The sequence below is a fragment of the Macaca fascicularis genome, chromosome 19, assembly GCF_037993035.2.
Source record: "Macaca fascicularis isolate 582-1 chromosome 19, T2T-MFA8v1.1".
In the NCBI taxonomy this organism is placed as follows: domain Eukaryota; kingdom Metazoa; phylum Chordata; class Mammalia; order Primates; family Cercopithecidae; genus Macaca; species Macaca fascicularis.
Genome location: NC_088393.1, coordinates 10,627,640 through 10,761,688, shown reverse-complemented (window position 1 = coordinate 10,761,688; position 134,049 = coordinate 10,627,640). Strand labels below are relative to the sequence as shown.

At 51.4% G+C, this 134,049-nt stretch overlaps 6 protein-coding genes and 2 non-coding genes across 22 annotated transcripts; 3 read left to right on the top strand and 5 right to left on the bottom strand.

The window, feature by feature from the left end:
* Positions 1-18,463: 18,463 nt before the first annotated feature.
* DNMT1 (DNA methyltransferase 1) lies at positions 18,464-80,757 on the top strand. 8 transcript variants are annotated; one of them, XM_074025819.1, is made up of 40 exons: positions 18,464-18,597; positions 30,932-30,968; positions 33,040-33,147; positions 33,353-33,470; positions 36,697-36,772; positions 38,753-38,831; positions 40,388-40,422; positions 41,099-41,183; positions 43,686-43,720; positions 45,654-45,741; positions 49,251-49,285; positions 49,848-49,929; positions 52,875-52,909; positions 53,232-53,277; positions 53,374-53,454; positions 53,528-53,637; positions 56,778-56,896; positions 57,405-57,497; positions 58,288-58,439; positions 58,571-58,758; positions 58,865-59,051; positions 62,112-62,209; positions 62,414-62,561; positions 63,992-64,107; positions 64,300-64,504; positions 64,949-65,082; positions 67,074-67,247; positions 69,606-69,827; positions 71,591-71,783; positions 72,922-73,006; positions 73,203-73,331; positions 73,789-74,071; positions 74,298-74,439; positions 75,490-75,656; positions 76,068-76,245; positions 76,805-77,009; positions 77,842-78,008; positions 78,280-78,396; positions 79,820-79,910; positions 80,402-80,757. In XM_074025819.1, exons 1-40 carry the CDS (start codon positions 18,518-18,520, stop codon positions 80,434-80,436), a joined length of 4,758 nt encoding a protein of 1,585 aa, XP_073881920.1. In that variant the 5' UTR covers positions 18,464-18,517; the 3' UTR covers positions 80,437-80,757. The 8 variants fall into 8 exon arrangements, 7 of the variants coding, with proteins under 7 accessions (XP_073881920.1, XP_005587986.2, XP_015295861.1 ...); XM_005587929.4 differs by having other exon boundaries at positions 33,353-33,572; positions 76,805-77,000; XM_015440375.3 differs by having other exon boundaries at positions 33,353-33,572.
* A 14,731-nt stretch (positions 80,758-95,488) lies between these two features.
* Positions 95,489-100,327, top strand: EIF3G (eukaryotic translation initiation factor 3 subunit G). Its single transcript, XM_005587926.4, has 11 exons — positions 95,489-95,568; positions 95,708-95,754; positions 96,246-96,329; positions 96,438-96,526; positions 96,637-96,696; positions 98,129-98,233; positions 98,326-98,515; positions 99,254-99,361; positions 99,490-99,626; positions 99,727-99,833; positions 100,212-100,327. Exons 1-11 carry the CDS (start codon positions 95,549-95,551, stop codon positions 100,225-100,227), a joined length of 963 nt encoding a protein of 320 aa, XP_005587983.1. The 5' UTR covers positions 95,489-95,548; the 3' UTR covers positions 100,228-100,327.
* On the bottom strand, positions 99,958-103,620 carry P2RY11 (purinergic receptor P2Y11). The gene is made up of 2 exons (XM_005587927.4): positions 103,573-103,620; positions 99,958-101,709 (listed from the first exon to the last, which is right to left on the bottom strand). The coding sequence occupies exons 1-2, from the start codon at positions 103,589-103,591 to the stop codon at positions 100,604-100,606; spliced, it is 1,125 nt and encodes a 374-aa protein (XP_005587984.3). The 5' UTR covers positions 103,592-103,620; the 3' UTR covers positions 99,958-100,603.
* Positions 103,621-104,019: 399 nt separating this feature from the next.
* PPAN (peter pan homolog) lies at positions 104,020-109,007 on the bottom strand. 2 transcript variants are annotated; one of them, XM_005587922.4, is made up of 12 exons: positions 108,957-109,007; positions 108,698-108,868; positions 107,760-107,861; positions 107,511-107,561; positions 107,234-107,404; positions 105,592-105,668; positions 105,283-105,390; positions 105,060-105,183; positions 104,905-104,983; positions 104,693-104,822; positions 104,444-104,613; positions 104,020-104,365 (listed from the first exon to the last, which is right to left on the bottom strand). In XM_005587922.4, the coding sequence occupies exons 1-12, from the start codon at positions 108,972-108,974 to the stop codon at positions 104,151-104,153; spliced, it is 1,416 nt and encodes a 471-aa protein (XP_005587979.3). In that variant the 5' UTR covers positions 108,975-109,007; the 3' UTR covers positions 104,020-104,150. The 2 variants fall into 2 exon arrangements, with proteins under 2 accessions (XP_005587979.3, XP_073881921.1); XM_074025820.1 differs by having other exon boundaries at positions 107,234-107,312.
* Positions 105,463-105,542, bottom strand: LOC123570435 (small nucleolar RNA U105B). Its single transcript, XR_006694614.1, has one exon. It is a non-coding gene; the product is annotated as a small nucleolar RNA U105B (small nucleolar RNA).
* Positions 107,631-107,715, bottom strand: LOC123570429 (small nucleolar RNA SNORD105). Its single transcript, XR_006694608.1, has one exon. It is a non-coding gene; the product is annotated as a small nucleolar RNA SNORD105 (small nucleolar RNA).
* A 24-nt stretch (positions 109,008-109,031) lies between the features above and the next one.
* Positions 109,032-122,739, top strand: ANGPTL6 (angiopoietin like 6). Of its 5 annotated transcripts, none has more exons than XM_045380156.2 (8): positions 109,032-109,289; positions 109,428-110,292; positions 112,489-112,577; positions 118,181-118,772; positions 119,810-119,990; positions 121,195-121,382; positions 121,456-121,726; positions 122,300-122,739. In XM_045380156.2, exons 4-8 carry the CDS (start codon positions 118,191-118,193, stop codon positions 122,488-122,490), a joined length of 1,413 nt encoding a protein of 470 aa, XP_045236091.1. In that variant the 5' UTR covers positions 109,032-109,289; positions 109,428-110,292; positions 112,489-112,577; positions 118,181-118,190; the 3' UTR covers positions 122,491-122,739. The 5 variants fall into 5 exon arrangements, 4 of the variants coding, with proteins under 4 accessions (XP_045236091.1, XP_045236092.1, XP_073881923.1 ...); XM_045380157.2 differs by having other exon boundaries at positions 112,489-112,593; XR_012428363.1 differs by lacking the exon at positions 109,032-109,289 and having other exon boundaries at positions 110,133-110,292; positions 112,489-112,593; positions 118,181-118,890.
* On the bottom strand, positions 121,830-128,738 carry SHFL (shiftless antiviral inhibitor of ribosomal frameshifting). 3 transcript variants are annotated; one of them, XM_074025824.1, is made up of 9 exons: positions 128,607-128,738; positions 128,011-128,134; positions 127,763-127,812; positions 127,449-127,587; positions 125,368-125,406; positions 125,016-125,165; positions 123,754-123,857; positions 123,477-123,631; positions 121,830-123,007 (listed from the first exon to the last, which is right to left on the bottom strand). In XM_074025824.1, exons 3-9 carry the CDS (start codon positions 127,768-127,770, stop codon positions 122,775-122,777), a joined length of 828 nt encoding a protein of 275 aa, XP_073881925.1. In that variant the 5' UTR covers positions 127,771-127,812; positions 128,011-128,134; positions 128,607-128,738; the 3' UTR covers positions 121,830-122,774. The 3 variants fall into 3 exon arrangements, with proteins under 3 accessions (XP_073881925.1, XP_015295634.2, XP_015295636.2); XM_015440148.3 differs by lacking the exon at positions 127,449-127,587; XM_015440150.3 differs by lacking the exon at positions 127,449-127,587 and having other exon boundaries at positions 123,477-123,523.
* Between the last annotated feature and the right edge of the window lie 5,311 nt (positions 128,739-134,049).

Below are 134,049 nucleotides of genomic sequence, written 5' to 3'. Positions count from 1 at the left end.
TGCGATTACAGGTGCCCACCACCACGTCCAGCTATTTTTTTGTATTTTTAGTAGAGACGGGGTTTCATCATGTAGCCAGTCTCAAACTCCTGGCTTCAAGTGATTCACCTGCCTTGTGATCCGCCCGCCTTCGCCTCCCAAAGTGCTGAGATTACAGGCGTGAACCACTGCACCCGGCTCATTACTTTAGAAGCAAAGATCGCAATTACCTCTGCACCAACTAATGATCCCCAACTTGCCAATTGCTTCTGGAGAATCAGCTGTGGTTAATTGGTGGGTTTTTTTTTTTTCCCCCTCCAGAAAGGGGTCTCCTCATGTGACATCCCTCTGGCTTAATTTAAGGCCAGGGCAGGCCTAGCTTTTATTCCTGCTCACCACGGGGTAGAGAGGGAAACTTTCTTTGCAGTTCAGGAGCGGACACTGTGTGTTTTCACGTCATTCTCCAGGAGGTGGGCAAGTCTCTGGCCTGTGAATGGCATTTTCTTTCTCTAGGGCTTGTGGCTGTCATGGACAATGGCAGGCTGAAGGGGGCTGGGAAGAGTTGAGGGAGGAAGGCAGGGTGTAAGTGGCCTGGAAAGAAGGAAGGAAGCCTAAGTTTGAAGTGGGTGAGAAAAATGAAGATAAGTGCCTTGGTAATTTCTATAAACAGAATTGCACAGTATGTACTCTCCTATGACTGGTTTCTTTCATGCAATGTAATGTTTTTGAAATTCACATTTGTTTGTTTTTTTCTGAGATAGGGTCTTGCTGTGTTGCCCAGGCTGGAGTACAGTGGCATAATCACAGCTCACCGCAGCCTTTATCTCCAGGGCTCAAGCATTCCTCCCACCTCAGCTTCCCGAGTAACTGAGACCACAGGCATGTGCCACCATGCCCAGCTAACTTAAATTTTGATTTCTATTTTTTGCTGGGTGCAATGGCTCATTTCTGTAATCTCAACACTTTGAGATTACCAAAAAAAAAAAAAAAAAAAATAGCTGGGTGTGGTGGTGCATGCCTGTAGTCTCAGCTACTACTTGGGAGCCTGAGGCGGGAGGATTGGTTGAGGCTGCGGTGAGCTACGATTGCACCCCTGCACACCAGCGTGGGTGTGAGAACAAGACCCTGCCTTTAAAAAAGAAAGTTGATGACCCCCGTGTATAATATTCCATGTGAATGAGTAACTATCTGTTCTATTATTGATCATGTGGTCTTCAGCTTTTGACTACTGTGATTAAACTACTATGAACATTTCTTGTTCGTGTCAATTGGTAGATATATACACTCATTCCAGGCATGGGATTGGGGGGTCCTGGTCAGCAGTAGACATGGCTTTAGCAAATGTTGCCAAATCATTTTCCAAAGTGGCCATACCATTTGAGACTTCCTCCAGCAATATAGAAGAGTTCTGGTTTTGCCAACCCCGGGAAAAAAAATTTGTTTCATTTGCGTGTGTGTGTGAGGGTGATACTGTATTGAGGTTTGAGTTTGCATTTCCCTGATGACTAATGAAGTTGAGCAGCTTCCCACGTTAGCCTTGGCCATCTGGGTATCCTCTTTTGTGAAGTGCCTGTTTAGCTCTTTTAGCCACTAAGTAAAAAAGTGATTGTCTGTCATTAAATTGAAGGAGTTCTATATGTATTATAGGTATGACGTATGTCTGTGGCTTTTTTTTTTTTTTTTTTTGAGATGGAGTCTTGCTCTGTCATCCAGGCTGGAGTGCCGTGGCGTGATCTCGGCTCACTGCAACCTCCGCCTCCTGGGTCAAGCAATTCTCCTGCCTCAGCCTCCCAAGTTGCTGGGATTACTGGCACCCGCTACTGTGCCTGGCTAATTTCTGTATTTTTAGTAGAGGCAGGGTTTCACCATGTTGGCCAGGCTGGTCTCAAACTCTTGACCTCGTGATCCACCCGCCTCGGCCTCCCAAAGTGCTGTGATTACAGGTGTAAGCCATCATGCCTGGCCATCTGTGGCCTCCTTTTCAAAGGCATCTTTTGATGAACCAAAACTCATCTTCAGCTGGGAGTGGTGGCTCACACCTGTTATCCCAGCACTTTGGGAGGCCAAGGTGGAAGAGTCACTTGAGGCCAGGAGGTCGAGACCTGCCTGGGCAACATAGTGAGACCCTGTGTCGACAAAAAAAAAAAAAAATTAGCCGGGTGTGGTGGTGCATACCTATAGCCCCAGCTACTAGCTACTCTGGAGGCTGAGGTGAGAGGATCACTTGAGCCCAGGAGTTCAAGATTGCAGTAAGCTGTGATTGTGCCACTACACTCCAAGCTGGGAGACAGACCCTCTCTCAAAAAACAAAACAAAACCCGAAAACTCCTTTTCATAGAGTCCAGCATATTTTCTTTTATGACTAATGTACTTTGTGTCCTGCTGAAGAAACGCTTGCCTGTCCACAAGTCACATAGCTGTTCTGTGTGTTATTTCAAAAGCTTTCTTGACTTTGCTTTTGTATTTAGATATGCAAGGTGTCTGAGTTGTGTGTTTTGTTTTTGTTTTTGTTTGAGACAGGGTCTTACTGTCACCCAGGTGGGAGCACAGTGGTGTGATCACAGCTCATTGCAGCCTCAACCTCTTTGGGCTCAGGTGATCCTCCCACCTCAGCCTCCAGAGTAGCTGGGACTACAGGTGCCTGCCGCCGTGTCCAGCTAATCTTTTTTTTTTTTTTTGAGAGGGAGTTTTGCTCTTGTTGCCCAGGCTGGAGTGCAATGGCGTAATCTCAGATCTCAGCTCACTGCAACCTCTGCCTCTCAGGTTCAAGCGATTCTCCTACCTCAGCCTCCCAAGTAGCTGGGATTACAGGCATGCACCACCATGCCCAGCTAATTTTGTATTTTTAGTGGAGAAGGGGTTTCACCATGTTGGTCGGGCTGGTCTTGAACTCCTGACCTCAGGCGATCTAGCTCGTCTAATTTTTATATTTTTTTTGTAGAGACAGAGTCTTGTCATGTTGCCCAGGCTGGTCTGGAACTCCTGGACTCAAGCAAATCTGCCTGCCTCATCCTCCCAGATTGCTGGGATTACAGGTGTGAGCCACTGCCCAGCCTGTTGGTAATTTTTTTTTTTTTTTTTTTTTTTGAGACAGAGTCTTGTGCTGTCGCCCAGGCTGGAGTGCAGTGGCCGGATCTCAGCTCACTGCAAGCTCCGCCTCCCGGGTTCAGGCCATTCTCCTGCCTCAGCCTCCTGAGTAGCTGGGACTACAGACGCACTCCACCACGCCTGGCTATTTTTTTGTATTTTTTTTAGTAGAGACGGGGTTTCACCGTGTTAGCCAGGATGGTCTCGATCTCCTGACCTCGTGATCCGCCTGCCTCGGCCTCCCAAAGTGCTGGGATTACAGGCTTGAGCCACCGCGCCCGGCCACCTGTTGGTAATTTTGATGGATATTTGTAAACTGAGCATTTAATGTGGGGAGAACAGGCGTCATACCCTGTCTCATCTGTGTAGGGCTCCATAATGCGTTATTGGGTGCTAACTACATCCTGGGTGCTTTGCTAGGCACTGGGCATCGGTGGGGGTATGGCTGACATAAATCTCAAATTATATGATCAACAGCTGGGGTAAAGGCTCTGAAGGAAAGGGCTTGGCTTCTAAAAGACTATGGAACAAAGACCTGAAAGGGCCAGGGGAGGTTAGGAAAGGCTCCTTGACGGAGGTCACGGCTGAGCCACAATAGGGAGGATAATTGTAGATTATCCAAGTAGGAGAACCGAGCATGTAGAATAGGACTTTCCAAGCTAAGGAAACAGCCCATGCAGAAGCCTTGCAATACATATCTCTGGCTGCATTAACAACAAGCCTCAAACCTCAGTGGCTCAGAACAACACCCAGGCATTATATCCTGTGGTTTCTGCGGGTTGGGAATTTGGGAGCAGCTCTCTTAGGGGTCTTTTATGAGGTTACAGTCAGATATCATCCAGGGTTCCACTCATCTGCAGGTCTGATGGGGGCTGGAGTGTAGCTACCTCCAATGTGGCTTACTCACCTGGCTGATAAATTGGTTTCTCTTCCTATGGGCCTCCCTGCAGGGCTGCTTGAGCATCCTTACAATATGGCAGCTGGTTTCCCAGGGAATGAAAGGTGGTGCTGCAGTGCCTTTTATGATCTAGCCTTGGAAGTCACTCACCTTCCCTTGGCCACATAAACTGACCGTGACTATGGAAGAAGGGAGAAGGCTTGGCAGGGTATGAATACCAAGAGGCAAGAGACATCGAGGGCCTTCTTGGAGGCTGGCCACCACAGGTCTTAGGCAGAAAGAGGCTGGGACTGTCCATAATGTGGCTCAGCTGGAGTGGGTTAATAGGTGGGTGGCAGGAGATGAAAGGACAGGACAGGACAGGGCTGGGCACTGAGGCCTTGTGGGCTGCAGTGGAGAGGGTGGGCTTCGGTTTATCCTAAGATCCCTGAGAAGCCATTCAGGGGCATTCAGTGAGGTAGGGAGGAGCTAACATGATCAGATCTGGATTCTGACGAACTTCCTCCATGGTGAATGGATGGTGAAGGGGCCAAGTAGCAGCCCAGGAACGAGGCTGGGCAGGCATCCAGGAGAAAGGTGAGGGTGACCTGGGCCAGGGGCCCAGGAGGAGCAGATCAGTTGACTCAAGGGCTCTTTGAAGGAAAAACCCGCAGGGCTTGGCAGCAAGCCTCTTGTGATCCCAACAGAGAGCTGTCCGCCTGCTCAAAGGCTCCATGAGGAGTAGGCGGCTCTACCCAGCACACGCTATGGGACTTGGGTTTCTGCAGATCTGGTTCCTGGCTTGGGCAAGTCACTTGAGCCTGGAGAGAGTACTTCTGAGGCCCTTACGGGGTGAGGGTGGTAAAGTGTCCCCATTGTTACTGAGTGCTGCTGGGCCTCTGATGGGCCTAGCACTGAGCACGGTGTCTGGGATGACTCAGCTTCAGTCTTCTGACTGACCGTGGCTCAGGACATGTGGCCAGCTCTCCACCAGTCCTTGTGCTCGGGGCTGCCTGGACCTCGGTTAGACTGATCTCTGGGCCTCTCCTAGCCTCCCTGGAATGTGGCCTAGGAAGCAAGGAGCTACGACCTGGCAGATCTTTCCTTTTCATTTAATTTTTTTCTTTGTGGTGGGGACAGAGTCTTGTTCTGTCGCCCAAGGTGGAGTGCAGTGGCCTGATCTTGGCTCACTGCAACCTCCACCTCCCAGGTTCAAGCGATTCTTGTACCTCAGCCTCCTGAGTAGCTGGAATTACAGGCGCCTGCTACCATGCCCAGCTAATTTTTGTATTTTTAGTAGAGACGAGGGTTCACCGTGGTGGCCAGGCTGGTCTCGAACACCTGACCTCAAGTGATCCACTTGTGTTGGCCTCCTAAGGTGCTGGGATTATAGGTATGAGCCACCATGACCGGCCTAGATTTATTTTTTGTTTTTTAGAGATGTGGTCTTGCTCTGTCGCCCAGGCTAGAGTGCAGTAGCACGATTATAGCTCATTGCAGCCTCAAACTCCTGTCCTTAAGCAATCCTGCCTCAGCTTCCCAAAGCGCCGGGATCACAGGCATGAGCCACCATGCCTGGCCTGGCAAGTCTGTCTTGTGGAATGTTACTGAATGTGACTTTGGAGGCTGAGAGGTGGAGGCAGAGTGAATGCCCACAAAATCGGTACGTGTTTTCTTCTAGAGGTTCCACTTCCTTCTCTCAGGTAAGGCGTGAGCCACTGCATCCGGCCTTTGGTCTTTCTTTTCTTTTTTTTTTTTTTTTTTTTTTTGAGACGGAGTCTCGCTCTGCCGCCCAGGCTGGAGTGCAGTGGCCGGATCTCAGCTCACTGCAAGCTCCGCCTCCCGGGTTCACGCCATTCTCCTGCCTCAGCCTCCCAAGTAGCTGGGACCACAGGCGCCGCCACCTCGCCCGGCTAATTTTTTGTATTTTTAGTAGAGACGGGGTTTCACCATGTTAGCCAGGATGGTCTCGATCTCCTGACCTCGTGATCCGCCCGTCTGGGCCTCCCAAAGTGCTGGGATTACAGGCTTGAGCCACCGCGCCCGGCCGTGGTCTTTCTTTTCTTTTCTCCTTCCTTTCTTTTCTCTTTCTTTTTCTGAGATCTTTCTCTGTCTGAGATCTTTCTCTCTTTGAGATCTCTTTTTCTCTTTTTTTCTCTCTCTTTCTCTTTTTTCTTTTTCTCTCTTTTTCTCTTTCACTCTGTCTCTCTGTCTCTGTCTCTGTCTGTCTCTGTCTCTCTGTCTCTGTCTCTGTCTCTTTCTGTCTCTCTCTGTCTCTGTCTGTCTCTTTCTCTTTCTCTGTCTCTCTTTCTCTGTCTCTCTTTCTGTCTCTCTTTCTCTCTGTCTCTGTGTCTCTCTGTGTCTCTCTCTCTGTGTCTCTGTGTCTCTTTCTGTGTCTCTCTGTGTCTCTTTCTCTCTGTGTGTGTCTCTCTCTGTGTGTGTCTCTCTCTGTGTCTCTCTCTGTGTGTGTCTCTCTCTGTGTCTCTCTCTGTGTCTCTCTCTCTGTGTGTCTCTGTGTGTGTGTGTCTCTCTCTCTGTGTGTGTCTCTCTCTGTGTCTCTCTCTGTGTGTGTCTCTTTCTCTCTGTGTGTGTCTCTTTCTCTCTGTGTGTGTCTGTTTCTCTCTGTGTGTGTCTGTTTCTCTCTGTGTGTGTCTCTCTCTGTGTGTGTCTCTCTCTGTGTCTCTCTCTGTGTCTCTCTCTGTGTCTCTCTCTGTGTCTCTCTCTGTGTCTCTCTCTGTGTGTGTCTCTCTCTGTGTGTGTCTCTTTCTCTCTGTGTGTGTCTGTTTCTCTCTGTGTGTGTCTGTTTCTCTCTGTGTGTGTCTCTCTCTGTGTGTGTCTCTCTCTGTGTGTGTCTCTCTCTGTGTGTGTCTCTTTCTCTCTGTGTGTGTCTGTTTCTCTCTGTGTGTGTCTGTTTCTCTCTGTGTGTGTCTCTCTCTGTGTGTGTCTCTCTCTGTGTGTGTCTCTCTCTGTGTCTCTCTCTGTGTGTGTCTCTCTCTGTGTCTCTCTCTGTGTCTCTCTCTGTGTGTGTCTCTTTCTCTCTGTGTGTGTCTGTTTCTCTCTGTGTGTGTCTCTCTCTGTGTGTGTCTCTCTCTCTGTGTGTCTCTGTGTGTGTGTGTCTCTCTCTCTGTGTGTCTCTGTGTGTGTGTGTCTCTCTCTCTGTGTGTCTCTGTGTGTGTGTCTCTCTCTATGTCTCTGTCTCTCTCTGTGTCTCTGTCTCTCTCTCTCTCTCTCTCTTTCTCTTTCTTGATAGAGTGTCACTCTGTTGCCCAGGCTGGAGTACAGTGGCACAATCTCAGCTCACTGTAACCTCCGCCTCCCGAGTTCAAGCGATTCTCCTGCCTCAGCCTCCCAAGTAGCTGGGATTACAGGTGTGCACCACCACACCCAGCTAATTTTCATATTTTTAGCAGAGATGAGGTTTAACCATTTTGGCCAGGCTGGTCTCAAACTTGACCTCAATTGATCCACCTGCCTCGTCCTCCCAAAGTGCTGGGTTTACAGCCATGAGCCACCGCACCTGATCCTTTGTTTGAGATTTCTAGTGTTCAAGTGAACAAAGCAAATGATCCAGGAATTGGAGACAAACCTAGGTTTGTAACTTGATCTGGTTTGGGTTTCTGTTTGTAAAATGGAAATGACACTGTTGCTGTGGGGAAAACAACTTTACTTTTTTTGTTTTGAGACAGGGTCTCACTCTGTCGCCCAGGTTGGAGTACAGTGATGTGATCTCAGCTCACTGCAACCTCCACCTCCCAGGTTATGACAATTTTTGAGGTTTTTTTTTTTTTTTTGAGACAATTTCCCTCTGTCGCCCAGGCTGGAGTGCAGTGGCATGATCTTGGCTCACTGCAACCTCCGCCTCCTGGGTTCAATCAATTTTCCTGCCTCAGTCTTGTGGGTAGCTGGGACTACAGGTGCATGCCACCATGCCCGGCTAATTTTCGTATTTTTAGTAGAGACAGGGTTTCACCATGTTGACTAGGCTGGTCTTGACGGCAAACCTCAGGTGATCTGTCCACCTCAGCCTCCCAAAGTGCTGGGATTACAGGTGTGAACCACCATGCCTGGCCTAATTGTGTTTTTAGTAGAGATGGAGTTTCACCATGTTGGCCAGGCTGGTCTCGAACTCCTGACCTCGGGTGATCCATCTGCCTTGGCCTCACAAACTGCTGGGATTACAGGTGTCAAGCCACCACGCCTGGCCTCGTGTTCTATATGTTAATTCAACCTATATTTGCATTCCTCTGGAGTTTGTAGTCTGTGGAGGGGTCAGCATACTAAGGCCTGAAGGCCAAATTTGGCTGGCCATCTGTTTTTATAAAGTTTTACTGGAACATAGTCATACCTACTCATTTACATATTGATGATGGCTGTTTCTGCACTTTGATGATGGCAGGGTTGAGTAGTTGGGGCATAGGATGTGTGGCTCATGAAACCTGAAATATTTATCTGGTTCTTTACAGAAAACGTGTGCCAACCCCTGCTTTGTTCTTGTGGGGCAGACAGATTACAATAGATAGTAAATAAGAAAATCTCAGGCTGGGCACAGTGGCTCACGCCTGTAATCCCAACACTATGGGAGGTGGAGGCGGGCAGATCACCTGAGGTCAGGAGTTCGAGACCTGCCTGGCCAACATGGTGAAACCCCATCTCTACTAAAAAAATACAAAAAGTTAGCCAGCTGTGGTGGTGGGCGCCTGTAGTCCCAGCTACTCTGGAGGCGAGGCAGGAGAATCGCTTGAACCTGGAAGATAGAGGTCACAGTGAGCCAAGGTTGTGCCACTGCACTCCAGCCTGGGCGACAGAGCAAGACTCTAAGGAAAAAAAAAAGAATCTTTGACAGTGGCAAATGCTACGAAGAAACAGTAAAAGTAAAGCATGACTCGGCGGGTAAAGGTTACTCTCCAGTGGTCTGGGGAAGCCTCTGTTTTGAGGCAATGTTGAGCTGTGTGAATCTTCCAGAAGGCTGATTTGGGCAGAAGTAGCAGCAAAAACAAAGGCTTTGGGGCACTTAAGAACTTGAGAGGCCAGGGGCAGTGGCTCATACTTGTAATCCCAACACTTTGGGAGGCTGAGGCAGGAGAATCGCTTGTGCCCAGGAGTTCAAGACCAGCCTGGGCAACATAGTGTCTCTACCAAAAACAAAAACAAACAAAAACTAGTCAGACGTGATGTGTTCCTGTAGTCCCAGCTACTTGGGAGGCTGAGGGGGGATGATTGCTTGAGCCCAGGAGTTGGAGGCTGCAGTGAGCTGTGATTGCACTACTATACTCCAGCATGGGCAGCAGAATGAGACCCTGTCTCAAAAATACAAAATTAAAATAAAGCTAGGCTGGGTACAGTGGCTCATGCCTGTAATCCTAGCACTTTGGGAGGCCGAGGTAGGCGGATCACTTGAGGTTGGGAGTTCGAGACCAGCCTGGCTAACATGGTGAAACTCTGTCTCCACTAAAAATACAAAAATTAACCGGGCGTGGTGGTACGTGCCTGTAATCCCAGCTACTCGGGAGTCTGGGGTAGGAGAATCGCTGGAACCCAGTAGGCAGAGGCTGCAGTGAGCCAAGATGACACCACTGCATTCCAGCCTGGGGAAGAAGAGTAAAACTCCGTCTCAAAAAACAACAACGAAAAAAACCCAAAACTGGTGCTCAGTGAAGGGAGGAATAAAACTTACCGAGCAGGACCCCATAAAAATAACAAAATGCTTAGATTTTATTTCAAGAACAATGGGAAGTTCTGGAAGGTTTTAGTGGCAAAGAAGGGGATGGCATGTTCCAGTTTATTTTTGTAAACATTTCTCAGAGCCAGGTGTAGGGGCTCATGCCTGTAATTCCCAGTGCTTTGGGAGGCTAAGGTGGGAGGATTGCTTGAGCCCAGGAGTTTGAGGCTGTAGTGAGCTATGATCATGTCACTGTACTCCAGCCTGCGGTGACAGTGAGACCCCAGCTGGGTGGTGGTTGTTGTTGTTGTTGTTGTTGTTTTTTAAAAAAAGGCCGGACACATAGCTCACGCCTGTAATTCCAGCACTTTGGGAGGCTGAGGTGGGTGGATCACTTGAGGTCAGGTGTTTGAGACCAGCCTGGCCAACATGGTGAAACCCCATCTCTACTAAAAATACAAAAAATTAGCTGGACATGGTGGCTCGTTCCTGTAGTCCCAGCTACTTGGAAGGCTGAGGCAGGAGAATTGCTTGAACCTGGGAGATGGAGGTCACAGTGAGCCAAGATTGCACATTGCACTCCAGCCTGGGCAACAGAGTGAGACTCCATCTCAAAAAAAAAAAAAAAAGGCCTGGTGGGGTGGCTTACACCTGTAATCCCAGCACTTTGAGAGGCCAAGGTGGGTGTATCACAGGTCAGGAGTTGGCCTGGCTAACATGTTGAAACCCCGTATTAACTAAAAATACAAAAATCAGCCAGGCGTGGTGGTGAGTGACTGTAATCCCAGCTACTAGGGAGGCTGAGGCAGGAGAACTGCTTGAATCCGGGAGGCAGAGGTTGTAGTGGGCTGAGATTGTGCCACTGCACTCCAGCCTGGGCGCCAGAATAAGACTCCGTCTCAAAATAATAATAATAATAATAATAAATAAATACATAAAATAAAGCTTTCTAGCTGAAGCATTTGGAAGGGAATCTCCAGGGCAGCTGGGAGGTCAGGGAGGAAGCTTCTAGAATGAAGTCCAGGTGCGTGATGATGGCAGTTTGGGCTAGGGTAGCAGGAGCGTGGATAAGTAGAAAGACTTGGCTTGTATTCCAGAGGAAGAACCAGCAGAGCTTGCTAATGTTTAGCATCTGAGGCGAGGAGAGGCATGAAAGGAGATGCCTGGATTTTTCGCCCAAACAACTTGGAAGCAAATTCCAACTTGCAGGGTGCCCTTAAGGCAAATCGTTTCCATATCTCTGTGCTTTTTTACCCATATCTGGAAGATGGGTCAAGCCATCTCTTCCTGACAAGGTTGACAATGCTGTTACAAAGGAAATCTAGCTTAGAGGAAGTCCCCAGTAAATGCAGCTGCTCTCCTTGCCTTGAAGTCCCTGAGTAGGAAGTCTGTTCATCTGTCCCTTCTTCTATCTCCTCCCCTGGCTCTAAGGTGGGTTAGGGGTCCTGATCACGAGTTCTGACAGGTTTACGGGCCTAAGGTCCACTCTGGTAAGAATGACTTCTATTATTCCTGTTCTGATCCTATCCTAGTCCAGCTTCCTTCAAGTGCTATCTCTTTGGTCTCCCATGGCCTGGACAGCTGGCCATCCCTGGGGCCACTGTTTTGCCCTCAGGTTCTGGATGAAAGACAGCTGGATTCATGGTCCTTACTGCTGAGTGAATCTATGATCTTGGGTAAGGGGTGTCTGAGAGTCCTATGTGACGAATATTTCAGGCCATTGCAAGCACGGTCCTGCTACCTACCTTTATGGTTGTTAAGGATTAAATTAAATAATTCCCAGCCTGGGCAACATGGAACACTCTGTCTCTACAAAAATATATAAAAAAAAGGCCGGGCGCGGTGGCTCAAGCCTGTAATCCCAGCACTTTGGGAGGCCAAGACGGGCGGATCACGAGGTCAGGAGATCGAGACCATCCTGGCTAACCCAGTGAAACCCCGTCTCTACTAAAAAGTACAAAAAACCAGCCGGGCGAGGTGGCAGGCGCCTGTAGTCCCAGCTACTCGGGAGGCTGAGGCAGGAGAATGGCGTAAACCCGGGAGGCGGAGCTTGTAGTGAGCTGAGATCTGGCCACTGCACTCCAGCTTGGGCGACAGAGCGAGACTCCATCTCAAAAAAAAAAAAAAAATATATATATATATATATATATATATATATATATATATTAGCCAAGCCCGGTAGTGTGTCCCTGTGGGTCCCAGCTACTTGGGAGGCTAAGATGAGAGGATTGCTTGAGCCTGGGAGGCTGAGGTTGCAGTGAATGGTGATTGTGCCACTGCATTCCAGCCTGGGTGACAGAGTGAGACCCTGTCTCAAAATAAAAGAAGGCTGGGCACAGTAGCTCAGGCCTGTAATTGCAGCACTTTGGGAGGCCGAGGCAGGAGGATCGCTTGAGTTCAGGAGTTAGAGACTAGCCTGGGCAACATGGCAAAACCTCGTCTCTACAAAAAAATATAAAAATTAACCAGGTGCGGTGGTGTGTACCTGTATTCCTGGCTACTCGGGAGGCCGAGGCAAGAGAATTGCTTGAGCCTGGGAGGTGGAGGTGGTAGTGAGCTGAGATTGCACACCATTCCATTCCAGTCTGAGACGGAAGTGAAACCCTATCTCAAAAAGACAAAACAAAACAAAATGGCCTGGCACAGTGGCTCACAACTGTAATCCCAGCACTTTGGGAGGCTGAGGTGGGCAGATCACGAGGTCAGGAGTTGGAGACCAGTCTGGCCAACATAGTGAAACCCCATCTCTACTAAAAACACACAAGAAATTAGCTAATTAGCTAAGCGTGGTGGTGTGCACCTGTAATCTCAGCTACTCGGGAGACTGAGGCAGGACAATTGCGTGAACCTAGGAGGCGGAGCTTGTAGTGAGCTGAGATCGCACCACTGCACTCCAGCCTCGGTGACAGAGCAAAACTCCATTTCAAAAAAAAAAAAAAAAAACACACCAAAAAGCCCCAGGCACAGTGGCTCATGCCTGTAACTGAGCTCAAGAGTTCAAGATTGGCCTGGCCTGGGCAACATAGCGAGACCCTGTCTCTATTTAAAAAAAAAATTGGAAAAGAAAAAAAAGTTATCTAAAGAACCTGGTAGAATACATCAGTGCTGATTCAATATTAACCGCTGGGAATTTGTCTTATTATTCAGTCTTCCTGGGTCCTGCCATGTGTGAGTAATTCATAGCAAATGGGGGGGTCTGTGTGAGGGTTCACTTCTGGCCAGAATGACCCTTCCCCACCAGCTGTTGGGGGAACTGTGTGTGCGTGAGTGTGTACGTGCATATAAACACATTCACTGTGAATTTTATAATACAAATATTTTGTAATACAAAAATGTAAAAATATGCCCGAATTTTAAACTCCTTTTTGGTGCTTCTTATTGTTGAAGGGAAAGTACTTTTTAGGGCTGGGTGTCATGGCTCATGCCTATAATCCCAGCCCTTTGGGAGGCTGAGGTGGGCGGGTCACTTGAGGTCAGGAGTTCAAGACAAGCCTGGCCAACATGGCAAAACACTCTCTGCTAAATATACAAAGATTAGCCGGGCGTGGTGGTGCACACCTGTAATCCCAGCTACTCAGGAGGCTGAGGGAGGAGAATCGCTTGAACCCAGGAGGCGGAGGTTGCAGTGAGCTGAGATTGTGCCACTGCACTCCAGCTTGGGTGACAGAGCGAGACTCGGTCTCAAAAAAAAAAAAACCTTAGCCCCGTTTACTAATAGTATTTTATTTACCATCTTATAAATTTTTCAGTGTGCAGTTTAGTATATACACATTGTTGTGCAACAGATGTCTGGAATCATTTTGTAAAACTGAAACTTTTGAACAGTGACGCCTTTTCCTCCTTCCCCCGTCCTTGGTAACCACTATTCTACTTTCTGTTTCTAAGATTTTGATTACTTTAGATGCTGCATAAGTGGAATCCTACGGTATTTTGTGTTTGTGTGATTAAGTTCTCACTGAGCGTAATATCCTGAAGGTTCATCCATGTTGTAGCATATAATAAGATATTTTTTCAGGCCAGGCGTGGTGGCTCACACCGGTAATCCCAGCAGTTTGGGAGGCCAAGGTAGGCGGATCACGAGGTCAGGAGATCGAGACCATCCTGGCTAACACAGTGAAACCCTGTCTCTACTAAAAATGCAAAAACTTAGCCGAGCATGGCAGCGGGCGCCTGTAGTCCCAGCTACTCTGGAGGCTGAGGCAGGAGAATGGCGTGACCCCGGGAGGCGGAGCTTGCAGTGAGCTGAGATCACGCCACTGCACTCCAGCCTGGGCGACTGAGCGATACTCCATCTCAAAAAAAAAAAAAAAAAGATATTTTTCTTTTTTCTTTTTTGAGAAAGATATTTTTCTTTTTTCTTTTTTGAGACGGAGTGTCACTTTTGTCACCCAGGCTGGAGTGCAATGGCGGGATCTCGGCTCACTGCAACCTCCACCTCTCAGGTTCAAGCGATTGCCTTGCCTTAGCCTCTTGAGTAGCTGGGATTACAGGTGTGTGCCACCACACCCAGCTAATTTTGTATTTTTACTTTTATATTATTTATTTATTTATTTTGAGACAGTTTCTCTTTCGTTGTCCAGGCTGGAGTGCAATGGCGCAATCTTGGCTCACCTCAACCTCCACCTCCTGGGTTCAAGCAATTCTCCTGCCTCAACCTCCGGAGTAGCTGGGATTACAGGCATGAGCCACCACGTCTGGCTAATTTTGTGTTTTTAGTAGAGATGGAGTTTCTCCATGTTGGTCAGGCTGGTCTCGAACTCCTGACCTCAGGTGATTTGCCTGCCTTGGCTTCCCTAAGTGTTGGGATTACAGGTATAAGCCACTGCACGTGGCCATTTTTTCTTTTTTAAAGACTGAATTAGGCTGGGTGCAGTGGCTCACACCTGTAATCCCAGTGCTTTGGGAGGCCAAGGCCGGCAGATTGCTTGAGCTCAGGAGTTTGAGACCAGCCTGGGCAACGTGGAAAAATCCTGTCTCTACAAAAAATATAAAAAATTAGCCCATTATGGTGGCACATACCTGTAGTCCCAGCTACTTGAGAAGCTGAGGTAGGAGGATGCCTTGAGCCCAGGAGTTTGAGACCTGCCTGGGCAACATAGCAAGACTCCATCTCTTAGAAGCAATATGATCTTCCTTTTTTTTTTTTTTTCTATCTGTTGGCTGTTGTGACTAATGCTGCAATGAAGATGGGTATGCAAATATCTCTTTAAGATCCTCTTTTCAATTCTTTTGAATTTATATCCAGAAATGGGATTGCTGGATCATATGATAATTCTATTTTTAATTTTTTGAGGAACTTCCACACTGTTTCTCATAGCAGCTCCACCATTTTATTTGACTCTCAACCGTGCATAAGGGTTCCAATTTCTCCACATTTTCACCAACACTTATTATTTGACAGTAGCCATTCTAAGGGGTCTTTGGGATATTTCATTGTGGTTTTGATTTGCACTTCCCCGATGACCAGTGATGTTGAGCATCTTTTAATATGCTTGTTTTCTATTCGCATATCTTCTTTGGGAAAGTATGTATTGAAGTCATTTGCTCTTTTTGTTTGTTTTTGAGATGGAGTCTCGCTCTGTTGCCCAGGCTGGATGGAGTGTAGTGGCATGATCTTGGCTCACTGCAAGCTCCGCCTCCCAGGTTCACGCCATTCTCCTGCCTCAGCCTCTTGACTAGCTGAGACTACAGGCGATTGCCACCACGCCCAGCGAATTTTTTGGATTTTTAGTAGATGGGGTTTCACCATGTTAGCCAGGATGGTCTTGATCTCCTGACCTCATGATCTGCCTGCCTTGGCCTCCCAAACTGCTGGGATCACAGGCGTGAGCTACCGCACCCAACCCATCTGCTCATTTTTATTTTTTTATTTATTTTTTATTTTTATTTTTTTTTTTTGAGACGGAGTCTCGCTCTGTGGCCCAGGCTGGAGTGCAGTGGCCAGATCTCAGCTCACTGCAAGCTCCGCCTCCCGGGTTCATGCCATTCTCCTGCCTCAGCCTCCCAAGTAGCTGGGACTACAGGCGCCCGCCACCTCGCCCGGCTAGTTTTTTGTACTTTTTAGTAGAGACGGGTTTCACTGTATTAACCAGGATGGTCTCGATCTCCTGACCTCGTGATCCGCCCGTCTCGGCCTCCCAAAGTGCTGGGATTACAGGCTTGAGCCACCGCGCCCGGCCCATCTGCTCATTTTTAAATCAAGTTTTTGTTGTTGCGTTGTAGTAATTTATTTTTTATTTTTTAAATTTTTATTTATTTATTTGAGACAGTTTCTCTCTTGTCTCCCAGGCTGGAGTGCAATGGTGCGATCTCGGCTCACTGCAGCCTCCATATCCTGGGTTCAAGCGATTCTCCTGCCTCAGCCTTCTGAGTAGCTGGGATTATAGGTGTGTGCCACCACGCCCAGCAAATTTTTATATTTTGAGGAGAGACAGTGTTTCACCATGTTGGCCAGGCTGGTCTCAAACTCCTGACCTCAGGTGATCCACCTGCCTTGGCCTCTCAAAGTGCTGGGATTACAGACGTGAGACACCGAGCCTGACCAGTAGTAATTTATTTTTTATATAATTTTTTTTTCTTTTCTTGGTAGAGATGAGGTTTTGCCATGTTGCTCAGGCTGGTCTAAAACTACCGGGCTCAAGTGATCTGCCTGCCTGGGCCTCCCAAAGTACAGGGATCACAGGCATGAACCACCGTGCCTGGCTGTAATTTTTCCTATATTCTGGATATTAACCCTTTACCAGATAATATAGTTTGCAAACTTTTTTTTTTTCCCCATCCTATAGGTTGCCTTTTCACTGTGTTGGTCATTTCTTTTGCTGTATAGCTATCCTTAAGTTTGATGCCAACTCAATTGTCTATCTTCTCTCTTGTTGGCTGTATTTTGCTGTCATATCCAAGAAATCATTGCCAAATCCAATGTCATGAAACTTTTCCCCATGTTTTCTTCTAGGAGCACTATAGTTTCAGGTCTTATGTTTAAGTCTTTAATCAATTTTGTGTTTTTTGTATATGGTGTAAGGTAAGGGTCCAACTTCATTCTTTTATATGTGGTTATACAGTTATCTCAGCACCATTTGTTTTTTTTTGGTTTTTTTTTTTGAGACGGAGTCTCGCCCTGTCGCCCCGGCTGGAGTACAGTGGCACAATCTCGGCTCACTGCAAGCTCCGCTCCGCCTTCCGGGTTCACGCCATTCTCCTGCCTCAGCTTCCCAAGTAGCTGGGACTACAGGCGCACGCCACCACGCCCGGCTAATTTTTTGTAATTTTTAGTAGAGACGGGGTTTCACCATGTTAGCCAAGATGGTCTCGAACTCCTGACCTCATGATCCACCCGCCTTGGCCTCCCAAAGTGCTGAGATTACAGACGTGAGCCACCGTGCCCGGCCGCACCATTTGTTAAAGACACAATCTTTCCCCCGTGTTCTGGTGCTTAAAAAAAAAAAAAAATTCCGGCCGGTTGCGGTGGCTTAGGCCTATAATCCCAGCACTTTGGGAGGCTGAGGCAAGTGGATTGCTTGAGGTAAGGAGTTCCAGACTACCCTGGCCAACATGGTGAAACCCTGTCTCTCCCACTAAAAATACAGAAATTGGCCAGGCGTGGTGGAGTACGCCCGTAATCCCAGCCTACTAGGGAGGCTGAGGCATGAGAATCGCTTGAACCTGGCAGGCAGAGGTTGCAGTGAGCCAAGATCTCACCACTGCACTCCAGCCGGCGTGACAGAGTGAGACAAGGTCTTACCCCGTCGCCCAGGCAGGAGTCCAGCGGCCCAATCATAGCTCACTGCAGCCTATACTGCCAGGGCTCAAGCCATCCTCCCACCTCAGCCTCCTGAGTAGGTAGGATTACAGGTGTATGTCACCATGCCCAGCGAATCTTTGTATTTTTTGTAGAGATGGGGTATCCCTATGTTGCTCAGGCTGGTCTTGCACTCCTAACCTCAAGCGATCCTCCCACCTGGGCCTCTCAAAGCACTGGGATTACAGGCATGAGCCACTGCGCCTGGCATAGTGCTTCTTAATTTATTTTTACTTTTTATTTTTATTTTTTTGAGACACGGTCTTGCTCTGTCTCCCAGGCTGGAATGCAGTGGCGCAATCATGGCTCACTATAACCTCTGCCTCACTGGTTCAAGCGATCTTCCTGCCTCAACCTCTAGAGTAGTTATACTACAGGCACACGCCACTACGCCTAGCTAATTTTTGTTTTCCTTTTTTTCTTTTAAGAGATGTGGTTTCTCTTAAACCAGGAGGCGATCCTCCTGCCCTGGCCTTCCAAAGTACTGGGATGACAGGCATAAGCCACGTGGTGCTTAAAAAGGGGAACAAAAAACCCCACACACACTGGGTATAGAAGTGGCACGGGTCTCTATACACTGTGAGATTCTTGGTACTAGCTACAAATTCTGTGCATACTCAAGATTTTCTAGAGTAGGTGCAATTACCCCGTTTTACAGACGAGGACACAGAGGCTGAGTCCTAGTGACCCATCCAAGGTCGTACAGCCAGCAAATAGATGGAGGTTGAATTGGAACTGAGGACTTTACTCAAGGGCTCTCACAAGCCCTTGGGGACTTCTTGCTGCTTTATCCCCATCACACCTGAAAGAATGAATGAATGAATGCCTCGGGCACGGTGCCCACCTCCCAGCAAACCGTGGAGCTTGGACGAGCCCACTGCTCCGCGCGGGGGTGCGTGACCGCCTCGCGCATGCGTGGTCCCTGGGCATGGCCTGCTCCGTTCCATCCTTCTGCACAGGGTATCGCCTCTTTCCTTTTGGTACATCCGCTCCCCCCTCCCCGCGCCCGGACTGGGGTGGTAGACGCCGCCTCCGCTCATCGCCCCTCCCCATCGGTTTCCGCGCGAAAAGCCGGGGCGCCTGCGCTGCCGCCGTCGCGTCTGCTGCAGCCTCCGAGATGCCGGCGCGTACCGCCCCAGCCCGGGTGCCCACACTGGCCGTCCCGGCCATCTCACTGCCCGACGATGTCCGCAGGCGGTAGGTACCGTGGGGGGAACGTGGACTCGGGGGGCCAGGCAGGGCGCTGGGTGGGGGGTCGCTTCCCCTCGGGGTGGCCAGTGGCCGCTGCTGACAGACGGGCGCGCATGCGTGGGGTGGTGCGGCGCGCAGCGGCAGTTGGCGCGGGCAGGGTGGCACTTCCGGTCGCGCGTGCCCGGGCTGTTTGGCGCCAAAATGGGCTGTGGATTCCCCCGTAGCTCCCTGGTGGCTAGAAACTGGGCGGGGTGGGGGTTCTCTTTTGATCCCCAAATACAGCAAGCTTTGGGTTCGTCTCCGGGGTCCCCTTCTCCAAGCAGCGGTGGGCCGGGCTCCTGCCTCCAGCTTGGTAGCACAGGAAGTGGGCAGCCCGCGGCCAACGGACACCCCTCGGGCACCGGCACTTCGGCCTCCACTTCCGGTGTCCGGCCCGGTCCCCGGTGGTGCTTCTCTGGTGGGGGGTCCCTCAGTGCCTTTCCCCCAAAGCTGTGCATCCCGATGGCGGCCTCCAGAGACGGACGTCACCGGTCGGGGCCCGGGCTGGGCTGGCTCATGTTTGAGAGCCCAGCCTTCCGTAGGGGGAACTCATTCTGTCACTTGGGACTGTGTGTTCCTTGCTCCTTGGGAAAGTCTGTGTTTTGGCAGGAACTTGAACCGTGCAATGCCGCGCAGGGCCCGGGAAGCGTGAAGGCTCCATGGTTGGTCTTTTCCTGTAAATCTGTGCCTGTGAGCCGTGGGCATCAGGGAAGTCTTGCTATTGAGAACTGGCTACACTTTCGTGTGTGTTTGCGTGTGTTCGTGGGTGTGTTCTTTAGTGTGTGTGTCTAATGTTGGAGGCCCTGGCTTTAGCAATTCATGCCTCTGTCCGACTTCCGTGCACAGGATCAGTGGGAGCAGTGGTCCCAGCCCCTTGTCCATGAACGCCATCTATTCATTCCTAACAACTTGTTCAAGGGAGGTGTGCATGAGGCATAGGAACCCTCACCAGGCCTGGACACTTCCAGCTGAATCTGTGAAAGCACTCTGCCATTTTTCTATTTCCTTGGGCTTGTTAACTGGCCTGGTTGGGCCTTTGGGGAGGGATGGATATTTGGTTCGACCCCCTACTTTTTTTTTGAAGGCTGGGTGCTGTGGCTTACGCCTGTAATCCCAGCAATTTGGGAGGCAGTGGCGGATGAATCTCTTGAACCAGGGGTTTGAGACCAGCCTGGGCAACATGGCAAAACCCCATCTCTACTAAAAATACAAAAATTAGCCAGGAGTAGTGCCATGTACCTGGAGTCCCAGCTACTCAAGAGACTAAGGTGGGAGTATCACTTGAGCCCCAGAGATTGAGGCTGTATATAGTGAGCCGAGATCGTGGTACTGCACTCCAGCCTGGGTGACAGAGTGAGACCCTGTCTCAAAACAAACAAACAAACAAAAACAACAACAACAACAATTTTATTTTTAGAGATGAGTCTCACTCTGTTGTCCAGGCTGGAGTGCCCTGGCACAATTATAACACACTGTAGCCTTGAACTGCTGGGCTCAAGGGATCCTCAGCCTCCTGAGTAGCTGGGACCATAGGCGACCACCACCATGCCCAACTGACTTTTAGTTTTTTCTGTATACATGAGGTTTCACCATATTGCCCAGGTTGGTCTTAAACCCCTGCCCTTAAGCAGTCCTCCTGCCTCTGTGTCCCAAAGGTTAGGGTTACAGGTATGAGCCACCATGCCTTAACTACAACTTTTTTATTTTGAGATGGAGTCTTGCTCTGTCACCCAGGCTGGAATGCAGTGGCGTGATCTCAGCTCATTGCAACCTCCACTTCCGGGGTTCAAGTGATTCTCCTGCCTCAGCCTCCTGAGTAGCTGGGATTACAGGTGCCCACCACCATGCCTGGCTAATTTTTGTGTTTTCAGTAGAGTTGGGGTTTCTCCATGTTGGCCAGGCTGGTCTCGAACTCCTGACCTCAAGTGATCCACCCGCCTCAGCCTCCCAAAGTGCTGGGATTATAGTCAAACCACTTCTTAACCAGTTAGTGGGTATATACCTTCTTGAATCATCTGTACCAGTATCCTCCCAAGATAAAACTTGATTTAAAATGGAATGGAAGTGAAGTTACAAAAGTACCTGGCTTCATGATGTTAGACCCAATTCAGAGAAGTTTGGGCCCGGCCTTCCTTTTTTATTCCTTTTTTTAATTTTGTAGAGACGGAGTCTTGCCATGTTGCTCAGGCTGGTCTTCAATTCCTGGCCTCAAGCGATCCTCCTGCCTCAGCTTCCCAAAGTGTTGGGATTACAGGTGTGAGCCACTGTACCTGGCCTGCCCAGCCTTCTTGAAAACATGGCCTCCACTGGCTCGATGATCTTAAACAAGCATATGCCACCTCTATATCCATAGTCTAGGAATAATGACATGTGTTTTCAGGTGGTATTGGGTTAAATGAGAATATGCATGGCACATAAAGGTTCATATGCTAGTGGCTAACTTAGCTTGTTTTTTAAGTTTTTTCTTTTAAGACACGGGATCTCACTGTGTCACCCAGGCTGGAATGCAGTGGCATAGTCATGGCTTACTGCAGCCTCAAACCCATGAGCTCAAGCAGTCCTCTTGCCTTAGCCTCCTGAGTAGCTGGCACATGCCACCATGCCCAGCTAATCCTTAAAAAAAATTTTTAGAAGGCCGGGCTCAGTGGCTCACGCCTGTAATCCCCGCACTTTGGGAGGTCAAGATGGGTGGATCACCTGAGGTCAGGAGTTTGAGACTAGCCTGGCCAACGTGGTGAATCCCCATCTCTACTAAAAAAAAAAATTAGCCAGGTATGGTGGTGGGCACCTGTAAACCCAGCTACTCAGGAGGCTGAGGCAGGATAATCGCTTGAACCCAGGAGGCTTGAACGGAGGAGGTGGAGGTTGCAGCGAGCCGAGATTGCGCCATTGCACTCCAGCCTGGGCAACAGGAGCAAAACTCTGTCTCAAAAAAAAAAAAAAATTTTTTTTTTTAGAGATGAGGGTCTTGCTTTGTTGCCCAGGCTGGTCTTGAACTCCTGGGCTCAAGCAGTCCTCTGCTTTGGCCTCCCAAAGGGCTGATATTACAGGCGTGAGCCACTGGGCCCGGCCATTATTCCTCAAGAGTTCTTAAAAGTGGATGCTGGAGGAGTTAACTGCCAGGAAGCAGGAATTCCTGCTAAGGTCTGCTGCTTGCCAAAGCCTTTCCCTTCAACTGGGGTTGCCAATAGGCCACTGGCTTAGGGGCTCTGTTGGCCCTGTGCAAATATTTTGTTTGGCTGAATTGGAATACCATTAGGTGAGCCTTACAATCCACCATTGACCCTGGGTTCCACATTTCTTTGAACTCAGATTGCTTCACTGTAGGCATTGGAGTTTTGGAGGACTGCTTTTGACCATGTGGTAGACATTGAAGCTGCAGTTTATATGACTCACTCCACAGACTTTTTTTTTTTTTAACATTTTGAAAATATTTCATTATATGAAAAATAAACAAACATGGCATCCAACAGTACCTGAAACTTAGATTTTTTTTTTAAATTGAGGCAGGGTCTTGCTATGTGACCCAGGCTGGAGTGCAATAGCGTGATCTCAGCTCACTGCAGCCTCCGCCTCCCGGGTTTAAGGAATTCTCCTGTCCCAGCTTCCCAAGTAGTTGGGATTACAGGTGTGCACCACCACGCCCAGCTAATTTTTTTTTCCCCCTTGAGGCTGAGTCTTGCTGTGTCTCCCAGGCTGGAGTGCAGTGGCCATGATCTCAGCTCACTGCAACCTCCGCCTCCTGAGTTCAAGCAAATCTGCCTCAGCGTCCCAAGTATCTGGGATTACAGGCGCCCGCCACCAAGTCCAGGTAATTTTTGTATTTTTATTAGAGACTGGGTTTTGCTATGTTGACCAGACTGGTTTGAAACTCTTGACCTCAAGTGATCTACTCGACTTAGCCTCCCAAAATGCTGGGATTACAGGTATGAGCCATGGTGTCCAGCTGGTTCATTGTTTGATGTTTTTTTTTTTTTTTTTTTTTTTTTTCTTTTGACGGACTCTCGCTCTGTTGTCGAGGCTGGAGTGCAGTGGTGAGATCTTGGCTCACTGCAACCTCCGCCTCCCGGGTTCAAACAATTCTCCTGCCTCAGCCTCCCAAGTAGCTGCGATTACAGGCATGCGCCAAGATACCCAGCTAATTTTTTTTTATTGTTAGTAGAAACCAGGGTTTACTGTGTTGGCCAGGCTGGTGTTGAACTCCTGGCCTCGAGTGATCCGCCCGTCTCAGCCCCACAAAATGTTGGGATTACAGGCGTGAGCCACCGTGCCTGGCCTGTTAATTGATTCTTAAGCCTGCTCTCAGACAGCTAGGCTTGCTTCCCCACAATAAGAGTGTTGAATCTTGTTGGTGTACCCCACATGGTGCCATTATAACACTGAAATTAGTGATTATTTCAGAGTCTGTTACCAGAGCATGTCTGCCATATTCACTGTATCTGTAGCTTGGAGCACAATAGACTCGAATGCTTGCATGCTAGCTCTTCCCCTGTACAGCCTGGATTAACACATTAATGCTAGCAGCCTCCTTCGCACAACTGATTAGCTTTTGTAACTACTACAGCTTTCTTATCTGCTAGTCATTCTGTGATTGGATTAAGCTAGGTCTTGAACTCCTTAACTCCAGTTCCTTGGCTACTACTGAGTACATACTGAATAAGGCAAAATTGACTTACCTCTTTTTGTTTTGCTCCCCTGTGGTAGAATTCTAGGGGTGCAGACTGCTGGGGTTCACATCCCGCCCTACTTGCCAGCTGTATGGCTAAGTTATTGAACTTCTTGGTGCCTTGGTGTTTCATCTATAAAAAGGGGGTGGGGCTACCTGCTCCACAGGGGTGTTAGGAAGACTGAGCTTATCGGTATAGATGTGTTGAGAGCAGCACCTGTCCAAAGCCCTTTGTCACCTGTTAATTTTGTGGTCCTGTGTATACAGTGGGGATGCTGTGAGTTTGGTTCCAGATTACCGCAGTAAAGTGAATCTAGCAAGAAAGTGAGTCACACACGCATTTTGGTCCCAGTATGTGTAAAAGTTATTAGACTAGGCCGTGTGCAGTGGCTCATGCCTGTAATCCCAGGACTTTGGGAGGCGAGGCAGAAGGATCGCTTGAGCCAAGGAGTTCAAGACTAGCCTGGGCAACATAGGAAGACCCTCACCCCCGTCTCAAAAAAAAAAAAAAAAAAAAAAGCCAAAAATGGTGGCATGCTCCTGGGGTCCCAGCTACTCAGGAAGCAGAGGTGGGAGGATCACTTGAACCCATGAGGTCGAAGCTGCAGTGAGCCATGATTATGCCACTGTACTCCAGCCTGGGCGACAGAGCGAGACCCTGTCTCAAAAAAAAAAAAAAAAAAAATTATTATACTATGATTCTTTTTTTTTCTTTTTTTTTTTTGAGGCAGAGTCTCACTCTGTTGCCCAGACTGGAATGCAGTGGCCTGATCTCGGCTCACTGCAAGCTCCGCCTCGCGGGTTCATGCCATTCTCCTGCCTCAGCCTCCCAAGTAGCTGGGACCACAGGTGCCCACCACCACGCCTGGCTAATTTTTTGTATTTTTAGGAGAGACGGGGTTTCACCGTGTTAGCCAGGATGGTCTTGATCTCCTGACCTCGTGATCCGCCTGCATTGGCCTCCCAAAGTGCTGGGATTACAGGTGTGAGCCACCGTGCCGGGCCAAGCCCAGTTAATTTTTGTATTTTTAGTAGAGATGGGGTTTTGCCATGTTGCCCAGGCTGCTCTTGAACTCCTGAGCTCGGGTGATCTGCCCGCCTCAGCCTCCCAAAGTGCTGGGATTACAGGCATGAGCCACCGTGCCCAGTGGGTCTACTCTTTTGCCTACTGCAGATGCTGTCTTGGGCAGCCCTGCTCCAGCTGCCATGCAGCCAGCCTGAAGAAGCTGGGTTGACAGACTTGTAACTTGTCTTGCATGGTCCACTATATTTTTAGAGACAAGGTCTTGCTCTGTCACCCAGGCTGGAATGCAGCAGCACAATTATAGCTCATTGGGCTCTAGTGATCCTCCTGCCTCAGTCTCCTGAGTAGCTAGGACCACAGGTGCATACTACCACACCTAGCTAATTACTATTTTTTGTTTAGGCAGGCAGGGTCTCTGCTGTGTTGCCCAGGCTGGTCTCAAATTCCTGGGCTGTATTGATCCTCCCGCCTCAGCTTCCCGAGTAGCTAGGCCTATAGGTACATGCTAGCACACCCAGCTAATTACTAATTACTATTTTTTGTAGAGACAGAGTCTCGCTGTGTTGCCCAGGCTAGTCGTGAATTCCTGGGCTCTAGTGATCCTCCCGCCTCAGCCTCCTGAGTAGTTAGGACTATGGGTGCATGCCACCACACCCAGCTAATTACTATTTTTTGTAAAGACAGAGTCTCACTATGTTGCCCAGGCTGGTCTCAAATTCCTGGGCTCTAGTGATCCTTCCGCCTTGGCCTCCTGAGCAGCTAGGAGTACAGGTACATGCTATCACACCCAGCTAATTACTATTTTTTTGTAGAGACAGGGTCTCACTGTATTGCCCAGGCTGGTCACAAATTCCTGAGCTCTAGTGATCCTCCCGCCTCTGCCTCCCGAGTAGCTAGGACTATAGGTGCATTCTACCACACCCAGCTAATTATTTTTTCTTGTAGACAGGGTCTCGCTCTGTTGCCCAGGCTAGTCTCGAATTCCTGGGCTCAAGTGATCCTCCTGCCCTGGCTTCCCGAGTATAGAGATTACAGGCATGAGCCACTGCGCCCAGCCATGGTCTGCTATATTTCAGACCAGCATTTCTGGCATAGAGGTGTTAGAGTAATCTAACATTTTATAACTTCTTCCTATCCAATCTATACTAGATACCTCTGCTGGGTTAGTTTTCTTAACATGGCTCTGATATCACGGGTTCTACTTCCCCTTGACTGCTTTGGTGGTTTGTTAACTATGGAATAAGATTGATAAGTGTGATGCTTCTGCTCTCCCTCCGACTGTCGCCAGCCTCCTCTCTGGAGGTGCCTTTCCCTCTCTGTGTGTGACCAGTCTGGCGTTTGTTTCTTGGGTGTTTCCAGAGGCAGCCATTTCTCGACGGTCCGCCTATTTAAGCAGCTTCCTGTGCCCGGTTCGCACAGAGCTCTCAATTCCTTCCTGAGGCTGTTACACCCTTTATCTTGGGAAGCCCGCAGGCGTGAGCCATATTTGCCTTATTCTTCTGTGGCTGTTTATATATTTATTTATTTATTTATTTATTTTTTGAGACGGAGTTTCACTCTTGTTGCCCAGGCTGGAGTGCAATGGTGTGATCTTGGCTAACCACAACCTCCGCCACCCGGGTTCAAGCGATTCTGCCTCAGCCTCCCAAGTAGCTGGGATTATAGGCATGTGCCACTATGCCCGGCTAATTTTGTATTTTTAGTAGAGACAGAGTTTCTTTGTGTTGGTCAGGCTGGTCTCGAGCTCCTGACCTCAGGTGAACTGCCCACCTCAGCCTCCCAAAGTGCTGGGATTGCAGGCGTGAGCTACCGTGCCCAGCCAACTGTTTATATATATATCTTATCTTCCCTCTGCAGAGGGCTCATCTCCGAGGGAAACACTAGGAAGGAATCATAGGGTCTCAGGCTATGCGCTAAGCCGGCATTCTGAGTCTTCTGCTACTTCCTTCTTGGCCGTCCTCGACCCTCCTGGCTTTAGCAGGTGTGATTGGTGTCATCACAGTTTTACCAGGGAAGGGTGTCTTTACAGTGACCCTCCTGCCAGCTCCTGGGTGCCTGCCTGGGATCCCACCTGCCACTCTGGGGCCAGGCAGGTTAAATCCAGTCTCCACTGGATGAGACATTCTAGGGGTTTTGAAGGTTTCTCTATTCTTCTCTTTGCCAGGCTAAATATCCCAGTTCATAGGAGGGGTTGAAAGAAAGCAGACCCATTCTGCAAAGGACACCTTGGTCTCCGCAGTCAGTTGAACCTTGTCCTTCACACCCCAGGCAACCTCGGGATCAGGAGACTGGCTAGCTTGGTAGAGGTACAAGCCATGTCCTTCCAGTTTTCTCAGCAGAGTGACTGAGAAATCGAGTGTAATGCTGTTACCACAGCTTGTGTGCCTCTGGCTGGAAGTACCAGTTTCTGTAGCCCTCCTGACTTAAGGCTCTCCTCGGACCCCAGTTGCTACAAGGGTAGAATGACTTTTGCCCGGAAGAGGTTCCCTGTGCTCCTGGAAATCCTGATGTCAAAGCATCTTTTTTTTTTTTTTCCTTGTGAGACAGGGTCTTGCTCTGTTGCCCAGGCTGAACAGGCTGGAGTGCAGCGGTGCCATCATAACTCACTGCAGCCTCAACATCCCAGGCTCAAGCGATCCTACCACCTCAGCCTCCCAAGTAGCTGGTACCACAGGTGGAGACTAACCACACTCGGCTAATTTTTACTTTTTTTTTTTTTTTTTTGAGAGACTGGATCTCTCAATGTAGCCCAGGCTGGTCTCAAACTCCTGACCTCAAATGATCCTCCTGCCTTGGCCTCCCAAAGTGCTGGGATTACAGGCGTGAGCTACTGTGTCTCACCTCATAGCACCTTGAGTCCAACTGATGCAGTATATATAATATGCAGTCTATGTTACCACTGTGTTTCCAGGGTGCGAAGTGTCTCTTTTACAGAGTGTTTTTTTTTGTTTTTTGTTTTTTTTGAGATAGAGTCTCACTCTCTCGCCCAGGCTGGAGTGCAGTGGCCGGATCTCAGCTCACTGCAAGCTCCGCCTCCCGGGTTTACACCATTCTCCTGCCTCAGCCTCCCGAGTAGCTGGGACTACAGGCGCCCGCCACCTCGCCCAGCTAGTTTTTTGTATTTTTTAGTAGAGACGGGGTTTCACCGTGTTAGCCAGGATGATCTTGATCTCCTAACCTCGTGATCCGCCTGTCTCAGCCTCCCAAAGTGCTGGGATTACAGGCTTGAGCCACCGCGCCTGCCCATTTTTTTGTATTTTTAGTAGAGACGGGATTTCGCTGTGTTAGCCAGGATGGTCTCAATCTCCTGATCTTGTGATCCGCCTGCCTCGGCCTCCCAAAGTGCTGGGATAACAGGCATGAGCCACTGCACCTGGCCCTACAGAGCAGTCTTGTTTTGTTTTTGTTTTTTTTTTGAGACAGAGTCTCGCTCTGTCGCCCGGGCTGGAGTACAGTGGCCGGATCTCAGCTCACTGCAAGCTCCGCCTCCCGGGTTCACGCCATTCTCCTGCCTCAGCCTCCCGAGTAGCTGGGACTACAGGCGCCCACCACCGCACCCGGCTAATTTTTTGTATTTTTTAGTAGAGACGGGGTTTCACCGTGTTAACCAGGATGGTCTCGATCTCCTGACCTCGTGATCCGCCCGTCTCGGCCTCCCAAAGTGCTGGGATTACAGGCTTGAGCCACCGCGCCCGGCCTACGGAGCAGTCTTTCCTAACCATGCAGCAAGTCAGGAAGTCCCTGCCTAGTGGCACCTACATTTAATCACTTAACTCATTGCCTGGAGCAGGGTCTGGCATTCAGCAGGTGCTCAGATGTGAGCAGCGCTGGTGGGGAATCAGGGCCCGCATGACCCAGAGCAGCTGCTGTAAGACATCGGTCCAGCAAAGCATTCCTCATGCTACTGCCTGTACTTGCCCTCTAGGAAGGCCAGCCTGGAGGAGCCACTTCTGCCTTTCAGGCAAATGATAACTGAGCACCTGTCTGTGCGGGTGCTGGGTGGGAAGGTCCAGAGACGGCAGTGGACTGGTCCCTGCCTGGGGCACCTTCTCTCCACCAACAGACACTTACCCAGCTGGTTAGACCTGTTCTCATTCCACGTCTGCAGTTAGCACCCAGGCTGGGAACAACAGCCTCTGTGTTCCCTTCCCTTTCCTTGGTACCTTCTCTTCTTGTTCCTTTATTTTTTTCTGAAGAGATAGGATCTCCCTATGTTGCCCAGGCTGGACTCGAACTCCTGGCCTCAAGCTGTCCTCCCACCTCAGCCGCCTGAGTAGCTGGGGTTGCAGGCACTCAGCACCACAGCACCGCACCCAGCTATTGTTCTTTTATGTTTTCCCTTTTTGTCCCCGAAAGAGTCAAGCCACTAATTGTCAGTAATCAAATCAGACCACGATTTCCCAGGGAAACTCCTGGCAGTTCTACATTTAGGAATGATTAGTTAGAGACATCCTGAAGAATGAGTTATTTGGGGAGGCGCCAGCCACCTCCTCTAATTTCACCTCTATCCGCCCTGTGTGTGGATACCCCTTGCTTCCCTGGATGCTTCACTCCCCCATTTCATCCTCATTAAAATGCCACCACCCCCCACCAGGCCTTTAGGAATATTAACTGGCTGTTCCCCCAGTGTCCTGTGGCCCTGGGCTACTTATTCTGACACTGGCCATACTGTGGCACACCTTGTTATGGGCTGTGGTCAGACCCAACTGGAGAAAGACCAGCTGTAGGTCAGTTCCCTTACGTAAAGGGCCCCAACTGTATGACCTGCCCCTCCTTTCCTGATATCTTTTTGAGTCAGGGTCTCACTCTGTTGCCTAGACTGGAGTGCAGTGATGCAGTCACGGCTCACTGTGGCCTCGACCTCCTGGGCTCAGGTGATCTTCCTTCCTTAGCCTCCCAACTAACTAACTGGGACCACAAGCATGTACCACCAACCCAGCTTTTTTTTTTTTTTGAGATGGAGTTTCACTCTTGCCATTGCACTCTAGCCTGGGCAACGTGACCGGCTCACTGCAACCTCTGTCTCCTGGGTTCAAGCGATTCTCCTGCCTCAGCCTCCCGAGTTGCTGGGATTACAGCCACCCACCATCACACCCAGCTAATTTTTGTATTTTTAGTAGAGATGGGGTTTTGCCATGTTGGCCAGGCTGGTCTCAAACCCTTGACCTCAGGTAATTTACCCACCTTGGCCTCCAAAAGTGTTGGGATTACAGGCATTAGCCACCACGCCCAGCCACTAATTTTTGTAGAGACAGGGTTTTGCCATGTTGCCCAGGCTAGTCTGAACACCTGGGCTCAAGTGATCCGCCTGCCTTGGCCTCCCAAAGTTCTGGGATTATAAGTGTGAGCCACCATGCCCGGTCCCTGGTACCTTTTAAAATATATAGGCTGGGCATGGTCTCTGGAGTTCGAGACCAGCCTGACCAACATGGAGAAACCCTGTCTCTACTAAAAATGTAAAATTAGCTGGGTATGGTGGTGCATGCCTGTAATCCCAGCTACTCGGGAGACTGAGCCAGGATAATTGCTTGAACCCGGGAGGTGGAGGTTGTGGTGAGCTGAGATCGCACCATTGCACTCCAGCCGGGGCAACAAGAGTGAAACCCCATCTCAAAAAAAAAAAAAAAAAAATTAGACCGGGCGTGGTGGCTCACGCCTGTAATCCCAGCACTTTGGGAGGCCGAGGCGGGCAGATCATAAGATCAGGCGTTCAAGACCAGCTTGACCAATATGGTGAAACCTTGTCTCTACTAAAAACACAAAAATTAGCTGGGTGTGGTGGCGGGCGCCTGTAGTCCCAGCTACTTGGGAGGCTGAGACAGGAGAATAGCTTGAACCTGGGAGGCAGAGGTTACAGTGAGCCGAGATTGCACCACTGCACTCCAGCCTGGGCGACAGAAGGAGACTGTCTCAAAAAAAAAAAAAAAAAAAAATTATATGTATATATGCATGCCAGGCACTGTGGCTCACACCTGTAATCCTAGCACTTCAGGAGACGGAGGCAGGCGGATCACTTGAGGTCAGAAGTTCAAGACCAGCTTGGCCAACATGGTGAAACCCTGTCTCTACTAAAAATACAAAAAATTAACCAGGCTGGTGGCACCTGTAATCCCAGCTACTTGGGAGACTGTGTGAGAATCACTTGAACCCAGAAGGCAAGGGTTGCAGTGAGCTGAGATCGCACCACTTCACTCCATACACACATATGTATATGTGTATATACATATATATACACACATATATATGTATACACATATATATACACATATATATACACATATATATGTATGCACATATATATACACACATATATATGTATACACACACACATATACATATTCTGTTACAGAGCTGCTGTGTAATCTCACAGTCATCAGAAAAATGGCCCCCAAAAGGGGAAGCTTGTTCAGATCAGATGACTTCTTAGCATTAGGCATTCCAGTAGGACACTCTAGACTCTTGTGGGGAGACAAAAGCCAGCTTTGGTTTTTCTAACACTCATACGTTAAACTTGTTTCTGTCCAAAACTTGTTTAGAACTGTGATATTCTTACAGGCAAATGAAGTTGCTTAACAAGTATTTGTATTTTCTCCCCTATTTCTTCCTCCTAGGCTCAAAGATTTGGAAAGAGACAGCTTAACAGAAAAGGTAATCTCCACCTTAAAATTTTTCTTGCTACCAAATGTGACTGACATACTTTGTGGATCATGAAAAGAGGTTTGTTTTCTTTAAATGGATTTCACACTTTTTCCCATGATTTCAAAGATAATTTGGATACTCTTGGTGAATGTCAGCACTAATTTGCTGCTAATAGTTGGGTGTTTTTTTTTGTTTGTTTGTTTTTGTTTTTGTTTTTTTTTGAGACGGAGTCTTGCTCTGTCGCCCAGGCTGGAGTGCAGTGGTGCGATCTCGGCTCACTGCAAACTCCGCCTCCTGGGCCCACGCCATTCTCCTGCCTCAGCCTCCCGAGTAGCTGGGACCACAGGTGCCCGCCACTGTGCTCGGCTAATTTTTTGTATTTTTAGTAGAGACGGGGTTTCACCGTATTAGCCAGGATGGTCTCGATCTCCTGACCTTGTGATCCGCCTGCCTCAGCCTCCCAAAGTGCTGGAATTACAGGCGTGAGCCACCGCACCCGGCCCTTTTTTTTTTTTTTTTTTTTTTTGAGGTGGTCTCACTCTTTCACCCAGGCTAGAGTGCAATGGCACGATCTCGGCTCACTGCGACCTCCTGGGTTCGAGCAGTTCTCCTGCCTCGGCCTCCTGAGTAGCTGGGACTACAGGTGCCTGCCACCACGCCCAGCTAATTTTTATATTACTGGTACAGATGGCGTTTCACCATGTTGGCCAGGCTGATCTTGAACTCCTGACCTCGTGATCTGCTCACCTTGGCCTCTCAAAGTACTGGAATTACAGGCATGAGCCACTGCGCCTGGCCTGTGTTTTTTTTGTTTTTTTTTTTAACCAATCTCAGTTCCTAAACAATCTACTCTGGATTGTAACTTGTCCTGGTAACACTGTTTTATTGTGTTTTTGTTGTTGTTGTTTTGAGATAGGGTCTCATTCTGTAGCCCAGGCTGGAGTGCAGTGACACAATTTTGGCTCACTGCAACCTTCGCCTCCCAGGCTCAAGTGATCCTCCCACTCAGCCTCCCGAGTAGCTCTAACTACAGGCTCAAGCCACCATGCCCAGCTAATTTTTTTTTTTTTTTTTTTGAGATGGAGTCTCGCTCTGTCGCCCAGGCTGGAGTGCAGTGGTGCGATCTCAGCTCACTGCAAGCTCCACCTCCCAGGTTTACGCCATTCTCCTGCCTCAGCCTCCCAAGTAGCTGGGACTACAGGCGCCCGCCACCTCGCCTGGCTAGTTTTTTGTATTTTTTAGTAGAGACGGGGTTTCACCGTATTTAGCTAGGATGGTCTCGATCTCCTGACCTCGTGATCCGCCCATCTCGGCCTCCCAAAGTGCTGGGATTACAGGCTTGAGCCACCGCGCCTGGTCTTTTTTTTTTTTTTTTTTTTTTTTTTTGAGACGGAGTCTGGCTGTGTTGCCCAGGCTGGAGTACAGTGGCGCGATCTCGGCTCACTGCGAGCTCTGTCCCCCAGGTTCACACCATTCTCCTGCCTCAGCCTCCCGAGTAGCTGGGACTACAGGTACCTGCCACCACGCCGGGTTAATCTTTTTGCATTTTTTTAAGTAGAGACAGGGTTTCACCGTGTTAGCCAGGATGGTCTTGATCTCCTGACCTCGTGATCCGCCCACCTCGGCCTCCCAAAGTGCTGGGATTACAGGTGTGAGCCACCGCGCCCGGCCAGTTTTTTAGTATTTTTTGTAAAGATGGGATTTTGTCATGTCACCCCAGGCTGGTCTTGAACTCTGGGGCTCAAAGCAATCCACTTGCCTCAGCCTCCCAAAGTGCTGGGATTACAAGTGTGAACCACTGTGCCCGGCCAACACTTTACAGAAGCACAGTATTGTTCTTGTAAACCATAAGTCTCCATCTCACCTCCAGCTTTTCCAATTTTCACCACTTTGGAGACAGGAGTGAAATGATCCTAATGGAAATTCCCTGAACACATTTCATGACTGTGTTTTGGCCGAGACAGCATTGCCTGTCGTTCAGTCATTGTGATGTGACCAGGCAGCTCAGTAATTTGTGTGTTAGTCCATTAGTGAATAGCTTGGGAATCTGGGGACCACTAAACCTCTATCCTTCCCTCAGGAATGTGTGAAGGAGAAATTGAATCTCTTGCATGAATTTCTGCAAACAGAAATAAAGAATCAGTTATGTGACTTGGAAACCAAATTACGTAAAGAAGAATTATCTGAGGTAAGTCAGTTCTCAGCATCCCAGCCTCTAGAAAAATGTCTCCTCCCAGTAACTTGTCTGTGACCACGGAGGCAGCAAGATCTCCAGCTGTCCTCATTGCCTGATGATGATGATGATGATGATGATGATGGAAACACATGTGTTTCCTTGTTCTCTGACACTTGTTTACATTCACTGCTACTTAAATTATCCTTTCCTGCTATAGGAGGGCTACCTGGCTAAAGTCAAATCCCTTTTAAATAAAGATTTGTCCTTGGAGAACGGTGCTCATGCTTGCAACTGGGAAGTGAATGGACGTCTAGAAAACGGGAACCAAGCAAGAGGTGAAGACCATAGAGTGGGAATGGCAGATGCCAACAGTCCCCCCAAACCCCTTTCCAAACCTCGCACGCCCAGGAGGAGCAAGTCCGATGGAGAGACTAAGCGTAAGAGCAGATGATTCCTTTTAATTGTTTTTGAGATGGAGTCTCACTCTGTTGCCCAGGCTGGAGCACGGTGGTGTAACCTCGGCTCACTGTAACCTCTGCCTCCCAAGTTCAAGAATCCTCCAAAGTGCTAGGATTATAGGCATGAGCCACCACGCCTGGCCCAGCTTGACTCTTTTTTTTTTTTTTTTTTTTTTAATGACAGAGTCTTGCTCTGTTGCCCAGGCTAGAGTGCAATGGCGCCATCTCGGCTCACTGCAACCTCCGCCTCCCAGTTTCAAGCGATTCTCCTGCCTCAGCCTCCCAAGTAGCTAGTATTACACGCGGGCAGCACCACCCCTAGCTAATTTTTGTATTTTTAGTAGAGACAGGATTTCACCATGTTGGCCAGACTGGTCTGGACTCCTGACCTCAAGTGATCCACCTGCCTTAGCCTCCCAAAGTGCTGGGATTACAGGCATGGGCCACTGAGCCTGGCACCACTTGGCTCATTTTCAGCCTAGAAGGAGGCTTTAGTAGCGTATAAGTGGGCAGTTAAACTTGGACCCTGGGTCAGTGTTTCCAGGTTCCTTTCTTGTATACACGTCCTCACTAGTAATTACTAGACACTTCCTAACTAAGATGTGTACATCTTTAAATTTTGTCTTAGCCGGGGGTGCGGTGGCTCATGCCTGTAATCCCTGCACTTTGGGAGCCCAAGGTGGCTGGATCACCTGAGGTCAGGAGTTCGAGACCAGCCTGCCCAACTTGGTGAAACCCCATCTCTATTAAAAATACAAAAAATTAGCTGGGCTTGGTGGCAGGCACCTGTAATTCCAGCCTGGGCAACAAGAGAGACATTGTCTCAAAAAAAAAAAAAAAAAATTTGTTTTTGACCAAGTTACAGCATTAGATTCCAAAACATGGCTACATGTGTGAGAGGTTGCAGATGACAAGTGCTAAAAATACTTAACTCCTTCTAAGACCTTATATGCCTGGTTAAACTAAACATTTATTCTCAGACTCCTGTCTAGTTTGTAGGCAAAGGAACTCTTCTGGAATTTTTAAAAAAACAAGAGGATAGTACTTGAGCTCAGGTCTGGTTCTCAGCCACTTCATTTTTATTTTATTTTATTTTTAATTTTATTTTTTTTGAGACAGAGTCTTGCTCTGTTGCCTAGTGGCATAATCTCGGTTCACTGCAAGCTCCGCCTCCCAGGTTCATGCCATTCTCCTGCCTCAGCCTCCCAAGTAGCTGGGACTACAGGTGTCTGCCACCATGCCTGGCTGGCTAATTTTTTGTATTTTTAGTAGGATGGGATTTCACCATGGTAGCCAGGATGGTCTCAATCTCGCGACCTCATGATCTGCCCGCCTCGGCCTCCCAAAGTGTTGGGATTACAGGTGTGAGCCACTGTGCCTGGCCTTATTTTATTTTATTTTTTATTTTTATTTTATTTTTTGAGATGGAGGCACGCACTACCACGCCCAGTTAATTTTTGTACTTTTAGTAGAGACGGGGTTTCACCATGTTGGCTAAGGTGGTCTCGACCTCCTGACCTCAGGTGATCCACCTGCCTTGGCCTCCCAAAGTGTTGAGATTACAGGCGTAAGCCACTGCACCCAGCTCTTTATTTTATTTTATTTTTTTTGAGACGGAGTCTCACTCTGTTGCCAGGCTGGAGTACAGTGGCGTGATCTCAGCTCACCACAACCTCCACTTCCTGGGTTCAAGTGATTTTCCTGCCTTAGTCTCCTGAGTAGCTGGGACTACAGGCAGGTGCCACCACGCCCAGCTAATTTTTGTATTTTTATTGGAGACGGGTTTCACCATGTTGGCCAGGATAGTCTCAATCTCTTGACCTTGTGATCTGCCCATCTTGTCTCCCAAAGTGCTGAGATTACAGGCATGAGCCACTGCACCAGGGCTATTTCTTTTCTTCCTTTTCTGTTTTTTAATTTATTTTAATTTTTTTTTGAGACGGAGTCTCACTCTGTCCCCCAGGCTGGAGTGCAGTGGCTGGATCTCAGCTGGGTTTATGCCATTCTCCTGCCTCAGCCTCCCGAGTAGCTGGGACTACAGGCCCCCGCCACCTCGCCCGGCTAGTTTTTTGTATTTTTTAGTAGAGACGGGGTTTCACCGTGTTAGCCAGGATGGTCTCGATCTCCTGACCTTGTGATCCGCCCATCTTGGCCTCCCAAAGTTCTGGGATTACAGGCTTGAGCCACCGTGCTCGGCCTTCTTTTTTTTATTTTTATTTTTATTTTTATTTATTTATTTATTTTTCTTTGAGACGGAGTCTCGCTCTGTAGCCCAGGCTGGAATGCAGTGGCCGGATCTCAGCTCACTGCAAGCTCCACCTCCCGGGTTTACGCCATTCTCCTGCCTCAGCCTCCCGAGTAGCTGGGACTATAGGCACCTGCCACCTTGCCCGGCTAGTTTTTTGTATTTTTTAGTAGAGACGGGGTTTCACCGTGTTAGCCAGGATGGTCTCGATCTCCTGACCTCGTGATCCGCCCGTCTCAGCCTCCCAAAGTGCTAGGATTACAGGCTTGAGCCACCGCGCCCGGCATTTTTATTTTTAAGAGACAGGGTCTTGCTCTGTCGCCAAGGCTGTATGCAGTGCTGTGATCTTGGCTCACAGCAACCTTCATCTCCTGGGTTCCAGTGATTCTCATGCCTTAGCCTCTTGAATAGCTGGGATTATAGGTGTGTACTACCATGCCCAGCTAATTTTTTTGTATTTTTAGTAGAGATGGGGTTTTGCCATGTTGTCCAGGCTGTTCTCGAATACCTGAGCTTGGATTATTTTCCTACCTCGGCCTCTCAAAGTTTTGGGATTATAGATGTGCGCCACTGTGCCTGGCCCACTTCATCTTTTGGTATTTTAACAAGAGGTTCTGTTTCCTGGCCTTCTTTAGCATTTGGCCCCTCAAATAACTGACATGATATGGCTCAGCAAACTGGCAGGTGCTAACTGCTGACATTAGCGAGCTGGTTATTGACTAGAATAAAAATGCAAAGATGCTTAGTCCTTAGAACCTGGCTTCCTGCAATAGCTTAGTAATGTTGAACTGCATTATTGCTGTGGGCTTTCTATTTACAGTGGCTTTTTTTTTTTAATACATTTTTTTCTTTAAACAGCTGAACCTTCACCTAGCCCCAGGATTACAAGGAAAAGCACCAGACAAACCACCATCACATCTCATTTCACAAAGGGGTCAGTATATGATAAATTGGCAGCTGCATTTTTTTAGGGGTCGGCCATTTTGGGATGGAATTGGTAGGGGGTCACGTGGCAATTCTGTCTTCCATGTTATATAGGTTTTCATCTTGCAGTTCTGTTCACTAGATGTTTATGAATAGCATTTCTGAAAGCGTTAACTGTTTTTACTCATAGGAAAGGTGAAATGTACACACAATTATGAGTTTTGTATAATGAATCCTGAAATACCCATCTAGTGCCAACAGTTATCAAGTTACAGCCATTGTTTCATCTATACCCCTGTATTGTGTGTCCCCGCCCCACCTGGATTACTTTGTCCATAAATATTTTAGTATATTTCTAGATAGTGAGATCTCTTGACAACTTTTTTTAAATTACTTATAGTTTACAATAATTGCTAACATTTAGCAGTCTTCTTTTTTTTTTTTTTCTTTTTTTTTTTTTGAGACAGAGTCTTGCTCTGTCGCCCAGGCTGGAGTGCAGTGGCCGGATCTCAGCTCACTGCAAGCTCCGCCTCCTGGGTTTACGCCATTCTCCTGCCTCAGCCTCCCGAGTAGCTGGGACCACAGGCGCCCGCCACCTCGCCTGGCTAGTTTTTTGTATTTTTTAGTAGAGACGGGGTTTCACCGTGTTAGCCAGGATGGTCTCGATCTCCTGACCTCATGATCCGCCCGTCTCGGCCTCCCAAAGTGCTGGGATTACAGGCTTGAGCCACCGCGCCCGGCCCACAGTCTTCTTTTTTTTTGAGACAGCGTCTGGCTCTGTCACCCAGGCTGGAGTACAGTGGCACAATCTCGGCTCACTGCAACCTCTGCCTCCCGGGTTCAAGTGATTCTCCTGCCTCAGCCTCCTGAGTAGCTGGGATTACAGGCGCCTGCCACCATGCCTGGCTAATTTTTGTATCTGTAGTAGAGATGGGGTTTCACCATGTTGGCCAGACTGGTCTCAAACTCCTGACCTCAGGTGATCTGCCCACCTTGACCTCCCAAAGTGCTAGATTACAGGCGTGAGCCACTGTGCCCAGCCAAAACAGTCTTTTTAACAAACCAAAGTATAAATAATACTGTTCTGATGTCTTTATAAAATGTAAGAATTCCCTACTATCAGATATGTAGTTGGTATTTACATTTTTCCCTTTGTGGTGAACAAGCCGTGTGGCAAACAGACAGCGTTTGGTTGACTTGTTCCTTAAAGTTATAGATTCCTTCCCTCCTATTTTACTTAAAATTCCTCACAGATTTTAAATTCCTCTTATCTTCTTGCCCTTTACTTGAAGAAATTCATTTGTCCAGCAGTTCCTAGATTGGGCCAATTGCATCTTTGTAGTGTTCCACAGGTCCCCTTGTCTTCTGTTCCCTATAAACTGATAGTTAGGATTACAGGCCTGATCAGATTCCAACTTTTTATTTTTTGAGGCTGACTTCATTTTTTTTTTATATGGAGTCTTGCTCTGTCACCCAGGCTGGAGTGCAGTGGCATGATTTTGGCTCACTGCAACCTCCACCTCCCAGGTTCAAGCGATTCTCCTGCCTCAGCTTCCTGAGTAACTGGGATTACAAGTGCCTGCCACAATCCTTGGCTAATGTTTGTATTTTTGGTAGAGACAGGGTTTTACCATGTTGGCCAGGCTGGTCTGAAACTCCTGAACTCAGGTGATCCTCATGCCTTGGCCTCTCAAAGTGCTGGGATTACAGGCGTGAGCCACTGTACTTGGTCTGAGGCTGACTTTATGGATGGTGCTGTGTTCCTCCATCAGAAAGGTGTGTAACATCTGACACTAGCAGCTGTTGATCAGTGTTTAGACCCATGATTTCTTAGGACTTACAAGGTGGCAAGACAGCATTCTAAACCTGTCATTCAGAGAAACATTGAACTTGAAGCCTCTTTCGACATCCTGGGGAATGAGGGTCCACTCCAGGCCCGCTGGAGGCCTAGGGTCTTGTTCCACTAACGGTCAGCCTCACTGTGTGACAGCCCTGCCAAACGGAAACCTCAGGAAGAGTCTGAAAGAGCCAAATTGGATGAGTCCATCAAGGAAGAAGACAAAGACCAGGTAGGGCCAGTGCTTTCATTTCCTGACTCTACCTTAACTTGGTATTTGACGATTGTGACTTCATATGTGATCTGTCCAAGTAAATAAAAACCCTGTCTAGTTAGGGCTCTCCAGAGAGACAGGACCAATAGAATGTATATGTGTGTATACAGATAGATACGTATGCACGTGTATGTGTATATAATTTGTTTTATTTTCTTGTTTTCGTTGGAATATATATTTATGGGGAGAGACTTTATTTTGAGAAATTGGCTCACAAGATTGTGAAAGCTGGCAAATTTGAAATCTGCAGGGCAGGCTGGAGGCCCAGGGGAGAAATGACGTCATAGCTCGAGTGGGAAGGCAGTCTTATAAACATACCTGTTATATATGTGTGTGTGTGTGTGTGTATATATATGTATGTATGTGTTTGGACTTTTTTTTTTTTTTTGGAGACAGAGCTTTGCTCTTGTTGCCTAGGCTAGAGTGCAATGGCACCATCTTGGTTCACTGCAACCTCAGCCTCCCGGGTTTAAGCGATTCTCCTGCCTCAGCCTCCCGAGTAGCTGGGACTACAGGCGTGTGCCACCACGCCCGGCTAATTTTTGTATTTTAGTAGAGATAGGGTTTCACCATTTTGCCTAGGCTGGTCTCGAACTCCTTGAGCTCAGGCAATGCTCCCGCCTCAGCCTCCAAAAGTGCTGGGATTATAGGCGTGAGCCACTGTGCCCAGCCAATTTTTTTTTTTCTTAACTTTTTTTAGACAGAGTCTCACTCTTTCACTCAGGATGGAGTGCAATGGCACAGTCTTGGCTCATTGCAACCTCTGCCTCCTGGGTTCAAGTGACTCTCCATCCTCAGTCTCCTGAGTAGCTGGGACTACAGGCATGTGCCACTATACCCAGCTAATTTTTATATTTTTAGTAGAGATGGGATTTCACTTTGTTGTCCAGGCTGGTCTTGAACTCCTGACCTCAAGTGATTCACCTGCCTCAGCCTCCCAAAGTGCTGGGATTACAGTTGACTTTTTTCTTTTCTTTTCTTTTTTCTTTTTTTTTTTTTTTGAGACAGATCTCATTCTGTCATCAGGCTGGGGTGCAGTGGCACAGTTATGGCTCACTGCAGCCTCAACCTCCTGGATTCAAGCGATCCTCCCACCTCACCCTCCCAAGCAGCTGGGACTACAGGCACATGCTAATCAGCTAATTTTTGTATTTTTTGTAGAGATGAGGTTTCCCATGTTGCCCAGACTGGTCTCTAATACATAAACTAAACAGATTCCTGACGCAAGATGGGGAATCTTTGATTCTCTTGCGTAGCATCACTAGGCGATCTCTATTGATGGGCAGTGTGCCTGCCTACTTCTCAGACCTGCCTTTGTTTTGGGGTTGGTGGGGATTAATACGAGAGTAAGAGTTTCTCAGATCTTCTCCCAAAAAACCCAGGCCCCCTCCTTTCCCACTCTTGTTGTAACCATGTCAAATGTGTTAATATTTCAACTCACACTTTTGGTGTTGATCTTCCCTTGAAACCAGTATTCTAATCTTTTTTGTTCTTCCTCCCTTCCCTCCACACAGGATGAGAAGAGACGTAGAGTTACATCCAAAGAACGGTAAGAATAGTTACTATGCCTTTCTTTTTGTTCTACGAGTTGTGTAATCTTGATCACAAAACTACTTTTTCAGAAAGTTTAAGGCTGGGCAAGGTGATTCATGCCTGTAATCCCAGCACTTTGGGAGGCCGAGATGGGTGAATCACTTGAGGTCAAGAGTTCAAGACCAGCCTGACCAACATGGTGAAACCCCGTCTCTACTAAAAATATAAAACTTAGCTGGGTGTGGTGGCATGTGCTTCTAATCCCAGCTACTCAGTAGGATTGCTTGAACCCAGGAGGTGGAGGCTACAGTGATCTGAGATCATATCACTGCAGTCCAGCCTGAGTGACAGGAAAAAAAAAAAAAAAAAGTTTAAAAAGAAGAACTTTATTGTGAGTTTCCAAGGCAGCCATATCCTTATGAAGGATCTGAATTTGGGATCAGATCATTGATGTTTAGATTCAAGTACAATTCTCCTCTTTCCTTGGAAAGAATGAATTGAGGGCAGCTGGCATTCGAACCAGATGTAAAAGTCATATCAGATACTACAGGTTAAATGAGTGTGTATCTGTCCGGGCTCCTGAGATAATGAAGGTTGCTTTTGGGGGTAGGAAAGAGGAGCTTTATGAAAACTGCTTCTTTGGGGAGGCTTCTGGCACTCACACTTGGGGTCTGTGTTATTTTGCTTGACAGAGTTGCTAGACCGCTTCCTGCAGAAGAACCTGAAAGAGCAAAACCAGGAACACGCTCTGAAAAGGAAGAAGAAAGAGATGAAAAAGTAAAGCTCTATCACCTCTAAGTTTAATTCTCCCCTAATCCTATATGGTCCCAGTTTCCTTCCAGGACATGGGGACAGCGGGTGGGGAACGTGGAAGAACGAGATGGCTTTTGCCAGTGATCGAAGTGCCTTTGACTTTGGCTAAACACTTTTCAAACTTGTTTTTTCATGGTTCTCTACATGGAAGGTGGGTTATGAGGTTGTGATAGTGAGGACCCTTGTTACTTATTTGTGATTTTCAAAATTTCATTTTATTTAATTAATTTATTTATTGAGACAGTCTCCCGCTGTGGAGACAGTCACCCAGGCTGGAGTACAAAGGTGCGATCCTGGCTCATTGCAACCTCTGCCTCCCAGGTTCTGGTGATTCTCGTGTCCCAACCTCCTGAGTCCCTGGGGCTACAGGCGCCCGCCACCACACTCGGCTAATTTTAGTGGAGATGGGGTTTCACTGTGTTGGCCTGGCTGGTCTCTGACTCCTCACCTCGAATGATCCATCTGCCTCGCCACCAAAGTGCTGGGATTACAGGCATGAGCCACCACACCAGCCAACCTATGCTACTTAATCAACTAGTCACAGAGCTTCAGTTTGTCACCTTGCCCTCTTGCTTCTCTGGCTAATGAAATCTTTGTGAAGATCTAATTTTCAGACATAGGAGGTGCTAAAATTCTTTTTTTTTTTTTTTGAGACAGTCTTGCTCTGTTGCCCAGGCTGGAGTGCAGTGGTGTGATCTTGTCTCATGGCAACCTCCGCCTCCTGGGTTCAAGTGATTCTCATGCCTCAGCCTCTTGAGTAGCTGGGATTACAGGTGCCTGCCACCACACCTAGCTAATTTTGTATTTTTAGTAAAGACAGGGTTTCTCCATGTTGGTCAGGCTGGTCTTGAACTCCCAACCTCAGGTGATCTGCCTGCCTTGGCCTCCCAAAGTGCTGGGATTATAGGCATGAGCCACCACACCTGGCCTAAAATACTTATTTTTTTGTGGTTCTCTACATGGAAGGTAGGGTATGAGGTTGTCATAGTGAGGACCTTTGCTACTTATTTGTGGTATTTATTTAATTTAATTAGTTTATTTATTTTGAGACAGTCTCCTGCTCTGTCACCCAGGCTAGAGTACAGAGATGCGATCTTGGCTTATTGCAACCTCCGCCTCCCAGGTTCAAGTAATTCTCGTGTCACAGCCTCCCAAGTAGCTGGGACTACAGGCGCCTGCCACCACACCTGGCTAATTTTTGTGTTTTTAGTAGAGACAGGGTTTTACCATGTTGGCCAGGCTGGTCTCAAACTCCTGACCTCAAATGGTCCACCTGCCTCAGCCATCAAAGTGCTGGGATTATAGGCATGAGCCACCACACTGGCCAACCTATGCTACTTAATCAACTAGTCACAGAGTTTCAGTCTGTCACCTCGCCCACTTCCTTCTCTGGCTGATGGGATCTTGGTGAAGATCTACTTTTCAGACGTAGGAGGTGCTAAAATTCCTTAGCATCATCCAGACATAAAGTTGCATTCTCCTCTGTGAAGTCAGACTAGCTCTTTCCCCAGTCTCTCATCTTCTTTGTAAAATCTGAGTCTACAGGCGCCCACCACCACACCTGGCTAATTTTTTGTAATTTTAGTAGAAACGGGGTTTCACTGTGTTAGCCAGGATGGTCTCGATCTCCTGACCTCGTGATCCGCCCGCCTTGGCCTCCCAAAGTGCTGGGATTACAGGCTTGAGCCACCGCGCCCGGCTGCAAAGCGTTTCTTAATATCGCTGACCGTTGTGATCTCTTCACAAACTACCACATGTGGAGTTTCTGAGGGTTGGATTTGACTTGCCTGATTCTCTGTCAAGAAGTATCTAGTTCTTTAAATGCAACCTCAGGCTGGGCATGGTGGCTCACACCTGTAATATCAGCACTTTGGGAGACCAAGGCGGACGGATCACTTGAATTCAAGACCAGTCTGGCCAACGTGATGAAACCCTGTCTCTACTAAAAAATCTCTGTAAAAAGATTACACCACTGCACTCCAGCCTGGGTGACAGAGTGAGACTCCGTCTCATAAATAAATAAATGAATAAATGCAGTCTCAGAGGATGTGGTGTTGTGTCTCAGTTGGAGCTCCTTTCCAGATTGCACCATCGTATTTCATTCCTTTATATCGGAAGTGGAGATTTATAATAAAGTTACTTTCTGTGAGGCTATCAACACTTACTGATGACAAGTGGTAGAGGAATTTTGAAGTAAAAATACTTAAACTGCAGTGTTGTAGTATCTCCTTTCTAAGAGTTTCATTTCCTGTCTACTTACCCCACTGAAGAAGAAAGGAAAATTGCTGTCTTGAACACCTGGCGCAAGTGATCCTCCGACTTCAGCCTTCCAAAGTTCTGAGATTACAGGCGTGAGCCACCGTGCCCGCCAGTAGACAGTCTTCACTCCCACCCCTGGACTCTAGGATCAGAAAGATCCAAACCAAATCAAAAAAACTAACTTGTCTTTTTTCCCCGCAACTTTAGGAAGAAAAGAGACTCCGAAGTCAAACCAAAGAACCGTAAGTTGTTTGTGCTTTATGTTGTGAAACTGAATTGCTAACATAAGTATCCTGGTAAAATAACGGGTTGGTGTGGAACCCTGGGCACTAATCGTATGTCTCCTAAGTGGGCGAGTTCTACTTGTGAAAGGTGAGGACACCCTGAAGTGAAGGCTGAAGTTAACTTTTTTTTTTTTTTTGAGACAGAGTCTTGCTCTGTCGCCCAGGCTAGAGTGCAGTGGCCGGATCTCAGCTCACTGCAAGCTCCGCCTCCTGGGTTTATGCCATTCTCCTGCCTCAGCCTCCCGAGTAGCTGGGACTACAGGCGCCCGCCATCTCGCCCGGCTAGTTTTTTGTATTTTTTAGTAGAGACGGGGTTTCACCGTGTTAGCCAGGATGGTATTGATCTCCTGACCTCGTGATCCGCCCATCTCGGCCTCCCAAAGTGCTGGGATTACAGGCTTGAGCCACTGCGCCCGGCCCTGAAGTTAACTTTTATAAATTTTAATTTAATTTAACTTAGAGACGGAGTCTCCTTCTGTCACCCAGGCTGGAGTGCAATGGTGTGATCCCGGCTCACTGCCACCCCCAACTCCCAGGCTCAAGCGATTCTCCTGTCTCAGCCTCCTGAGTAGCTGAGACTTCAGGCGTGCATCACCATGCCCAGCGAATTTTTGTATTTTTAGTGGAGACAGGGTTTCACCATATTGGTCAGGCTGGTCTTGAACTCCTGACCTCAGGTGACCCACCTGCCTCAGCCTCCCAAAGTGCTGGGATTACAGGGTGAAGTTAGCTTCAATTTCTCTTCCCAACCCCAGGGCCCTCCTCAGGATTGGTCACACAGCTGTGTGTTGTGTGGTAGTGAAAGGCCGTCGAGTGAGCAGCTGTGTCACTTACCTTTTGCCGTGAAAATGCTGTGTGACAAATGACTCCAAGGCCAGAGGCCTACAACAGCGAGCATTTTTCAAGCTCACTTGTCTACAGCTTGGTGGCTGTCAGCTGATCTTGAGCTGGCTTAGTGGGGACAGCTGGGCTGACCCAGCTCTGCCTCCACAATTTGGCCAACCTGGGTACACACTTGTGGCTGTGCCAGATCACAAGGGTAGAAATGAAAAGTAGCACTTTTTCAAACCTTTTTTGAAAAAAGTTGGGTCAGTTGCAGTAGCTCGCACCTATAATCTCAGCATTTTGAGAGGCTGAGGCGGTTGGATCACTTGAGGTCAGGAGTTCAAGATCAACCTGGCCAACGTAGTGAAACCCCGTCTCTATTAAAAATACAAAAAATTAGCTGGGCGTGGTGGTGCATGCCTGTGGTCCCAGCTACTTGGGAGACTGAGGCAGGAGAATCACTTGAACCCGGGAGGCGGAGGTTGCAGTGAACCGAGATCACATCACTGCACTCCAGCCTGGGTGACAGAGCGAGACTCTGCCTCAAGAAAAAAAGAAAAAGAAAAAGCAATTAGCTGAAGCAAATGTTGAGAGTGAGCCTGAATCCAGAGGTGGGCAGAATACCCCACCTCAGCGCCAGGGCCCTGGCAGAGAGGTGGGTGAAGACTCAGAGCCCTGTGTGCAGTCAGCTGTCCACGGTCACTGACTGACGCAGATCGCACATCAGCGCAGCTCTCCTCAGCCCGGGCAGGCCAGACACGGGTTTTCCTCTACCGCAGGCTGGATTCCCATCAGGCCACAGAAATCATGGCGTCCCTTTGTCTACTTTTTGTATTAAACCACTGGCATCTCTGACCAACATTCAGATGGGGTATTGACGGTGTTCCTGAAGACCTTGAGTCCTGGAGTAGTAAATGCCCTCTGGGCTTCCTGCAGTGAAAACTAGAGAGACAGCCTGTCCTCTGAACCTGGGGAGTTTGTGTCAACCCTTAGGAGCTGTTGGCCCTGGTGCAGGGCGCCCCCTGCCGTGCTGACCAGCCTATGTGTGTGTTGTCTTCTGTGACAGAACACCCAAACAGAAACTGAAGGAGGAGCCGGACAGAGAAGCCAGGGCAGGTGTGCACGCTGACGAGGACGAAGACGGAGATGAGAAAGTAAAGGCGGGATCTTTGTTTCTGAACTCCCCCTTGTTCTTCTGCTCCTGTTTGCTTGGGCGGGAGAGTGCAGGGTGGGGATCTGGGTTCAAGTCCAGTCCCATCCACCTAGGCTCCACGGGGTCATCCAGACTCTGGGAAGGTCACCTTTTCCTCCTCTTGGGGGCCGGGATTTGTGGCTGGATGCCTGTGCCCAATGCCTAGTGAACACTCAGTTGTCCTCTGTCTTTCACACTAGAGAGGGTCTGTGTGCACCTAAGCTGAGATGTGCGTGAAGCATCCTCTCCTGAGGCCTCACTGCTGAGAAGCCTTGATACACAGTCAGCTCCGACACACATGTCAGCCACACCTCGATTTCTTTCCCAGCCTCCTACGTTCTTCTGAGTCTAGCTCTCCCCCTGCCAGCCTCCCCAGTCTAATTCAGCCAAGTGCATATGTTTAAACCCTAAAGCATCATGTGGAGCACTGCTGGGCCTCTGTCAAAGTACAGGATGGCCAGGTTGCCTGCAGGCCCTCCTGCATGAACTCCAGGGAAGGGAGCTAGGTCATCGGTGTGGGACAGTGAGTCCCTATCTAAGAGACGCCGAAGACCCCAAGAGAGTCTCTGGGTTTCTGCCTGTTGCGATCTAGAGAGTGGAGCCCAAAGTCACGGGCTTGCTGGGTGACGAGCACCCTCACTTCTGACCCGGTCGCCGATGGGCTTCCGTCCTCACCCTGTAGCGGGAGAGCCTTTGGTATTGCCTCCTGTCCCTCACCTCTTCTGTCCAAATGTTGGGCACCTTACTGTCAGCACTTGCCTGGGATCCCTGGAGTAGTCACATTACTCCCTGCCCTCTATTGGAAACTGGCAGGGGCCTGAGCTCACACCGCCAACACTTTTGCCTCATGGTAGAAAAGGATGTGAGGGCTGCGCACGGTGGCTCACTACTGTAATCCCAGCACTTTGGGAGGCTGAGGTGGGCGGATCACTTGAGGTCAGGAGTTTAAGACCAGCCTGGCCAACAGGGTGAAACCCCATGTCACCTAAAAATACAAAAATTAGGTCGGCTTCATGGTACGTGCCTATAATCCCAGCTACTTGGGAGGCTGAGGTATGAGAATCACTTGAACCCAGATGGCAGAGGTTGCAATGAGCCAAGATTATGCCGCTGCAGTCCAGCCTGGGCAACAGAGTGAGACTCTCAAAAAAATATATATAGTAATAATAATAAAAGCAGTGCCCAGAGAACAAGGATTGTTGGCTGCTTCACCCCAGGGGGCCCCTTGCACAGGAGGTGCCGTCTCTGCCTCCCAAAGCTCTAAGCACCACTGTCCCCTATCCCGAGAGACAGGGTCTTGCTCTGTCACCCAGGCTGGAGTGCAGTGGTGCCATCACGGTTCACTGCAGCCTCGACCTCCCAGGCTCAGGTGATCTTTCCACCTCAGCCTCCCAGGTGGCTGGGACTATAGGCAGGCACCACCATGTCCAGCTAATTTTTTTTTTAAAGTGTTTGTAGAGCCGGGCACGGTGGCTCAAGCCTGTAATCCAGCACTTTGGGAGGCCGAGGCGGGCGGATCACAAGGTCAGGAGATCGAGACCATCCTGGCTAACACGGTGAAACCCCGTCTCTACTAAAAATACAAAAAACTAGCTGGGCGAGGTGGCGGGCGCCTGTAGTCCCAGCTACTCGGGAGGCTGAGGCAGGAGAATGGCGTAAACCCAGGAGGCGGAGCTTGCAGTGAGCCGAGATCGCGCCACTGCACTCCAGCCTGGGGGACAGAGCAAGACTCCGTCTCAAAAAAAAAAAAATAATAATAAAGTGTTTGTAGAGATAGGGTTTTGCCATGTTGCCTAGGCTGGTCTCAGTCAAACTCCTGGACTCAAGTTCTCCACCTACCTCAGTCTCCCAAAGTGGCAGAGTGGTAGGATTACAGGCACGAACCATTGTGTTCAGTCTGTTTGGTTCGTTTTTTTTTTTTTTTTTTTTTTTTAAAGACAGTCTCCCGCTGTCATGCACTGGTTGACTCACTGTAACTTCCACCTCCTAGGTTTAAGTGATTCTCCTGTCTCAACCTCTGGAGTGGCTGGGATTACAGGCATGTGCTACCATGCCTGGCTAATTTTTATATTTTTAGTAGAGATGGGGATTTACCATGTTGGCCAGGCTGGTCTCTAACTCCTGACCTCAAACAATCCACTTGCCTCAGCCTCCAAAGGTGCTGGGATTACATGTGTGAGGCACCACACCCGGCCTGTTTTTTTGAGACAGGACCTTGTTCTGTTTCCCAGGCTAGAGTGCAGGAGTGCAGTGGTGCTATCATAGCTCACTGTAGTCTCCTGGGCTCAAGTGATCCTCCCACCTCAGCCTCCCAAGTAGCTGGCACTATAGACATGCACTACTTTTTAAATTTATTTTTTGTAGGCCAGCCGTGGTGGCTCACACCTATAATCCCAGCATTTTGGGAGGCTGAGGTGGGCGGATCACCTGAGGTCAGGAGTTCGAAATCAGCCTGACTATATGGTGAAACCCCGCCTCTACTAAAAATACAAAATTAGCTGGGTATGGTGGTGCATGCCTATAATCCCAGCTACTAGGGAGACTAAGGCAGGAGAATCGTTTGAACCCGAGAGGCAGAGGTTGCAGTGAGCCAAGATCACACCATTGCACTCTAGCCTGGGCAACAACAATGAAACTCTGTCTCTCTCTCAGATAGATAGATAGATAGATAGATAGATAGGCAACAGGAGTGAAACTCTGCCTCTCTCAGATAGATAGATAGATAGATAGATAGATAGATAGATAGATAGATAGATAGATAGATAGATAGGCAACAAGAGTGAAACTCTGTCTCTCAGATAGGTAGGTAGGTAGGTAGGTAGATAGGTAGGTAGATAGGTAGGTAGGTAGGTAGGTAGGTAGTTAGATAGATGAGTGAGCCTAGTTGCCCAGGCTCACTCATCTATCTACCTACCTACCTACCTACCTACCTACCTATCTGAGAGAGAGATTTTTGTAGAGACAAGGTCTCACTGTGTTGCCCAGGCTGGCCTCGAATTCCTGGCCTCAAGCAACCTCCCGCCTTAGCCTCCCAAAGTGCTGGACTTACAGGCACATGCCACTGCACACAGCCTGTAAATAAAGTTTTATTGGAACAGAGCCATACTTTTTCATTTACATTTTGCCTGTGGGTGCTTTTGTGCTACCATGGCAGAGATGATCATCCTGACACAGACCACGTGGTCAGCAAAGCTGAAAATACTGATCCTCTGGCTCTGACAAAAACAGTTTGCGAAGCTCTGGTGTAGGAGGTTGTTTAGTGCCCTCTTGTTAGTTTCAGGTGGGGAATTAAGGGAGGGAAAGTGAAGCCTTGTGTCTACCAGGTAGATCTGCCCAGGCCTGCCTGTCTTCCAGCTCCACAGTGAGGATCCCTAACCTGTAACTTTGGTGTTTGCATTTTATCTCACTCTGGCTCAGAAACTAATTTTTTCCCCTCTTTCTCTCTCTACCTCCCCCCTGTTTTTCTCTCAGGATGAGAAGCAGCACAGAAGTCAACCCAAAGATCTGTAAGTGTTTAAAATGCTTGTGCTTTTGTGTTTTCTGAACCAGGAGAAAACCTGTTCTAGGCCAGGTGCGGTGGCTTGCACCTGTAATCCCAGCATTTTGGGAGGCTGAGGTGGGTGAATCATGTGAGGTCAGGAGTTTGAGGCCAGCCTGGCCAATATGGTGGAAACCCATCTCTACCAAAAATACAAAAATTAGCTGGCTGTACTGGCAGGTGCCTATAATCCCAGCTACTCAGGAGGCTGAGGCAGAATTGTTAGAAGCCCGGAGGTGGAGGTTGCGGTGAGCCGAGATCGCGCCACTACTCTCCAGCCTGGACAACAAGAGTAAAACTGTCTCAAAAAAATAAAGCCTGTTCTAGAAACCTGTGGTGATGTAGATATGTGCGGGGACCCTGGGGCCTCTGAAGGCCTCGTCTCAGGATGACAAGCTGGCAGTGTAACTGCAAAGCTCCCACGGGTATCTTGCTTTCCCCTGGGGAGGCATTAGTTTGTCATTTTCCGTGCGAGTTGGCGATGTGGTGTTCCTAAACTGCTACTTGCTATGTATCTGTTCACCCTGCAGAGCTGCCAAACGGAGGCCTGAAGAAAAAGAACCTGAAAAAGCAAATCCACAGATTTCTGATGAAAAAGACGAGGATGAAAAGGTAAAGGTCTCACTTTTCTTTTTTTTTTTTTTTTTCAAGACGGGGTTTCGCCATGTTGCCCAGACTGGTCTTGGGAAAAAGAAGACTGGGCATGGTGGCTCACGCCTGTAATCCCAGCACTTTAAGAGGCTGAGGCAGGTGAATCAGGAGTTCAAGACCAGCCTGACCAATATGGTGAAACCCTGTCTCTACTAAAAATAGAAAAATTAGCAGGCGGTGGTGCGCACCCATAGTCCCAGCTACTCGGGAGGCTGAGACAGGAGAATCACTTGAGCACGGGAGGTGGAGGTTGCAGTAAGCCGAGATCTCACCATTGTACTGCAGGCTGGGGACACGGCAAAATTAGCTGGGTGCGGTGGCATATGCCTGTAGTCCCAGCTGCTTGGAAGGCTGAGGCACGAGAATTGCTTGCACCTAGGAGGTGGAGGTTGCTGTGAGCTGAGATTGTGCCACTGTACTCCTGCCTGGACAACAGAGCAAGACTGTCTCAAAAAAAAAAGGGCTGGGTACACTGGCTCACGCCTGTCTTCCCAGCACTTTGGGAGGCCAAGGCAGGCGCATCACCTGAGGTCAGGAGTTTGAAACCAGCCTGGACAACATGGTGAAACCCCATCTCTACTAAAAATACAAAAGTTAGTCAGTTGTGGTGGTAGGGGCCTGTAATCTCAGCTACTTGGAAAGCTGAGGCAGGAGAATCGCTTGAACCCAGGAGGCAGAGGTTGCAGTGAGCTGAGATCATGCCATTGCACTCCAGGCTGGGGACACAGCAAGACTCCTTCTCAAAAACAACAAAAAATACAAGGACATTGGTCTTATTGGGTAAGGCCCCACCTTTATTACCTCTTTTAACCATAATTGTCTCCTTAAAGATTCTATATCCAAATACAGTCACATAGCAGGTTAGTCTTAATGTATGAATTTTGCAGGGGACATGACTCAGTCTGTATACCCCCTCATCAATTGTTTGCTTACCTTTACATTTTAGTATTTATTTTTGAGACAGGGTCTCATTCTGTTGTCGAGGCTAGAGTGCAGTGGTACAATTATAGCTACCATAGCCTCGAACTCCTGGGCTGAAGCAATCCTCCCACCTGGGCCTTCAAGGTAGCTGGGACTATAGGCGATGCCACTACACCCAGCTAACTTTCTATTTTTGTGGAGACAGGGTTTTACTGTGTTGCCCAGGCTGGTCTTGAGCTCCTGGGCTCAAGCAGTCCTCCCACCTGGGCTACTTAAAGTGCTAGGATTACAGGCATGGGCCACTGTGCCTGGCCAGTTATTTATTTATTTATTTATTTATTGAGACAGAGTCTCGCTGTGTCACCAGACTGGAGTGCAGTGGTGCGATCTCGGCTCACTGCAACCTCCGTCACCCTGGTTCAAGCAATTCTCTTGCCTCAGCCGCCCAAGTAGCTGGGACTACAGGCACTCGCCACCACACCCAGCTAATTTTTGTAATTTTAGTAGAGACGGGGTTTCACCATCTTGGCCAGGATGGTCGCAATCTCTTGACCTCGTGATCCATCTGCCTTGGCCTCCCAAAGTGCTGGGATTACAGGCGTGAGCCACCATGCCTGGTCCTGTGCCTGGCCAGTTATTTGTTTACCTTGAGGTGTCACTTATACAGGAACGCTAAGGTTTTAAAAAATTGGCTTCCCCTCTGAATCTTTTTTTTTTTTTTTGAGACGGAGTCTCGCTCTGTCGCCCAGGCTGGAGTGCAGTGGCCGGATCTCGGCTCACTGCAAGCTCCGCCTCCCGGGTTTACGCCATTCTCCTGCCTCAGCCTCCCAAGTAGCTGGGACTACAGGCGCCCGCCACCTCGCCCGGCTAGTTTTTTGTATTTTTAGTAGAGATGGGGTTTCACCATGTTAGCCAGGATGGTCTCGATCTCCTGACCTTGTGATCCGCCTGTCTCGGCCTCCCAAAGTGCTGGGATTACAGGCTTGAGCCACCGTGCCCGGCCTTCCCCTCTGAATCTTTTCAGGAATTTTTTGGTTATGAGATTTATTTATTCATTTATTTTGAGATGAACTCTCACTGTCGCCCAGGCTGGAGTGCACTGGCGTGATCTCTGCTCACTGCAACCTCTATGTCCCGGGTTCAAGCAATTCTTCTGCTTCAGCCTCCTGAGTAGCTGGGACTACAGGCGCCCGCCACCTCGCCTGGCTAGTTTTTTTGTATTTTTTAGTAGAGACGGGGTTTCACCATGTTAGCCAGGATGGTCTTGATCTCCTGACCTCGTGATCCACCCGTCTCGGCCTCCCAAAGTGCTGGGATTACAGGCTTGAGCCACCGTGCCCGGCCAATCTTAGTATTTTTAGTAGAGACATGATTTCGCCGCTTTGGCCAGGCTAGTCTGGAACTCCTGACCTCCAGTGATCTGTGTGCCTTGGCCTCCCAAAGTGCTGGGATTACAGGCATGAGCCACTGTACCGGGCCTGACTATAAGATTTTTTTTTTTTTTTTTTTTTTTTTTTTTTTTGAGACGGAGTCTCGCTCTGTCGCTCAGGTTGGAGTGCAGTGGCCGGATCTCAGCTCACTGCAACTCTGCCTCCCAGGTTTATGCCATTCTCCTGCTTCAGCCTCCCAAGTAGCTGGGACTACAGACACCCGCCACCTTGCCTGGCTAGTTTTTTGTATTTTTTAGTAGAGATGGGGTTTCACCATGTTAGCCAGGATGGTCTCGATCTCCTGACCTTGTGATCCGCCCGTCTCGGCCTCCCAAAGTGCTGGGATTACAGGCTTGAGCCACCGCACCCGGCCTAGATTTTTGATTATATGACTTTAGATGGTAGAGTGAATCAGAGCTCACCTGCTGGCCCTCTCATTCCCTCCCTCCCCCTTCTGTTTTATGATAATCACTTATACAAAGTTCTTAACACCGAAGCACTATCTGGGTGTGAAACACTCTTACCCTTTAATCCTCTTTTGTTTTCCCTGTGTAGGAGGAGAAGAGACGGAAAACGACCCCCAAAGAACCGTAAGAATTTATTCTTGGCATTATCCAAAGCAGATGCTAATGTTAAAATGATGGTTCTAGAACAAAAGGGAAAGGTTTTAGTAATTGCCAGAGCAACCTTGGGGAGCAACCTTAGGCTCATTTTGGATTGGGTTGGTGAACATAGGACCAAGATGCGTCAGGCAGGACGCCCCTGCGGTGAAGAGCCACTGTGACCTCACGCCTGGGCCTCACTGCCGCAACCGGTGCCTCCATGTGCCACAGGCGCCTCAGGCAGAAACCTCACAGGGGCGATTTTGATATTTTCTGAAACAATTAAACGATGCTGTGCTTTTCCCCCCAGAACAGAGAAAAAAATGGCTCGCGCCAAAACAGTCGTGAACTCCAAGGTAAATGTCTGCTGGGAATAAAGCTGGTGGCGGTGCTCACGAGGCGGCTGGGAGCGGCTCTCTTGAGCGCCATCATCTGTGTTCTTGCTCCCACAGACCCACCCTCCCAAGTGCATTCAGTGCGGGCAGTACCTGGACGACCCCGACCTCAAATATGGGCAGCACCCACCAGACGCGGTACGTGCAGCTGTCTTCCCAGCCTTCTCTGCCTGTCCCTCGTCCCTCTGCTCACCGGCCCCGTGTCCTTCAGGTGGATGAGCCACAGATGCTGACAAATGAGAAGCTGTCCATCTTTGATGCCAACGAGTCTGGCTTTGAGAGTTATGAGGCGCTTCCCCAGCACAAACTGACTTGCTTCAGGTAAGTGTACTTTTGTGTGTGTGTGTGTGTGTGTTTCGTGGAAGGAGGCGCTTTCCCAGAGGCGTCTACGGGCTCAAGATTATGGTTTTTAGGGCCTGACCTGCAGCATGTCTTAAGCTAACACTTCGTGGATAAGAGCTACCTTGGAGGGCTGGGCGCGGTGGCTCATGCCTGTAATCCTAGCATTTTGGGAGGCCGAGGTGAGCAGATCACTTCAGGTCAGGAGTTTGAGACCAGCCTGGCCAACACGGCGAAACCTACTGAAAATACAAAAAGTAGCCAGGTGTGGTGGTACGCGACTGTAATCCCAACTACTCGAGAGGCTTAGGCAGGAGAATTTCTTGAACTCTGGAGGCGGAGGTTGCAGTGAGCTGAGATGGTGCCACTGCACTCCAGCCTGGGCGACAGAGCAAGACTCCATCTCAAAGAGCCACCATGGAAAACCGGTGAAGGGACAGTAGAGCTTTGCTGATTTTTGGTTTGGTTTTTGGGTTTTTACACTACACATATCGCCCCTCCATTCTGCCTACATCCTGAGGGTCACACGCTTAGATGAAGGCTTGCTCTGTGCTAGGTACCAGTGATCTGGGTGTCGATGTAGCTGCTCACATCCTGCCTTCACGGAGCCAAAAATGAGTGATACCTGTCGGGTAGTCACAGCCATGACAGATTTTTAAAAAGCCTGGTTGCATGTAGAGAGAAAGAGTGTGAGGAGGAAGGTCTGTGAAGACGCGAGAGGCAATGATTTCAGTAAAGACCTTGCGAGAGAAGAGGCCAAGGGGATGGCCAGGGTGGGGCACCCTAGGTAGAAGGGGGCGTGATTACCAGGGCTCGGAGGGGCCTGTGCCAGCTGTGGAAGGTGAATGGCAAGCCTGGTGTGGTGGTGGGTTGGGGCTGGGCCACACAGGGACTTGCAGACCTCAGCATTGACTCTAATGTCCTCTGAGGGAACGTGCCTGGCGTCCGGCCCCTACCTTCACCGAGGCTTACGTCAGCTCTTGAGTGGGCAGAGGGCCCGTGCTCTCAGGCATCCCCAGCACCATTTTGCTCCCTCTCCCTGCGGGTGCAATCACCCTACAGGGCTTCACCTTGTTCTTCGTGGGAAATGCCTCAGCTCCAGGAACAGCCCTGCCTCCTTTTAGGCCTGGGTGGTGTTTTCCCTCTCTGTGAAGAGGAGGGGGAAGTGCCTTGGGGACCCCTGTTGGAAACACCCACAGGCAGCGGTTCCTGCGCCCACTGGGAGGGCATCCACATGCTCCCTGTGCTTGGCTGATGGTTGTTCCCCTCCCTCTCCTTCTATGGGATCCCGATCCAGACCAAGATGCTGTTGCACCCACCAGCAACTGCTAGCCCCCCAGGCCTTGCCCAAAGCAGGGCCACACACCTCTGCCTGCTGGTGTGAGTGAGGTGTGCTGTGGTGGGCAGAGCTGGCTACCATGCCCCAGGGCCTCACTCTGTTCTTCATCAGGACAAAGGCTCAGGGGAGCCTGGGGCTGGGGCTGCCAGAGTCCTGATGTCTCAGCTTCCTCCCTGAATTGAGATCTATCATAGATTTGTTCCTAGAGCGTGGGATGGTGGCCTGGAGGACACTTTACAGGAGTCGCATGCCTTCTGTCCACTGGAGCTGGGCTGCCTGGGTTATTTAGGGACTCTCCATGCTGCTGTACTTGGCCTGAAAGTGGCGGATAGAAGCCACTCATGGGTGGGGTCTGGCCTGCGAATCAGTGGGTCCTGCCACTGCCTAGGACTTAGAACTTCTCTCCCATGTCTCCCCATGGAGAGAGCCTCCAGCCCACCTGTGCAGCAGGGAGCGGGACCCCTTCTTCTGTAGGCCCTCCCTTGATCTCCCTTGATCTACGCTGTCTTCATCTGTCTCTTCTTCTGGGCCTTACATCCTGAGGGCAGGGCTGCCACCTATTCTGTCTGCCATGCCTGGCACGCGGTAGGGGAGCTCCGCAGGAGGTGTTCAGTTTTTTGTTTGAGCATTTCTGGTTTTCAAGGCACTAAGCCTGGTGAGTGTGGTGGAGGGGTGCTCTCCAGAGACCTGTGCAGGCTCCATATGGGGGCTCTGAGGATAGCCCAGCACCTCTGGCCGGGGAAGGGTGATCCTTGTGCCTAGATGAGCAGGTTCATAAGCAGAACCCCCAGTTCATGTCTTTTTCCTTAAGTTTGACATCTTGCCTCTCTGTCTTCAATAAGGAACCTGCTCCCAAATGTCAAGGGGCATCTGGACAGTGGGGTCACAGGTGCCCTCCCTGTGTTTGAGATTTATGCCCAAAAGGAGGCAGAAGTCCTTCTCTCCCAAATCCCTTTTCACACTGTTCTATAACCTGCTTTATTACTTTTTTAAATTGAGGTCTGACTCGTGTAATATAAAATTAACCATATGAGGTATTTGAATAGGTGAATTCATAGATATAGAAAGCAGGTGGTTGCAGGGGCTGAGGGCCGGTTGGGAGGAGACTGGAGAGTGACTGCTACTTGATGGGAATGAGGCTTTATTAACATTTGAGTGACGGAAATGTTCTACAGCTGAATAGATATGGTGGCTACACTGCATAGTGGAAACTGTTCTAGAAACCGGTATTTCCCACACTGTAAGTCTGACTGATCTTTTGGTGTTGCTCTTGCAGACACACATACTCTTGATGCTTAGGTGGGAGAATAAGGTAGACACTCTGGGTGATAGAACACTGTCTTAATTTAGTGTTCCCGCAACCAAAAAAATGAATGTTGGGGCTGGGCGTGGTGGCTCAGTCTGTAATCCCAGCATTTTGGGAGCCCGAGGCAGGTAGATCATTGGAGGTCAGGAGTTCAAGACTAGCCTGGCCAACGTAGTGAAACACCGTCCCTACTAAAAATACAAAAATTAGCTCGGCATGGTGGTGCAGGCCTGTAATCCCAGCTACTCGGGAGACTGAGGCAGGAGAATTACTTGAACCCGGGAGGCGGATAGGTTGCAGTGAGCCGAGATCACGCCATTGCACTCCAGCCTAGGGGACAGAGCAAGACTGTTTCAAAAACAAAAAAAGAGCGTTGGACTTGTACATTGTCTCATTGCTTCGTGCCTGATCTGAAGTCTGCACCAAGACCCACCTTCATGGCTTAGCTGGTAAGCGTATGCTTTGTTTCCTGTCCAGTGTGTACTGTAAACATGGCCACCTGTGTCCCATCGACACCGGCCTCATCGAGAAGAATATCGAACTCTTCTTTTCTGGTTCAGCAAAACCAATCTATGATGATGACCCATCTCTTGAAGGTAAGGAGGAGTCCAGGATTGTTTGGGGCACACTTTAAAAACAGCCAGGCAGGGTGGTTCACATCTATAATCCTAGCACTTTGGGGGTCTGAGGCCAGAGGATCACTTGAGCTCAGGAGTTTGAGGCCAGCCTGGGCAACATAGCAAGAGCCTGCTTCTATTTAAAAAATTATAAATATGTGTGTGTATATATATGTATATATACACATATACATATACACATGTATACACATGTATTTATATATATACACACGCACACATACTTATATATACGTATAAATAGAAATATACTTATAAAGCAATATTCAGCTGGAGCTGCTGCCTCTTAAAGTTAGGGCATGAGATTTTGTGTTGGGAACAGCTGTAGGCCAAGTCACTGTGGTGACTGAGGAGCACCCGACCTGGCTGATGGGATGTCTGCTGAGCTGGGCTCTTGGAGCACCTCTTAGCCCTCCTGGGTTTGGGATATGAGTCAGAGCCCTTAGTCCATTTCTTTTTTCTGCTCTAGGTGGTGTTAATGGCAAAAATCTTGGCCCCATAAATGAATGGTGGATCACTGGCTTTGACGGAGGTGAAAAGGCCCTCATCGGCTTCAGCACCTGTAAGTGTGTGGCCCATCAAAGGCTGGCTGGGGGTCTGAAAGGGGGCCTTCATGTTCTCCTTCCTGGGGGCTGGTGGGGCTCTGGTGGGAATTCTCAGCAGGCTTGCAGAAGGCCATGTGACTGTGGGAACCTTAGCAGGTTCAGTTGGGGTAGCCTCTTGTGTTAGTTATGACCGGCTCTGGAACTGACTCTCCAGTTGTAAGAGCAGGTCTTGGCCTGTGGTGGCTCACACCTGTAATCCCAGCACTTTGGGAGGCCGAGGTCGGGGGATCACTTGAGGCCAGGAATTCGCTGAGCCTGGCCAACATGGTGAAACCCCATCTACCAAAAACGCAAACAATAGCCACGTGTGATGGTGCACACCTGTAATCCCAGCTACGTGGGAGGCTATGGCAGGAGAATCACGTGAACCCAGGAGGCAGAGGTTGCAGTGAGCCGAGATCATGCCACTGCACTCCAGCCTGGGCGATGGAGCAAGACTCCATCCTCCTCCACACACACACAAAAAAAGCAGGTCTTATTCTTGCAACCCAAACCCAGACTGAATTCCAAAAACCAGAGATGAGCTCAGTGAAGGCCTACTCAGCTAGTCTTCGCTCTCTGGCTGACTCAGATAGGCTTCTTCAGAACAAGCCAGCTATGATGTGTTGTGCCCTGTGTTTCTGACATTTGGGTACAGGATGACTTTTAGACTGTTGGGTGAGTTTGGTAGACTCCTCCCTGCCCTGTGGCCACCGTAGGTGCCATCAGATTCCAACCCCTTTTTCACACCTGCTCTGTTCACCCCAGCGTTTGCCGAATACATTCTGATGGATCCCAGCCCGGAGTATGCGCCCATATTTGGGCTGATGCAGGAGAAGATCTACATCAGCAAGATTGTGGTGGAGTTCCTGCAGAGCAATTCCGACTCGACCTACGAGGACCTGATCAACAAGATCGAGGTAAGAGATCGAGGGGCCTCAGCATCTGGGATTCCCACCGGAAACTTGCCTTCAGAACCAGCAGACATTGTTCTTCAGTTGGATTTAGGCCAGTTTGGCTTAAGCATGAGAGAAACCTGTTCTCTTTCAAGACCACAGTTCCTCCTTCTGGCCTCAACTTGAACCGCTTCACGGAGGACTCCCTCCTGCGACACGCGCAGTTTGTGGTGGAGCAGGTGGAGAGTTATGACGAGGCCGGGGACAGTGACGAGCAGCCCATCTTCCTGACGCCCTGCATGCGGGACCTGATCAAGCTGGCCGGGGTCACGCTGGGACAGAGGTAAGGATGCGGCGGGGACAAGAGTGAAGACTGGAGACTGAGGAGGTTAGAGCATGGTGCACATCCTCTGTGCCAGTCCTCTGAGATGCTGGACCCTCTCCCGTAGGCGAGCCCAGGCGAGGCGGCAGGCCATCAGGCATTCTACCAGGGAGAAGGACAGGGGACCCACGAAAGCCACCACCACCAAGTTGGTCTACCAGATCTTCGACACTTTCTTCGCAGAGCAAATTGAAAAGGATGACAGAGAAGACAAGGAGAACGCCTTTAAGCGCCGGCGATGTGGCGTGTGCGAGGTAACCTCGCCTGTATGGGCTCCCACTCCCCTGAGGTGGCCCAGCTTCTGGCCTGATCTGAGGACTGCTCCATCTTTCTCTCTGTGGCTTAAGACTCTGGCTGCTCAAATGTGACCCCTGAGACAGAAATTAGTTAGTGTTCTAGGAGGACCCTGCATGCTTCATTGAACATCAATAGGACAGATGTCCACAGAGGCGTGCTTGGGTGCTTTGCTGATAATGCCACAGTCCTTAACTGACGAACCTGGCTTCTGGGTGACTCTGCTCTGCCTGCATCTCACTGTCTGGAGGCCCCCGTTGGAGTGCTAAGGGAGTATTCACATCTAAGTGGGCACTTTGTCCAACTTAGATTTGAGGCCCTTAGGAGGCCTTCCTTTCTGTGAGTTTTGAAAATATATGTTTACTTCACTCAGGAGGAACCAACCTCCTCGTTCTATGACCCAAAGACCAGGTATATTTTGATACCTATTACCTGACTTTCTTTTGGATAAACACTGGCTTCAGGGCTTTGTCTTTGATCCCCACTGGCATCCCTTAACGGGAACCTGCATGTCGTCACCATTGTTACTTTGGTTTTATTTTATTTTTCTTGGTTAACACACGTGTGTCCAATGTTTTATAATTTCTAAAAAAATTCTTAATTTTTTTGAGACAGTCTCGCTCTGTCACCCAGGCTAGAGTGCAGTGGCACGATCTCAGCTCACCATAACCTCCACCTCCCGGGTTCAAGCAGTTCTCCTGCCTCAGCCTCCCGAGTGGCTGGGATTATAGGCACCTGCCACCATACCCAGCTAATTTTTTTGTATTTTTAGTAGAAACGGGGTTGCACCATGTTGGCCATGCTGGTCTTGAATTCCTGACCTCAAGTGATCTGCCCACCTTGGCCTCCCAAAGTGCTGGGATTACAGGTGTGAGCCGCTGTGCCTAGCCCTAAAATCTTTTGTTTTTATTTATGCAACTGTTATATGTTGATACAGGTAGATCTAGTAATTTCATTTTAAATATTCTGTAGTATTTCATTAAATGAACATCCTAACTTCTCAATGATAGGCACCTCTTCAGTATTATAAATATAAGGCAGCATCCTTGAGCAAAGCTTCTTGCAAGTGTATCTGCTTAGAAATAGCATTGCCAGGCTGTGGGTGTGTATTCTTAAGTTTGATCTGGAAGATTGCGCTCCAAAATGGTTCTATCAACTTATTTGAGTAGTGTGCGTTCTTGTTTCCTCACACCACCTCTCTGGCTTCTTAACCTTTACCCATCTGGAGAATGGGAAGGGAACTTTTTCTCTCACTTACTGTACTTCTAATAAGGTTGAATTTTTTTTTTTTTTTTTTTTTTAGAGACAGGGTCCTGCTGTGTTGCCTTGTCTGGTCTCAAACTCCTGGCTTCAAGTGGTCCTCCTGTCTCAGCCTCCCAAACTGCCGGGATTAGAGGCATGAGGCACTGCACCTGGCCAAACAGGCACATTTTTAAGTCTTCTTGTTTGTTGTTGTTGTTGTTGAGATGGGTCTTGCTCTGTCACCCAGTCTGGAGTGCAGTGGCATGGCTGTAGCTCACTACATTCTCAACCTCCTGGGCTCAAGTGATCCTCCCACCTTAGCCTCCCATGTAGCTGGGACCACAGGTATATGCCACCATGCCCAGCTACTTAAAAAAAAAAAACATATTGTAGATGGGATTTTGCCATGTTGCCTAGGCTGGTCTTAAATGCCTGAATTTAAGCAGTCCTCCCTCCTTAGCATCCTGAATTGCTGGGACTGCAGGAATTTGTCACCACGCCTGGCGAATTTTTAATTTTTTGTAGAGATGGGGGTCTTAATATGTTGCCCAGGCTGGTCTTGAACTCTTGGACTCAAGTGATCCATCTACATATGCTTCAGCCTCCCAATATACTGGTTCAGGCATGAGCCACCATGCCTAGCCTAAAAGTCTTAATTCACTGTTTGTTTGATTGTCACTAACTTTTTTTTTGAGATGATTCAAAAAAAATCACCTTTTTTTTTGAGATGATTCACCTTTTTTTTTTTTTTTGAGATGGAATCTTGCCCAGTCGCCCAGGCTGGAGTGCAGTGGTGTGACCTCAGCTCACTGCAAGCTCTGCCTCCTGGGTTCATGCCATTCTCCGGCCTCAGCCTCCCTAGTAGCTGGGACTACAGGCGCCCACCACCACGCCCAGCTAATTTTTTTTTGTATTTTTAGTAGAGACGGGGTTTCACCATGTTAGCCAGGATGGCCTCAATCTCCTGACCTCATGATCTGCCTACCTTGGCCTCCCAAAGTGCTGGGATTACAGGCATGAGCCACCGTGCCGGGCCACGATTCACCTTTTTTGTTTATTTTTAAAATTTTTTGAGACCTAAAAGTATTAATTCATCATTTGTCTCATTGTTACTAAGGGCTGTATGATTTCCCCTTTTTTTTTTTCTTTGAGATGGAGTTTCGGCCGGGCGCGGTAGCTCAAACCTGTAATCCCAGCACTTAGGGAGGCCGAGACGGGCGGATCACGAGGTCAGGAGATCGAGACCAACCTGGCTAACACAGTGAAACCCTGTCTCTACTAAAAAAATACGAAAAACTAGCCGGGCGAGGTGGCAGGCACCTGTAGTCCCAGCTACTCGGGAGGCTGAGGCAGGAGAATGGCGTAGACCCAGGAGGTGGAGCTTGCAGTGAGCTGAGATCCGGCCACGGCACTCCAGCCTGGGCGACAGAGCGAGACTCCGTCTCAAAAAGAAAAAAAAAAAAAGAGAGAGATGGAGTTTCACTCTTGTCCAGATTAGAATGCAGTGGTGTGATCTTGGCTCACTGCAATCTCCACCTCCCAGGTTCAAGCAATTCTCCTGCCTCAGCCTCCCAAGTAGCTGCGATTACAGGCACACCCTACCACGCCTGGCTAATCTTTGTATTTTTAGTAGAGACGGGGTTTCACCCCGTTAGCCAGGCTGGTCTGGAATTCCTGACCTTAAGTGATCTGCCTGCCTTGGCCTTCTGAAATGCTGGGATTACAGGCATGAGCCACTGTGCCCAGCTCTGATTTGCCTTTTTAATACCATTTTTTAGGTGTGTCAGCAGCCTGAGTGTGGGAAATGTAAAGCCTGCAAGGACATGGTTAAATTTGGTGGCAGTGGACGGAGCAAGCAGGCTTGCCAAGAGCGGAGGTAGGTCGGGCCGAGTCCTCCTCCTGTGGCAAAGGACTTGCCAGCTGGTGGCGGATGCACTGTGGAGAAGGGCCCGCGTGTGTGGGAAAGCACCAGGATTCCTTCGTTAGGCATTGTCTCAGGGCCTGTCCCTGTTAGGACGAAAACAGCCTTGGTTGGTCTTACTTAGAAAAGGGGCCTTAGGTATAACCAGTGACATTGCAGGTGTCCCAATATGGCCATGAAGGAGGCAGATGACGATGAGGAAGTCGATGATAACATCCCAGAGATGCCGTCACCCAAAAAAATGCACCAGGGGAAGAAAAAGAAACAGAACAAGAATCGCATCTCTTGGGTTGGAGAAGCCGTCAAGGTAACCCTTGGAGCCCCTCATTCGGCTCACTGCCATGTTCCCGATAAGCAGGTTCCCCTAGTATCTTGCCAACCTGACCTCTTGGTCAACCTGAGCTCCAGCACCAAGAAACCTGCCTGTTTGCCCCTGAGAGGAGCAGGACTGGCCGAGAGACCATGTTCTGTGGCTCAGTACCAGCAAGGCATTTTTGTATGGCCACAAGGCTCAGTTCTCCTAATGTCCCAAAATGGGCATTTGACACAGTTCTAGGGGTGTCAGGCAGGTGAGCCCTCATAGCTTGTTTTTGTGTTTTGTTTTGTTTGGGACAGAGTCTTGCTCTATCACCCAGGCTGGAGTGTGGTGATATGATCTCAGCTCGCTGCAACCTCTGCCTCCCAGGTTCAAGCAATTCTCCTACCCCAGCCTCCTGAGTAGCTAAGATTACAGGCATGCACCACCATGCCAGGCTAACTTTTTTTGTGTTTTTAGTAGAGATGGGGTTTCATCATGTTGCCCAGACCATTCTCAAACTCCTAGCCTCAAGTGATCCACCTACCTCAGCCTCCCAAAGTGCCGGGATTACAGGCGGGAGCCACCGCACCTGGCCCCTCATAGCTTGTATTCAAGAGAGCCGTCACAGCCCCCTCTGGCGTGGGGTGGGTCTTTTGGGGGCACCAACAGATGGCCTCCCAGTTGTTCTGTGGTCATCGGCTTCACTGAGGGTCAGTTCCTTTACCACAGTGTGAGAGAAAGGAGTGAGTATCCTCTGTGTTGCTTCTCTGATGTCCATAAATTAAAGATGCAATCAGTTCACTTAAGCATGAGGCTTGCCGCCTGCTGGCTGCCTGGGCCGTGGCTGAGCCCCTGCAGGAGGACAGACATGGGTACTGTTGCATGGCATGAGTACCTCTGCAGGGTAGGGGGCTGGGAGGAGGCTGGGGCCACGAGGCCTTGCAGAGGTGACACGTGGGCTGAGATGGAGAAGGTCAGGTAGGACCTAGCCACACCAAGACCTGGGGGAGAGCTGCACTGAGGTGGCAGTCAGCTTACCTTGGTGGAGAAAAGGAAGGAGGCCCCTGCAGTTGGATTGGCTTGAGCCAGGGGGTGACAGGCAGGACAGGGGCCAGGGTTCAGGCTGTGGCCTTACAGACGATGGTGAGGTGTTGGGAGCTATGCTGTTAAAATCAAATCCTGGGACCCGAGTGGCAGAGCGGAAGTGGGAGGGACGCGAGTTCCCTTGGTTACAGCATCTGGCCGAGGAGGGTGGATGTTCTCTTCTTTTTTATTATTGAAGCCCTTGTAGAACAGGATGTTCTCTTTAGCAGCAACTCTTCATTGACTTCTTGATGAAATGGAGTCATGTCTTACATTAAGTAACAGAGAACCATGCAGGTCAAGGCCAGCAAAGACCCTCAAAATGATCCTCCCTGAACATCTGCTCTCATTTTCAGACTGACGGGAAGAAGAGTTACTATAAGAAGGTGTGCATTGATGCGGAAACCCTGGAAGTTGGGGACTGTGTCTCTGTTATTCCAGATGATTCCTCAAAACCGCTGTATCTAGCAAGGTTTGCATCTTTCTTTTTGCTTGACTTCTGCACGTACTTTCTCATCAAGTAGGAGATGCCTGTTTTGCCAAAATAGCACCAGCAGCTTTTTGCCCTAGATGAAAACCGAAAAGGACGAGTGCCGCTGCCCAGACTCGGTCACATATCTGCTGGCCAGGTCAGAACTTCTCCCCATGCCCGTCTTGATTCCAGGGTCACGGCGCTGTGGGAGGACAGCATCAACGGGCAGATGTTTCACGCCCACTGGTTCTGCGCTGGGACAGACACAGTCCTCGGGGCCACGTCGGACCCTCTGGAGTTGTTCTTGGTGGATGAATGTGAGGACATGCAGCTTTCATATATCCACAGCAAAGTGAAAGTCATCTACAAATCCCCATCCGAAAACTGGGCCATGGAGGTGAGTGCCTGGTGCCCCTCGCGAGCCCCTGCCTTGCCATGGAGGGTCAACTGCTGACATGTGTTCCGTTTTGTTTTTATTTGTATTATCGTGTGTGTGTGTGTGTGTGTGTGTGTGTGTTTGAGACGGAATTTCACTCTTGTTGCCTAGGCTGGAGTGCAATGGCATGATCTCAGCTCACTGCAACCTCTGCCTCCCAGGTTCAAGTGATTCTCCTGCCTCAGTCTCCTGAGTAGCTGGGATTATAGGCACCCGCCACCACGCCTGGCTAATTTTTTTTTGTATTTTTAGTAGACACAGGATTTCACCATGTTGGCCAGGCTGGTCTCAAACTCCTGACCAGCCTGGAAGGCCAGGTGATCCACCCGCCTCGGCCTCCCATAGTGCTGGGATTATAGGCATGAGCCACCACGCCTGGCCTGACACGTATTCTTATCTCCCAAGGGAGGCATGGATCCCGAGTCCCTGCTGGAGGGGGACGACGGGAAGACCTACTTCTACCAGCTGTGGTACGATCAAGACTACGCGAGATTCGAGTCCCCTCCAAAAACCCAGCCAACGGAGGACAACAAGTTCAAGTGAGCACTGGGGCCAGGCTTGGGGTCAACAGGCACTTTCAGCCCACATCGCTCCCGTTTCCTGTGTGCTTCTGTCTGGTTGGCTTCCCCCAGGGGCCCCCCAGTTTGTGTTTCTTGCTCACCAAAGGCCAGCCTGACTATGGATGACGCTCAAGGGTATAGATGGCCTGGAGTTGCTTTAAGTGTGTGGATGACCTGGCATTGGCTTTGTAAGAGGGTTCCCTACCCAGGAGCAGGGTTCGTCTTCCCATTTCAAGACTTCCCGCGTGTTCTTCAGTGTGTGCCCAGCTCTGGCATGTTTTTGGCTGTTTCTTAGATATTTTCTCCTGTAAATGAGACCTTTATTGGATTCTTTTCTAACTGGGTGACTGCTTTTAGGGAAGCTTTTATTTTTTATTTTGTTTTTGAGACAGAGTTTCACTTTTGTTGCCCAGGCTGGAGTACAACGGCTCAATCTTGGCCCACCGCAACCGCCGCCTCCTGGGTTCAGGTGATTCTCCTGCCTCAGCCTCCCGAGTAGCTGGGACTACAAGCATGTGCCACCATGCCCAGCTAATTTTTTTGTATTTTTAGTAGAAACGGGGTTTCTCCATGTTGGTCAGGCTGGTCTCGAACTCCCAACCTCAGGTGATCCGCCCGCCTTGACCTCCCAGAGTGCTGGGATTACAGGCGTGAGCCACTGTGCCTGACCAGCTTTTATTTGTTAATGTCCAATGCCCCATGCCTTCTTTTTAACCTCTATACCTCACTTTTTTCAACTAAAAGCAGCAGCCAGCACCCCCAGAGGAGCAGGTGGCAACCAGGGAGACCCAGGGAGGCCAAGAGGGCTCCCCTGGGGGTATCTGTGCTTCTCCCATAAGTCTCATGCTGAGTTCGGCTTGATCTCTATTTTCATTTTATTTTTTATTTATTTTATTGTTATTTGTTAGAGATGGAGTTTCACTCTTGTCACCCAGGCTGGAGTGCACGATCTTGGCTCATTACAACCTCAGCCTCCTGGGTTCAAGCAATTCTCCTGCCTCAGCTTCCCAAGTAGCTGAGACTACAGGTGCCTGCTACCATGCCCGACTAATTTTTGTATTTTTAGTAGAGACAGGGTTTCACCATGTTGGCCAGGCTGGTCTGGAACTCCTGACCTTAGGCGATCTGCTCCCTTCAGGCTCCCAAAGTGCTGGGATTACAGGCGTGAGCTACCGCACCCAACCCCATTTATTTATTTATTATCACCCAACCGCATTTATTTATTTATTTATTTGAGACAGGGTCTCACTCTGTCACCCAGGCTGGAGTGCAGTTGTGTGGTCACAGCTCACTGCAGCCTCGACCTGCTGGGCTCAAGTGATCTTCCTGCCTCAGCCTCCTGAGTAGCTGGGACTGCAGGCATGCACCACTCTGCCTGGTTAATTTAAAAAATTTTTTTTTGTAGAGACGGGGTCTCACCGTGTTGACCAGGCTAGTCTCAAACTTTTGGACTCAAGCGATCCTCCTGCCTTGGCCTCCCAAAGGGCTGGGATTATAGACATGAGCCACCATGCTGGGCCTTGATCTCTATTTTTAAGGCTGTCTTCAGGTCTCCTTTAAGGGCTTACTAGTCAAGAATAATGTTGAATTTCCTCAAATACCTGTTGGGCCTTTATAGAGAGAACAGTAAGAGTCTCTGCTGGATTGAGTTCCTCACTGAGCCGCTCGGGACTCTTGCTGGTGGTGTGTTCTTAACCGCATTCTAGACTCTTTTCATTGATATCTTAGGGGTTTTGTATCAATGACTCAAAAGTGGCTTGATTTTCTTGCTATATTCTCTCTGGACTTTGGTCTCAAATAAGTGCCTTCAAAATGTGAACACAAAGCACAAGAAAGCCACTTCCTTCCTTCTATCATCTGCAAATGTTTTCTCTTGGTCGCCAGAGTCTCTGGATTAAGCTGGCAGTAGCTGCTGCGGCCACCGCCGGCCACCTCAGGGCCTTACGCTTCTGTCCCTTTGTTTCCTTCAGGTTCTGTGCGAGCTGTGCCCGTCTGGCTGAGATGAGGCAAAAAGAAATCCCCAGGGTCCTGGAGCAGCTCGAGGACCTGGACAGCCGGGTCCTCTACTACTCAGCCACCAAGAACGGCATCCCATACCGAGTCGGTGATGGCGTTTACCTGCCCCCTGAGGCCTTCACGTTCAAGTGAGTGCCCCCTTGGAGCAGCCGGGGCCAGGGCGCTCCAGGCCGAGCCAGGCTGGCTTTGTGGTGTCCCCCTCCTCACAGACATCCCCAACCCCTCTGCACCAGCTGTTATCCCAGCCGTCACTTTGGCATAGGTGGCAAACAGACAACATAAAGCATGGAGTGTAGACTGTCCGTGATGCTATTGCAGAGCAAAGCTGACTGTAAAAGTCAGAACTCGCTGGTTTGGCTGGGTGTGATTTCTCACACCTGTAATCCCAGCGCTTTGGGAGGCTGAGGCAGTGGGGAATCATCTGAGGTCAGGAGTCCGAAACCAGCCTGGCCAACATGGTGAAACCTCGTCTCTACTAAAAATACAAAAATTAGCCGGGTGTGCCACCACACCTGTAATCCCAGCTACTCGGGAGGCAGAGACAGGAGAATCACTTGAACCTGGGAGGCAGAGGTTGCAGTGAGCCAAGATCATGCCACTGCACTCCAGCCTGGGCGACAGAGTGTGACTCCGTCTCAAAATAAAAAAAGCAAAAAGGAACTTACTGGCTAAAGCGCGAGGGACAGCTGGGGGCCCTCCCCAGTTCTGCCTCTGCCCAAGGACACCTCCTCTCCGTCCCCTGCTGTGAAGTGGGAGAGTGGGATCTTGGCTGCTGGGACTCGAAGGGTTGAGTGAGTTGAAAGTGCTCCGTACAGTACCTGGCTTAAAGTAAAGGCTTAATGAACATGAGTTACTTCTTGGTAAGAGGGAATTACATCAGATGACTTATCTGTGTCGGAGGATCGAGGCTCTTTCAGGAAAAACCTAAAGCCACAGATCGTTTCCACACTGATGCATTCTGTGTTTTTGCTAAGAATAAGTGCGTGGTTGGAATTACAGCCCACATTTTCCAGATGCTTTCCCAGCTCACAGTTCCATTTCCCTAGAGCCCCAGCTCCCTTACCTTAGTTCAGTTACTGTGAATTATGAGACCTGGAGAAATAGGGTCCCTCCAGCCTTGGCACAGTTAGGGTGCATTACCCCGTCTGGTTGTCCTTGATTGGAAGGGGACACCTCCCTGTAGTATTTTCTGCCAGGTGCTCCTGGCAGAGTGGGAGACTCAGCACAGAGGTGCCTTTGGGGCCTGTCAGACTCCTGGGGGGCCTAGTGGGGAGAACATGGCAGCCGCCTTCCCTAACGGCAGGCCCTCTCCAAAGAACAGCTTTTCCCCACTAGTCAGACCTCATTCCCATTGCCCCAGGCCCCCATGTCGCCTTAGATTGGCCTTCTCCAGTGTCTCTTCTAGATCAGAGCCTTAGTCAGGGTAGCGTAGGTTGTATCATAGCAACAACCCCAAATCACAGTGACTTAAAACCACAGAAACTAGACTGGGCATGGTGGCTCGTGCCTGTCAGGAGTTCAAGACCAGCGTGGCCAACATACCTGTCTCTACTAAAAATAAATTAGCCAGGGTTAGCTGGGCGTGGTGGCGGGTGCCTGTAATCCCAGCTACTTGGGAGGCCGAGGCACGAGAATCGCTTGAACCCGGGAGGAGGAGTTGCAGTGAGCCGAGATCATGCCACTGCACTCTAACCTGGGTGACAGAGTGAAAGTGTCTCAACAAAAACCACAATAGCCACTGTCTTGCTCATACGAGGTGCCCATCACAGGTCAGCAGAGAACTCCGCCTGTTGTGTCCCTTGGATATCTGGGCTGCTGGAGTCAGAAGTTGCCAGTCTCTGAGCCCAAGGGAAAGCACACAGGACATTCCCCAGGCAGTGACGTGCTCTTAGGTCATTTCTGCTCACGTCACAGGCCAGGAAACACAAGATGCCAAGTGGTCGGGAGGCAGGAGCCTGGGGTATTCGAGCAGTGCTGGCCACCACTGTAGCCAGTAATGCACAGAGGGTGAATGCCTGCTTCAAACCGTGAGACTGAATTTCCAGCTAAATATTTTTTTATTCTTCAAGATGGAGTCTTGCTGTGTCACCCAGGCTTCAGTGCAGTGGCACAATGTCAGCTCACTGCCACCTCTGCCTCCTGGGTTCAAGCAGTTCTCCTGCCTCAGCCTCATGAGTAGCTGGAATTACAGGCGTGTACCACCGCGCCCAGCCAATTTTTGTATTTTTAGTAGAGACAGGGTTTCACTATGTTGGCCAGGCTAGTCTCGAACTTCTGACCTTGTAGTCTACCTGCCTCGATCTCCCAAAGTGCTGGGATTACAGGCGTGAGCCACAATGCCCAGCCTAAATCATTTCTTAAGGTACACACCTACCTTAATTCATCAGGTGTTTGACTTTAAATGGCTATTGTCACGGGTCAGTCATGCCTGACTGACCACTGCAAGGTGGAAAGTTCATTGATGCTAAGTGGGTGCTTCTCTGCAGCATCAAGCTGTCCAGTCCCGTGAAACGCCCACGGAAGGAGCCTGTGGACGAGGACCTGTACCCAGAGCACTACCGGAAATACTCCGACTACATCAAAGGCAGCAACCTGGATGCCCCTGAGCCCTACCGAATTGGCCGGATCAAAGAGATCTTCTGTCCCAAGAAGAGCAACGGCAGGCCCAACGAGACTGACATCAAGATCCGGGTCAACAAGTTCTACAGGTCAGGGGAGGCCTCTATTCTTCCACGAGGCCGCAGACTCTTCTAGAAGGCTCTGCCTGAAACAGGGTTATGACATAGCACCCACGGTTGTTCTAAGAGTTAGGTTGAGTTAGCTGTTTTTCCAAGTGTTTTTGATTATCGGTGGGCATTGATAATGACTAGAATTCTAGTTCCCAGCCCTCACTTTTAGGTCCTTATTTTAATGTTGCAGAGCCCTTTTTCCAAAAGAAATCCTTAAGCTGTCTGGGCGCTGTAGCTCACACCTCTAATCCTAGCACTTCGGGAGGCTGAGGCAGGAAGATCACTTGAGTCTAGGAGTTCAAGACCAGCCTGAGGAAATGTAGTGAGACCCTGACCCTACCAAAAAAAAAAAAAAAAAAGGCCAGCTGGGTGTGGTGGCACATGCCTGTAGTTCCAGGTACTTGGGAGGCTGAGGCTGGAGGGATCATTCAAACCCAGGAATTTGAGGCTGTGTGAGCCATGATCCCACCACTGCACTCCAGCCTGGGTGACAGCCAAACCCCGTCTCAAAAGAAAAAAAGGGTAGAGTGTCTGGGCACCCGCATCCCAGAGCTGCATCTATGACTGTCCAGGTTCTGTCCCACTGTCCCCACCTCTTCCCAGGTCCTCCTTTCTGTCTCTGGGATTTTTTCTCTTTCCTAAGCTTTTGGCCTATTACGTTTTCTTTTTCTAAGACCCGAGTAACTGGTGGTGATTGGGCATTAACCTGAAACTAGCCTGTACAGGAAGGGGAGTACACTTGCCTGTACACTTGCCTCACCTCTTAGCTAACATAGATCAAAGATTTCCTGAAGCCTTTGTAATAACGGGAAATAAAACAAGGGTTCTGAGTGGTACAGGTGAGAGAAACACACTCTGGAGAGGCTGCTACCGGCAGGTGGCCACACAGGGCAGGGCCAGGCATGCAGAGCAAGCAGCCAACCTGCCCTAACGGTTGGGGGGTCTTTACCTGGCAGTTCCCTAATTGGGGGCGAGTCTACCTTACAGTTCCCTCATGTGGGGAGGGGATATCTTTACCTGCGGTTCCCTAAATATGGGGGGGGTCTTTACCCTATGATTCCCTAACTGAGGGGGCCTTTACCCTCTGGTTCCCTAACTGGGGGGGGTCATTATCCGGCAGTTCCCTAATTGTGGGGGAGTCTACCTTGCAGTTCCCTAATGTGGGAAGGGGATATCTTTATCCTACAGTTCCCTAACTGGGGGTGGGTCTTTACCCTGCGGTTCCCTAACTGGGGGTGGGTCTTTACCCTACAGTTCCCTAACTGGGGGTGGGTCTTTACCCTGTTGTTCCCTAACTGGGGGTGGGTCTTTACCCTGCGGTTCCCTAACTGGGGGTGGGTCTTTACCCTGCGGTTCCCTAACTGGGGGTGGGTCTTTACCCTGCGGTTCCCTAATTGGGGGTGGGTCTTTACCCTGAGGTTCCCTAACTGGGGGTGGGTCTTTACCCTGCGGTTCCCTAAATGGGGGGAGTCTGTCTACCTTGCAGTTCCCCAGTGTGGGGAGGGGATATCTTTACCCTGCGGTTCCCTAATTGGCAGGGGTTCCTTACCCTGCGGTTCCCTAACTCGGGGGGTCTTTACCTGGTCTCCCTAACTGGGGGTGTCTTTACCTGGTGGTTGCCTACTGGCGGGGGGTGGTCTTTACCCAGCAGTTCCCTGAGCACCCCAGGAACATGGTGCTGTTTAATTCTGCATTAGCTCACCACAAAGGAGAGCTCCTAACGAGGCCTCTCCCGCTCGCAGGCCTGAGAACACCCACAAGTCCACCCCGGCGAGCTACCACGCAGACATCAACCTGCTCTACTGGAGCGACGAGGAGGCTGTGGTGGACTTCAAGGCCGTGCAGGGCCGCTGCACCGTGGAGTATGGGGAGGACCTGCCCGAGTGCGTCCAGGTGTACTCCATGGGCGGCCCCAACCGCTTCTACTTCCTCGAGGTGGTGCCCCTGCTTGCTAGAGGGAAGGCTTCGGGGTCCAAGTTGTCCAGAAGGAGTCTGATGTCGGGTTATGCACAAGGCGGCTTGGCTGCAGGGTTTCAGCTTTTGTAAGAAGTGGGTGGTTGGCTGGCGTGAAGCTGTTCTGCAGGAGCTTTACGGGGGTCTGGGCAGGGTTCTCCGGAGCACAAGTTGTATGAGATTCAAGTAGTTCCGGAGTTTAACACTCCTGGTTTTTAAAAAGCATGTCATAAGAGAACATAACATTTTAGTGTCTTGGTGCAACTGAACGTTGAGGACCGTGAGGCAGCCTCCACCAGCCTGACTGGTGTCTTAGTATGAGTTGGAGAAGGTACCCCTGCTCCTGGGTCCCTTGGGCCAGGCACCCACGTCCAGGCCCAGCCCACATGCCCGTGCAGGTGGCCCTGGTTATGGAGAGGGCCCGGTAGTCAGCTGATCAAGCTCATGACTTATAAATTGTTGGGGCTTGGCCTTTCCGTGTTGTTTTTTTTTTTTTTTTTTTTGAGACGGAGTCTCACGCTGTTGCCCAGGCTGGAGTGCAGTGGCGCGATCTCGGCTCACTGCAAGCTCCGCCTCCCGGGTTCCCGCCATTCTCCTGCCTCAGCCTCCTGAGTAGCTGGGACTACAGGCGCCCGCCACCGCGCCCGGCTAATTTTTTGTATTTTTAGTAGAGACGGGGTTTCACTGTGGTCTAGATCTCCTGACCTTGTGATCCGCCCGCCTCGGCCTCCCAAAGTGCTGGGATTACAGGCTTGAGCCACCGCGCCCGGCCCCGTGTTGTTATCTTAAAACGATACATCCACGTTTTCCCAGGCTTGGATGAGGATAGCTCAATTGGACAGCAGATTCTGTATAGCACTTTCTCCTGTTCTAAAATGAGTACTCCCAAGTGCTTATAATAGGCATTTCAGTGTCAGCCAGATCAAATGTTAGTATTAATAAGATGGATTGTTTTAAGTTTCCATTGTAGCAAAGTCACACTACTGTTATTGGTGGCTAACTGACCATGCCCCACTGAGGGAGAAATTAAGTGGCTATGAAATTGCCTTCTTACTAGTCTGTGTTAGAGAGGGGACCAGTGCGCTTCTCTCCCAAACGATTGCAGTTCTCTCCTTTTCAGGCCTATAATGCGAAGAGTAAAAGCTTTGAAGATCCTCCCAACCATGCCCGTAGCCCTGGAAACAAAGGGAAGGGCAAGGGAAAAGGTACGTCATTGTATGAGTTTCTTTTCAAGTCATTCTTCTGTAACTTGGAGGCTGCCTGTGAATCCCTCAGTGTAAAACCACCTTTGGTGTTACCAACTCTGGGATAGCGAGGCTGCCTGAATTAACAAGGCGCTTGAGAGCAAGGTGGGACTTGGACTCTGAGGATCAGGTTTAGCCTCTGGCCTCTCTTCCCCAGGGAAGGGCAAGCCCAAGTCCCAAGCCTGTGAGCCGAGCGAGCCAGAGATGGAGATCAAGCTGCCCAAGCTGCGGACCCTGGATGTGTTTTCTGGCTGCGGGGGGTTGTCGGAGGGATTCCACCAAGCAGGTGAGTGCCCGTAGGCTCCATCTCTGAACACCTGGTGAGCCCAGACTGGGCAGGTGCTACCTGAAACGACTTCCAACCCCGGTCACCTTCCTGACTCAAGAATCTCCTTCCGAGGCCAGGCACGGTGGCGCACGCCTGTAATCCCAGCACTTTGGGAGGCCAAGGTGGGAGGATCATGAGGTCAGGAGTTCGACACCATCCTGACCAACATGGTGAAACCCTGTCTCTAATAAGAATACAAAAATTAGCCGGGCGTGGTGGCGGGCACCTGTAGTGTCCCAGCTTCTCGGGAGGCTGAGGTGGGAGAATCGCTTGAACCTGGGAGGCTTGCAGCGAGCCGAGATCGTGCCACTGCACTCCAGCCTAGGTGACAGAGCGAGACTCCATCTCAAAAAAAAAAAAAAAAAAAATCTCCTTCTGGGGAGTTGAAAGCATGGCTTCGTTCTTGATCCGCCAGGCATCTCTGACACGCTGTGGGCCATCGAGATGTGGGACCCCGCGGCCCAGGCGTTCCGACTGAACAACCCCGGCTCCACGGTGTTCACAGAGGACTGCAACATACTGCTGAAGCTGGTCATGGCCGGGGAGACCACCAACTCCCGCGGCCAGCGGCTGCCCCAGAAGGGAGACGTGGAGATGCTGTGCGGTGGGCCGCCCTGCCAGGGCTTCAGTGGCATGAACCGCTTCAACTCACGCACCTACTCCAAGTTCAAAAACTCGCTGGTGGTCTCCTTCCTCAGGTAAACAGGTAGAAGCCCCCCCGTGTTGACAGATGGCCTGGGGCTGTGCCGCGTGTCAGCAGTGGTCATTCACCCTGCACTGAGGCTTCTGCCCGCTGGAAACTCACAGCTCAGCTTTCAGTAGGGAGAGACTTTGATAACATTCACGAGGGGCTTCCGGCACAGTGGGTCGTTTCTCCCCTCTGTCTGTGGAGGTGACTCCTGCAGTCTCTCCTGCCCCCTACAGCTACTGCGACTACTACCGGCCCCGGTTCTTCCTCCTGGAGAATGTCAGGAACTTTGTCTCCTTCAAGCGTTCCATGGTCCTGAAGCTCACCCTCCGCTGCCTGGTCCGCATGGGCTATCAGTGCACCTTCGGCGTGCTGCAGGTGGGCCCCGGGGCCGGGGCGGGCAGATGGATGTGGCCAGCACATGACCCGGCCAGCAGCCAACCGTCCCTTACTGAAAGCAGGGTTCAATGGCACAGGCCTGCCATTCAGGCGGCAGAGGCTGGCATGGTGCTCTGTCCCACTGGTGGGGTCAGGGGAGATGCATGCTCAGCCAGCCCCCAGCAAGTCCACCTCTAGCGTCTCTTGAGCTGTGTTCTCGAACATGCCCGGGAGGGCTGGCTACCAGGGGCTTCTCACCAGGTAGCTCCCGGTTCCTTTCCCTCGATGGAGAAGGGTGAGCAGCCCACCACGGAGCGGTTAAGTCTGCATGAGGGGAAGTGAGGTGTGCAGAGACATGTGTAGGCAGCTGCTGTTCGATCGGTTTAAAAGACAGTTTTGCTCTGGGTAACTGCGCATACAAACCCCCACAGATGGCCGAGGGTTGCACTCCAGGTGGCTGTGTCTGCAGGGACAGGGATGGACATGGTCTGTGGGGCCCAGGCCTTATCTGAAAAGCATCCCCCCCATCCTCTATCAGCTCAGCGATTGAGGGTATAACTAAAAATGAAGCAGCTATTCAGATGCTAGCACAGGATGTCTGCCTAAGTGGGCAAGCACTTGGCTACCCGGTCCCCTAGTTCAGCCTCAGGGTGACTCAGGCTCAGCAGGCAAGACTTGTCACAGCCACGTTCTCTGTCCTTGTAACCACAGCCATTAGGGAAGTGGCAGGGCTCCTGGTCTCCAGTGTTGTTCTTCCTGAGTGCTAAGACCTCGGGGCCCTTGCAGTGCTTTCAGAGCTGGCTGGACTTGCCCACAAGGTTCGCTCCCACCTTCCCCAGTGGTTGTCCCCTGCGCTCAGCTGCTTTTGTTCTTTATCTGCTCCAACCTCCTCTGACCAGGAGCGTGCCTGCTGGGGTAACTGGGGATTCTGCAAGTGCACTCTGCATCGGCCAGCTGCTCCCAAGTCAGGCTGCTGACCCCAGGCCTGGGTCTGGCCTGTCCAGTTGGGAGTGTCCCACTGATGGGGGTGTCTGTCCTTCTCCCCCACAGGCCGGTCAGTACGGCGTGGCCCAGACGCGGAGGCGGGCCATCATCCTGGCCGCAGCCCCTGGAGAGAAACTTCCCCTGTTCCCGGAGCCGCTGCACGTGTTTGCACCCCGGGCCTGCCAGCTGAGTGTGGTGGTGGACGACAAGAAGTTCGTGAGCAACATAACCAGGTAGGTGGCCCCGGTCACTCCTCCACACACTGCCGAGCGGGCCTCAGTAGCTCCTAGGGCCCGTGAGTGCTCCCTGGTGAGATTTAGGGAGGAGAGGATGGTACGGCATCCAGCCTGCAACACGGCGCTCTGTCACCCCCCTTCTCCAATTCTGACCCCGCGTCATCTGCTTCCCTAGTAGATAGCGCATGTAGAGCGGCTGGCCGCATGCTTGGCTGTGGTCATCCACAAAGTCCATGCCATAACCCCGTCCCCTCTTCCAGATGGCATCCAGGCACACTGCCACTCATGTGACCTCAGGCAGTGTGCTGTGACCTCTGGAGAAGGCCATGTGAGCAGGCAGGGGGCAGCACCTGTGACGAGGGGACAGCTGCTGCGTGCATGCCCAGAGGTGTCCACCTCCTGTTGCAGGTTGAGCTCAGGTCCTTTCCGGACCATCACGGTGCGAGACACAATGTCCGACCTGCCAGAGGTGCGGAATGGAGCTTCAGCACTGGAGATCTCCTACAATGGGGAGCCTCAGTCCTGGTTCCAGAGGCAGCTCCGGGGCGCACAGTACCAGCCCATCCTCAGGGACCACATCTGTAAGGTAACGGCACCCTGACAGAGCAGCTCCCCCTGGAGGCCCAGCCTAGCAGCCTCATGGGAACAGTCAGAGCCTGCCCAAGGCTCAGGGGGGACATGGAATCTGATCCCAGGCTCCTCTTCCTGAGTCCTCAGCCCTTGCGTGACCCCTGGTCTCTCTCCCATGGTCATGGGAAGTGTCAGAGCTCCCGCACTCCTGGACTCAGACTCGGTCTGGAATGGTGTCAAGCCACTGCCCACCCACCACTGCCTTCCCCCTCGCTGCCTCTTCCTGCATATTTTCCCAGGATGCCAAGACCAGCCCTTTCACCATCCCCTGGCACCACTCCCCTTCCCCCACCCTAAAGACTCAGCTTAGATTCCCACGCTGTCCCGCCCCTGCGCTGCCTCAGGTCTCTGCTATGGCCTTGAGCCAAGTACAACATCCCCGACTGTCTCTTTCCCAATGGGCGTGAGCCCCAGGGGGCTTCCTGGTCACCATGGTGTTCCCAGCACCCAGCCCACCATGGATGCTCGGATGCTGCTTACACGAGGTGACAGCTGGGTCCCCCACACTCTTTCAGGACATGAGTGCATTGGTGGCCGCCCGCATGCGGCACATCCCCTTGGCCCCCGGCTCAGACTGGCGCGATCTGCCGAACATCGAGGTGCGGCTCTCGGACGGCACCATGGCCAGGAAGCTGCGGTATACCCACCATGACAGGAAGAACGGCCGCAGCAGCTCTGGGGCCCTCCGTGGGGTCTGCTCCTGCGTGGAAGGTGGGGCCTGTAGGTCGTGGTTCCCGATGGGCTGAGGGGAAGGAAGGCAGAGCCCTGGGGCTTTGACCTGTGAACCTGGAGGCCAGGGCAGGGCACAGACACACCAAACCTGGGTGTCCCAGAGAAGGTAGCTGCTGACCATGTTAAGTAGTAAAAGCAGACTGGGTTGGTGGCCACACCTGTAATCCCAGCACTTTGGGAAGCACTTTAAGGCGGGAGGATCACTTGAGCCTGGGAGGTTGAGGCTGTAGAGAGCTGTGATTGTGCCATTGCACTCCAGCCTGGGAGACAGAGTGAGACCTTGTCTCTAAAATGAATGAATGAATGAATGAATGGATAGATAGATAAAATGATAAAATAAATAAAACAGGTCAGGCACAGTGGCTCAACCTCTGTAATCCCAGCACTTTGGGAGGCTGAGGCAGGCAGATCACTTGAGGTCAGGAGCTCGAGATCAGCCTGGCCAACATGGTGAAACCCCATCTTTACTAAAATTATACAAATTAGCTGGGCGTGGTATCACACGCCTGTAATCCCAGCTATTTGGGAGGCTGAGGCAGGAGAATCGCTTGAACTCCATAGGCAGAGGTGGCAGTGAGCCAAGATCATGCCATTGCACTCCAGCCTGGGCAACAGAGCCAGACTCTGTCTCAAAAAAATATATAGTAATAATAACAAACACAGTCCCCAGAGAATGAGGATTGTTGGCTGTTCCACCCCAGGGGTCCCCTTGCACAGGAGGTGCCATCTCTGCCTCCCAAAGCTCTAAGAGCCACTGTCCCCTGTCCCAAGCCTATACCCCATCCCGTAACTGCAGCCTCATCACTGTCCTCTCTTCCAGCCGGCAAAGCCTGCGACCCCGCAGCCAGGCAGTTCAACACCCTCATCCCCTGGTGCCTGCCCCACACCGGGAACCGGCACAACCACTGGGCTGGCCTCTATGGAAGGCTCGAGTGGGACGGCTTCTTCAGCACAACCGTCACCAACCCCGAGCCCATGGGCAAGCAGGTAGGTGGGGAGGGGGTGTCCAAGGGCCTGTGTCAGGCCCTGTACTTGGAGGCCCAACTGGGTGGAGGTGTGGGCTTAGCCAACTGGAGGACAGCACCCCAGGACCCCAGGCACCTGGCCTCCTCTGCCTCCTGCCCACTCCGTGTCCATGGGACAGGCTCGTAGGCCAAGGCCACGGCCGGACGCTGCCAGGTTGCCATTTCCCTCCCTGTCCCCCACGGTGACCTGGCCTGGGTGCTACTACCCTCACCCACTGCGCCTCTTGCCCCAGGGCCGCGTGCTCCACCCCGAGCAGCACCGCGTGGTGAGCGTGCGGGAGTGCGCCCGCTCCCAGGGCTTCCCCGACACCTACCGGCTCTTCGGCAACATCCTGGACAAGCACCGGCAGGTCAGTGGGGCAGCGCCCACTGGGTCTGGACAGGAAGGAGGCTTCTGTGCCTGTCATTGGGTGGGACTGGGGCCAGCACAGTCACTTCCGAGAGGACACCTGTTGGCTGCCGGGTAGCCCCAGCACTCGCAGTAGGACGATGGCCCACAGGAGGGACAGGGCTGAGACATCCGAGTCAGGTTGTATCTCTACGCTGGTTCCTTACTGTTTGTCTTTGAGTCAGAGACTGAGCCAGAAGGACAGTCCGTCACACTAAGGGAGCAGGCTAAAACCCACGGTGGCGACCGCTCACTCGCTGTAGGTTCAAATGAACTAGCACCTTAATTCCTACCTGCTTCTCAGGTGTCAGCTGACTTGACGAGTTAGTCTATGAGTTAGTCTTAGTTAAGTGTATTTTCATCAACACAGGGCACATGCATAGCTTAAAAACCAGTGTCCAGGGTTCTTGTGAAAACCATGTTTCACCCCTCCCGCCGAATCTGGTTCTCAGGAAGCAGTCCCTTTTTTTTTTTTTTTTTTTTTTTTTAAATAAGATGAAGCTTTGCTCTTTCGCCCATGCTGGAGTGAAGTGGCATGATCTCAGCTCACCACAACCTACACCCCCCTGGTTTCAAGTGATTCTCCTGCCTCAGACTCCCGAGTAGCTGGGATTACAGTTGTGTGCCAACACACCGGGCTAATTTTTGTATTTTTAGTAGAGACGGGGTTTCACCATGTTGGCCAGGCTGGTCCCGAACTCTTGACCTCAGGTGATCCGCCTGCCTCAGCCTCCCAAAGTGCTGGGATTATAGGCATGCGCCTCTGCGCCGGCCAGGGAAGCAGCCACTCTTAGCTGGGAGCGAAACGTGTCTAGGTAGCCCATTTGTCTTTTTTTTTTTTCCTGAGACAGTCTCACTCTGTCACCCAGGCTGGAGTGCAGTGACATCATCTCTGCTCACTGCAACCTCCACCTCCCGGGTTCAAGCCATTCTGCTGTCTCAGCCTCCTGAGTAGCTGGGATTACAGACATGTGCCACCATGCCCAGCTAGTTTTTGTACTTTTAGTAGACGAGGTTTCGCCATGTTGGCCAGGCTGGTCTTGAACTCCTGGCCTCAACTAATCCACCTGCCTTGGCTTCCCAAAGTGCTGGGATTACAGGCGTGAGCCACCGCACCCAGCCCCATGTGTCTTTGTCTCAAGTCTTTCTGAAGCTCTTCAAAGGCCCAGTGAACTATGGCTGTGGGGTGGGACGATGGGCCAGTTGGAGGATCCAAGGACCTTGTGCTGGAAGGGCTTTGGGCCCATGTGAGCAGGACCAGAACCCCTCCCCAAGGGGCGCAATGCCCAGGGTGTCCTCCGTCTGAGCAGGGGCGGCAGTACACCTGACCCCGGGCCTCGGGCCTGGCCATCCACATCAGGCATTGCCCTTCTCCCCTCCCGCAGGTGGGCAATGCTGTGCCGCCGCCCCTGGCCAAAGCCATTGGCTTGGAGATCAAGCTCTGTATGTTGGCCAAAGCCCGAGAGAGTGCCTCAGGTATGGTGGGGTGGGCTGGGCTTCCTTTGGGGCCTGAGCGCCCTCTGGGGGTACATGCAGGGGCAGCTGCGGGCCACCGCTCTGGACTCTGGGCCTCATGTGGGTCACCCATCTTTCTGAAGGGGCTGCTGTGAGGACTGAGTTGCACGTGTCGAGTGCTTAGAGCAGGCACGCTGCACACAGCAGGCCTTTGGTCAGGTTGGCTGCTGGGCTGGCCCTGGGGCCATTTCCCTCACTCCTGTTCAGTGAGTCTGGCTCAGCAGGCACCTGCCTCAGCTGTTCACTCGAGCCTCTGGGTCTAGAACCCCCTGGGACCTTTTGAGGAGTGTTCAGTCTCCATGAATGTTCCTTTAGCACTCTGCCGCTTACTGGGTCAGCTGTTACATCAGTACGTTAACATTTCCTGATGGTCCATGTCTGTTCCTCACCTGTCATGTAGCGTGATACCGTGCGTGTTCCCCAGAGTGACTTCTCCTTTTATTTCCCTTCAGCTAAAATAAAGGAGGAGGAAGCTGCTAAGGACTAGTTCTGCCCTCCCGTCACCCCTGTTTCTGGCACCAGGAATCCCCAACATGCACTGATGTTGTGTTTTTAACATGTCAATCTGTCCGTTCACATGTGTGGTACATGGTGTTTGTGGCCTTGGCTGTCATGAAGCTGTTGTGTGAGGTTCGCTTATCAACTAATGATTTAGTGATCAAATTGTGCAGTACTTTGTGCATTCTGGATTTTAAAAGTTTTTTATTATGCATTATATCAAATCTACCACTGTATGAGTGGAAATTAAGACTTTATGTAGTTTTTATATGTTGTAATATTTCTTCAAATAAATCTCTCCTATAAACCACCCTGGGTGGGGACTCGTGATTTGCACGGGGCTTCTGGCTGAGGCCAGACAGGAACAAGCTCCTCCACACTGAAGGCGACCCACATGGAGTTTGAAGCTAGCACATGTTTGAAGCTAGACACTCCGTGTGTCTGTTTGTTCAGAACTGAGTCACATGAGTTGATCCCCATGACATGCAAATGGAACTTGCTAGTGTAGCTTCCAGGAAAGCCTTTTAACGGAAGTCTTGGCTAGCCTTCCCCATGGCTGGTAGCCCTTCTTTGGTCTGGAGTAGGTTGTGATGCCTGGCAGTAGAGCAGCCATCCTGTGACCATGAGGCAGAGCTCTGTGCAGCGACTGGTGGAACAAGGAGAGAGAAGTCACCACTGAGCTGCCCTTGGAGCTCCGGCCTCCCTATCCCGAAGCAAAACCCCTTCTTTAGTTGGGTTTTTTTCTTTTTTCTTTTTTTTTTTTTTTTGAGACAGGGTCTTGCTCTGTTGCTCAGACTGTAGTGTAGTGGGGCAGTCTTGGTTCAGTGTAACCTCTGCCTCCTGGATTCAAGAAATTGTCTTGCCTCAGCCTCCTGAGCAGCTGGGATTGCAGCCGCCCATCACCACGCCCAGCTAATTTTTGTACTTTTAGTAGAGATGATGTTTCACCATGTTGGCCAGGCTGGTCTTGAAATCCTGATATGATCCGCCCACCTGGGCCTCCTAAAGTGCTGTGTTACAGGTGTGACCCACTGCACCCAGCCTCCCATTAGCTTTTTTTTTTTTTTTTTTTTTTTTTTTTTTTTAGAGACAGTCTCGCTCTGTCACCCAGGCTGGAGTACAGTGGCCAGATCTTGGCTCACTGCAAGCTCCGCCTCCCGGGTTCACGCCATTCTCCTGCCTCAGCCTCCCGAGTAGCTGGGACTACAGGCGCCCACCACCACGCCCGGCTACTTTTTTTGTATTTTCAGTAGAGACGGGGTTTCACCATGTTAGCCATGATGGTCTCGATCTCCTGACCTCGTGATCCACCAGCCTCGGCCTCCCAAAGTGCTGGGATTACAGGCATGAGCCACCGCGCCTGGCAGCTTTTTTTTTTTTTTTTTTTTTTTGAGACAGTTTCGTTCTTGTTACCTAGGCTGGAGTGCGGTGGCACGATCTCTGCTCACTGCAACCTCCGCCTCCCAGGTTCATGATTCTCCTGCCTCAGCCTCCCAAGTAGCTGGGGTTACAGGTGTGCGCCACCACACCCAGCTAATTTTATATTTTTGGTAGAGATAGGATTTCTCCATGTTGGTCAGGGTGATCTCAAACTCCCGACCTCAGGTGATCTGCCTGCCTCGGCCTCCCAAAGTGCTGTGATTGTAGGTGTGAGCCACCGTGCCTGGCCAGCATTTTTTAATAGTGACATAACACTTCTGTGTGTCCAGTGGCCACTGGATGTACCCCTTCTCTGTGGTGGCCACATGACCATCTTTGCTGGGAGATGCCCGGGCGTTTGGGATGACTGCCCCTGCTCAGTCATCCTGGCTCATGTCTGTGCCATACAGAGACCTCCCAGTTTTAGGAAGTCAATTTATTTATATTTGTCACTCTTAGTTTTTTGTAGCCTGTTTATTTTTGAGATGGATTCTCACTCTGTCGCCCAGGCTGGAGTGCAGTGGCACGATCTCGGCTCACTGCAACCTCCACCTCCCAGGTTTAACCCTCCTTCCTCAGCCTCCCAAGTAGCGGGGATTGAGTAGCTGGGATTACAGGCGCCTGGCACCACATCCGACTAATTTTTGTTAATTTAGTAGAGACAGGGTTTTGCCGTGTTGGCCAGGCTAGTCTCGAACTCCTGACCTCAAGTGATCCTCCCGCCTTGGCCTCCCAAAGTGCTGGCATTACAAGCATAAGCCACCACACCCGGCCTTTGTAGCCTATTTAGAAATGCCTTCCCTCCCTCCACCAAGAGATCTTAAACATGTTATCTTCTTCCACATTTCTGACATTCCCATTTTAACACATGAATCACTTTTGTAAGGACTAAAAATGGGAATCTCAGCTTATTTTTTGAATAAGACTGATAGCAAATGCACACAGCACAGTACAACAGCTCAGCCTGACATATGGTAAAGTTCCCCCATCCAAGATTTTTTTTTAATATACTTTCTGCTGCTATTTTGAGCTTTAAAAAAATCATTTTAAAGTATATAATGAGTATAATGAGTTTTCTTTTTCTGGATTCCGAGGCACCTTGAGCAAGACAACCGAATCCTTGTTTTCTCACAAGGTCACACTATGCATTTTGCCCATGTACCTATGATCTTTTATTTTCTATTTTTTTGAGACAGGATCTCGGTCTGTCACCCAGGCTGGAGTGCAGTGGCCTGATCTCGGCGCATGGCAACCTCCACCTCCTGGGTTCAAGTGATCCCCTGCTTCCATGTAACTGGGACTACAGGAGTATATCATCACATGTGGCTAATTTTTTGTTTGTTTTTTTAAGATGGAGTTTCACTCTTGTTGCCCAGGCTGGAGTGCAATGGCACAATCTCAGCTCACTGCAGCCTCTACCTCCCAGGTTCATGGATCCTCCTGCCCCAGCCTCCCAAGTAGCTGGGATTAAAGGCATGTGCCCAGCTAATTTTTGTATTTTTGGTAGAGACAGGGTTTCACCATGTTGCCCATGACCTCAAGTGATCAGCCCACCTCAGCCTCCCAAAGTGTCAGGATTACAGGCGTGAGCCACCACACCAGGCCTAATTTTTGCTTTTGTAGAGATGCAGTCTCACTATATTGCCCAGGCTGGTCTCAAACTCCTGGCCTCAAGCGATCCTCCCACTTGGCCTCCTAAAGTGCTAGATTACAGGTATGTGCCACCATACCCAGCCAATAGTGTCTTTTTTTTTTTTTTAATGAGATGGAGTTTTGGTCTTGTTGCCCAGGCTGGAATGCAATGGCATGATCTTGGCTCACTGCAACCTCCGCCTCCTGGGTTCAAGTGATTCTCCTGCCTCAGCCTCCCAAGTAGCTGAGATTACAGGCGCCTACCACCATGCCCAGCTAATTTTCATATTTTAGTAGAGACGGGGTTTCACCATTTGGCCAGGCTGGTCTTGAACCCCTGACTTCAGGTGATCCACCCACCTTGGCCTCTAAAAGTGCTGGGATTACAGGCGTGAGCCACCGCACCCTATGATAGTGTCTATTAAGACTGCCTTTACAAAACTTAGTGGGACATGGTGGCACATGCCTGTAGTCCCAGTTACTCAGGAGAATGAAGCGGGAGAATCGCTTGAGCCCAGGAGGTGGAGTTTGCAGTAGCAATCTCGGCTTACTGCAACCGAGATTGTGCCATTGCACTCCAGCCTGGGTAACACAGCGAGACCCTGTCTCAAAAATAAACTGCTTTGGGCCAGGTGCGGTGGCTCACGCCTGTAATTCTAGCACTTTGGGAGGCCCAGGCAGGTGGATCACCTGAGGTCAGGAGTTCAAGACCACCCTGGCCAATAGGGTGAAACCCCATCTCTAGTATAGATACAAAAATCAACTAGGCATGGTGGAATATGCCTGTAATCCCAGCTACTCGGGAGATTGAGGCAGAATCACTTGAACCTGGGAGGCGGTGGCTGCAGTGAGCCACGATCACACCACTACACTCCAGCCTGGGCGACAAAGTGAGACTGTCTCAAAAAAAAAAAAAAAAAAATGTCTCGCACCTCGAAGGTTGTCTTACCTAGGAATCTCGCTTGTTCCTCTATTTTTGAAAATTGGGGTAGAATATGAAATATGCAACTCCTAAATGTTCAGCTTAAATTTCGAGAAGTGAATATAGCACTATAGACTACGTCCTTATCGAGATAGAGAATGTCTCTGTCACCTCAGGTCACCTCGTACCTCTTCCCACTTGATCTTCCCCTTCCCGGTCCCTGGGCAGCCTCCCATCCAGTTTTGTCTCCATAGATGACATTTGCCTGTTCAGGCCAGCATGAGCTCTTGTGTTTAGGATCTTTCAGCATAAATGCCTTTGGGATTCATCCATGCCATTAATATGTGTATCAGTTTTGTCCATATATATATATACATATTTTAGAGGCGGGATCTTGCTCTGTTGCCCAGGCTGGAGTGCAGTGATGCTCTACTGCAGCCTTGATCTCCTGGGCTCAAGTGATCCTCCTGCCTCAGCCTCCTGAGTAGCTGGAACTATAGGCGCATGCCACCATGCCCAGCTAAGTTTTACATTTTTTTTTTTTTTTTTTTTGAGACGGAGTCTGGCTCTGTCGCCCAGGCTGGAGTGCAGTGGCCGGATCTCAGCTCACTGCAAGCTCCGCCCCCCGGGTTTACGCCATTCTCCTGCCTCAGCCTCCCGAGTAGCTCGGACTACAGGCGCCCGCCGCCTCGCCCGGCTAGTTTTTTGTATTTTTTAGTAGAGACGGGGTTTCACCATGTTCGCCAGGATGGTCTCGATCTCCTGACCTAGTGATCCGCCCATCTCGTCCTCCCAAAGTGCTGGGATTACAGGCTTGAGCCACCGCGCCCGGCCAGTTTTACAATTTTTTATGGAGATGGGGTCTCACTGTGTTGCTCAGGGTGGTCTAAAACTCCTGGCCTCACGTGATCCTCCCACCTCAGCTTCTGCAGCAGCTGGGACCACAGGTATGTGCCGCCACACCCAGCTAATTATTATTTATTTATTTATTTTATTTCTTTATTTTTGAGACAGTCTCACTCTGTCTCCAGGCTGGAGTGCAGTGGTGCGATCTCGACTCACTGCAACCTCTGCCTCCTGGGTTCAAGCTATTCTCATGCCTCAGCCTCCCGAGTAGCTGGGATTACAGGCCCGCCACCAGGCCCGGCTAATTTTTATGTTTTTAGTAGAGACGGGGTTTCCCCATGTTGGCCAGGCTGGTCTTGATCTCCTGGTCTCAAGTGATCTGCCTGCCTCGGCCTCCCAAAGTGCTTGGATTACAGACACGAGCTACCGTGCCCGGCAGCTGATTTTTATATTTTTTGTAGAGACGGGGTCTCGCTTTGTTGCCCGAGCTGGTCTCACACTCCTGGGCTCAAGCGATCTGCCTGCCTTGGCATCCCCAAATGCTGGGATTATAGGCATTAGCCACTGCGCCTGGACAAGAATATAATATATTAACTATACTCACTATGTTATACAATAAATATCTTAGAATGCCTTTATTTGAACTTTTTTTCTTTATATTGTTTGGAAACAACTACAGTCTCAAGAGCAGTAGATTGAATTGTGATGCAGGTCAGCCCTCCATATCCAAGGATTCCACCTCTGCCATTCAACCAACCACGGATTTAAAATATCCAGAAAAAGTCCATAAAGTTCCAAAAAGCGAAACTTGTATTTGCCGCTCATGAAGTGCTACGTGGAATCCATAAGAAGAAAGCAATGTGTAGACATTATGTCAGGTATTACAAGTAATCTAGAGATGATATAAAGTACATAAGAGAGGCTGGGTGCAGTGGCTCACGCCTGTAATCCCAGCACTTTGGGAGGCCAAGGCAGGAGGAACACTGGAGGCCAGGAGTTCAAGACCAGCCTGGCCAACATGGCGAAACACCCTCTCTACAAAAAATACAAAAATGTGCTGAGCATGGTGGCACACACCTGTAGTCCCAGCTACTCCAGAGGCTGCGATGGAAGGATCACTTGAGCCCAGCAGGTGGAGGTTACATTGAGCTGAGATTGCGCTAGCCTGGGTGACAAAGCAAGACTCTGTCAAAAAGTAATGTACACAGGGGAATGTGTATAGTGTATATGCAAATACTATGCCATTTTATTTTATTTTATTTTATTTTTATTTTATTTTATATTTGAGACAGAGTCTCACTCTGTCGCCCAGGCTGGAATATAGTAGCACAATTTCGGCTCACTGCAACCTCTGCTTCTTGGGGTCAAGCGATTCTTCTGCCTCAGCTTCCCAAGTAACTGAGATTACAGGCATGCGCCACCACACCCGGCTAATTTTTTTGTATTTTTAGTAGAGACGGGGTTTCGCCATGTTGGTCAGGCTGGTCTTGAACTCCTGGCCTCAAATGATCCACCCGTCTTGGCCTCCCAAAGTGCTGGAACTACAGGTGTGAGCCACCACGCCCAGCCTATGCTATTTTCTATCAGGGATTTGAGCACATTCTGATTTTGGTACCACATGGGATCCTGGAACCAATCCCCTGGGGATACTGAGAGATGGCTGGATGTAGATTTGTATACATATGTGTATCCACATATAGTCTACTTTTCTAGGAGTTGAATGACTGGGTTGAAACTTTAGAACTGGCACATCTGCTAAAAATCGAGCAGGTGTTTTATAGGGATTACATTAACTTTGCAGACTTCTGGAAGAATTGACATGTTAATGACAAGCCTTCCTTTTTTTTTTTTTTTTTTTTTTGAGACGGAATCTCGCTCTGTCGCCCAGGTTGGAGTGTGGTGGCACGATCTCCACTCACTGTAAGCTCCGCCGCCTCCCAGGTTCATGCCATTCTCCTGCCTCAGCCTCTCTAGAAGCTGGGACTACAGGCACCCACCACCACGCCCGGCTAATTTTTTTGTATTTTTAGTAGAGACAGGGTTTCACCGTGCTCGCCAGAATGGTCTCGATCTCCTGACCTCGTGATCCGCCCGCCTTGGCCTCCCAAAGTGCTGGGATTACAGGCGTGAGCCACCAAGCCCGGCCAAGCCTTCCTTTCTAAGAACAGGGCTTGTCCTGTTTGTTCCGGAATTCCTTTGTGTCCACAGCTTTTCATCCAGATCTTGCAGACTTCATAACTGGATTCCTAAGTATTTAGTCCCTTCATTGCTAATATAAATGGGGATGTTTTCTTGTTTTCTAAACTGTGGTCCTTTGCCTATGGAGAGATGCTCCATTTGTATTGGCTGTGATTTTGTAAATTGGTTTTTGAACCTAACCAACTTGTTGAATTCCTTTTTTTTTTTTTTGGAGATGGAGTCTTGCTCTGTCACCCAGTGCAGTGGCGCGATCTCTGCTCACTGCAACCTCCACCTTCAGGTTCAAGGGATTCTCCTGCCTCAGCCTTCTGAGTAGCTGGGATTACAGACATAGGCCATCACGCCCAGCTAATTTTTGTATTTTTAGTAGAGATGGGGTTTCACCATGTTGGCCAGGCTGGTCTCCAACTCCTGACCTCAGGTGATCCGCCCACCTCAGCCTCCCAAAGTGCTGGGATTACAGGTGTGAGCCATCACACCTGGCCTGAATTTCCTTGTTTTTAATCCCACTTTTTCAGTTGTCACAGTCTGAGGTATACAATCCTTCACCAAAGACAACTTGAGGACATACTTTGGTGTAAGAATTAGAAGCCATTGTCTTGTCTTTCGAGAGACAGGGTCTTATTCTTTCACCCAGACTGGACTGCAGTGATGCGATCATAGCTCACTGCAGCCTCCAACTCCTTTGCTCCAGAGATCCTCCCCGCTCAGTCTCTGGAGGAGCTGGGACTAAAGGTATGTACCACTATGCCTAACTCATTTTTATTTTTATTTTTAGTAAAGATGAGTTCTTGCCATGTTGCCCAGGCTGGTTTCAAACTCCTGGGCTCCAGTGATCTTCCCTCCTCAGCCTCCCAAAGTGCTGGGATTACAAGTGTAAGCCACCGTGCCTGGCTTCTTTTCTTTTTTTTTTTTTTCCTTTTAATGTATTATTATTTTTTGTAAAGATGGGGTCTCGCTGTGTTGCCCAGGCTGGTCTCCAGTGATTTCAATTCTTGTAAGTATAAAGCAGATGTGGAAGTGCTGGGTCATTTGGTAGTTCTATTTTTAATTTTTTGAGGAACCACCATACCATAGTTCATAGTGGAAGGCTGTTTTATTTTAATGAAATAAACGTAAGGCACCGCTGATGTGCCCATCTACTTCCCTAGAAAAACCACAGTAAGGACATTGCCATGTCTCCTTTCTGCCCCTATTTTTTGACTGTTACCACATCTGCATGTCCCATCAATTTAGTATTTCCTTCTTTTTATTTCTATTTACTTTTTTTTTTTTTTTTTTTTTTTTTTTTTGAGATGGAGTCTGTCACCTACGCTGGAGTGCAGTGGTGCAATCTTGGTTCATTGCAACCTCTGCCTCCTGGGTTCAAGTGATTCTCCTGCCTCAGCCTCCTGAGTAACAGGCATGCACCACCACACCCAGCTGATTTTTTTTTTTTTTTGAAACAGAGTTACCTTCTTGTTGCCCAGGCTGGAGTGCAATGGCAGGATCTCAGCTCACTACAACCTCCACCGCCCAGGTTCAAGCAATTCTCCTGCCTCAGCCTCCTGAGTAGCTAGGATTACAGGCATGTGCCACCACACCCATCTAAGTTTGTATTTTTAGGAGAGATGGGGTTTCTCCATGTTGGTCAGGCTGGTCTTGAACTCCTGACCTCAGGTGATCCACCTGCCTTGGCCTCCCAAAGTGCTGGGATTACAGGCGTGAGCCACCGTGCCTGGCCATACCCAGCTGATTTTTGTATTTTTAGTAGAGATGGGGTTTCATCATGTCGGCCAGGCTTGTCTCGAACTCTTGACCTCAAGTGATCCTCCCACTTTGGCCTTCCAAAGTGCTGGGATTACAGATGTGAGCCACAGCACATGGCTTATTTTTATTTCTTTTTAGAAAGAGTCTTGGCCGGGCACGGCGGCTCACGCCTATAATCCCAGCACTTTGGGAGGCCAAGGCAGGCAGATCACCTGAGTTTGGAGTTCAAGACTAGCCTGGCCAACATGGAGAAACCCCGTCTCTACTAAAAATACAAAATTAGATGGGCATGGTGGAGCATGCCTGTAATCCCAGCTACTAGGGAAGCTGAGGCAGAATAGCTTAAACCCGGGAGGCGGAGGTTGTGGTGAGCCGAGATCATGCCATTGCACTCCAGCCTGGACAACAAGAGCAAAGCTCCGTCTCCAAAAAAAAAAAAAAAAAAAAAAGGAGTCTCTCTCCATCACCCAGGCTGGAGGACGTGGTACGATATCGGTTCATGGCAACCTCCGCCTCCTGGGTTCAAGGGATTGTCCTGCCTCAGCCTCCCGAGTAGCTGGGATTACAGATGCCCGCCACCACACCTGGCTAATTTTTGTATTTTTAGTAGACATGGGGTTTCGCTATGTTGGCCAGGCTGGTCTCGAACCCCTGACCTCAGGGGATCCGCCTGTCTGGGTCTCCCAATGTGCTGGGATTACAGATGTGATCCACTGCGCCCAGCAGAAATAGGGCCTTTAGAGAGAAAATTAAGGCCAGGTGCGGTGGCTCACACCTGTAATCCCAGCATGTTGGGAGGCCAAGGCAGGCAGATCACGAGGTCAGGAGTTCAATACCAGCCTTGCCAACTTGGTGAAACCCCGTCTCTACTAGAAATACAAACATTAGCCGGGTGTGGTGGCACATGCCTGTAGTCCCAGCTACTCGGGAGGCTGAGGCAGGAGAATCACTGGAACCCAGGAGGTGGAGGTTGCCATTAGCTGAGATTGCACCACTGCACTCCAGCCTGGGCTACAGAGTAAGACTTCACCTTAAAAAAATAATTAAAAAAAAAAAAAAAAAAGAATTAAGTTTAAATGAGGTCATTAGGGTGGGCCCTAATGCAATAAGACTGATGTCCTTAGAAGAAGAGATTGGGACATAGATACACACAGAGGAGGCCATGTGAGGACAGACGGAGAAGGTGCCACCACCTCAGAAGAAACCAACCCTGCTGACACTGTGATCTTGGACTTCCAGCCTCCAGAATTGAGAAAATAAATGTGTGCTGTTTAAGCCCCCCAGTCTGTGGTATTTCGTCGTGGCAATATGAGAGAAAGTAACTAATGTTAAGCTGGGTTTGCTCATTTCTGTTTTCTGGCATAATTTCACAAAGCCCCTGACTCTGGGACATGTCTGCACAGCTCTACAGAATGAGGCTTTGAAGACAAAACAGTATAGAGCACAGGGCACCCCATGTCTCTTGCCCGCGTCACTGTATTCCTTAAGTGAGTCTGGGCACAGTGGCTCATGCCTGTGATCCCAGCATTTTGGGAGACTAGGGCAAGAGTATCACCTTAGCCTGGGGAGGTTGAGGCTGCAGCGAGCTGTGATCGCGCCACTGCACTCCAGCCTGGGTGATAGAGCAAGACCCTGTCCCAAAAAAAAAAAAAAAAAAAAAAGGTGTGCCGGGCGCGGTGGCTCACGCCTGTAATCCCAGCACTTTGGGAGGCCGAGGCGGGTGGATCACCTGAAGTCAGGAGTTCGAGACCAGCCTGACCAATATGGAGAAACCCCGTCTCTACTAAAAACACAGAATTAGCTGGGCATGGTGGTGCATGACTGTAATCCCAGCTACTCGGGAGGCTGAGGTGGGAGAATTGCTTGAACCCCGGAGGCAGAGGTTGCAGTGAGCTAAGATTGCGCCACTGCACTCCAGCCTGGGTGACAGAGCAAGACTCCATCTCGGAAAAAAAAAAAAAAAAGGACCTGGCCTAAGCCTTTTCCTACATATAAAATAACATCTAATTGGGTTAGGGTATTACGCTTCTGTAATCTATAACCAGATGTACTCTTGCACCCAAACCTTGATGTGGCCGGGCATGGTGGCTCACACCTGCCTAATCCCAGCACTTTGTTCATTGCAGCCTCCACCTCCCGGGCTCCAGGGATTCTCCTGCCTCAGCCTCCTGAGTAGCTGGGATTACAGACACATGCCATCATGCTCAGCTAATTTTTGTATTTTTAATAGAGATGGGTTTTCACCATGTTTGCCAGGCTAGTCTTGAACTCCTGACCTCAGGGCATCTGCCCGCCTTGGCCTCCCAAAGTGCTGGGATTACAGACGTGAGCCACTGTGCCCAGCCTCTTTCTTTTTCAGAGACAGGGTTTTTGCTCTGTCGCCCAGGCCAGAGTGTAATGGTACAATCATAGCTCACTGCAGCCTTACCTCCGGGGCTCAGGCAATCCTCCCACCTCAGCCTCCCAGGTAGCTGGGACTACAGGCGTACATTACCACACCCAGCAATTTTTTGTGTGTAGTGATGGGGTCTCAATGACGTTGCCTCGTCTGGTCTTGAACTCCTGGGCTCAAGAAACTCTTCTGCCTTGGCCTCCCAAAGTGCTGGGATTATAGGCATGAGCCACAGTGCCCAGCCAAGAAATATATTTATATGTTACATCTCACATATATTACATAAATGCATATTATATATTAATTCATGTCCAAAAATAATCTTTCCTTTCTTGGTGCCTTCTTTCCAAAGCATTCCTCATTAACAGGTTCTGATTCTTTCTTTCCAGGAAATGATTTGCATATATCTGCATATCTATGTGCTATTAAAGATGTACACAAATTGGTTCCTACAATATATGCCATTTTATATATTGCTTCCTCTTTTTTTTTTTTTGAGATGAAGTCTCGCTGTGTCGCCCAGGCTGGAGTGCAATGGTGATTCTCCTGCCTTAGCCTCCCGAGTAGCTGGGATTACAGGCGCCCACCACCACGGCCAGATATATATATATATATATATATATTTTGTATTTTTAGTAGAAACGGCATCTGACCATGTTGGCCAGGGGCTGGTCTTGAACTCCTGACCTCCGGTGATCCACTCTCCTCGGCCTCCCAAAGTGCTGGGATTACAGGAGTGAGCCACTGCGCGCCATCTTTGCTTCCCCTTTTTATCCTGAAGTTTGTTTTTAACATGAGCACAAATGTATCTACCTCCTTAAAGATCAAATAGCAATTTATAGATTAAAGTAGAGCATAACTTCATCTATGTAACTAGTCCCTATGGATGGTGGATGAGTGTTTCCAGTTTTTGCTATCATAAACAATACTGCAGACATTTTACTTACATCTTTGCATATATTTACAAGTTTATTCGCAGCAGGAATTATTAGCTGGTTCAAAGGAAAATTCATACGTGCTTGTTTTTTTCTTTTTTTGAGACAGAGGCTTGCTCTGTCACCCAGGCTGGAGTGCAGTGGGGCAATCTTGGCTTACTGCAACCTCTGTCTCCCAGGTTCAAGTGATCCTTCTGACTCAGTCTCCCAAGTAGTTGGGATCACAGGCGCCCGCCACCACCATGCCCAGTGAATTTTTGTATTTTTAGTATAGATGAGGTTTCACCATGCTTTCCAGGCTGGTCTCAAACTCCTGACCTCAGGTGATCCACCCACCTCAGCCTCCCCAAGTGCTGGGATTACAGGCGTGAGCCACCGCGCCTGGCCTGTTTCCCTACAACATCTTTACTACCACTGGGTGATATCAAATTTTTAAAGCTTTGCCCAATCTGCTAGGTTGTTTGGATTTTGTGTTGCTCAGAGTACATTTGAGTAAGCTTGTACAAATGTTTATCAGCCCTTTGGACCAGCTTCATATTTTCACCAATATACATAGCCAGGACACCCTCCTGAAAAACCGCCGCAAACCGCAGCGGTGTGCCTCTCTTTCCTGCCTCCAGCTAATGTTTTTCCTTCCACTTGGGTCTCTACAGGCTTCTAGAATAATTTTTTCCACAAGAAAAGCTGGTGATATTCTAAACCCTTGAGTGGCCTCCTCACTCACACCTCAGAGGATAAACAGCATAAACTTTGTTTTTCCTGTCTTCTTCTTTATTTTTCTCAGGCCATTCTCCCTTACAAGTTTGTTTTGTTTTGTTTGTTGCATGTATGTGTCTGTGTGTGTGTGTGTGTGTCTGTGTCTGTGTTTTCGAGACAGAGTCTCGCTCTGTTGCCTAGGCTGAAGTGCAGTGGTGTGATCATGGCTCAACCTCCTGGACTGAAGCTATTCTCCCACGTCAGCCTCCTAAGTATCTGGGACTACAGGCACACAGAATTATGCCCAGCTAATTTTTTTAAAGTTGTTGTTTTCTTTTTTTTTTTGTTTTTTTTTTTTAGGGGCCAGGCTCACAACTGTAATCCCAGCACCTTGGGAGGCTGAGGCGGGCCCCTGTCTCTACTATCTCTACTAAAAATACAAAAATTAGCACGACATGGTGGCCGTAGTCTGTAATCCCAGCTATTCGGGAGGCTAAGGCAGGAGAATCTCTAGAACCCGGGAGGCAGAGGTTGCAGTGATCCAAGATTGTGCCACTGCACTCCAGACTGGGCGACAGAGTGAGACTGCATCCCCCCCCAAAAAAAATGTGTTTTAGAGATGGGGGTCTTGCTATGTGTTGCCCAGGCTGGTCGAACTCCGGGGCTCAAGTGATCCTTCTGCCTCAGTCTCCCAAAGTGCTGGGATTACAGGCGCGGGCCACAACACCCAACTAATTTTTGTATTTTTAGTAAAGACGGGTTTCGCCATGTTGCCCAGGCTGGTCTTGAACTCCTGACCTCAAGAGATCTGCCCGCCTCGGCCTCTCAAAGTGCTGGGATTACACCTGTAAGCCACTGCATCCGGCATTGTCAAACTTTTTTTGTTCATATCACCCTCCTTAGGAGAAAACCCGAATTATTCTAAAATTGAATTTACATCAACTAAATTAATTTCAATATAATTACATTTAATATCTCCCTAAAGGCAGAAACTAAATACTTAGGAATAAGATGGCTGATAGAGCTGGCTTTAGAAGACCACAATATCTAAGATTTTTTTCCTCCCTGAAAAGCAGTTTTTTCCCCTGGGGAGTCATCATGAATCACTCCAACTGAGGACGGTTGTGCTTAGAGCAAGCAGCTGAGCCATAAAGAAGTAAATGCACAAAATTATACCGGAAAGCCAAGAATGCTACAAAGAAAAGAAGAGGGAGTGGCTGGGGAGGGGGGCGACTTGGCATCTGAATCATTGAGATCGGGAAAGAAGATAAGGAACAGTTTAAGCAAAAGGATTGTTTTCCCTGAGCTTTGGTTTCTTTTTTCTTTTTTTTTCTGTTTTAGAGACAGGGGTTCTCACTATGCTGCCCAGGCTGGTCTCAAACTCCTGGCCTCAAGCGATCCCCACACCTCAGTCTCCCAAAGTGCGGGATTACAGGCATGCGCCACCGGACCCAGTCTGAGCCTCAGTTTCCTCAGCTGTAAAATGGAAGTAATATCCTCCTCACCGTGCTTCATATACAACAAGCACTCAATAAGTGAGCCTTGTTATGATTATTATTATTTATTTTAATTTTACTTCTTTTTCTCAGACAGAGTCTCACTCTGCAGCCCAGGCTAGACTGCAGTGGTGTGATTTCGGCTCACTGCAGCCTCCGCCTCGTGGGTTCAAGCGATTCTCCCGCCTCAGCCTCCCGAGTCCCTGGGATTATAGGCGCCCGCCACCACGCCTGGCTAATTTTGGTTTTTTGTGTGTGTGGGGTTTTTTTTGTTTTGTTTTTTTTTTTGAGACGGTGTCTCGCTCTGTCGCCAGGGTGGAGTGCAGTGGCGCAATCTCAGCTCACTGCAACCTCCACCTCCCGGGTTCAAGCGATTCTCCTGCCTCAGCCTCCAATCTGTAGCTAGGACTACAGACGCGCACTACCACGCCCAGCTAATTTTTGTATTTTTAGTAGTGACGGGGTTTCGCCACGTTGGCCAAGCTGGTCTCGAACTCCTTACCTCAGGTGATCCGCCCGCCTCGATCTCCCAAAGTGAGGGGATTACAGGCTTGAGCCACCGCGCCCCGCCTATTTTAATTTTAAAGGTTAATAGGACCAGCACTGAAATCAGCCTCTGCCCCGCCAGCCCTGCTCTGGTACCAGCAGCGTTCAGCAGCACACACAGCCGCGTGCGCCTCCACCTCCGTCCGCAGGTGTCGTTGTGGGTGCCGCGGCTGGGCCTCTCTAGCGGCGACGGCGACACCGGAAGTCTCGTTTTCCACCCACTTCCGCTCTCTGGCCAGGCTTGGGCTGCGTGGAGAATACTTTTTGCGATGCCTACTGGAGACTTTGAGTGAGTCCGGGATCGCGGAGGGGGGCATGGGAAGCGGTTGGGGTGCTCTGGGCAGTATTATGGGGCCTGGGTGTGCCGAGGCTGCGGGGACCGGGCCTTGCTGACTTAATCTTCGCTTCCCACACATTTGTTTCCGCAGTTCGAAGCCCAGTTGGGCTGACCAGGTGGAGGAGGAGGGGGAGGACGGTAAGTGTACCCGGTCGCGCGGGGTAATCGCGGCCAGGCCCGAGCCGGGCGACTGACGCCTGCTTCCATCTCGCAGTCTGGCACCGTGTCCCCCGTCACGACCAGCCCCTGCCCCGCGCCATCCTCCTTGGGACCTGCCTGTTGCCAACTCCAGGTGTTCCCCGGCGGGTCCCTGTTCCTCCCATGTTACTGCCGAAGTCCTCCCAGCTGTTGCCTTACTCCAGGGAGGAAGTTGTAATCTCCCGTCTCCTGTTTCTCTACTGGCGCCTGGTTGGCTTCATGGCCTGGCACCCACCTTCCTACGAGGGATCCCCCATCTTTGCCACTCCAAGTCCCCACAGGGCTATCCCAGTGCGCTGCCTGGTCAGCCCTCTGCCCTTGACCTGCCTTTCTCAGCTCTTGCTGTAGGCATCATCCCAAAGGCCCTTCCATCGCAGCTGGGGAGCTCCTGCCCTGGACCTGACCCCTCCTCCCCACGCTGCCTCTTGCAGACAAATGTGTCACCAGCGAGCTCCTCAAGGGGATCCCTCTGGCCACTGGCGACACCAGCCCAGAGCCAGAGCTACTGCCGGGAGGTGAGTGAGGACTGCCACTCCGTGTCCGGGCTGCCTCTCCCTCCAGCCCTGCCGCTCCTGATCCCCATGACCCAGGGCTCAGTCCTTCTGTTTTTCCCCTTCTCCCAGCTCCACTGCCACCTCCCAAGGAAGTCATCAACGGAAACATAAAGACAGTGACAGAGTACAAGATAGATGAGGATGGCAAGAAGTTCAAGGTGAGGGTAGGGGGGCCCTTAGACCAGAAGGCGGCGGGGTATGCTGAGGGGGTTGGTAAAGGAGATCCCCTAGTCCCAGAAGCCTGACCCTTCTCCCCTGCCATCCTCAGATTGTCCGCACCTTCAGGATTGAGACCCGGAAGGCTTCAAAGGCTGTTGCAAGGAGGAAGGTGAGGCGCTCCTTCCCCAGGGCTAACCCAGAGGAATTGGGAAACCGTGCTCCGGGACCTTTTTGTTAAGAGATGGGGCTTAACTCTTTTTTTTTTTTTTTTGAGACAGAGTGTCGCTCTGTCCCCCAGGCTGTAGTGCAGTGGCACGATCTCGACTCACTGCAACCTCCGCCTCCTGGGTTCAAGTGATTCTCCTGCCTCAGCCTCCTGAGTAGCTGGGATTACAGGCATGCGCCACCACGCCCAGCTGATTTTTGTACTTTTAGTAGAGACGGGGTTTTGCCATGTTGGCCAGGCTCGTCTCGAACTCCTGACCTCACGTTATCCACCTGCCTCGGCCTCCCAAAGTGTTGGGATTACAGCCGTGAGCCATCGCACCCAGCCGGGCTTAACTCTTTGTACCTATTTTGTTGAAGCTGAACTGAGGCCTGGAGTGCTTACACTCTCTTGGGACTCTGGAAAGTCCAGGGCATAGGAGTCGATGATAAATAGCGATTAAATAAATGATAAATATCTAATAAAAGTTTGATGATAGATATCAAATTATATTAATAAATGTCAAATAAATTCCATTATAAATATCGAGTGAAAGTTAGATTCTTTTAATTTTTTTAAAGACACAGGGTCCAGTTCTGTTGCCCAGGTTGGAGTGCAGTGGCACGATCATAGCTTACTGCAGCCTTGAACTCCCAGGCTCAAGCCAACCTGGGATTACAGGTGTGCACTGCCACACCCGGCTAATTTTAATTATTTGTAGAGATGGGGTTTCACTATGTTGCCCAGGCTGGTCTCCAGCTCCTGGGCTTAAGAGATCCTCCCACCTTTGCCTCTCAAAGTGCTGGGATTACAGGAGGGAGCCACCGGGCCCAGCCGGGGTTAGATTCTTGTTCCTCTTGGCCTGTCAGCCTGGAGGAACAGAGGCAGGAGGTGGTCGCAGCAGTTAGAGGCATTAGCAATAAATACACTTAGAACAGCTTGCTGTGCACTTAATTGTAACATGCCCCATGGCAAACGCCTTGCAGGGAGTGTCTCTCTGATTCAGTCTCCTTAGGAGCCCAGGGAGGCAGGAAGCTTTTGTGGTTCCCGTTTGATAAGGGAGGAAGGGAGGAAGCTGAGGCTCAGGTTGTCTAGCTCAAGGGCCCGGAGGTCTGGGTAGACCCCTGCACATCCCTGAGTATCACGCCCTGGTGGGAGCTGGTCCGCCAGCCTGCACAGGCCCCAGGCTGTACAGCTGTCACCTGGAGCTTGGGCCTGGCGTGTACTCAGGAAATGGGAACTGTCGCCAGGACTATTTGGGGAGTGGTTGAGGAGGATGAAAATGGGGTTCGAGGCCCAGGTACTCTGGGGATGGCTGCTGTAGGTCTAGGGTACCCCACTGTGGAACCCTGCCTGCCCCTGCCCTCAACTGTCCCCCATCCCCCCCTGAGCCCAGAACTGGAAGAAGTTCGGGAACTCGGAGTTTGACCCCCCGGGACCCAATGTGGCCACCACCACCGTCAGTGATGACGTCTCTATGACGTTCATCACCAGCAAAGAGGTGAGCAGGGCGTTCGGGGGGGCTGGCGTGCTGGGGTGGGGCACAGGGGGTGCCTCAGCCGCCTCTGAGCTCCCACAACCCGCCCCTGCCAGGACCTGAACTGCCAGGAGGAGGAGGACCCCATGAACAAACTCAAGGGCCAGAAGATCGTGTCTTGCCGCATCTGCAAGGGCGACCACTGGACCACCCGCTGCCCCTACAAGGACACGCTGGGTCCCATGCAGAAGGAGCTGGCCGAGCAGCTGGGCCTGTCTACCGGCGAGAAGGAGAAGCTGCCGGGAGGTGCGGGGCTGGGGATGCTGGCTGCCATGGCGGGGGCGGGGGGTCCTGCTGTCAGTGCGCGGGTTCTGTCCCCAGTGCTGCCTTTGTGCTGTCATCTCCCACACGACAGCGTGGCAGGGTTGATGGCGCCCGACTCTTCTCAGGGCGTCTGTGCCTTCCTAATTGGCTGTACCTCCTGTGGTTGGGAGACCGGCGTCTCTCGTGTATGTGTGACTTGGCAGCTGTGACTCTGCTGGTGGCCCTATGACTGTCCTGATGGGAGCTGCTGTCTGTCGGCCCTTGTGTGTACACACTGTGTGTGTAGTGTCTCCGTTGCATGCCTGTGGCTGTAACGTCTGAATCTTTTGGTGGGATTGCTGGTGGTGAGTGTGAGAGTGGAGACGTGCATTTGTCGCCTACCATGCGAGGGAAACCTGGGCACTGTTCCTGTCGTGTGTCCCATGCCTGCTGTCGCTGTGGATGTGAGGCTGCCATTCCCGTCGCCACCCCCCCAACCCACCCTCTCTGGGGTGGGGTCAGGGCTCCCTCTTCCTCCGCCATTGTCACCGGCCAGGAGCTCAAATGGTGTCAGCTTCCTAGGTGTCACCTTGGTGTCCTCGTGGCCAACTGGCTGCCTGTGGCTTGGCACACGGTGCCTGCGCTGGGTCAGCACTGAAGCCTGAGCCTCCTGGGGCGGCTGTGTCCCTGTTCCTGCGCCAGGGTGAGGTTGAACTCAGTTGACTGTCTTTTGGTCCCCAGAGCTGGAGCCGGTGCAGGCCACGCAGAACAAGACAGGGAAGTACGTGCCACCAAGCCTGCGCGACGGGGCCAGCCGCCGCGGGGAGTCCATGCAGCCCAACCGCAGAGGTGAGGGGCACCCTGATGCCAGGCTGGTGGGTGGGCATCTCCCGGCACCTCGTAATTATCCCCAAAGCATGCACACAAGGGCCGGGCAGGGGCCTCCCCCTCACAGCCACCTCCCCTCTCCCACACAGCCGACGACAACGCCACCATCCGTGTCACCAACTTGTCAGAGGACACACGTGAGACCGACCTGCAGGAGCTCTTCCGGCCTTTCGGCTCCATTTCCCGCATCTACCTGGCTAAGGACAAGACCACCGGCCAGTCCAAGGTGGGCAGGCAGGCGGGTGCGACGGGGCTGTGTGAGGGTCACCTGTCCTGGGGTCGCCTGTCCTAGTTTGTGCCCCTGACCCCACCCCGCCCCTGCACAGGGCTTCGCCTTCATCAGCTTCCACCGCCGTGAGGATGCCGCGCGCGCCATCGCCGGGGTGTCTGGCTTCGGCTACGACCACCTCATTCTCAATGTCGAGTGGGCCAAGTAAGACTCCACCCCCGCCCCACCCCTCCCCACCCCAGCCCCTGCTCCCCACCTCGTCCCAGCACCTCCACGGAACCTTGGGCCAACCAGTGGCCGTGTGCCAATTTAGCAGTCCCCCAGCTGGTTTTGAGGGGACAGTCCTTTATTGTTTTTCTCCAAAACCTGGCAGAGGGGCAGAGGGGTGGCAGCTCTTGTGCCTGGGGTCCCTGCCAGTCCGTGGGCCAGGCCTTGAGGCTGGCCATCTGGCTCAGTGCCCGCTTTGTCCTCCCATTGCCCCGTCCTTCTCTGCCCCTAGCCCGCCACAAGGCACCATTTGGGTGTCTGGGGTCTTGGGGCGCCCCTGGAGGTCTCATACCCTGCCACCCTCCCCTACCCCAGGCCGTCCACCAACTAAGCCAGCTGCCACCGCGTGCTCGGCCCAGGACCCTCGGCGACAGAAGGCAGCCTCTGAGAGAGCGGGCTCCAAGGGCAATAAAAAAGCTCCACTCTCTCTACCCGGTCCTGTTTGTTCTCGTGTCTCCAGTCCTGTGACGGGGACCAGCGCCTCCCCTCTCCTGGGCATGGTTTGGTCCCTGACGCTGCAGGGAGCCCTGTGGCCAGCACTGTTGGGTGGGAAAGGCAACTGCTCCTGCCTGGGCTGCAGCTGGGCCTGAGCTGGCTGCAACCACAGGTGTTGCTTTTTGGGGGAAGGGGCATGTTGGGGCTGGGGTCCTGTCCTCAGGGTTCTCCAGCAACACCTGGGGTGAGGCGGCGGCTTCAGCTAGGCTACGTCACGGGCTCAGCTCATGGGACTGGGGCTCCGATGGTTTAGAGGCAGCTGTGGCATTGAGGGGCAGGGCTTGGCCAGTGTTCTTGGCGTCCTCTGGGTTCCAGCTGTCCTTGTAGCCAGGGCAGTGTCGGCAGCAGCAACCCAGGCTGGGCACCGCGGCCATGTAGAGCAGCGGGTGGACACAGAAGGCCAGGGGCATGAGGCCCCGCATCACCTGGTAGCCCACGTAGGGTCCCAGCTCCAGGGCTGCTGTGGCCTGGGCCACGTCTGCAAAGCTCGGGCAGCGGGTGCTCCAGCGCCGCCGAGCATCCACGTTGAGCACACGCATGACGTGGTAGGGCACATAGGAGCTGGCGTAGAGGGCCACGCCACTGGCCACCAGCGCTGCCACACGCAGCTTCTCGGCCACAGTCATGCTCGGGCTGCGTAGCACAGCCCGCCCGAGGGCGCCATAGGCTGCCAGCGTGAGCAGCAGCGGCAGGCCGCAGCCCAGCCCCGCCAGCACCAGGCTGTATGCTCTGTAGGCCTCCAGCCTGTGACCTGCTGTCCCCAGACACTTGATGCAGGCCTCGGGCCTGGCCACAATGCAGTTGCCCACCCCCTGCTGTGGCCTCTTCAGGTGGGAGAAGCTGAGTGTGGGCATGGCCAGCAGGGCGGCCAGGACCCAGCCGGCGGCGCTCACGGCCCAGGCGTGCTTGGGCCGCAGGTGGCTGCGGGTGAAGAAGGGGTGCACGATGCCCAGGTAGCGGTTGAGGCTGATGCAGGTGATGAAGATGACGCTGCCCAGCAGGTTGCAGGTGAAGAGGAAGCGCTCCAGGCGGCATGCGGCCTCCCCATAGCGCCAGTGCTTTGGGGGATAGAGGTAGGCGGCCAGCGGGGGCAGCGTCAGGGCGCAGAGCAGGTCACTGACTGCCAGCTGGACTGAGAAGACCACGGCGGGGTACCACGGGCGCTGCTCCCGGGTGCTGAAGCGGTACAAGGCCAGGCCATTGCTGGCCAAGGCCACCAGGAACTGAACCACCAGTATGGGCCACAGGAAGTCTTCCTGGAACCCACTGAGGATGTGGTCGGCAGCTGCCGAGAAGTTGGCAGGGCAGGACTTGGCATCTGTGGGCAGAAGGTGTCACCAGCTGAGCCCTATTCTCCCACATGGCAGCTCCTGCTGCCCCCAGAGCCCACGTCTGCCATGGCATGGATTCCTTGACACAAGTTATTTCCCCTCCCTGGAAGGAGACCGGGCTCCACTCCTTTATATGGACAGGTCTGGGCTCAGAGCCGGGGTTCTGCATTGGGCCCCGAGGAACCAGCTGAGGCAGGCCAGGCAGTCTTGGAGCTCAGGGTCCACCGGTAACATGGGCAGTGGCCACCCTGCTCCCGCACCACACCTGCCTGTGGGAGTCCCTGGCCTCACTAGAGGCCGCCGCCTCAAAGTCCAGCCCCGGCAAGGCCTGCTGGCTCCGCTTCAAACCTGTGCCGTCTGAGGCCCCACCGGGGTGGGGTCCAGCCCCGGCATCCTGCCCCGGCATCCTGCCCCGACCTCAGCACTAGCCGCCGCCCACAGCCTCTTCTCCCTGTGGCCACCAGAGGGCACCTGCGAGCACCAGAGTTCTGTCCCCATCCTTTGGCTTCCAGGTGCTCACACTTGGCCACAGAGTTGCCGCCAAAAAGCCAGACTCACCCCACAAGGTCCCACAAGAGCACTCCCGCCCGCCATACCCCCCAGTGCCACCCTCTGTGCTCCACGACTCACTCCCTCGCGCCAGCCCACCCTGGCTTCCCGGCTGCTTTTGCAGGCTTGTGCCTTGGGACCTTCATACCCAGACATTCTTTTTCTTTTTTTTTGAGACAAGAGTCTCGCTCTCATCACCCAGGCTGGAGTGCAATGATGCGATCTCAGCTCACTGCAACCTCTGCCTCCCTGGTTCAAGTGATTCTCCTGCCTCAGCCTCCTGAGTAGCTGGGACTACAGGCAACCACCACCACGCTTGGTTTAATTTTAAATGTATTTTTAGTAGAGATCGGGTTTCCCCATGTTGGCCAGGAGGTCTCGAACTCCTGACCTCAGATCTGCCTGCCTCAGCCTCCGAAAGTGCTGGGATTACAGGCATGAGCCACCGCACCTGGCCTCACCCAGACTTTCTTGAGGCTCCTTTCCCCACGTCTGTGGTCTTGCCTGTGAGAGGGCCCAAGGCCACTCTAACCACTATGTGCCCTCCACTCTCCCTTCCCTGCGCTATTTTCCCCCATACCCTGTGCCTCACCTGATGACAGTGAGAAAAATCTCCCTTTCGGGAGAATGGGGGGGCCTGCTTACACACCACTGGCGCCAGTGCTCACCGCAGTGCCCAGGGCCCAGCAGCACAGGGGCACTCACTCCTTGTACACCCCACTCCTGCCACCGCAGGCCGGGGCAGGCTCCTCCAGAGGACTCCCAACGCCAGCCTGCTCAGGGAGGAAGTGTCGTCTAGACTGGCTTTTTTTGGAGACAGGATTTCACTGTCACCGAGGCTGAGGTGCAATCACAGCTCAGTGCAGTCTCGGACCTCCTGGGGTCGTGATCCTCCTGCCTCAGCCTCACCAGTAGCTGGAATCTCAGGCTCACACCACCAGGTTTGAGACAGAGTTTTGCTCGTTGCCCAAGCTGGAGGGCAACCTCCGCCTCCCGCGTTTAAGTGATTCTCCTGTCTCAGCCTCCCGAGTAGCTGGGATTACAAGCACGTGCCACCAGGTCCGGCTAATTTTATATTTTTAGTAGCAATGGGGTTTCTGGCTGGTCAGGGTGTTCTCAAACTCCTGACCTCATGTTCTGCCCGCCTCAACCTCCCAAAGTGCTGGGATTACAGGCGTGAGCCACTGTGCCCCCCCTAGACCTAGGTTTTACCAATACCCATGCCCCACCACCCCCACCTCGTGACAATCTGCAGGGCTAACCACAGACCCCCAGAGAAAGCCAACATGCCTTCTCCTTACCTGAGACGTTGGCTGCCATGCTCCCGTGCCGAGCCTCAGCCTGTGTCTGCCACCCAGTTCCGCAGCTCCTCCCCCAGTCACTGGTGGCTTAGCGGGCCCTGCCCCTGCCCCAGCCCCACCCCCAGTTCCTGGCCCAGCCAGCCGAGCAGGCCAGGGTGCCTTTCCACCCACGTTTCCTTCCTCATTGTGCACAGCCCTCTTGAGGTTCAAGCTCATCTGCTGAAAGCGTGACCTGTCTGCTTGCAGGGCTCTTGGTGGGACTGTGGGGAGGAGCCTCATGACCACCACTGCCACCAATGAAACCAACCCCATGCAGGGTAGGGGAGAGACCCAGCTTCCAGGAAGAAACCAGGTGGGAGGGACTCCCGGAGTCACCTGCCCAGGCGACTCTGGGTTGCTTTGCAGAGCTCCAGGATCCCCCATCCCAAACGCCGACGTGGACCCCTGGCCAGTTCAGTTGTTTATTGGAGTGGAAGGGTGGGGGACACAACTCCTTTACGAAAGGAAACCGAGGGCCATGTCTCTCGGGCCCCAATCTGGGGCGTTCAGTTCATCCACTGCTCCGGTGCGGCTTGGGCTCAGGCCACTCTCTTCCGTGAGCGGCCCCGGCCCTGGCCTCGCCCACCATCCCGGGAAGCCCCTCTGGGCTCCCGCCTGGTCTGGGACCCCTGGGGCTTGTCCTTGGGCTTGGGAAACTTCCGGTCACAAAGACGACCCCTGCCTCGATCCGTTTCCCGCCGCTTCCGGCCTGGAGACTTGGCAGGCCGTTTCCGCTTGGCCTCGGGGAACAGGTCTGTGGGGACAGACAGTGTCAGGGTTCCCAGGGACAAGGACAGGCTCTGGGTGCCCCGCTGCAGACCCCACTCCATACCTTCACTAGGCGCCTCGCCGACCGCCTGGCAGAAATACTCGATGTCATCATCTTCCTGGTCATCGTCCTCCTCACCCAATCCCAGGCTCGCCGTCCTCGAAGGGATCCCAGAGGCCTCTTCATCACCACCCCCGACCCGTGCCTTCTTCATGCCCTCCAGGCTCTTCTTCCTGGAGGAGGGGGTGGGGGTCAATGTGGCTGCCCACCCCAGGGATCCCCCGGCCCCGCCGTGCCCAGCCCTGCCCGGACCTGTGGGCCTCCCGCTGCTCCTGCTTGCGCTGCACGTTCTGGGCCTGCTGAGCCTGCCTCTGTGCCTTTAGCCGCAGCTTCTTCTCCTTGGCTTCCAGGATGGCCTGCAGCTCCTCCTCTGTCTTGCGCACTGAGCCAGGAGACGCGGGTCACCAAGGTCCGGATGCAGCCCGGCACCCATGACCCCGCACCCCCGCGGGCCCCGGACTCACCAAAATTGTGGAACATCACTTTGCCCTCCCCAACACCCTCCTGGACCTTGATGAGCTGCAATGTCATCCGCGGGCCGATCTAGGGGGATGAGGGAGAAGTGTCAGCCCATTGTTGGGACTGGGGGAACCCAGGGGTCCCCTGCCCCGGGCCTCACCTCAGTGAGCCGCACCGCACTCTGCTGGGCTCGCATGTTGCCACGGCCAGCGACAGCCTGAGGCAGCTCTGTGATGTTGTGGTCGCCATCAGGCTCTGCCTCGCTCTCCGACAGCCCCGCGCCCCTGTGTGGGACATACAGGGCTCAGTGGGGGAGCTCAGGCTCCCGGGCCTGTTCTGGGGTCCCCGGGCGGCAGTGGCCTTCCGCCCTGTGCCCTCCTCACGTGGCCAGCAGCTCGCTGATGTCCTGCAGGCGGCTCATGTTGGGGAACTTTTCCTGGAGAAGCTTCTTCATCCCGCGACTCGCGCCCACAGGAACGACTTTGATGCTACTGCAGGAACGTGAGTGGACGGCAAGGGGGTGGTCAGGGGACACGGGGCTGGCAGTCCCCATCCCACCCTTCCCACAGTGCGTCAGGGCGTTTACTTTGAGACACAGCAATCACAGAGTCTCAGCAGGAGTGCTGTCATCAGCCGCACGCGGGGGCCCCCACCCGGCACCCCCTCGTCCCCCATTCCGCTGGGACACTCACTAGTGGCGGAAGTCCAGCTCCTGGGAGTCAGGGTTGTAGTCAATGAGCAGGCAGCGCTTGATGGTGTTCAGGTTCACCTGGAAGGTGAGGAACAGCGCATGCTCCAGTAGGCTCACGGCGAAGTATGGGGAAGTGGGGGCTTTGGGGGATGCATGCATGGACTGTGGCACTGGCTAGAAATGCTGCCTCCAGCTCGCACCTGCAGTTTCAGCTACTCCAGAGGCTGAAGTGGGGGGACTGCCTGAGCCCAGGAGTTCAAAACCAGCCTGGGCAACATAGCGAGTCTCCATGTCTACAAAAAGTAGATGGAAAAATGTGCTGGACGTGGTGGCTCATGCCTGTAGTCTCAGCTACTTGGGGGGCGGAGGCTGCAGGATTGCCTGCGCCCAGGAGTTCAAGATCAATGTAGGGAGACGTGTCTCTTAAAAAAAAAAAGGAAGAACGTGCAGGTTTGAACATAAAGTATAATAATTAAAAAAAAAAAAAAAAAAAAAATCAACCGGGCACGGTGGCTCAAGCCTGTGATCTCAGCACTTTGGGAGGCCAAGACAGGCGGATCACGAGGTCAGGAGATTGAGACCATCCTGGTTAACACGGTGAAACCCCGTCTCTACTAAAAAATACAAAAAAAAAACTAGCCAGGCGAGGTGGCGGGCGCCAGTAGTCCCAGCTACTTGGGAGGCTGAGGCAGGAGAATGGCGTGAACCCGGGAGGCGGAGCTTGCAGTGAGCTGAGATCCGGCCACTGCACTCCAGCCTGGGCTACAGAGCAAGACTCCGTCTCAAAAAAAAAAAAAAAAAAAAAAAAAAAAAAAAAAAAAAGGTAAGAAGAAATCCTGGTCCCTGAGCCCGTATTAGACTCTCTGATGACTGATATCTTCCATAATTTCTAAGTCCCACCTGAGAGTCACTAGTGCCAAAGATTAGGAGCTAGATCCCAGGAGCCAGACGAGTTTAAAAATCCAGTCCTGCGCCCTGGAATCTAAAATCAGCATCTTGGCCAGCCTCAGTTTTGCTTTTTTTTTTTTGAGACAGGGTCTCCCTTTGTCACCCAGGATGGAGTAGAGTGGCATGAACACAACTCACTGCAACCTCGACCTCCTGGGCTAAGGTGATCCTCACCTCAGCCTCCCCAGTAGCTGGTACTAAAGGCATGCGTCACCACACTGGGCTTTTTAAAAATCTACTTTTTGTAGACGTGCGGTCTCACTATGTTGCACAAGCTTATCTCAAAGTCTTGGGCTCAAGCGATCCTCCCACCTCGCCCTTTCAAAGTACTGGGATTACAGGCCTGAGCCATAGCACTGGGCCTGCAGCTTCCCTCTGTAAAACAGGGCCATGAGAAGAGATGCTATGATCCTGCTCAGTCCAGCACTCAACACACACGGGGAATAGAGCTCCATCAGTATTTCTCTCCACCTGCTGGAAAAGGCGCAGCTCGTGGGGTGGGGAGCGCTGGGGGCATCTCTGGACACTTTTGTCCAGCATCATCAGACACAGGAGTGGGATTTGCCCTCAGGACTCAGCAGACCCAGGAGCTCTCAGCCTCAGAACTGGGAGGACTGAGCAATCCATCTGAGGGCCTGTGGGACCTCTACCCGCTGCACCCACCCATACCCGCCACCTCGCCAGGCCAGACCCACCTTGTGCACATTGATGGAGGGGAACAGGTTCTGGAATATGGTGGCCATGAGCTTCACATGCATGCCGTGGGGGCCAAAGCTGTTGAGTACCAGGAGGGGTGGGTGGGCAAACTGCTGCTCGTGCATGCGGTGCCGGCGCAATGAGGAGACCACATCACGCACCAGCGAGTACTGTAGGGCAGGAGTGAGGGGGTGACCACCAACCACACATGGCTGGGAACACCCCCAAGTCCAGCTCTGACCCCACATGGCTTTGTACCACCTCCACCCCTCTCACCTTCTTGACCTGGAAGGTCAAGGTGGGGCCTCCTGGGAGGCGCATCAACTTCTGCAGGAGAAAAAAAGATCAGTGACGCTGGAGGGGTCTAGCAGAGGAGTCTGCGAGTAGGCACCTTTGCCCCATCTCTTCTTCAGAGCGTTTACTTTGAAGCCAGAAATCACAGCAGCTCAGAGGCACATGTGTTCATCATAAGAGAAGGGGGAAGTGGGGGTCTGGGGGAGATGAAGGGTGAGGGCATCTACTCACAAAGTAGACACTGGTCTCTGTTTTGCTCAGGATCAGAAAGTGTGTGACCCCGAGGGGCCCAGCCACTGCCACACAGTCTTTCAGCGAGTTCTTCTTACGAACCTGGAAATGACAAAAAGAAAAAGAGAAAACATAGCTTATCCCTTATTGCGATGACTATAAGCTGATGGTGCAAATCCTGTTATGGTCTGTCTAGCATCAAACCCTTTCAATAAGCCCAGAGGAGCAAAAGAATCTTAGCCTTTAGAGTCAATCAGACGCGGATTTGAGTTCTAACTCTTACCTCTTGCTCACAGCGCATTTTCCCATTGACAAATGAGTGAACTGAGGCCCAGCAAGGTTAACTAACTTGCTTCAGGTACTGGGGAGAAGACAGTTTCCAACCCTGCTTTGCTGCCTCCAGATTCTAGCCTCTTTTTTTTTTTTCGACACGGTCTCCTCCTGTCGCCCAGGCTGGAGTGAGGTGGCATGATCCTGATTCACTGCAGCCTTAATTTCCTGGGCTCAAGGAATCCTCCCACCTCAGCCTCTCGAGTAGCTGGAACTACAGGCATGCACCACCATATCCGACTAATTTTTCTATTTTTTGCAAAGACGGGGTTTCGCCATGCTGCGCAGGCTGATCTCGAATTCCTCGGCTCAAGTGATCCTCCTGCCTCAGCCTCCCAAAATACTGGGAATACAGGCATGAGCCACCACGCCCGGCTCCAGATTCCAGTCTTAACCGTCAGGCTTAGGCGACCAACTATCTCCCAAGCTGCGCGCCCTCACTCCAGCTCAGCAAAGCCCTGAAAGGTAGAGATGATGCTCCCCATGAGGGTCACTTTTTCCAGCCGGGGAGACTGAGGCCTCCCACAGTTTTATAGCGGGAGCCATTACTGCAGCCGCGAAGAGGGGGCCCAGGGTGGGTGGAGGCGGGCTGGGGGTAGGGTACAGACCTGCAGACGGCTGGCAGTGAGCGGCTCCATGACCCGCCGCACGTCCAGGCTGAGCTGCCGGATGTTGCGACCCGTACAGCCCCGCGTGAACACGAACGAGTGCGGGTTCGCGGCATAGGCCTCGAGGTTGCGGAGCTGCGCCTGAGCGCGGGCGCGCTTCTGGTGCCGGGACTGCGGTGGCAAGAGACAAACGGTGAGCGCCGCGACCTCGGTCGGGATCCCGACTGCGTCCCCTGCCTCCCAAACCTCCGGGCCTTACCCTCCCTGACTGTCCCATGCTGCTGTGTCCTCCACGAGGCCTCCTGTGTCCGCCGCTTCCGGCGCTGCGCAGCTCACTTCCGGCGCCTGAGAGCCGGCACGGCCTGGGTCGTCATCGTGCGGGCCTGCGCACTAGGTGGCCTCCGGGAGCGGGGAGGGGCAATCAGGTGGAGCGGTTGCTATGGAGACACGGGTGCCAGTTTCTAGGGAGAAAGGGGCGGGGCTACGCGGCTCCGGGCTGCAGAGAAACTAATCCGCCGGTTCGAATCCCGCTTCGGTCCATTTCCTCCAGCTGGGCTAAAACCACTTTCTGCATTCCGAGGCTCCTCCCAAAGTAAGGATGATAATATCCCCCGGGCTCACGAATTAGGAGCGAGCATATACGCACAATGTTGGGCGCTCTGGCGCCACGTACTTGGGGAGAAGCCACTGGAGGGAATGACTGTGGCAATCATTCATTTTTGTCCCACAGCTCCTCTGGGCCAGCTGTCCTCCCTGGGTACCCCTGACTGCACACGGGCTGAGGGATGGAAACTCCACATCACCTTCTGGAAACTCAGGGCAAGGCGGGCGCTTCGTGAATAACTCGCCCCCTCCTTCTTTCCGCTCAAAGCCTCAGTCTTGGCCTCAGGCCTCTGGCGTCTTCCCCAAAACCTTGCAGTGGGGGGAAGGGACACCCCCTCGCTGGGCTGAGCATTGCTCTCCCCTCCCCCATCGGCCTCCTCTCCCTCCTTGCTCTCTCTGGCACCCCAATTCTTCCTCCTCTCCCCTAGATGTGTCTCCCCTCCCATTCGTCTTCCCCCATCTCTCTCTCCCTCTTGCAACGTTGTCTCTGTCATTAGTTGTCTCTTTCATCATTTATAACTAAAGATGGAAACTAAAGAAGTTTCCTTTCTCTGTGTCTGGTCCCATCCCTGTTTCTTCTCATCTGCCTCCCTGTGTCTCTCCCCATCTCCCCGTCTCTCCCTATCTCTGCCATCTCCCTATGTCTCTCCCATCTCCATCTGTCTGACTCTCTGTCTTCTTCAGCCCCTCTCTGTGACTTATGAAGTTCCCTCCCTCTCTACTGCCAATGGGGAAGCCAGAAGGGGCTGAGGGTGGGGGGCCGAGGGGCCCAGTGTGGGGGCCCCAGCTCAGGCCCAGAGCCCAGCCTGGCAGCCTCTCTAAGATCTGGGACGACCATTTCCTCTTTCAACCCTGGAGTCCACTCGAGTTACTTGGGAGCTCAGGACGGTGCAGACCCGGGGAAGGAGGCGGCTCTCCCAGCGTGTGGCTGGTCGTCGGTGGGGCCTTCGGACAGGTCTCAGACCCTGGGCCAGGGCTCTGCAGGGCTCTACGTGAGTTTCTTTGTACCCCTGGGAAATGACTGCATGGTTACTTCCCCCAGTTCCGTCTTGTGTGATTTGACTTGTGTGAAAATGTGAACGAGCGTGTGGGAGACAGATGGTGACCTCTGTGATGTGGTGGATAGGTTTCCAGGTGTCACCTGTGCGGACCTGTTTTGTATCTGTGCACTACTGCGTGATCACAAGAACCAGGGTGTGGAAGGCCTGACACACACATAAAGACCCACTCAACCCACCCCCATTTCCCTTTAAGTTGTGATGTGTGTGTGACCATATTTGGAACATACAGTTGTTGCCTGAAACTGTGTTATGTTTTCAGCTGTGTCTTTTTTTTAAATCAATGAGGTATCCTTTATTTATGAAAGCATAGTTCCAATGCAAAAGTCAAGCTTTATGGTTTCTTTCCAATGACAAGCTGGTGTGTTTGGCTTCTTATGCTGAAAATACATGCCTGAATTCTATAACAAGGTATTAACAAAATCATGAATAGTTAATTAAATAAGTGCCAGCACTACATGGAACTTACTGCATAAAACTACACACACACACACACACACACACACACAAAACCCAAAGAAAGATAACTATCACTGTACATATGAGTACTGTCCAGGATATCAGATCAATTATCAAATCCAAGGTCTCTAGTGTTTTGTCTTACAGTGTTGAATATATGAATGCTTCTCTATTATACTGACTTGTATTATTTTCAACAAATAATTAAGTGGACTAAAAATCTTACATTTTCATTTCTTTTTTTTTTTTTTTTTTTTGAGACAGAGTCTCACTCTGTCGCCCAGGCTGGAGTACAGTGGCTCACTGCAACCTCCGCCCCCCAGGTTCAAGCAATTCTCCTGCCTCAGCCTCCTGAGTAGCTGGGATTACAGGCGCCCGCCACCACGCCTGGTGAATTTTTGTATTTTTAGTAGAGATGGGGTTTCACCATCTTGGCCAGGCTGGTCTTGGATTGCTGACCTCGTGATCTGCCTGCCTTGGCCTCCCAAAGAGCTGGGATTACAGGCGTGAGCCACTGTGCCCGGCCTTACATTTTTATTTATAATTACACAATCCAGATTAATCCAGAAAACATAAATCACATGTAACTGAGCTAAGGTTTTCACTTTAAGAATATATTACTTCTACCACAATTTAAAAATTTCCAGCTGTCTTTTATATTTATTTTTTATTTTAATTTATTAATTCTTCAATTTATTATCATCATTTATTATTATTTTGAGATGGAGTTTCAGTCTTGTCGCCCAGGCTGGAGTGTGTGCAGTTGCTCTGTCTTGGCTCACTGCAACCTCCGCCTCCCAGCTTCAAGCGACTCTTCTGCCTTCAAGCGGTTCTCCTGCCTCAGCCTCCGGAGTAGTTGGGATCACTGGCGCACACCACCATGCCCAGCTAATTTTTGTATTTTTAGTAGAGGCGAGGTTTTACCATGTTGGCCAGGATGGTTTCAAACTCCTAACCTCAGGTAATCCACCCACCTCGGCCTCCCAAAGTGCTGGCATTTTGGGCATGAGCCACTGCACCCAGACTTTTGCTGGGTGTTAATGTGTGCGTGCATGCGAGTGTGTGTGTGTCTTTGTGTCCGCTCTGTTATGTGCCCATATGTGTGTGACTGCTGTGGTGTACATGTGTGAGTTTCTGAGTCAGGCTACCTCGAATGGCTCCCGTCCTGGTCTCTTTTTGGCTGTGTGACTGCAGGCAAGTCGCTTACCCTCTCTGAGCCTCAGTTTTCCCTGCTGTAAAATGAGGGTACATACAGAATCCAGCTCAGGTTGTGAGGATCAAATACATAAAAGGTGTGGAGAGTTTAGAACCAAGCCCTACACACAGTGAGTCCCCAGTGATGTTCCTTGTTCTGGGTGTGGTGTGTGCATGTCTGGGGCTGGGATCCTGCCTGGCTGCCCCGGGGCCTGCAGCTCCCACACTCTCGGCTCTGCAGTGGAGGATGGGGGGGAAGGGGAGGGATGTCCAGGACACTGACCTGTGTTATCAGGCTCTGGTGGCCTGGGCAGGGGGGTCTGGCAATTCTGTCTCATTTCTCATTCGGGAAAAGCTAAATATTTATAGTTTGGGCTCCTGGGCCCAGCATCCCAGCTCCACTCCCAGGCTCTGGGGGCTGGGGAGTGGTTACTGAGCCTCCTCTCTCCTGTCCCACCACCCTCTCTCCTTCTCTAGCTCAGAGGCCCCACTGGACCCTCGGCTCTTCCTTGGACTTCTTGTGTGTTCTGTGAGCTTCGCTGGATTCAGGGTCTTGGGCGCGAGAGGTGAGAGGGTGGGAAGGTAGGTAGAGGCTGATTCTCACTGTGGGGAAACTCCGACCACAGCTTGGCTTAGGGGCCCCCAGGCCACCCCGCCACCCCAGGCTCACAGTGTGAAAGGCAGTGGGTATGATACACACGTCCCAGTTCCAGGGGGGTTGGTCAGTCTCTGTTGTGGGGGGTGGGGGCGTGTCAGTGATCAGGGGACAAAGAGAGGACCCCCCTCCCCGGACTCTTGTGAGCCCCTGCTTGGTGTCTGAGTCCAGAAGTAAATGTGGCCATCTCCAGCCCAGACCCTCCATGGTTCCCAGCTGACTCAGAGTAAAACCCAAGTCCTCCTCCGGGCCCACAGGACCCTTCACCCTTTGCCCTGTCACGTCTTCCCTCCTCCTGCTTCCCCCCTCGCTTACTCTCTCTGTTCCGGCCTTGTAGACCTTTCTGCCATTTCCTTTTTTTTTTTTTTTTTTTTTTTTTTTGAGACAGAGTCTCGCCCTGTTGCCCAGGCTGGAGTGCAGTGGCACAATCTCGGCTCACTGCAAGCTCTGCCTCCCGGGTTCACGCCATTCTCTTGCCTCAGCCTCCCGAGTAGCTGGGTCTACAGGCGCCCACCACCATGCCCGGATAATTTTTTGTTTTGTTTTGTATTTTTAGTAGAGACAGGGTTTCACCGTGTTAGCCAGGATGGTCTTGATCTCCTAACCTCGTGAACCACCCGCCTCAGCCTTCCAAAGGGCTAGGATTACAGGCGTGAGCCACCACACCTGGTCTTTTTTTATTATTTTTTTATTTTTTATTTTTTTAGACTTACTCTGTAGCCCAGGCTGGAGTGCAATGGCATGATCTCAGCTCACTGCAACCTCTGCCTCCTGAGTTCAAGCGATTCTCCCACCTCAGCCTCCTGAGTAGTAGCTGGGATTACAGGCATGCATTACCATGCCCAGCTAATTTTTGTATTTTTAGTAGACACGGGGTTTCACCATGTTGGTCAGGCTGGTCTTGAACTCCTGACCTCAGGTGATCTTCCCGCCTCAGCCTCCCAAAATGCTGGGATTACAGGCATGAGCCACCATGCCTGGCCCCTTTCTGCCATTTCTTGGGTGCAACCTCAGGGCCTTTGCACCTGCTGTTCCCTCTGCCTGAAATGCTCTTCTTCTTCTCTCTCTTCCTTCAGGTCTTTGCAAAAGTGTCATTCTTTATTTTATTTTAATTTTTATATTTAGTAGAAATGGGCTTTCACCATGTTGGCCAGGCTGGTCTCAAACTCCTGGGCTCAAGCGATCCTCCTGCCTTGGCCTCCCAAAGAGCTGAAATTACAGGCGTGAGGCACTGTGTCCAGTCAAGTGTCACATCTTCTGTGAGGCCTTTCCTGACTCCTTTTATTTATTTATTTATTTATTTTTGAGACAGAGTCTCGCTCTGTTGCCCAGGCTGGACTGCAGTGGCACAATCATGGCTCACTGCAACCTCTGCCTTCCGGGTTCAAGTGATTCTTGTGCCTCAGCCTCCTGAGTAGCTGAGACTACAGGCGTGCGCCACTACGCCTGGCTAATTTTTGTATTTTCAGTAGAGACAGGGTTTCGCCACGTTAGCCAAGCTGGTCTCAAACTCCTGGCCTCAAGTGATCCTCCCGCCTCAGCGTCCCAAAGTGCTAGGATTATAGGCACCTCGATCTCCCAAAAGTGCTGGGATTGTGGGCGTGAGCCACCACCCCCAGTCTTGACTTCTCTGTTAAATGTCCCCCAGCCCCAGGACTGTCACCCCCTTTCCTGTTCCATTTTTCTCCTAAGTACGATTACCCTCTGACCTACCTGGGGACTGTTTGACTTATTTCTCTGTTCTACCAACTTGAATGTCAGCTTTGTAAGGGCAGGAATTTTGTCTGTTTGGTTTAAGGTTGTGTCCTCATTGCCTAAAACAGCACCTGGCACACGATAGGCACTCAAGGCGCCTGTGGTTGAATGCATGAATGCGGCAATGTGTGTGTGAGGTGGAGACCCTCAGGATATGTGCTTGTACAGGCATCAGGAAGTGTAGGTTTAGGCCCAGTGTGGTCGCTTACACCTGTAATTTCCGCACTTTGGGAGCCCAAGGTGGGAGGATCACTTGAGCCCAGGAGTTTGAGACTAGCCTGGGCAACATAGTGAGACCCCCTCCCTACAAAAAAGTAGCTGGGCATGGTGGTGTGCACCTATAGTTACAACTACTCAGGAGGCTGAGGCAGGAGGACCACTTGAGCGCAGGAGTTGGAGGCTGCAGTGAGCTATGATTGCTCCACTGCACTCTAGCCTGGGCAACAGAGCAAGACTCTGTCTTTTCTTTTTTTCTTTTTTTTGAGATGGAGTTTCACTGGATTGCCCAGGCTAGAAGGCAGTGGCATGGTCTCAGCTCACTGCCACCTCTGCCTCCCAGGTTCAAGCCATTCTTCTGCCTCAGCCTCCCGAGTAGTTGAGATTACAGGCCCATGCCACCATGCCCAGCTAATTGTATTTTTAGTAGAGACGGGATTTCACCATGTTGGCCAGGCACCCTGTCTCTACTAAAAATACAAAAATTAGCTGGGTGTGGTGGAGCATGCCTGTAATCCCAGCTACTTGGGAGGCTGAGGCATGAGAATCGCTTGAACCCAGGAGGCAGAGGTTGCAGTGAGCTGAGACTGCAGAGCAAAACTCCGTCTAAAAAAAAAAAAAAAGAAAAAAAAAAAGAGGGGGTGGGGGGCAGGGAAAGAGAGAGAGCGAGAGCGAGAGAGCGAGGGACAACCCTAAATCTGCTGATCAAGGAGGGCTGCTGAGACTTGAATAAGGACAGGAAGGGAATGATGTTAAATTGTGAACAATGTTCCAGGCTGCTTGCTTCGTGTGAGGAAGTGCATGGGAGGAGGTGAGGGCAGGAAGGGATATGGCAGATAGCGCAAGTTTTTATGGACGGTGGGTGGATTTGGGCTTTTCCTCTAAAGGAGGTGGGAGCCAAGGAAGATTCAGGGCAGAGGAGGGAGGGAGGGATGTGAACTGACTCGGATGTTCACAGGCGCCCTCTGGCTGCTGTTGGGGAGACTAGACCTGGGGTTAAGGATGGAAATCCAGAGAGCAGGGAGGCAGCTGCTGTCATCCAGATGGTGTCTTGAGCTGGGAATTCAGGGAGGGTCTCCGGGCAGCGGGGAGCAGCGGGGACGTGGAGGAATTCAGGATCTAAACAGAAGAGCAGACAGGTCTGGCTGATGGATTAGATCTGCTTAGATGGGTTGGATCTGCTGGGGTTTTGTCTGAGGATGTGGAAGTTGGGGTGTCCAATATCCAACAGATGAGACCCATCTCACCTCCTTGCACCCTGCTCCCTTTGCTTTTTTTTTTTTTTTTTTTTTTTTGAGACAGTTTTGCTCTTGTTGCCCAGGCTGGAGTGCAGTGGTGCTATCTCCGCACACTGCAACCTCCACCTCCCAGGTTCAAGTGATTCTCCTGCCTCAGCCTCCCAAGTAGCTGAGATTACAGGCCTGTATCCCCACACCCAGCTAATTTTGTATTTTCAGTAGAGACGGGGTTTCACTGTGTTGGTCATGCTGGTCTCGAGTTCCTGACCTCAGGTGATCCATCTGCCTTGACCTCCCAAACTGCTGGGATTACAGACGTGAGCCACAGCACTCGGCCTTCCTTTGCTTTTGCTTTAACCTCTCCCAGGTTGCTTTAATACATCAGGCAGGGTCCAGTCTCAGAGCTGTTGCGCTTAGACCTCCTCCTCCACCAGGCTTTCCCTTTAGGCAACCCCTCCTCTCATGCTGCCCCTGCACAGACCTCCATGTTCTTTACCTAGTTTGCTGTTGTTATTGTTTTGTTTTAAGAGACAGAGTTTGCTCTGTTGTCCCCAGGCTGGAGTGCAATGCTGCGATCATAGCTCACTGCAGCTTCAAACTCCTGGCCTCAGTTGATCCTCCCTCCTCTGCCTCCCAAGGAGCTGGGATTACAGGTGTGAGCCACTGAGCCCAGATGTACAAAATATTTTAAAAATTAGCAGGGCATGGTGGGTCACACCTGTAATCTCAGCATTTTGGGAGGCAGAGGTGGATCACTTGAGGCCAGGGGAGACCAGCCTGGGCAACATAGCGAGACCCTGACTCTACAGAAAATTTAAACATTAGCCAGATGTGGTTCTGTGCACTTGCAGTTACTTTTTTTTTTTTTTTTTTTGTAGAGACAGGATCTGGATACATTGCCCTGTCTGGAGTGTGGTCTTGAATTCATGGCCTCAAGCAGTCTTCCCGCCTTAACGCAGGCCTCAGCTGCCTCACCAGTCCTACTATTATTTTTAGCACTTAACATTGTCTAATATACTCTATTTATTCATCCTATACAGTATGTTTTTTTTGTTTTGTTTTGCCACTGGGGGAGGGATTTTTGTCTGTTTTGTTTCTAAATGTATTCCCAGTGCCTAGAAAGGGGGCTGGCACACATTTGTGCATAGTACCTAGTGAATTTTTTTTTTTTTTTTTTTTTTTTTTTGAGACGGAGTCTCGCTCTGTCGCCCAGGCTGGAGTGCAGTGGCCGGATCTCAGCTCACTGCAAGCTCTGCCTCCCGGGTTCACGCCATTCTCCTGCCTCAGCCTCCCGAGTAGCTGGGACTACAGGCGCCCGCCACCTCGCCCGGCTAGTTTTTTGTATTTTTTAGTAGAGACAGGGTTTCACGGTGTTCGCCAGGATGGTCTCGATCTCCTGACCTCGTGATCCGCCCGTCTCGGCCTCCCAAAGTGCTGGGATTACAGGCTTGAGCCACCGCGCCCGGCCTTTTTTTTTTTTTTTTTTAAGACAGAGTCGCTCTGTCGCCCAAGCTGGAGTGCAGTGGCGTGATCACAGCTCACTGCAGCCTGGAACTCCTGGGTGCAGGCGATCTTGGGATGACAAGCCCTTGCCACCATGCCTAGCTAATTTTTGTATTTTTTGTATAGACAGGGTCTCTCTGTGTTGTCTAGACTGGTCTCCAACTCCTAGGCTCAAGCGATCAGCCCACCTCGGCCTCCCAAAGTGCTGGAATTACCGGCCTGAACTGCCACATCAGGCTTGTTTTTATTTATTTATTTATTTTTGAGATGGGGTATCACTTTGTTGCCCAGGCTGGAGTGCATGGGAGCGATCATGGCTCACTGCAGCCTTGAACTCCTGGGCTCAAGTGATCGTCCTGCCTCAGCCTCCCGAATAGCTGGGACCAGAGGTGTGCACCACCACGTCCGGCTAATTTTTAATTTTTTGTAGAGATGGGGCGGGGGGTCTCCTCATGTTGCCCAGGCTGGTCTCGAACTCCTGGTCTCAAGCGATCCTCTCGCCTCGACCTCCCAAAGTGCTGAGTTTGCAGGCGTAAGCCACCGCGTCCGACCTCAGCGTCCGACCTCGCTTGAATGAATGCGTGAGATGCGTTATCTCGGGGGGCGCCAGGAGCTCGGTGTTGAAGCCAGAGTGGGATCACCCTGGGGCCCTCCAGCCGCGGGTGGAATGAGATGGAGATGGGGATGGGAATCATGGGCCCGGGACACCGCGGGTGTAGACGCGCGCATCCCCGCGTGGAAGCAGAGGGGTATGGCCTGGCCCCAGCACCCCGTCTTCCTCCCGTTCCTCTTCTGCCTGCAGGTCCGCCGCCATGGGGAGGCCCTGGCTGCGTGCGCTGCAACTGCTGCTCCTGCTGGGCGCGTCGTGGGCGCGGGAGGGTGCCCCGCGCTGCACCTACACCTTCGTGCTGCCGCCGCAGAAGTTCACGGGGGCCGTGTGCTGGAGCGGCCCAGCGTCCACGCGGGAGGCGCCCGAAGCCGCCAACGCCAGCGAGCTGGCGGCGCTGCGCATGCGCGTTGGCCGCCACGAGGAGCTGTTGCGCGAGCTGCAGAGGCTGGTGGCGGCCGACGGCGCCGTGGCCGGCGAGGTGCGCGCGCTGCGCAAGGAAAGCCGCGGCCTGAGCGCGCGCCTGGGCCAGTTGCGCGCGCAGCTGCAGCACGAGGCGGGGCCCGGGGCGGGCCCGGGGGCGGATTCGGGGGCGGAGCCTGCCGCGGCGCTGGCTCTGCTCGGGGAGCGCGTGCTCAACGCGTCCGCCGAGGCTCAGCGCGCCGCCGCCCGCTTCCACCAGCTGGACGTCAAGTTCCGCGAGCTGGCGCAGCTTGTCACCCAGCAGAGCAGTCTCATCGCCCGCCTGGAGCGCCTGTGCCCGGGAGGCGCGGGCGGGCAGCAGCAGGTAACCTCGCAGCCTACCCGGATAGCAGCATCGTCTGTGAAATGGGCGTTTTGCAACCCCAATCCACAGTTCCGAGATCCGCAAAACCCTGAAAGCCGGATTGCTACTCGCCCCTCTGGTAACTTATTTGGGTCAAAAAGTGACTGCTGGCTATTTATAGCCTTTACTTATCCACTTAATGTGAATAGTCATAGGATCCTATAATTAAGCATATCATTATCACGTAAAGACCAAAAACCCCTTTAGGAGTGTTATGTATATTCTGTACGCACATGCATATACATAACCCTCCCTATGTCACTGTGTCTAAATCCAGCCGTGTTATTCTGAATTCTGGAACGTGTCCGGGTCTGGGTTTGGGATAAGAGAATGTTGCTCTGTGACAGTCCCTACCTTACAGGGTTGGTGAGAGGAGTCGGTAAGTTAAGATACTGTTGGATGTGTTCTTAGTATGCCTACTTTACAGAGAAGGAGGCTGGGGCACAGATCAATTAAGCCATGAGCACCAAGAACCGGTATTTAAGCCCAGCTCTGTCTGCACTTTATTTTTTTAATTTTATTTTTGAGATAGAGTCTTGCTCTGTCTCCCAGGCTGGAGTGCAGTGGTGTGATCTTGGCTCACTGCAGCCTCCACTTCCCAGGTTCAAGCGATCCTCCTACCTCAACCTTCTGAGTGGCTGGCATTACAGGCGTGACCCTCCACACTCAGTTAATTTTTTTTTGTACTTTTAGTAGAGACAGGGTTTCACCATGTTGGTCAGGCTGGTCTCGAACTACTGACCTCAGGTGATCTGCCCGCCTCGGCCTCCCAAAGTACTGGGATTACAGGCGTGGGCCGTCGTACACAGCCTGTCTGCACTTTAAAGCCAAGTTGTTTAGCTTTGGGGGAGGATTATTCCTGGGGCTGGGATACCCCCACTGCCAGATGTCCAGGTCATTTGGGAGCTGGGAGATTTATCCACCATCTCTGCCCCTGAGACCAGGCCTCCTGGCCTGAGGGTTAGTGCAATAACACCTGACTTTCTCCGTCACCCCAGGTCCTGCCACCACCCCCACTGGTGCCTGTGGTTCCGGTCCGTCTTGTGGGTAGCACCAATGACACCAGTAGGATGCTGGACCCAGTCCCAGAGCCCCAGAGAGACCAGACCCAGAGACAGCAGGAGCCCCTGGGTTCTCCCATCCCTGCAGGTCAACCTGCTGTCCCCACCAAGCCTGTGGGTAAGTCGACAGCAGGGCTGAGGAATTGTGGGTAGAGGCAAATTGAGGAGTCAGGATTTTAGTGGCATATTTCTCTTATCGTGAGAGGACCGGAAGAAATGATTCTGATTAAAAATAAGACCAAACTTCTAAGGTGTGAAAATAGGAGAAACAAGAAATAGAACAGGGGGGACTCTTATTTTAGTGAGGCGATTGTAGATTTAGGACTGCTACCTTTGGTAAGAGTTTGAACTGGTTCAGAGTACCATATTCAGGACTTATATTCTGGTGAGGAGACCATAAAAACCAGGGTTTAAGAACCCCAGACTTGGCCGGGCGCGGTGGCTCATGCCTGTAATCCGAACACTTTGGGAGGCCGAGGCAGGCAGATCATGAGGTCAGGAGATCGAGACCATCCTGGCTAACACGGTGAAACCCCGTCTCTACTAAAAATACAAAAAATTATCTGGGCATGGTGGCGGGCACCTGTGGTCCCAGCTACTCGGGAGGCTGAGACAGGAGAATGGCGTGAACCCGGGAGGCAGAGCTTGCAGTGAGCCAAGATCACGCCACTGCACTCCAGCCTGGGCGACAGAGCGAGACTCTGTCTCAAAAAAAAAAAAAAAAAAAGAAAGGCCGGGCGCGGTGGCTCACGCCTGTAATCCCAGCACTTTGGGAGGCCGAGGCGGGCGGATCACAAGGTCAGGAGATCGAGACCACGGTGAAACCCCGTCTCTACTAAAAATACAAAAAATTAGCCGGGCGCGGTTGTGGGCGCCTGTAGTCCCAGCTACTCGGGAGGCTGAGGCAGGAGAATGGCGTGAACCCGGGAGGCGGAGCTTGCAGTGAGCCGAGATCGCGCCACTGCACTCCAGCCTGGGCGACAGAGCGAGACTCTGTCTCAAAAAAAAAAAAAAAAAAAAAAAAAAAAAAAAAAAAAAAGAAAGAAAGAACCCCAGGCTTGGCATTTCCTCTGGTTAGAGACAAGGGACCCAGATTCTTACTCAGGTAAGGAAATGGCTATTGGGGCTCGAATTCTAGTGAGGAAATGGGAGAGGCAGGCCTCTTATGCTGGTGAGGAAATGGGAGAGGCAGGATTCTGGTAGAAAAGTGGGAGAGGCAGGACTCTTATTCTGGTGAGGGGACCTGTGAGAATCTCGACTCTTGCTCCAGTAAGGGATTGGTCAGCCCAGGCTGTGCCTCCCACATATCCCTGTGCCCACAGGCCCATGGCAGGATTGTGCAGAGGCCCGCCAGGCAGGCCATGAACAGAGTGGAGTGTATGAACTGCGAGTGGGCCGGCATGTGGTGTCAGCATGGTGTGAACAGCAGCTGGAGGGTGGAGGCTGGACTGTGATCCAGCGGAGGCAAGATGGTTCAGTCAACTTCTTCACTACCTGGCAGCACTATAAGGTGGGCACAGGTGGGCAGAGACAGGGAAGGGGAGGGAGCCTGTTCTGGCTTCCTGACTTTCCTGCCCTGCCAGGCGGGCTTTGGGCGGCCAGACGGAGAATACTGGCTGGGCCTTGAACCCGTGTATCAGCTGACCAGCCGTGGGGACCATGAGCTGCTGGTTCTCCTGGAAGACTGGGGAGGCCGTGGAGCACGTGCCCACTATGATGGCTTCTCCCTGGAACCTGAGAGCGACCACTACCGCCTGCGGCTTGGCCAGTACCATGGTGATGCTGGAGACTCTCTTTCCTGGCACAATGACAAGCCCTTCAGCACCGTGGATAGGGACCGAGACTCTTATTCTGGTAAGGAGAACTCTTATTCTGGTGGGAGGATAGGGGAGGTGGGACTCCTGTTCTGGTGAGGGAATGAAAGGAGGTAGGGTAGGTAAGACGCCCCTCTGGTAAGTAGTAGGATAAGCAAGCTTTTATTCTGTCAAGAGAACAAAGGTCAGGACTTTTATCCTGGTGGGGGTATGGGGAGTCCAGATTCCTTCTCTGATGAGGCAAAAAAAGAATCAAGACTCCTGTTCAAGTGAAGGGCAGAGGGTGAGAGCTAGTACTCTTATCTAGAAAGGAAGTAGGTAATTTTCTTTTCTTTGATAAAGGAATGAGTGGTAGACTCCTAGTTTGCAGAAAAAGTGGGAAAGGTGTGACTCGTACTTTGGTAAGGAGATAGGGAAGGAATTAAGGCTATTACTCCGAAGAAAGTTGGGGGGCCAGGGCTCCTATTTTTTTGCTGAGGAGATGGAAGATCAGGGCTTGTATTAAATAAGAATGGGAGGGGCCAGGGGATACCTGGCAAAAGCCTTGCACTGTGAGGTGCAGGTAGAGACTTTTATTCTGGTGAGAGGACATGGACTCTCTCTCTCCCCTCAGGTAACTGTGCCCTGTACCAGCGGGGAGGCTGGTGGTACCATGCCTGTGCCCACTCCAACCTCAACGGTATGTGGCACCGCGGCGGCCACTACCGAAGCCGCTACCAGGATGGTGTCTACTGGGCTGAGTTTCGTGGTGGAGCATACTCTCTCAGGAAGGCCGCCATGCTCATTCGGCCCCTGAAGCTGTGACTCTCTGTTCCTCTGTCCCCTAGGCCCCAGGGGACATTGGTCAGCAGGAACTCAAGTTGTCCTGGCCACACCTTTGTGGCTCAGTGCCAGTGTGTCCCACAGAACCTCCCACTGTGGATCTGTGACCCTGGGTGCTGAAAATGGGCCCCAGGAATCCCCCCCTGTCAATATCTTGGCCCCAGATGGCTCCCCAAGGTCATTCATATCTCGGTTTGAGCTCATATCTTATAATAACACAAAGTAGCCACAGACCGTGTCTGGTTTGTATCTGCACCTGGCAGGGGTCACTCCCTGGGCCCGCCCTCCTCGTCCTCCACCTCTTCCTCTTCCTCCTCCTCCTCCTTCAGGTCCTCCAGGATGAGGTTGTCCAGGTCTTCCAGGAGGCCGCCCTGGCTCAAGCAGGTGGCCACAGTGGAGCCACTGCTAATGTGAGGGTTGCTGGGGTGGAGCACTTTGGGCAGGTGGTTCTGCTTCCGGCTCTTGGGGTGAGCACAGGATGTCCCAGGCACGTGGGGCTCTAGGGAGGGAGAGGTGCTGCAGACATGGGACTCCAGGTCCCATGAGAGTTTGGGCAGGAGGGGGCTGAGGCCACGAGGGGCTCTAGGGAGGGGCTGAGGCCACGAGGGGCTCTAGGGAAGAGCTGAGGCCACAATATACGGGGACCAGCACAACTGGACATTCAGGGGTGTTGAAGATACAGGAGACCTGGGGACATGGGGGGTCACCTGAGATTACAGGGGACAAAACAGGGGCCCCAAACCCAGAGACCATGGGGGCAGAGGCCATGGAGACCCTCAGGCATGGGCCACTGGGGTGAAACCTCAGAGCCTCGTGGGCAAGACCACGGAGACTGGGGGGCCATGGAGGCCACGTAGAAGCAGTGGCTGCTGCTGTGGGAGACGAAGTGGACTGAGTGGAGATTTGGGGACTTAAAGGCACAGAAGGGGACAAAGACTGCCCAGGATGTTGGAGGAGAAAAGCCTCACCTCGCCGGTTGTAGCAGTCGGCGGCCGAGCAGGAGTGAGTGTGGGTGCTGCGGCGATCCGGGTCCCGGTCCCAGCGCGGGGGGAGGATCCGTGTTGGATACACGGGGAAGCCGCACCCGTAGCAGGGGGACGGGGACCCCATCTGTGCCCAGCCCCTGGGGGCGGGCAGGGCTGTGAGGGTCCGAGGGCGAGGCTGGGCCAGGGTGGGGCCAGGGCAGGGAGGGGCAGGGCTGGGGTGGGGCAGGGCTGAGGGGGAGCTGGGGGTCAGCGCCCTCACCGGAAGTTGTGCCGACACTTCGGGCAGTGGAACTCAGCCAGGCCCCACATCTTGTCAGCTGGCACTGGCTCGTAGCGCTTCCGGCATTTCCGGCACCGGGATACCTGGTGGTGGTGGGGGGGGGCGTGCAGAGAGGGGACCAAGGATTGTCAGAGGTGTCTGAGGTTGGGGTCAGGGCTAGAAGTGTGCTGCAGTGGCTGGCCTCAGCTTGAGCAACCCAACTCAATCAGTGACTTCACATGGGTAGCCTCATATTGACCATGGTGGGAATACTTACACCACAGAAATTGGCAAACACTACACATCTTGGCTTCCTGCCTCTTTTGCAAGAACTAGTTAAGCATTGACCAGAAGCGAACTACTGGTCAGGACATTCAGAGGCCAGATTTGGGGCTGTGTTTTTGAGGTCAGATTTGGTTTCTTTTCTTTCTTTCTTTCTTTTTTCAGAGACAGAGTCTCACTCTGTCATCCAGGCTGGAATACAGTGTTGTGATCATGACTCACTGCAGCCTCCACCTCCTAGGCTCAAACGATCCTCCCACCTCAGCCTCCTGAGTAGTTGGGACCACAGGCACACACTGCCACTCCCAGCTAATTAAAAAAATTTTTTTGCCAGACGCAGTGGCTCATGCCTGTAATCCCAGCACTTTGGGAGGCTGAGGCGGTAGATTGCTTGAGCTCAGGAGTGTGAGACCAGCTTGGGCAACATGGCAAAACCCCATCTCCACACACACACAAAATACAAAAATTAGCCAAGTGTGGTGGCGCAGGCCTGTAGTCTCAGTTACTTGGGAGGCTGAGTGGGGAGGATCATCTGAGCCCAGGAGGTGGAGGCTGCAGTGAGATATGATCCCGCCACTGTACTCCAGCCTGGACGACAGGGCGAGACCCCATCTCTTCAAAACAAAAATTTTTTTGGAGCCAGGGTCTCACCCTGTCACCCAGGCTGGTCTCAAACTCCTAGGTTCAAGCAGTCCTCCCCACTTAGCCTCCCAAAGCACTGAGATTGCAGCCATGAGCCACTGCGCCTGGCCAGGTTTGATTTCTGTAGTAGCTGTTCAATTGTGGGGTCAAGGGTCAGGCTCTGGGGTAAGGAGGTATTGGACTTCTCACATTTAAGGTCAGGGGTTGGGATCAAGATGAAGGCTGAGCTCTGAGTTTGGAGGTCAGTGATGGAAATCCTTAGGTCAGAGGTACAGTCACTGAGGATGGGAGTCAGGAGTGGAGTTCGGGACAGTCAAGGTTAAGTTGTGGGTCACTACCTCCTTCCTCTGGGGCACGCGGCGCCACCAGACGTGGTCGCAGGAGGAGCAGGCAAACTGCCGGTCCACAGCAGGGATAAGGTCGTCCTGGGCACGTTGAAACATGCGTAGGTTGGCTTGTGTCAGCGGCAGGAGGGAGGTCGCCACTGCCTGTGGAATGGGGCAGGTGGGGATGAGGTGGAGGGGGGTCACCCCTTCTGCACCAGCATAAGCATCAGCCCTCCTCTCCCTACAGACAAGTCCTCCTCCTGCCCCAGTGAATATCTCCCCTCCTGCCCTAATGGACATCCTTCCGTGCCTGCAGATGTCGCCCTCCCCACTTCCCCATCTCAAGCCCTAGCCGCCAACTCACCTGAATGTCCCGGTCCTGTTTCATATCTTCTGGTGGATCCTGGGTGGAGATAGCAGGGGCAGAAACTGGGATGGGGCTCAGGCCTCTTTTCCACCTGTTTGCTGTGTTGGGAGGGCCCCGGCCGCAAGGAGAATAGGGTGCCCCTAGCTCGCCAGGAGCTCACAGAGCACTGCCCACATATTGAGAGCCAGGTGTGTGGCCTCAGTTGTCCTCATAGCAGCCCTGAGAGGTGGGCACACCTGTTACCTTATTGCTCAGATGGGGAAACTGAGGCTTAGGGGAGGGCTTGCCTGTGAGGCCAGCCTGACCCCCGTACTCACTTCCTGCCTGCAAATGCCACATGCTTGTTGGTGTTGTGACAATATCGCCCCTTTGAGGCCACGTTGTGCTTGGCTAAGTGGTGGGGATCTGGACTGAGAGATGTGGGTTCGAATCCCAGCTCTATCACTTCCAGCTGTGGGGACTTGGACAAGCCACTCCCTGCCTCCTGGGTTCCCACTGACAGGCATGTTAGAGCCCAGACTCTGACTCCAGGTGGCCAGGGTTCAAATCGCAGCTGCCACCTGCTTGCTTCGTGAACCTAGCAAGTGACTTCATCCTCAGTTTGTCTGTGAAATGGGGATAAATAACAGGACCTGTCTCCTGGGGTCACTGTGGCGATGAAATAAATCAATTCCTGGAGTCTTGCCATATGGGAAATACTAAATGAATGCTACCCTCTGCTATTGTTATTATTATATTTTTGAGATGGAGTTTCACTCTTGTCGCCCAGGCTGGAGTGCAATGGCGTGATCTCGGCTGACTGCAACCTCCACCTCCCAGGTTCAAGTGATTCTTCTGCCTCAGCCTCCCAAGTAGCTGGGATTACAAGCATGCACCACCACGCCCAGTTAATTTTTTGTATTTTTAGTAGAGACGGGGTTTCACTATGTTGGCCAGGCTAATCTCGAGCTCCTGACCTCAAGTGATCTGCCCGCCTCAACCTCCCAAAATGCTGGGATTACAGGCGTGAGCCACCGCACCCGGCCCCTCTGCTATCATTTTTATCATACTTTTATATGTATAAATGTAGACTATGATACATATTTTACTATCCTCTGGGTTTTTTTGTTTTTTGTTTTGTTTTTGAGACGGAGTCTTGCTCTGTTGCCCAGGCTGGAGTGCAGTGGCGCGATCTTGGCTCACTGCAAGCTCTGCCTCCCGGGTTTACGCCATTCTCCTGCCTCAGCCTCCTGAGTAGCTGGGACTACAGGCGCCTGCCACTACGCCTGGCTAATTGTTGTTGTTGTTGTTGTTTTGTATTTTTAGTAGAGATGGGGTTTCACCATGTTAGCCAGGATGGTCTTAATCTCCTGACCTCGTGATCTGCCCGCTTTGGCCTCCCAAAGTGCTGGGATTACAGGCGTGAGCCACCGCGCCTGGCCTTTTTTTTTTTTTTGAGACAGAGTTTCGCTCTTGTTGCCCAGGCTGGAGTGCAATGGCGTGATCTTGGCTCACTGCAACCTCTGCCTTCCAGGTTCAAGCGATTCTCCTGCCTCGGCCTCCCGAGTAGCTGGGATTACAGGCATGCGCCACCATGCCCAGCTAATTTTGTATTTTTTAGTAGAGACAGGTTTCTCCATGTTGGTCAGGCTGGTCTCGAACTCCCGACCTCAGGTGATCCGCCCGCCTCAGCCTCCCAAAGTGTTGGGATCGCAGGCGTGAGCCATGGCGCCAGGCCTATTATACTGTAACAGCCCTACACTGAGCCTTTCAGGCAGGCGAAATCCACAGTGTTCCCATCACCAAAGCTTTCGAAGAAGCAAAGTAGCCATGATGCACCTGTGCTTCAAAGCCATTCATTCATTCATTCATTCATTCATTCATTCATTCATTCATTCAACACAAAGGTTCCCTTCCCCTCCCTCTCTCTCCTCCCCAATCCCCTGCTCATCCCAGCCTTTCTAGAGACTGACACTAACAACCCTTCCCCACCTCCCAGCCTTTGCTCATGCCATTCCCTCCCACACCCTAAGGCCCCTGCCTTTCTTTCCCTTTCCCCTCCCAGGGCTCACTCCTCTCCATCCTTTAAGACTTGGTACCTCCTCCTCCAGGAAGTCTTCTCTGATCTCTGCCCCCCCACGATGGCCATAATCCTGACTCCTTTCATTGCCTAGTTTCATGGCTGTCCGCCTTTGAATACAATCAGCGCATAATGAGCGCCTACTGTTTGCAGGCTCCCTGGCCGGACAAACGATAGAGAGGTGAAAAAGTGATATTGGGTGATGAGTTACAGACCGACAATGCCTGGTCCCTCCTGTTTCAGAGAAGTGTCAGTCACCATGAACCGGTCGGGTCCCCCCTCTTGCTGTCCCTCCCGTGACCCGGTCCTTTGCGAGGGGAGGGGACAGGTTACCTGGGCATCCAGATCGTTACTTAGTTCTTGGCCATCTTTTTGCTTTACCCCTGCGGGGGAGAGTGCGTATAAGAGAAGGGCCCTTGAAGGGTCTGTGGGAGTTCCAGGCCACCCAGAGCCGCGATGCAGAGCCTCCCCGAGGCTGGGACCTCCGGGGGAGGTGATCTCAACGCCTCTCCCTAGACCACGCCCCCTCGGCGCTCCCACGCGCGGTCTCCGCACCAGGCCCGGGACCCCAGCAGCCTCACCGTACACGATGGAGCGCCCAACTCCTGTGTGGTCGCTGCCGAATTTCCTCATCAGAGCCCCCGCCTTCTTGGAGGATACCTTCCCATGAAACTTCTCCCGGAGGCGCCGGACGCTCTTCTCCAGCTGGGATGGGGACAGGGGGGTTCCGGTGGGCGAAGGGGAAGCGCGATCGTCCCTCCCCCATCTCTAGGCACCGTTCTCCCGGCCTGAACTTGACCCTTGGTTTTGGCCTCCGCCGCCCCCCCTTTCATCCCTCTACGGCATTTCCTGGAAAAAGCCAAAGTCCCCACATGGCGCTGGGGGAGGGCGCGGACTGAGGCGAGCGTCCCAGCCTAAGGTGGGGGGGCGGCCAGGTTATCTCTGGCCTCTGACCTTTGACCCTGCAGCCCCCGCTTTTCCTCGGAGAGGCCTCATTTCGCTCTGGGGAAACGTGGGAGTCACTTTCCTTTTCAAGGGGGGTGAGCGCCAGGCAGGGGTAAAGATCTGGGGTTCTAGGATGGGGGTCCCCAGGAACTGCGAAGCCCCCTCCGCGCCTCTCGGCCGCTCCTCGGAGTCTGTCGCGTCTGCCCCCGGCCCAGCCGTAGCCATCTCTTACCTCCACACCTTCCTGAGACATGGTGGCGGCGGCGCAGGTCCCCGCGAGGGTCCGCACTGCGCGGTTCAGCCGCCCCCCTACCTGGGCGCGCCCGTCGGTCCAGCAGCCGCGCAGGGCAGGGGGCGGTGCCTCGGGGCCGGCTCCGCCCTTCCTCCCCAGCCCCTGTTTCGCTTTCGATTCAGGGGGGACCGGGCGCGCTGGCTCCGCCCTGGCTCCGCCTCTGCTCTTGCGCCCCAAACCCAGGCGGTCGCCCCGGGTCTGCACCCTGCGGCGGAGCGCGCAGACCTCGGGCGGGGGAGGCGGCGCGGCCTCTGCAGTCGGTCACATGTCCCCACGCTGCGCGGGGTCCGCGTCTTCACGTCCCTCGTGGGGGCGGGGCCGCATCGGAAGGCCGCGGCGAGGCCCCGCGCCCCCCCACCCAGCGCGCGCTCCCCCAGTTCATCACCCTCCTCTCTGTCCTCCCTCCTTCCCCGGGAATCTGGCGCTCATGAGGACCTGGGCGCTTTTCCTGCCCTGAGTCTCTGTCCTAGCTAGGGTCACCTCTCTGAACCTCAGTTTACCCCTCTGTGAAATGGGGAGGATCCTGGTGTCTACACCATGGAGTGGAGTATATGCCAAGATTCCCGAGTGGATCGCGTAATAGCGCCTGGCTTGCAGTAGGCACTCAACTAGTCACTGGGCCACCTGCTGTGTGCCCTTGATAGGGGCAGGCAGTGTGTGTGTGGTTGTGGGGAGCGGTGCTTGAGAAAAACACAGATTCTTGGTCTCTCGTTGCCCGGTAGAATCCGGCTGTCTCAGGGATCCAGGGAATCTGCAATGGTTAAGAACCCCGTGGGCTGGACAGTTCTAACCCAGTACAGGGCGCATCAGGGAGCCGTTAGGTGGTGGGGCTCTGGCCCAGCCTGGGGACACAGAGATGGCTACTTCATTGGAGGAGGGGATGCTTTGTACAGTCACTGAAATTGGAGGTCTTAGCTCGGGGACGAATAGAGTGGGGAGTTGAGGCAGCCGTGCAGAGCCCCCAAAACAAGACTAAGTCTGGGGCTTTCGGGCAAGGGCTTCTCAAGCCCAGCACTCTTGACACTTTGGGCTGCCTGGTTCTTTGTGTGGGGGACTGTTCTGTGTGTTGGGGGACATTTAACAGCATCCCTGGCCACTGCCTGCTAGATGCCAGTGGCTCCTCACTCTCCCTGTTGTGACTACAAAAAATGTCTCCAGAGACTGCCAGATACTCTCTGAGGGGCAAAATAGCATTGTGTTCAACGACTCTAAATTTTTTTCTCCATTGCACACCTCTATAGGTAAAACTGTTAAAATTACACCCCCAGATGGATATTTATTTATTTATTTATCTTTTGAGACAAGGTTTTGCTCTGTTGCCCAGGCTGGAATGCAGTGGTTTGAATACGGCTCACTGCAGCCTCGAACTCCTGGACTCAAACAATCCTCCTACCTCAGCCTCCTAAGTATCTGGGATTACTGGCATATGCCACTATGCCTGGTTAATTTTCAATTTTTTTTTTTTTTTTTTTTTTTTTTTTTTTTTTGTAGAGACGGGGTCTCACTATGTTGCACAGGCTGGTCTCAAACTCCTGGCCTCAAAGATGGATTTTTTAAAAAAATTTATTTATTTGTATTTATTTATTTATTTATTTTTTGAGAAGAGTCTCCCCCTGTGGCCCAGGAATGCAGTGGTGCCATCTCGTCTCACTACAACCTCTGCCTCCCAGGTTCAATCGATTCTGCTGCCCCAGCCTCCCAAGTAGCTGGGATTACAGGTGCACGCCACTACGCCTAGCTAACTTTTGTATTTTAGGTAGAGACGGGGTTTCACTATGTTGGTCAGGCTGGTCTCGAACTCTTGACCTTGTGATCCGCCCGCCTCTGCCTCCCAAAGTGCTGGGATTACAGGTGTGAGCCACTGAGCCCAGCCAGGATATTATTTAAATTATATACAAATACAATTATATCAATATATTCTGTAAATTGTTACATAACAGTATCTTTATTACAGAAATATATATTCTTTTTTTTTTTTTTTTTTTGAGACGGAGTCTCACATTGTTGCCTGGCTGGAGTGCAATGGTATGATCTTGGCTCACTGCAACCTCTGCCTCCCAGGTTCAAGTGATTCTCCTGCCTTTGCCTCCCAAGTAGCTGGGATTACAGGTGCCCGCCACCATCACTGACTAATTTTTTGTATTTTTAGTAGACACGGTGTTTCACTATGTTGGCCACTACATGTGGTCTGGAACCCGTGACCTCATGATCCTCCCGCTTTGGCCTTCCAAAGTGCTGGGATTACAGGCATGAGCCACTGTACCCAGCCAAAATATATGTTCTTTAGGAAACAAAAAATTGTAATCTCAGCTACTTGTGAGGCTGAGGCAGGAGAATTGCTTGAACCTGGGAGATGGAAGTTGCAGTGAGCCAAAATCATGCCATTGCCCTCCAGCCTGGGCAACAAGAGCGAAACTCTGTCTCAAAAAAAAAGAAAGAAAACAGAAAACTGCAGATTCAAAAATATACATGAGGGCTGGGCTTGGTGGCTCATGCCTGTAATCCCAACACTTTGGGAGGCTGAAGCGGGCGGATCACTTGAGGCCAGGAGTTTGAGACTAGCCTGGCCAACATGGGGAAACCCCATCCATACCAAAAATACAAAAATTAGCTGGGCATGGTGGTGCATGCCTGTGATTCCAGCTTCTTGGGAGGCTGAGGTAGCAGAATTGCTTGAATATAGGAGGGAGACATGGCAGTGAGACGAGCTTATGCTAGTGCACTCCAGCATGGGTGACAGGGTGACTTGAAAAAATGTAGAGAGATAAATGAAGCTGGGTATGATGGTTCACACCTGTAATGCTAGCACTTTGGGAGGTCAAGGTGGGGAATCACTTGAGGCCAGGAGTTCAAAACCAGCCTGGGCAATATAGCAAGACCTAGTCTCTTAAAAAAAAAAAAAAAAAAGAAAGAAAGAAAGAAAGAAAGAAAAGAAAAAACTTATTAAAAAAAAAACACTAAAAAACAATAACCCCCCCCAAATCTAGATATTCTAGTGTTTTCTGGTTAAACCCCAAAACTTTGTTTATAGGGTGTATGTACTGCACTCTGGAGACTACTATATTCGCAAACAAAAGCAGTTCATGCTTCTTCGTGGCTGAACGGTGGAATTCTAGGCGGGGATGGGGGCTGGAGACTGCACAGAGGACCTGGGATTTTATCCTGAAGGAAGTGGGAAGGTTTGGAGGGAATCTCCTGTCATAGTTGCCAGTTACTAATCTATTTGCCCAGCGCAGAGGGAGGTCATAGTTATGTCCCATCCACTGGCCGAGATGGGCACTGAGTGGGAAGGAAACAGGTAAGAGTCTGAGCTAGCCCTGACGTAAATCAGATCTGCTAGGCGTTTTGTTTTTTGATTTTTTTTTTTTTTTAGCACAGAATATGCAGAGCAAAGGTCTGTTAGAGCTGGCATTTTTTTTTTTTTTAAGAGACAGGATGGAGTGCAGTGGCACAATCATAGCTCCGCTGCAGCCTCAACCTCCCGAGCTCAAGCAATCCTCCCGCCTTGGCCTTCTGAATAGCTGGGACTGCAGGTGTGTGCCACCACACCCGGCTAATTTGTTTGTTTGTTTATTTTGTTGTTGTTTTGTTTTGTTTTTGTTTTGAGACAGAGTCTTGCTCTGTCACCTAGGTTGCAGTGCAGTGACACGATTTCAACTCACTGCAACCTCTGCTTCCTGGGTTCAAGCAATTCTGCCTAAGCCTCCTGAGTAGCTGGCTAATTTTTATACTTTTTTGTAGAGCTGTGGGTCTCACTGTGTTGCCCAGGCTGGTCTTGAACCCCTGGGCTCAAGTGATCCTGCTGCCTTGGACTCCCAAAATGCTGGGATTTCAGGCGTGAGTCACTGCACCTGGTCAATCCTTATGATTTCATGTAGTCTTTGTGGCTCAGGACTTGAGAAATGGCTTTGCTGGGCTGTTTGCTTTGCTTTTTGCTCAGGACCTCTCAGAAGGTTGCAGTTAAGGAGTTGGCCACGGCTTCGGTCATCGGGAGGTTTGACAGGGGCTGGCGAATCTGCTTCCAAGGTGGCTCACTCCCAGGGCATGCAGATGGGTGCTATGATTGGCGGGATGCCTCGATTCCTCCCAGTATACTTGAGTGGCATGAGTGTACTCCCAGCATGGGAGCTGGCCTCCCGAGCACACCATCTAGGAGCTGAGAGCTAGGTGGAAGTTGTATCTTTTTATGATCTAGCCTGAAAGTCACATAGCATCACTTCTGCCACATTGTGTACATTAAAAGCTCATTGGCTGGGCACAGCAGCTCATGCCTGTAATCTCAGCACTTGGGAGGCCAAGGCAGGAGGATCACTTGAGCTCAGGATTTCAAGACCATCCTGGGCAACATAGTGAGACCTCATCGGTTGGGCGTGGTGGCTCACTCTTGTAACCCCAGCACTTTGCGAGGCCGAAGTGCATGGATCACCTGAGGTCAGGAATTCGAGACCAGCCTGGCTAACCTGGTGAAACCTCGCCTCTACTAAAAATACAAAAATTAGCTGGGCGTGGTGGTGGGTGCCTGTAATCCCAGCTATTTGGGAGGCTGAGGCAGGAGAATCACTTGAACCCAGCAAGTGGAGGTTGCAGTGAGCCAAGATTATGCCACTGCACTCCAGCCTGGGTGACAAAGCAAGACTCTGTCTCAAAAACAAAAACAAAAATAAAATAAAACATAGCAAAAACAGCAAATCTTGACCTGGAACCAGACCCTTGGAGGCTTAAGCTGGGTGACTGTGTGTTCAATTATGGAGGAAGGCCGGGTGCAGTGGCTCACACCTATAATCCCAGCACTTTGGGAGGCCCAGGAGGGCAGATCACTTGAGGCCAAGAGTTTGAAACCAACATGGCCAACATGGCAAAACCCTGTCTACTAAAAATACAAAAAGTAGCCAGGCATGGTGGTGCGTGCCTATAGTCCCAGCTACTCAGGAGGCTGAGGTGGGGGAATCACTTGAACCCGGGAGGTGGAGGTTGCAGCGAGCCAAGATCACACAACTACACTCCAGCCTGGGCAACAGAGAGACTCCATCTGGAAAAAAAAAAAAAAAATTGCCTCACACCTATAATCCCAGCACTTTGGGAGGCCGAGGTGGGCGGATCATCTGAGGTCGGGGGTTTGAGACCAGCCTGACCAATATGGAGAAACCCTGTCTCTACTAAAAATACAAAATTAGCTGGGCAGGATGGTGCATGCCTGTAATTCCAGCTACTCGGGAGGCTGAGGCAAGAGAATTGCTTGAACCCAGGTGGTGGAGGTTGCAGTGAGCCAAGATCGTGCCATTGCACTCCAGCCTGGGCAACACGAGCCAAACTCCGTCTCAAAAACAAAAACAAAAACAAAAACAAAATATTATGGAGGAGATGGAGACCATTGGAGCGTGTG

What these genes read in the sequence shown, in the direction of transcription:
- DNMT1 (XM_045380159.2), top strand. Translation starts at nt 18,793, where the DNA reads ATGGGCTGTGGATTCCCCCGTAGCTCCCTGGTGGCTAGAAACTGGGCG. An exon ending in GCACCTTCGGCGTGCTGCAG is followed by an intron (nt 74,440 to 75,489) that starts GTGGGCCCCGGG and finishes TCTCCCCCACAG; the next exon opens with GCCGGTCAGTACGGCGTGGC. An exon ending in CTGCGTGGAAGGTGGGGCCT is followed by an intron (nt 77,010 to 77,841) that starts GTAGGTCGTGGT and finishes CCTCTCTTCCAG; the next exon opens with CCGGCAAAGCCTGCGACCCC.
- EIF3G (XM_005587926.4), top strand. Translation starts at nt 95,549, where the DNA reads ATGCCTACTGGAGACTTTGA. An exon ending in CATGCAGCCCAACCGCAGAG is followed by an intron (nt 99,362 to 99,489) that starts GTGAGGGGCACC and finishes TCTCCCACACAG; the next exon opens with CCGACGACAACGCCACCATC. An exon ending in AGACCACCGGCCAGTCCAAG is followed by an intron (nt 99,627 to 99,726) that starts GTGGGCAGGCAG and finishes GCCCCTGCACAG; the next exon opens with GGCTTCGCCTTCATCAGCTT.
- PPAN (XM_005587922.4), bottom strand. An exon ending in TGACCTTCCAGGTCAAGAAG is followed by an intron (nt 107,405 to 107,510) that starts GTGAGAGGGGTG and finishes CCTGCCCTACAG; the next exon opens with TACTCGCTGGTGCGTGATGT. An exon ending in GAGCTGGACTTCCGCCACTA is followed by an intron (nt 105,391 to 105,591) that starts GTGAGTGTCCCA and finishes ACGTTCCTGCAG; the next exon opens with TAGCATCAAAGTCGTTCCTG.
- ANGPTL6 (XM_045380156.2), top strand. Translation starts at nt 118,191, where the DNA reads ATGGGGAGGCCCTGGCTGCGTGCGCTGCAACTGCTGCTCCTGCTGGGC. An exon ending in GCGCGGGCGGGCAGCAGCAG is followed by an intron (nt 118,773 to 119,809) that starts GTAACCTCGCAG and finishes CCGTCACCCCAG; the next exon opens with GTCCTGCCACCACCCCCACT. An exon ending in CTACCTGGCAGCACTATAAG is followed by an intron (nt 121,383 to 121,455) that starts GTGGGCACAGGT and finishes CTGCCCTGCCAG; the next exon opens with GCGGGCTTTGGGCGGCCAGA.
- SHFL (XM_015440148.3), bottom strand. Translation starts at nt 128,627, where the DNA reads ATGTCTCAGGAAGGTGTGGAG. An exon ending in TGGGCGCTCCATCGTGTACG is followed by an intron (nt 127,813 to 128,010) that starts GTGAGGCTGCTG and finishes TCTCCCCCGCAG; the next exon opens with GGGTAAAGCAAAAAGATGGC. An exon ending in GTAACGATCTGGATGCCCAG is followed by an intron (nt 125,407 to 127,762) that starts GTAACCTGTCCC and finishes ATCTCCACCCAG; the next exon opens with GATCCACCAGAAGATATGAA.